The 117,693-nt window shown below is 36.9% G+C and overlaps 4 protein-coding genes and 1 long non-coding RNA gene across 20 annotated transcripts; 3 read left to right on the plus strand and 2 right to left on the minus strand.

The window, feature by feature from the left end:
* Positions 1-3,160: 3,160 nt before the first annotated feature.
* Positions 3,161-63,665, minus strand: CFI (complement factor I). 6 transcript variants are annotated; one of them, XM_072810601.1, is made up of 15 exons: positions 63,385-63,665; positions 55,273-55,398; positions 40,736-40,777; positions 33,651-33,930; positions 31,745-31,898; positions 29,749-29,921; positions 28,381-28,494; positions 28,170-28,280; positions 22,732-22,755; positions 19,381-19,416; positions 17,222-17,325; positions 16,953-17,056; positions 9,366-9,643; positions 5,522-5,626; positions 3,161-3,492 (listed from the first exon to the last, which is right to left on the minus strand). In XM_072810601.1, the coding sequence occupies exons 5-15, from the start codon at positions 31,813-31,815 to the stop codon at positions 3,275-3,277; spliced, it is 1,338 nt and encodes a 445-aa protein (XP_072666702.1). In that variant the 5' UTR covers positions 31,816-31,898; positions 33,651-33,930; positions 40,736-40,777; positions 55,273-55,398; positions 63,385-63,665; the 3' UTR covers positions 3,161-3,274. The 6 variants fall into 6 exon arrangements, with proteins under 6 accessions (XP_072666702.1, XP_072666703.1, XP_072666701.1 ...); XM_072810602.1 differs by having other exon boundaries at positions 55,273-55,387; positions 63,385-63,652; XM_072810600.1 differs by lacking the exon at positions 55,273-55,398 and having other exon boundaries at positions 63,385-63,652.
* GAR1 (GAR1 ribonucleoprotein) lies at positions 54,605-72,458 on the plus strand. Of its 8 annotated transcripts, none has more exons than XM_072810613.1 (7): positions 54,605-54,756; positions 64,346-64,552; positions 66,009-66,163; positions 66,664-66,723; positions 70,120-70,258; positions 71,687-71,755; positions 72,163-72,458. In XM_072810613.1, exons 2-7 carry the CDS (start codon positions 64,357-64,359, stop codon positions 72,174-72,176), a joined length of 633 nt encoding a protein of 210 aa, XP_072666714.1. In that variant the 5' UTR covers positions 54,605-54,756; positions 64,346-64,356; the 3' UTR covers positions 72,177-72,458. The 8 variants fall into 8 exon arrangements, with proteins under 8 accessions (XP_072666714.1, XP_072666709.1, XP_072666710.1 ...); XM_072810608.1 differs by lacking the exon at positions 54,605-54,756 and adding an exon at positions 63,551-63,770; XM_072810609.1 differs by lacking the exon at positions 54,605-54,756 and adding an exon at positions 63,713-63,841.
* Positions 72,459-72,603: 145 nt separating this feature from the next.
* On the plus strand, positions 72,604-95,944 carry RRH (retinal pigment epithelium-derived rhodopsin homolog). Of its 4 annotated transcripts, none has more exons than XR_012023407.1 (8): positions 72,604-76,367; positions 81,471-81,661; positions 84,143-84,242; positions 84,782-84,935; positions 85,820-85,988; positions 90,815-90,993; positions 91,587-91,685; positions 92,644-93,688. XR_012023407.1 is itself a non-coding variant. In XM_072810604.1 (8 exons), exons 1-7 carry the CDS (start codon positions 76,232-76,234, stop codon positions 92,756-92,758), a joined length of 1,044 nt encoding a protein of 347 aa, XP_072666705.1. In that variant the 5' UTR covers positions 72,604-76,231; the 3' UTR covers positions 92,759-92,770; positions 94,799-95,944. The 4 variants fall into 4 exon arrangements, 3 of the variants coding, with proteins under 3 accessions (XP_072666705.1, XP_072666706.1, XP_072666704.1); XM_072810604.1 differs by lacking the exon at positions 91,587-91,685 and adding an exon at positions 94,799-95,944 and having other exon boundaries at positions 92,644-92,770; XM_072810605.1 differs by lacking the exon at positions 91,587-91,685 and having other exon boundaries at positions 92,644-92,770; positions 92,987-93,688.
* On the minus strand, positions 75,949-86,301 carry LOC140623878 (uncharacterized). The gene is made up of 3 exons (XR_012023409.1): positions 86,263-86,301; positions 85,131-85,209; positions 75,949-77,013 (listed from the first exon to the last, which is right to left on the minus strand). It is a non-coding gene; the product is annotated as an uncharacterized lncRNA (long non-coding RNA).
* LRIT3 (leucine rich repeat, Ig-like and transmembrane domains 3) lies at positions 92,655-115,426 on the plus strand. Its single transcript, XM_072810596.1, has 5 exons — positions 92,655-92,770; positions 94,799-94,925; positions 97,874-98,346; positions 106,604-106,909; positions 108,755-115,426. Exons 2-5 carry the CDS (start codon positions 94,807-94,809, stop codon positions 109,900-109,902), a joined length of 2,046 nt encoding a protein of 681 aa, XP_072666697.1. The 5' UTR covers positions 92,655-92,770; positions 94,799-94,806; the 3' UTR covers positions 109,903-115,426.
* Positions 115,427-117,693: the final 2,267 nt, after the last annotated feature.

Here is a 117,693-nt window from a genome sequence, read left to right on the forward strand (position 1 = left end):
TGCCCAGCCTCTGCAGTTCAAGATTTTCATGGAGCCTGGGACCCGAGCTAATAGCAGTGGGAGTCTCTGATAAGCAGTCCTACAGTGGTCTTTGAGCATTATCTCCAGACATGTAGCCAACACTCTGGCTTTCCTGAAGATTCTGTGAACTACATAATATCTTTGAACACATCTTTTTTCTTTTTTTTTTCATTAAACCAGTTTGATTGATTTCTGTGATCTGCAACCAGGAGCCCTCACATAGACCTCTGAACTGAGAGAGTCCAGGAATCCAATCTCACTCCTGCTGTTCCCAGTCTCTATCACAGGGAGTCACTATAGAGAAGCTGGCTCTTCACTCTTCAGATTCTGGGCTAACATGCTGTGAAGCCTTGAGGTTCCAGGTCACCAAGTGGACTGGCTTGGTCCTTCAAGGGGCCACAATGCTGCTTTCTCCCACCTTGCAGCCCTTAGTATTCATACCCAGGCATCTTCAAGAAATGCTACAGGCTCCAGGTTTGCTGGGCCAGGATATGGTGGTGGTTTCAAAACATGCCACAAATTTTTCGACACCCCTCCCAGCAAGAGATGGATTATATCTCCTCCTCTCAACGTGGTCAGGTCTTCTGATGGAAGCAAGGCTAAATGACTTGCAAGCCCAGGTTTATAAAGGCTGTTCTGGTTCATGGGCTCTCCCAGGACACTTGTCAGCTGTTATGAAAGAAGTCTAGTGCCTCTGAGTCCTCATGTTGAGAGCCCAGGTGGAAAGACCACATAGAGAGAGATGCCTGGGAAGCGCCAGCTGTTTGAGTTCTCCCCAGCCTAAGCACCAGACACGTGAGTGAAGAAGCCTTCAAGATAATCCCTGCCCCAGCCCTCCCCGTCTGACAGCATCTGTGCTAGAGGATGAATGAGATGGCCAGCTGAGCCCCATCAGTTCCCAGACATGTAGGCAAAATAATAAACAATCATTATTTAAATAAATATTTGGGGGTTCTTTCTTACACAGCTATAGATAACCAAATATTTTCCTGCATTCAATGATAAAAGGAATTAAAAATCTGGGCAGCATGGGAAGGTTTTGCTAAAGGTTTTGCTAGCTGAATGACATTGCATTCACATAAGCCTGCATTCAAACCCCAATTCTACCATCTATGAATTACCTGGCCCTGGGCAATTTATTATCTTTATTGTGTCTCATTTTCAACCTCAAATGGAAACTAGAATTTTGAGAAAATGAAACCACATACTAAATAAAACGTTTGCATAGTACCTGTCACAGGAAAATAACTGACCTCACACCTCTTATCTCATTTTTCTGCTTCATTTTTTTTGAGATTTTTATTTACTTATTCATGAGAGAGAGAGAGAGAGATTGAGAGAGAGAGAGGCAGAGACATAAGCAGAGGGAGAAGCGGGCTCCCTGTGGGGAACCTGATGCGGACTGGACTCGATCCAGGATAACAACCAGAGCCGTAGGCAGATGGGGAGGAGGAGATAGTGTGTAACAGGCACAGAGTTTCAGTTTGGGAAGACAAAAACTTTCTGAAGACAGTATGGTGGCATAACAATGGAAACGTACTTAATGGCCCTAGACTGTACACTTCAAAATGGTAAAGTGGTAAGAGAAAAAATTGTATGCATAGGTTACCAAAATTTTTAAAAAGGAAAAAAAAATCTGAGCAGTAAGCAACTTTGGAATGTACATAGAAATGGGCATTTCCATTATTAAAACAATTGGGCTTCATCCAGGAGTGAACCCCAGGTATTGAAGGTAATATTTATGTGAAAAATATATGTCCAGTCTTCAGGATGATAATAGTTGCATTTTAAGTAATAATAATGAAAGCAGCTAATGAACCTCCTATGAACCAAGTGCTAGGAATGCAGACAGAAGACAGACTATCTTTCTTTTGTGTCTTACAGTGTAGTCAGGCGAGGGCAGTACTGGGTGGGTGAGCATTGTGGGGAAGAAGTAGACAAACCAGTGAAAACAGGACATGTTTGGGTAATGACAAGTGCTATGCTGATATTAAAGCAGGGTCACGTGATACAAAGAGACTAGCACCTACTGTAAAGTGGGTGCACAGGAGACCCCTGAGTAAATGCCATTTGCTAGGAAGGGAGGAACAGGTTTAAGAAGGGGCCATTTGGGGTTGGCACTGTTTCCTTTGAAATGCCATCAAATGTCCAGATGGGGATGGTAACTGCTCAGTGAAATTCTAGTCTGGAATTTAGGAAGATCAGGGCTGGAGATATGGATTTGTAGGTCATTGGGACAGTGGGTGGGATTTAGAGCTGACTCCAGGTAAGATCTCTAGGGAAAGCACAAAGTGAAAGAAGTGATCAGAAGGAAGATGCTAGGAAGGAGGCTGAGACCAGCCGCCAGGGAGGCAGTGGGCCAGGCAGAGAGGGTGATGTCCTGAGGGGCCAACTGTGACTACCACTGCTGGGACAAGGGGAGAAGAGAGTAGCTAAGTGACTGTGGGTTTGACACCAAGGAGGTCAATGGTTGTGTGGAGGTATCTGTGGAAAGGTTTAAAGAGAGAGTCAAGGAGGATTTGAGAAATGGAGAACTAAAGACAATATTTCAAGACAACTTTTAACACTTTAAGAAGCAGAGAAATGCAGGGTGCCTGGGTGGCTCAGTGGTTAAGCATCTGCCTACGGCTCTGGTTGTTATCCTGGATCGAGTCCGCATCAGGTTCCCCACAGGGAGCCTGCTTCTCCCTCTGCCTATGTCTCTGCCTCTCATGAATAAGTAAATAAAAATCTCAAAAAAAAAAAAAAAAAAAGCAGAGAAATGGGACAAGAGGTATGAGGTCAGTTATTTTCCTGTGACAGGTACTATGTAAACATTTTATTTAGTATGTGGTTTCATTTTCTCAAAATTCTAGTTTCCATTTAAGGTCGAAAATGAGGCACAATAAAGATAATAAATTGCCCAGGGCCAGGTAATTCATAGATGGTAGAATTGGGGTTTGAATGCAGGCTTATGTGAATGCAATGTCATTCAACTAGCAAAACCTTTAGTATAGTCGATATATCATTCCTATATAAGGAGATAATTTAATCCCAATTTCAATTCAATAAAATATGGATGCCCAACTAAAATATTTCTTTGTTGATTATGTGGCAAAGTTCCAATATGGAATAAGCTTTGTAGAGACCTTTAAAAATGTCCAATAAAATGTGCTTTATTATTTTTTTCCTAGAGAAGTACTAATTATGCAGTATCATTTCAACTAAAATCCAACTCCCTAGAGAAAAAGAGTAGAAGAGAGAGACCACAATTTTATACATTGTACTGAGAAATAAGAGACCTTCCCACGTGATGGCTAATCCAGTCAAAATAATTGGCTACTTTGGTGTAAACACCTGGGTACTCTGGGTTTCCGCAGTTTTCACCCCAACTCACAACACCCCAAACATAAGTCACATTGTTGATATCCTTACAGACTAAGGGACCTCCAGAGTCCCCTTTACAGGCGTCGATGGAACCGTCATCTGTACCTGAAAAAGACAAAGGAAAAAAGAAAATCACACACGCACTTCCATTTGTCGAGGCTGCCATGCCGACTTCTTGTCTCCTCCACCAATGGGTGTACCTTCTGGCTTTCTTCCACTTTCCTAACGGGAAACAATGAGTATTTTCCCTTACCAGGCCCCTGCTGGGCCCATAGAGATGGAGCAATGCAGGGAGGGGGACACTTAGTCTTCTACTCATTTTCCAAATTTAGTTGAGTGCTTCCCTTACTTCCTCTATTTTATGCAAGTTTATACTCTAAGGAGACTGCAATCTGAAAGTAGCATCCAGTGCTGATTGGGAAAATAATAGATATACTTAGTGCTTATTGAGTGCTTAATATATATTAGTCATTCATTGTGTTAATCCTAAACCACAGCCCAATGAGCTAAGCATCATTATTATCCCTATTTTAAGATCAGATAAATAAGGCACAGAGAGGAACCTAATTTGTCCAAGGCCACTCAGCTACTGAGTGGCAGAGGGTGGACTTGAACTCAGGCAGAGAGACCTTAGAACTTTTCCTGTTAATTGTGATAATTGCCTCCTGGTAGGTTTTGTGCTATTCTCCCCTTTTGTCCTCTGGCATCCTGAACTCCATTTAAGAAGGGAGGGCACTGGGAATGACTGTTTACTTTCTTTTCACTTTTAAGACTTTCTAAGGTTTTTAAATCACGGATCCCAAAAGCTATAGGATGTCAATAACATTGCCTTTTTCTGTAATACACTATTTTTACAAGTGGTTTTAATAAAGTATCATATATGTATTACCCTGGCTGGTTCCCTGCCTTAGGATCACCGCCAATAGTAGGAACTGTGGTAGCTTGTGTCAAAGATGTGGGAAACAAAGGCAAAAGAAATGTAGTTTCAATTAAAATCACCTTACAGCTTGCAAGACCCTCATAGGTCCCTGAAACATGCAGAGTGTGACCCTCCTCAAGGAACTCGTGGCTGCCTTAGTGCCTTCACGCTTAAAAGTAACCTTATCTTGGCATAGCTGGCCCCTTGAGGTCCTGAAATCCTTGCTTTCAGAGTTGTGCTATCCCTCACCCCCATGAATTAAAAGAGTATACAATCAATCACTCCTCACAATCCCAGTACTTTGTGCCCACAGGTCCGGTCCAGAGAGTATAGAAGGGGTTATAAGATGTAGGCAAGAGATACAGGGGGCCTTTAACTCCCCTGATGGGCTCTGCTGTTCCCTGCAGGTGGAGAGGCTGAGATCCAGTGGAGCAGAACAAGAGATAAGGGAACAGACCAAGTTGGTAGAAGAATATCAAGGCCATGGGCTTCCCATTGACAGTTCTCAATAAAAGACTGCCACTAAAAGCCCTAGGTGGCAACTCATTCAGGACCTCTCTGCTTCTAGAGAGCTTTTTTCTTTCCTTTCTGCTCTCACTTTCACTTAATAAACTTTTATTTCCCTTTACCCTTTTGTGTTGGGGAGATTCATCCTTCCACTCCATGAGACAAGCACCCTGCAACTCTGTATCACTAGCAGTCAGTGGCAGGTATCATAAAAAGTGCAATGGGATTTCTGAGGAGGGAGGATTTACTCCTGACTGGACACATCTGAAATGAGACTGTTCAGAATTTTATTTAGAACAAGTTTGAGTTTTGATCCTGGATATGCCACTTCTTGTCTGTAGGACTTTGGGCAAACTATGTAACTGCTGTGCATCTGTTTCCTCATTTATTAAGACCTTGGATTTTGCAGATGGGGAACCCTGCTCCAGGTCACATGAGTAGTAATTGGTAAAAACGGGGATGTAAACCCCGGGCAGTCTGTTCCAGAGTCCATGCTCTTGGTCACCTTGCTATATGCCATACGGTGTCATAAGATTTTTCCTTTTAGTGTTAGCTTAAGGGAATTTGAACTAGGGGCCAGGGAAGCACCAGCCAGAAGGTCCAATGAAAGGGCCCAGGGCCCAGAGCAAGTGGATGGATTTAGAGAGGAGGAGAGATGTTTGGTCGGGGGTAGGTGTAAATAGCTTAGAGAAGCTACTTGGGACTTACCTGCACACACCATTTCTTTTTCAAAGTAGCGACCTGGGTAAAACTTGGAGCAGTTGTCTATTAGCTTAACGTCACCCCACTTAAGTACATAAACTTTTTGGTTGTCTAAACAAAGTGAGAGAACAAATAGACATTTAGAAGTCACAAATGAGAAATCTAAATAAATACTTATTCTCATAATTTGGTAAACCATGAGGAATATAGAAGATTACATATATTCCTTAACACATATATAAACTTTTGAGGAGAATTCATTAACGTATTTAATCCTATGCTGCTCCTCTGCCCTGTTTCTATAATTGCCCTTCTAAAAATAGTTAAGGGGCATTATTGAACACATGCTGGAGTCATTCTTATTTCACAAAGCCCTGGGTGCTCTGAGATGAATAAGATAAACTCCTTCCCCTAAAATTGCTAAGTCCAGTCGGGGAGCTAGACTGATCCAGTGACTGTGGATCCAGTCAGTGATTAGCATTTTCTTACATGAATAGGTCCTATCATTTAACAGTCACAGATTTCCTTGACAGTGCTTGTTAGAGTGAAAACAATCTTTTGACATAAGAATGAATGTAAGTCAAATGACTTACCCCCTCACTTAATGAATAAACTATTGGGGGACAGAGGCTTCTGGTTATCTTTTTTTTTTTTTTTAAGATTTTATTCAGAGAGACAGAAAGAGAGGCAGAGGCAGAGGCAGAAGGAAAACCAGGCTTCTGCAGGAACCCTGATGCAGGACTCCATCCCAGGACCCCGGGGATCACCACTTGAGCCCCAAGACCCCGGGATCACGTCCTGAGCCAAAGGCAGATGCTCAACCACTGAGCCACCCAGGTACCCTGGCTTCTGGTTATCTTGAGAGGACACCTCCATGACCCTAACACTGTAGGGAGCATGTAGTATACTATAAAACTAATATTCTCTTCTGAAAAGCAGGGGGGAGACAAAAATCCACCAAAGTAAAGGACAAATTAGGATATTTTCTTTTTTTTTCCTTCAAGTCTTACTTCAAGTTAGTTTTAAAATGCTATCTTCTTCAGGTTAAGAGTTTTTTTTTTTTTTTAATTAGTGATTTATTATTTCTTCCAACTCAGGAAAAGCCTTTAAAAACTGGGAATTCCTATACTATGTGAACAATTTTTAATGGCTCAGGAGATTATTCCCTCCCCTGAACTCTTGTTTTGTATACTCCCTTTTTTCTTTTTTAGAGGGAGAGTGAGAGTGGGGAGGGGCGTAGGGAGAAAGAGAAAGAGAATCTCAAGCAAGCTCCATGCTCAGCAAGGAGTCTGATGCAGGGCTTGATCTCACAATCCTGAGATCATGACCTGAGCCAAAATCAAGAGTTGGATGCTTAACTGACTGAGCCACTCAGGCATTCTATTGCTTTATATACTCCTTGGGGCACCTGTCACATTCTGCTATCCGATGGTAGCATTCACATCTGATGGCTTCTCTGTACTATAAGTCCCTTGAGTGCTGGTCTTGTCTCTCAATCTGTAGCCTCTGTACTCTTTGTTGACTTGGTCCATATTTTTCATCAGTGAAATCCTAATACATTAGCATTACTATCTTGCAGGTATGATAAGGGCTCAAAAATGTGTTAAATTGTTTGATTGATAAGTAAAACAATGCATAAGAACATACCTACCAGTTTATAGGAAATACATGGAATAGAAGAATGTGCAAAATGCCACATCAAAGATACAATCAGCCAGATTCAAGGTGTGAAAATTCCAAAATAAGAACGACTCAGTTTCTTTAATAAATAACATTTTAAATAAAAGGAAGAGGGTAACTGTTCTAGAGTAAAAGAGATTTAAGAAAAATAGCCACCAAATGCAATGTGCAGACTTTGGATCCCAAGGAAATAATTCTGATTGTTAAAATAGTTCGTAAATAATTGAGAAATATTAAACATGGAATGGTTATTAGATGATATTATGGGATCATTTTCATTTTGTTAGATATGGATGATGTTGTGTTTTTGTTTTTATTTTTGTTTCTTTAAGTCCTTACCTGGTAAATGTATCTACTGGAATATTCATGGGTAAAATTACATTATATCTGGGTTTGATTTAATATGCTTCAGGAAAAAATAACTGTGTGTGGTGGGTGGGTGGGAGGAGTATGTTCAATAGTTCCCAAGTGTCCTTCAGATCCATTCTCTCCCCTTTGATGCCCTACCCTTTGCCTAAAGAGCCTGATCTAAGGGACCACCTCAACAGGAATCTCTTAGCCTCTGGTTTTCTTTTCTTTTCTTTTTTTTTTTTAAGATTTTATTTATTTATTCATGAGAGACACAGAGAGAGAGGCAGAGACACAGGCAGAGGGAGAAGCAGGCTCCATGCAGGGAGCACTATGTGGGACTCGATCCCAAGTCTCCAGGATCACGCCCTGGGCGGAAGGCAGATGCTCAACCGCTGAGCCACCCAGGTGTCCCTAGCCTCTGCTTTTCAACATAAAGGAAGGAAGGGAAGATAAGGAGAGAAGATAAAGAGATTGGGGTTGGCTATAACCTTCTATCCAAAATCACTGCTTCTCTTAATGCAGCCTGCTCAACCTGATACTCTTTCTCGTGGTAACTTCTTCCTCTCACATCTTTAGATCTAAGAGAAGCTGTTCTGGTACTGTTCATTCCAGGTTGCTGCCTAGCCCTTGTAGTTCCCCAAACCCCTATCCACATCCTTGTAATTAATCCCTTTATAAGTAGCCCTTCCTATTTATCTATTAAGCTTGTGAATAATTCTGAGAGATAAAACAAGACTGGTAGAGGGTTGATAACTGGAAACTGAGTGACAAGTAAATAGGCTTATTGTATATACTTAATCTCTACTCTTGTACTCGTAAATGTACATAATAAAAGTTTTTTAAGGAACAAATGTTAGGACATAATGCCTTCTGAATAAATTAATTACTAATAACATTTAGTCTTGGGTATTATATGTTAATTTATACACATATTTGGAACTTTTCAATGTAGCAATTATAAACAATGTAGTGGAGTATGAGTCTATAAGACATGTAGTGAAGTTATTTACAAAGAGATGTAGGAGGTCAAAAGGAAGCTAAATTTCAAAGCTAACTCTTCAAGATAAAGGTAAAAACACTGGCTAATTCTAATTTAACTTCTAATTTAGCCAGTTTTTCTAAGTGTCTACATCACTTATTCACACAAATGTTCACCTCAAGTCTTCTTAGAAGCTCAAGAAATAATTCTTTCTTTCTTTCTTTATTTATTTTTTACTTTTTATGGGACGCAATGGTGGGGCAAGGAGAATGAGGAAGTGAAGGAGAAAGCAGAGGGTTGTGGGATTACTGATTCACCTATACTGAGACTATTCCTTTGAAAACCATTTTATCTTCCATCCATGTCTCTCTAACAAATCCAGAAAGTCCATGCTGTATATGTCCCCCTGTCACTCTACTTTTTTTTTTTTTAAATGGTTACCCCTCAATGTATACTTCAAGATCACAGAGTGTAGATGTCCTTTGAAACTCTGGATCAGGATCAGCTACATAATTTTCAGGGCCCAGTAAAAAACAAACAAACAAACAAACAAAAAACAAACAAAAAACAAACAAAAAACACGTGAGGTGGGGGCCGCTGCAAAAATTATTAAGAATTCAATGATGATGACAGCATAGCAGTACACTAAGCATGGGGCCTTTGGAGCCTGGGATGCTGGACAACTGCACAAGTCTCACTCCCATGAAGCCAGTCTTGACTCCTCATTTTTCTGGAGTTATGCTATGTTTTTCCCAGAGTACTAGGAAATTAGCTCTATCCATTTCTATTCCCCTGGAATAGAACCCCTGGATTCTGATTAACAAATTTTAAAACATATACCTTTTTCTCGACCCCAGCCAGAAACAGTGCATCTGTCATTAGGTTGGAATAGATATGAAGACCAGGGGACACAGGCAGGGATGGAATGAGGCAGCGAACATTCTTTTTGGTTTGAGCGTTTTCTCAATTCAATCAAAGCTATGTCATTTTCATAGGTGGCTCCGCTGTAATTTTCATGAACAATAATTTGTTTTGCGAGCTGAACAATTGTATCATTGTCAGGTCTTAACGAACTTAGAAATGATGTCCATATTTGGTACTGGTAAATTCTACTGACACTATAATAGAAAGGAAAGGGAGATAAGTTATATTGAGGGAAAAAAACAACTAAAACATGAACATTTGATGCTTCGTCTTTATATTCTCTGTTTTAAAGGACTTTCTTCCTTTTTCCAGATTCTTTTTTAATCCTTGCTGTTATGAGGCAGTGTGATTAAATTTATGGGGTAGAATGTTAGTGGCCAAATAAAGAGAGGAATAACCCATCTAACTGCTCAATATAAGGGCCATAAAGAACGCACTAACAGTTGCCCAGAAGTGGAATGAGTTGGCTACCTCTGGAGAGCACCATCACTGAAGGTGTTCAAGCAGAGATCAGAAAGCATGTAGCCAGGAATGTGGTTGAGGAAATGGGGAATCAGGGCACACATTCTCATTACTTTGCCAACCCCAGAGGTTCTCAAGGTGAAGACTATAGCAGTCATTATCCTGCATTTAAGACTTAAGACTGTGTTTAAGACTGTTCATCTTAACATTGTATTGTATTCTATTTATTTGTCAGAAGCCTTTCTTCCTGTTGAATTGTGCTAGTTGAAGTCAAAGGATGAGGTCTGATTCATCTGTACTTAGATCCCTTCATCTGGTATTGTACCTGGAATATATTCGCTCTTCTTTTTTTTTCGCTTTTCTAAATTTAGTTGAAATTAGCTAAATGCTGCTTGTTCTATGCTTCACTCAATTTTCATACCAATTTTTACCTCATGTTTTCAGCAAATTGGCATTACCATCATTTTCTCAGGTAATCACCTAACAGCTAAACGGTGATGTTCTAGGAACTAAGGAGGTGTGCAGGCTGCTTTAATTTATGCTTAATATTCCAAGAATGCTATGCCTCATATTAATTTTGGTTGCTTTTTAGGATCATAGGTCCTGAATATTGTTTAAAGTTTAGTCCTGTTTATTCATTCAATTTACTCAACAAATACTTAGTATGCACCTACTATTACCAGTCACTGTGCTCGCCACTGGGATACAGAAATGAGCAAAATCAGAAACAGTTCCTGCCTTCATGGAGCTCAGGATCTAGGGAAAGATGTGGTATTAAATGGATAATGGGGATAATGAAGATATGTATTCTACTGTGTAAAGTGAGAGAAATGAACAACACATGGAATTCTGAGAATTTATCAAGAAGGCTTTGACTTAAGGGAATCATGGAAGATTCTCTGGGGAAGTGAAGATTGAGTTGAGATCTGAATAAAGAATAGCACTAACTAGAGAAACAGGGTAGGAAAAATCATTTCAGGCATTAGAAGTAACACCTGAAGATCTCTCTGCAACAGGGAGCAAGGTGCATATGAGTAGTTGAAAGAAGTTCAGAGCAGGTAGAGCAGACAGAGAGTTGAAGCTGTGGGGCAAGATGAAACTGGCAAGTAAGTAGAGGTCAGATCACATGGAGCCTACTGGGCCATGTTAAAAATGTTGTTTAGATACTCTAGCAGCAAATGAGCCTGGCAAAACCAATGTCTGACATTTTCAGCCTCTCTAGTGGAGAAGTGGGCCCTGCATCCCACCAAAATTCATGAGAATAAGAATTAAAAAAGTAGAAGCAACGTAGATTAAGACTACTGATAGTGGTGGTCCACGATGGGAGTGTTGGAACACCCTGAACTCGCCTTATTCCATGGACACACCAAATCTAAACTACATATAGAGCAATACCTCCTGAAGAACAGAAGGCTAATCAAACAGCTTGTGCACAATAAACAACAAAGGGACTGCATAGAGAAAGGTAGGAGAGACAGAGATATGGTAATGATGGCAACTCCACATCTGATTCAATGACCTGCAGTAGGAAGGAATATCCCTAAGGGGTTCATGTGTAGATTCGCCTGGCCTGGAGGAAAAATAAAATCACCAGTGTAAAGGGCAACTACACTATAAATGAAAGAAATTAAATTTTGAGCCCTAGAGAGTCTGCCAAATGGTGGAAGAACTGCTGGAACTTTCTTTTTTTTTTAAGATTTATTTATTCATTTATTTATGATAGACATAGAGAAAGAGAGAGAGAGAGAGAGAGGCAGAGACACAGGAGGAGAGAGAAGCAGGCTCCATGCCAGGAGCCCGACATGGGACTTGATTCCGGGACTCCAGGATCATGCCCTGGGCCAAAGACAGGCACTAAACCACTGAGCCACCCAGGGATCCCCTGCTGGAACTTTCTTGGGGAGTTGAAGGTGCTGGTGAGTGCCATTGTCTATGTTCTTCTTCCACCTTGATAACACAGATGGGAAAAGGGCCTAGACACTCTAGCTGGTCTACAGCCTCAGTGACCCCAGATTCCTAGACTAAATAGCTCCAGCCATCCCTTTTAGGTGGGCTCCTACCTTCATCCATCCCAGCACCAGCTGTCTTGGTGAGACTGCCCCAATGCAGCACACCCCCAGCCACCACCACTTGTGCTTGCTATATCTCCAGCCATCACACCAAAGTGGCCAGGTAGAAAGTAATCCAGGACTTTCTGGGCTGCATCTGCTTCAACTCCAGCCATCCTACCAGGAAAGCCCCTATGTGGAGTGCCCCAGCCTGTTTGCCCCAGCTCCAGTTATCCTGCCATGGTGGCCCTGGTGCAGAGCACCCTGGAACCTGCCAACCCATGCCTGCCCCAGCTCCCGCCATCCAGCCAGGTGGTTTGAGCATAGAGCCCCCTGGGACTCCCAGGTCCATGCTCACTCCAGCTCCAGCGTCCATGTAGAATGGCTCCAGTGTAGCATGCCCTAAGACCCCTTGGCCCATACCTGCTCTGGCTTTAGCCAGTCAACCAAACCCACCAGGTCATATAATCTACACATGGAAGCACCTACACAAGACCACTCCTTCAAGACTGGGAAAAGCAGCTGTTCTGCCTAGTACCCAGAAACAGATAAAGTCAAACAAAATCAGGAGACAGAGAAATATGGTTCAAATAAAAGAACAAACAAGATAAAACCAGGGATTAAAAAAAAACCCTAATGAAATGGAAGTAAGTAACTTACCTGATAAAGAGGTCAAAGTAATGGTCATAAAGATGCTCATTGAACTTGGGAGAAGAATGGAGGAAACACAGTAAAAACTTCAACAAAGAATTGAAAGAACCAAAGAGAAATCACAGAGCTGAAGAATACAATAACTGAACTAAAAGATACTCTAGAGGAAATCAATAGCAGATTAGATGATACATAAGAACAGATCAGTGATCTGGAAGACAGAAGAGTGGAAATCACCCAAGCAGAACAGTAAAAAGAAAAATAATTTCTTTTTTTTTATTTTTGAAAAATAATTTTAGTATGCTAACATCGAGTATGCTAACATTCACATTATAGGGGTCCACAAAGAGAAGAGAAATAGAGATGGGCAAAAAACTTATTTGAAGAAATAATGCTTAAAATTTTATTAACCTGGGGAAGGAAACAGACATCTAGGACCAGGAAACACAGAGAGTCCCAAAACAAGATGAACCCAAAGAGATCCATAACAAGGCACATTATAATTACCATGGAAAAAGTTAAAAAGAAAATCTTTTTTTAAATTTTTATTTATTTATTTATTTTTATTTATGATAGTCACACAGAGAGAGAGAGAGGCAGAGACACAGGCAGAGGGAGAAGCAGGCTCCATGCACCGGGAGCCCGACGTGGGATTCGATCCCGGGTCTCCAGGATCGCGCCCTGGGCTAAAGGCAGGCGCCAAACCGCTGCGCTACCCAGGGATTTTTTTTTTTTTTTATTTACTTAGAGAAAATCTTAAAAGCAGCAGAGAAAAACAAATAATTACAAACAAGGGAAACCTCATAAGGTGATGAGCTAATTTTTCAGCAGAAACTTTTCTGGTCAAAAGAGAGTGGCAGGGTATATTTAAAGTGCTGAAGAAGAAAAACTCATAACCAAGAATACACTATTTGGCAGGGTTGAAAAAGAGATAAAGAATTTCCCAGACAAGCAAAAGCTGAATTTCATCGCCACGAGACTGGCCTTACAAAAAAAAAAAAAAAAAAAAAAAGTCTGAAGGGAAAGCCATAATTAGAAATAAGAAAATATATGAAAGAAAAAAATCTTACTGATACAGGTAAACATATAATAAGGCAGTAAAGTAATTTGGCTACTTTCAAAGTTAATATGAAGATTAAAAGACAAATAGTAAAATCAACTATAACTAAAATAAGCAGTTGAAGGATACACATAATAAAAAGATGTAAAATAAGACATCAAAAACTTAAAATATGAGGAAAGGAATAAAAAATGTAGTGCTTTTAGAATGTGTTCAAATTTAAGTAACTGTCAGCCATATATATATATATATATATACACACACACACACACATATATATACACACGCACACAAATGGAGAGAGGGGGGAGAGAGGGAGAGAGAGAAAGAGAGAGATAGAAAGACTGCTATATAGATAGGTAGGTCAATATATATGAGCCTTATGGTGAGCACAAACAAAAAACCTGCAATAGATATACAAAAAATAAAGAAAAAGAACCCAAAATAAAACTAAAGGAAACCATCAGGCCACAATGGAAGAGATGAAGAGAGTAAGAACAGAACAGAAAAACCATAAGAATAACCAACAAACAATGAACAAAATGGCAATAAGTACATGTCTATCAATAATTACATGTAAGTGAATTAAATGCATCAGTTGAAAGATAGAGTGGCTAAATGGGTAGAAAATAAGACTCATCTATGTGCTGCCTATAAGAGATTCATTTCAGATCTAAAGACATGCACAGACAGAATGTAAGGGGATGGAAAAAGATGTTTCATGAAAATGGAAACAAAAGGATAGCTGGCATAGCAATACTTAAAACAGACAAAATAGACTTTAAACCAAAGACTAACAAAAGACAAAGAAGAGCATTACATAATGATAGAGTAAATCCAAGAAGAGGATATAACATTCCTAAAGATTTAGGCACCCAATTTAGGAGCACCTAGATATATAAAGCAAGTATTAACAGACATAAAGAAAGATATAGTAAGTAACACAATAACAGTAGGGGACTTTAATATATCATTTACATCAATGGATAGACATCCAGACAGAAAATTAATAAGGAAACATTGGCATTAAGTGGTGCATTAAACCAGATGGACTTAATAGATATATACAAATATTTCATCCCAAAACTATGGGATACACAATCTTTTCAAGCACACAGGAATGTTCTCCAGAGTACATCATGAGAGAGAGAGAGAGCACACAAGCAGGACAGAGGGATAGAGGGAGAAGGAGAAGCAGGCTCCCTGCTCAGCAGGGGGCCTGATGACCAACTCCATCCCAGGACCCTGGGATCATGACCTGAGCTGAGGGCAGATACTTAACTGCTCAAAGCTCCACACTAATTGTCTCATATGCTGCTCCAGCACTGGCTTGCTCATTTTCTGCATGTGTGCATCATTGACATCTCTTCTTATTCACATAAGGAGACCAATCATATAGGATTAGCTCCACATATGACCTTATTTAAACTTAATTCCCTCTTTAAAGACTATCTCGAGGACACCCGTGTGGCTCAGCTGGTTAAGTATCTGCCCTTGGCTCAGGTTATGATCCCAGGGTCCTGGGATGGAGTTGGGCATCGGGCTCCCTGCTGAGGGAGCCCTTCTCCTTCTCCCTCTATCCCTCTGCCCTGCTTGTACGTGATGTCTGTCTCTCTCTCTCAAATAAATAAATAAAATATTTATTTAAAAAGACTATCTCCAAATCTAGTCATGTTGGGGATTAGGTCTTCAACGTGTAATTTTAGGGGGACACAATTCAATCCATAACAGTGGCTGAAGGACAATATACAAAATGTGTTGAAAACAACCTAAGGTCAGCTAGAGGACAGAGTTTGGATTTCCAGCCTCAGTTCTGATTTTAGAATGAATGAAACATCATTTACTGAGTGCCTCTTACAGACCAGATAGTGTATGTGGCACTTTCATATATGTTATTTTGTTTTAATATTCTTGACAGCCCTAAGAGGTAAATATTATTCTTCCCATTTTGTGGATTACCCAACTGAGACTGAGAAGTTACATAACCGGGCTAAAGTTACACTCCTAGTCAGCTGCAGAAACATAATTATCAGTACCATCTGACAACATACAAAGTTTTTACGATATTATTGCCAATGATAAGCATGCCTATCTATGCTGTATGTTACATCTCCTTGGCTTATTTACTTTATAACCAGAAGTTTGTATTTCTTGATCTTCTTCATCTATTTTGCTTACTTCCCAACTCTTCCCCTTTCTGGTAACCAAGTTTGCTTCTTGTACCTATGAATGTGTTTCTGTTTTGTTCATTCATTTGTTTTGTGTTTTAGATTCCACATATAAGTGAAATCATATAGCATTTGTCTTTCCCTGTCTGACTTATTTTACCTAGCATAGTACTCTCTAGATCCATCCATGTTGTTGCTAATGACAAGATCTCATTCTTTTTTTATGGTTAAGTAATATCCTATTGTATACATACATCTTTATCCATTTATGTATACATAGACACCTTTAAATTCGTTTTCATTTTCTTTGGGTAAATACTGGAAGCAGAAGAGCTAGATTGCATAGTGGTTCTATTTTTTAATTTTTTGAGGAACCTCCATACTGTACATCATGTGTTAGTCCACAAAAGATATTTAACCAACTGAGCCACACAGGTGTCCTGGAGATAGTCTTTAAAGAGGTAATTAAGTTTAAGTAAGGTCATAAGTGGAGCTCTCATCCCATATGATTGGTCTCTTTATGAGAATAAGAAGAGATGTCAGTGATGCACACATGCAGAAAATGAGCAAGCCAGTCTGGAACAGCATGTGAGACAATTAGTGCAGAACTTTGAACAGTTCCTTTACTGTCTGGAACACATATCAAATACATTTAAGGGTACATGGAAGGGGCAAAAAAGATGTATACATTTGAAGCCTTTAAACGCATGCAGCTCTTTAAACAACATCCTTGTTGAAGTGAGGTGAGAAATGCCAAGTTAGTATTACCTCTTTATAAACCTTTCAGTCATAAACTCTTCTCGACAATTTGGTGTAACTCTACAAAACATAGGTAGTATCTACTTCCCATCATGCAAATGAGCCAAAAAACATGCCTTGGTACCTATGGGTTTGATCTGACCTTGCCATCTGGGATCATAATTTGGTCTGGGGGGAAGAACACAGTAGGTTCTGGGACAATGGCCTCTGGGGTTCCGATCAAGAATATTGGAGGGGATTTAGCTGTTAATAGAGTGGAATTTGTCACATGTTTTTATCTATCATCTGCCAAAATCTCTATTACCCACTTTGATTATTTCAGGGAATCCAAAATCTGTTTGGAGACATTTTTTACCTGACACAGTGTGCAGCAGTTAGAATCCAACACCCTCCGATATAAATTCCTCCACATTTGATTTTCTCATTTTCCTTAATTGCCACCTGCCACGGGAAGTCTCCCTGTAAGAGACATTAGTGTGGTTACTGCCATTCTACCAAACAGTGATAGACAGATGGCCCTAAGATAAGTCCTTTGCAAGAGTCCCAGTTTCTTAACATTACATATCTTCCCCACCTTTCTTTGTTTTTCAAACTTGGACTGCTCCTGGGAAGTAACAGTTTTACCATTACTGCTGCCTTTCCTCCCACGACTCGTTTCCTTCGACTGAGCACGTTGTTTGTAACTCCACAGAATAGTTTAGGGAGAAGTGACTTTATCCGTTTTCTTTCTTCAAGAAAGAGAGAGATTGTATCATTATGATTTTGAACGAATTACTTCCTTATTGTCTATGCCACAAAAACAGCAAAGTCATTGCTAAAACGAAACAGGCTGAATTGATTAATAAATTATTTTATATACTAACAAGTACTATTTACCTTGTTTAAAAATTCTGGCTTAATACGAAAATTGGCTTGATTCTCTGAAGTTCTGCCTAAAGGCACACTGGTGGCAGAAAGAGGTTAGCTGAAGGGTTAAACATTTATCAGTCTTTGGCAGATAGATAAGAGATATCACATGGCCAGGCATACTTAAGATGAGGGTCTCATTCAGAAATTTTCAGAATGAGCTGAAAACATGGGCACCTATATCTTCTCACTTCCATAGTTTTTACTTTGTAGAGGCTGTTCCTATGGAATTCTTTTCAATAATATTAACATTAATGATGTTAAGGTTTGAGCACTTTCTGCATCAGTCCCCATGCTAAATACTTTGCATGTAGTTTATCTCATCTAACCATCATATTAACCCTGAGAAGTAATGTGCCGGGGACCCATAGACAATCCAGGATCAATGGGCTAGAGGGTATTTTTTTTGTCACTTGACATGTGATAATATTTCCTTCCTTTGTGAGCATTTAGCTGTGGCACACTTGTCACAGAGACACATGGCAGAGCAAAGCTTAAGAAGTGAACTGGCAAAAGAATTCACACAAAAAAGAAGAAAGTAAAAATATATGATGTTTTCCTTATTCTTTCTATATATTTTACCATATCACAAATACTTTTATGAACTTGCTTATTAGCCCCAAATTAGAAAGGAAAATTAATATCAATGTCAATTACTTTGAAGGAGGTAGCTCCTTCAGGGAAAGAAGTTGTGAGTGAAGATGGATAGTTTTCTGTTTGTTTTTTTGTCCCACCCATTCTAAGAATGGGGGTGGGGAAAGAGTGTGATGGTAAGTTTTAAATTTGTGCTTAGACCTTTATTTTATTTTTAAAGATTTTATTTATTCATGAGACACAGAGAGGCAAAGACATAGGCAGAGGCAGAAGCAGGTTTCCTATGGGGAGCCCAATGTGGGACTCAATCCAGCGACTCCAGGATCACACCCTGAGCTGAAGACAGCTGCTCAACCATTGAGCCACCCAGGTGTGGCTTTTAGAACTTTAAAAGAAGAAAGACCTCGTCTACTGAGGGTTGTGGAAGCAGCTCGGGCACTATCTGAAAACCAGTGCTATGTTGAGTATAAAATAAAGCGCCTTTGTTGAAAAATCTCTTCAGACTGATATCTATATCTTCAAGATCTAAATCTTTCACTCATTGTCTGATGAAAAAACATTGTTAATTAATTTTGGGGCCTGGCATTTAGAAGAGAGTCTTCAGCTTAAATTCTTCTAAAACAGGGAGTTATTTTATTCCCAAATTGTATTTGAGGTTAAGTTATTCACCTAAGGTTATGCAGTTAATAAATAAATGAGTCAGGATGTAACACAAATTTGTCTGACTCAAAAGCTCTTATTAATTACTGTCTCCTTAGGGGCTTAATACTTTAATTTTAATACTTCTAATTAATACTTTAATTTAATTTGGCTTTCAGTGTACAACTGGCCAGGATATGGATCTTCAGAGACCTGTTTTATCATGTTTTATCACAGTTTAAAATATTGCAAAAGAACAACTAAGTTCAAGTAAAATCTATTATTTTTCTATTTCAAAATGTATGTCATGGGTCGTGCTCGAAAACTGGTTGTTTTTGACACAACTGATGTGACAAAGCTTACAGCAAATAAAACTTTATGTAGGTCAAAAATATTGTATTCACTTCAAAATTAGCTTTGTGAATTAATCCATTTTTAAAAGTGGTTCCCAAGAAACATTTATGTTTGTTTTTCTTGATAGTGATAAGCAGAAGAGTAATGGCATTTTTTCTATTTAGATTGATAGCAAAGGTAATTGTTGCTTGAATCAATTACAGGTACACACATTCATACATACATACACAACATTAAAATGCAGACTTAAACCAGGGAATCGGTAGTAAAAGAGAATAATGTTAACTTACCTGCATCCATATTAGCAGTCAAATATTCTGTTTCTTCTATAATAAAACAAAAAGTTCCAAAGTTTATGATTGTGTTTATAAAAAAATTAAATAATTAAAATTATTTAAATTTTGATCGTAATTTTCTGTCTTAAAACCTGTCCTCTATTTATTTGAGAGAGAGTGAGAAAGAATGCGGGCTTGGGTGTGCATGCGCATGTGTGGGCACACATGAGTAGGGGAAGGGCAGAGGGAGAGAGAATCTTAAGCAGGCTCCACAGACTTGGGGCTTGATTTCACCGCCCTGAGATCATGACTTGAGCTAAAATCAAGAGTTGGATACTTAACCCACTGAGCCACCCAGGCACCCAAAAACCTGTCCTCTGTTTAAAAAGGACAGTACAAATCCTAAAAGCACACTGTCTCATTTCCTTTCTATACCTAGGTAGGTAATTGTGAAGGCTCATGATGAACTAGGCAGAAATTTTGCAAGTACCAACTAAAGGTGTCTGTTGGTACAGAATGGTGAGACCTATAGTGCTGCGGTTTTCTGCATTTAGAGAAGGCACAATGCTTGGGTAAGAGAAGTAAAGTTTCTTTTTCAACTCTGATTCACCAAGTCCTTATATAAGGTAGTGAATAGTTACTAACACTGAGTGAAAGAGTACTGAGCTGACATCATAGAGGCTCCTCTCATTTTGTACATAATAAGACACCTCTTACAGGAGTCCTGCAAACAAAGATGTTGTATTAGGCATTGATAGTATTAGGCATTAAGGATATTAGAAGTCAAAAATGAAACAAACCAACAAAAGATTCTCTCCTCTTCCTTAGACATTTGCTTGAAGTTATATGGGATGATTCCATCATCACTTTGCCATCCTAGAACATTTCAGAGGATAGGATAATAATTTCTTTGACCTAGGGGTCCAAAGGTGAATTCCCACCACCATGTTTTTTGTCTTGGTTGAGGATGTGGCTGTGAATGGCACAGCTCAGAAGGGCAATGTTACTTGGCTACAGCAATCATGTGTCTTGTCTCTGGATTTTCCAAGTTCTTTTTGGGAGAGATATATACATATCCACATGCCTAGATTATTTTCTGGGGCAGAGAGAGGTTCTGCTCAGAAGCTTTCACAAAAGCACCCTCATGAATCAAAGAGACCACTTAAATGTTCATATTAAATGATCAACAAAAAAAAAAGATGCAGAATGTTCAGTGTAGCTGAGGTGTACTGGATATTTGAAGAACATCACAAAGCTCCAAAAGCACAAGCCACAAGAAAAACAGTCAATGACTTTGATTACATAAAGATTAAGATTTCTATTCAACAAAACTCACTATGGATAGAGTTAATCAATTGGTGATAGAATGGAAAAAGGTATTGGCAATGTCTAAAACTGAAAATGAATAAACATCTAGAATGCAAATCAACAAGACTTCAACTGCAACATGAAATTAAGAAAAGATATGAACTGGCAAAAGGATACAGGGGAGAAAAGAAGGTGAAAACTCAAAAGCTAGTATGAAGAGAAACTCAAAACCATTCATTATTATAAAAATGCAAATTAATAAACAATGCCATTTGACTGACAGTATGAGACTAGCAAAATTAGAAAGGTGGACGATACTCAATGTTAGTGGGGTTGAGGAGAACCCTCCTGCATTATTGGTGGTAGAGGTAAGAACTGGTATAGCTCTGCCAAAGAACATGTAGGCAATAGTTAGCCAAATTAGGTAGATGAATACCCTGAGAACCAACACTTTTTGCCCAGCTCGACGTCTTGAAGAAATTCTCCCATACATCCTGAAGAAGAGAACATTCACCATAGTGTGACTGAGGGCTGAGAGTCCATTACTGGGAAAGTAGGGAGTAAATTGTGAAAGAGGAACACCACGGAGTGTTTTATGCAGCAAGCTAGAGGCAACAGATTAGATGGACACATAGCAACATGGACAGATCTTTAAAACTTGAATGCTTTGTAAAAAGAAATAAAGGAAATATGAGATCTTATAATGCTATATATACTATGTGAAATAAAAATGTATGCTCACAAGATAATACACATTGGATAAGAATGTATACAAACAACATGACATACACATGTTATTTTATTTTACACATTTTAATACACATGAAAATGGTTGCCTAAGGGGAAGGGGAATCAGGAACTGAAATAAAGGAGAATAAATAAAACAAGTGAGGTGCCCTGCCTAGACCAACACTGATCATGTGCAACAAGTTGAGGGGTATCATTAACTCATCTCTTTGCACCGGAGGTCTGAAACTAGGAAGGAAGGAAGGGAAAGAAGGAGGGAGGGGAAAAAGGATAACGATGGAATAAAACCAGGAACAGTGATGAAATAATTGAGATTAGGCATTTAGAACAGGGGTGATCTTGAGGATATGGAAATCCTCCAGGAATCCTAAAAAATCCTGAGGAGGATCACAAACTTCTGATAGTCCTATTATATGAATAATAAAGACATATTAAATAAATATGTGAATTTCATATGGATACTAAAGAAATTTATATGAATATAAAGAAATAATAAAGACAATTTATTCTTATGAATAATAAAGGGTGACCTTAAGAGGTGGAGGATTTGGTGACAACTGGCTTATAAAAGTAAATTAGAAAATACCTATCATGAAAAGATGTTACTTTGACTGTGCTGGCAATTTCCTCAGAAATTGCTTTGGGTTGAGGAAAAAGTAAAGGAAGAGGATAAGGGTTTTCAGCAAAGGTGAAACACAGAGATATGTCCACTTTGGGTGGTTTGGGTTAGCAGGTTATGGATGATGAGCATGAGAAGGAAAGTTTATCACTCTGTGAGAAAGGCCTCTGTTGCCTATACTAGTGTGAAAGCTGAGCTATTGCTAACACGTGGTCATATAGTGTGCAATTAATAACTACATTAAAAGAGAAGAAGAGGGGCAGCTGGGTGGCTCAGTTGGTTAACTATCTGACTTGATTTCATCTCAGGATCATGAGATCCAGCCCTACATCAGGCTCCACACTCAGCAGGGAGTCTGCTTGAAGATTCTCTCTCCCTCTCCCTCTGCCCCTTCCCCAGTTCTCTCTCTTATTCTCTCTCTCTAAAATAAATAGATCTTAAAAATTATATAAAGAAGACAGCAATAGCTTTGTTTTATTTTGATTCTGCAATATTCCAAGAATTTAATAAATTTTTTACCTTGAGCCACATGCAAAAAAAACCACATGTAGAAAAACCAAAAATTTACCATAGTGAAGAATAATTTTTGAGAAACATGCATACCATATCATATGTACATATATTATGAAATTACAATACCTTATCCTTTTCTCAATTTTTTAATAAATTTTCTATTATAAAAATGGATTTACCTTTAATTTCAGAATGTTCAGTTCCTAAAAACAAACAAAACACTCACTGTAGCAAAGACATAATGTTCACCTGAATAAAATATATATGAATCATTAATATCTCAGAAATAATATAGCAAAATTTTTCCAAAGATAAAAGGGAATCACAGTATGTCATCTTTCTTTGATTTTTAATACCACATAACAAACGTTTCATATTGCATTTGAACACATACGAATTTCACTACAACAAGGAAATAATTTTTTCTTGGGTATTAAAAAGAAATGTATATTTTGAATATATTTGAACACATACGCACAGCAAATTTACTATACAGTTATACAAAATGTATAACTCTTTTAAACTTATATGTATAAAAGGTGGGATTTTTCAGGATACATGAAATCAATTTACACTCCAAACTTCCGTTGGTGTAGTGATTCTGATCTGTCCGCTGAAAGATCAATGAATATAATAATATTTTTATTTTACATCTCTGCTCTCATTTGCTCTTGCTTAGAGAGGGAAAAATTAGAAGCACTACTGAAATACAAATGGTGATGCTAACTCCACAGAAGGGTAAATGGAAGTAACAATGAGAGTTGACTAAATGTATTTTTGATATGGGTTCAAGATAATTGATTTTTTAAAAGTCAGCTTTATGTCATAGTTACTCGCTAGCAGTGGGATTTTTTTCCCCTGATAAGCTAACAATTTGTGTTCTTTGACCTTAAACTGAATCAGGAGAAGGAGGAGAGGGAGAGAAAAGGGACCGAAGAAGAGGAGAAGGTGAAGAAACCCCAAATATTCTTATGCTGAAAAGTGAAATCAAATTGTAAGCTTAAGAGGAAGACAAATACTGCATGATGTCACTTATATGTAAAATCTAACAAAGCAAACTCAGAGAAAAGAAGATCAAATTTGTGGTTACTAGGGGCAGAGGGTGGGGGGTGGGGAATTGTCCTACAAACTTCCTGATAAATAAGCACTGGAGGTACAACGTACAGCACAGTGACTATAGTTACCATTGCTATATGGTACGCTTAAAAATTGCTAAGGGAGTAAATCCTAAACGTTCTCATCACAAAGAAAAAAATTTTTTGGTAACTGTATGGCATAATAGATGTTAACTAAACTTACTGTGGTCATCATCTCTCGATGAATGTGTGCCAAGTCACTATATTATACACCTTAAACTTATATGCAGTATTGTATGTCAATTCTATCTCAATAAAACTGAGAGGGAAAAACTCTCAAGCATCCTGGCAAGAGTTGTGATTCACTGTCTTCCTCCCTTAAAAATGCTTTGAAATTTCTTTCTCTTCTCTCTTTATTAAGGTTTTAACTATTTTTAATGAACATAAAGTATTTTGCTGAACTGCTTATATAAATCAAAAGAAATAATATGACTTGAAATCCTAAAAAGTGTGTTTTTATATTTAAGAACTGATGTCAATGGGAAATTAAGTAAGACTTCTGTAAAGTCATATAATACCAAGCACTGCCAAAATATAATTATTATCAATTAATTTGTCCATATATATCTCCAACATGTATTTAATGCTTATTTATAAGGCATTACATTTGGAATATAAAAATAATTAGATTCTCTTTTCAAGAATAGGGTCTGGCACATATATAGTAAGAACTTAATAAATATTCATTGAATAAATGAATGAATATAATAATTTCCAGAGATTTTTCCTCCAGAAAGCATTGATGTAAGGAAGAAGTCAGTCTGTGTGACACAGAGTAGGCACCTAGTAAATATTTTTTAGCATCAGAGGTTTTCTTTTTTTTTTTTCAAATCTCTATAAATCCAGAATAAGGAACATCCTATAGGCAAATGACCAAGTTTCTCTAAAAATCAATGGCATGAAAAAAATTGGGAGTGGATGGGTAGGTAACATTTTTTAAATTGAAGTATAGTTGACAAAAACTGTTATATTAGTTTCAGGTGTATGACCCCAAGATTCAACAATTCTACATATTATGCAATGCTGACCACAGTGTGGTTACTGTGTGTCATCATGCAACATTATTACAGTATCATTGACCATACTCTGACATTTTATAACTGGAAGTTTGTTCTTCTTAATCTCCTTCAACTAATTCTCCCATTCTCCCCACCTATCTCTGGCCACCACTAGTTTGTTCTCTGTATTTATGTATCTATGTCTGCTTTTGTTTGTTTCTTGGTTCATTTGTTTTGTTTTTAAATGCTTCATATAAGTGAAATAATATGGTGTTTGTATTTCTCTGATTTACTTCACCTAGCATAATATTCTCTAGGTTTAACATGTTGTTGCAAATGGCAAGATGTTATTCTTTTTTATGACCTGAGTAATATGCCTCTGTGTGTGTGTGTGTGTGTGTGTGTGTGTGTGTGTGTGTGACATTTTCTTTCTTTGTTTGTCAGTGGACACTTGGGTTGCTTCCATATCTTGGCTATTGTAAATCATGCTGCAATAAACATAGAGATACATCCTTTTTGCATTTGTGTTCTTGTTCTCTTTGGGCAAATACTCAGGAGTGGAATTGCTGAATCATATGGTAGATATATACAAATATGTATAATTTTTTTTGAGAAATCTCCATACTGTCTTCCATAGTGGCTGCTCCAATTTTGTGCACCATCAACAGCGCACCAGGGTTCTCTTTTCTCCACATCTTCACCAATACTTGTTATTTCTTGTCCTTTTGACACTAGCCATGCTGACTGGTGTGAGGTGATATCTTACTATAGTTTTGATTCACATTGCCCTGATGATTAGGGATGTTGAGCATCTTTTCATGTGTCTGTTGGCCATCTTTATGTCTTCTTTGGACAAATGTCTATTCAGATCCTCTGCCCATTTATTAATCATTTTGTGTGTGTGTGTGCATTGTACTGAGTTGTATAAATTTTTATGTATTTTGGATATTAATCTCTTATCAGATATATCATTTACAAACATCTTTTCCCATTCAATAGGTCATCTTTTTATTTTGTTGATGGTTTTCTTTGCTGTGCAAAAGCTTTTTATTTTGTGGTAGTCCCAATAGTTTATTTTTACTTTTGTTTCCCTCACCTAAGGAGAAATACCTAGAAAAATGTTGCTAAAGCTGGTGTCCAAGAGATTACTGCTTATATTTTCTTTTAGGAGTGTTATGATTTCAGTTCTCACATTTAGGTCTTTATTTTTTTATTTAAGTTAAATTAAACAACATACATTTAGGTCTTTAATCCATTTTGAGTTTATTTTTGTGTATGGTGTAAGAAAGTGATCCAGTTTCATTTCTTTGAATGTACATTTCCAGCTTTCCCAACACCATTTATTGAAAAGAATGTCTTGTCTAGATTATATATTCTTGCCTCCTTTGTTGTGGATTAATTGACCATGTAAGCATCCATTTATTTGTGGACTTTCTATCCTGTTCTATTCATCTATGTGTCTGTTTTTGTGCAAGTACTACACCGTTTTGATTACTATAGTTTTGTAGTATATCCTGAAATCTAGGATTGTGATACCTTCAGTTTTGTTCTTTCTCAAGATTATTTTGGCTATCCAGGGTCTTTTGTGGTTCTACACAAATTTTAAGATTATTTGCTCTAGTTCTATGAAAAATACTATTGATATTTTGATAGGGATTGTGCCAAATCTATAGATTACTTTGGGTAGTATGGACATTAAAAAATATTTGTTCTTCCAAGCCATGAACATGGTATATATTTCCATTTATTTGTTTCACTTTCAATTTCTTTCATCAATGTCTTATAGTTTTCAGAGTACAAATCTTTCATCTCCTTAATTAAATTTATTCCTAGGTATTTTATTCCTTTTGGTGCAATTATAAATGGGATTGTTATCTTAATTTCTTTCTCCAATAATTTGTTACTAGCATATAGAAACACAACTGATATCTGAATGTTTTTTTTTTGTATCCTGCAGTTTTAATGAATTCATTTATTAGTTCTAATAGTTTATTTTGTGGAGTCTTTAGAGTTTTCTTCTTTTAAAAAAAAAGATTTATTATTTTGGGGGAGGGAGAAAGAGAGAGAGAAGGAGAGAGAGAGAGAGAGGAAATGAGAGGAGGGGCAGAGGGACAGAATCTCCACTGAGTGTGGAGCCTAATGTAGTGCTCTATCTCATGAACCATGAGATCATGACCTGAGCCAAAATCAAGAGTTGGATACCCAACTGACTGAGCCACCCAGGTACCCCTAGAGTTTTCGATGTAAAGTATCATGTCATTTGCAAATGGTGACAGTTTTATTTTTTCCTTACAAATTTAAATGCCCTTTTACGAACTTTGGGCTTTTTTGATTCTTCCTTTTCTAGCTCTTTTAGGTATAATGTTAGATTATTTATTTGGGTCTTTTCTTCTTTCTTGAGATAGGCCTGTATTGGTATAAAATTCTTTCTTAGAACTGATTTTGATGTATCCCAAAGATATTGGACCATTGTGTTTCTAGGTGGGTAACTCTTAAAGAATAAAACAGACTTTAAAAACTTAATAATCAAATACAATGTTAGATTATTTTGGACCTTAATTCAAACACATTGTTCTAAAAGGACAATTTTGAGAGGGCCACCTGGGTGGCTCAGTTGGTTAAGCATCTGAAGACTCTTGGTTTTGGCTCAGGTCATGATCTTACAGTCATGGAATGGAGCCCCCACTGGGCTCTGGGCTCAGCTTCGAGTCTGCTTCAGATTCTCTAGCTCTCTCCCTCCAACTCTCTCTCTCTCTCTCTCTCAAATAAATAAATAAAATCTTTTTTAAAAAGATATTTTTGAGATGGTTGGAAAAATTTGAACATGGGCTGTTATTAAACAGTGTTTGGGAATTATTATTAGGTATACCAATGAAAATATATTGTGTATATATGAAGTGTTTGTATCATTAGAAATTTATATAGGTGAAGTGACACGGTATCTCAAATGTGCTTTAAAATACTCAAACAAGTTGAACGAGACTGGCAAAATATTGTTAACTGTTTGAGCTGGGAGATAGGCACATATTGGTTCATTCTACTAATGTCTAGTTTTGTTATGTGGGAGCTTTTCTAATTTTTTTTTATGATAGTCACACACACAGAGAGAGAGAGAGAGAGAGAGAGAGAAAGGCAGAGACATAGGCGGAGGGAGAAGCAGGCTCCATGCACCGGGAGCCCGACGTGGAATTCGATCCCGGGTCTCCAGGATTGCGCCTTAGGCCAAAGGCAGGCGCCAAACCTCTGTGCCACCCAGGGATCCCTGTGGGAGCTTTTCTAATACAAAGTTCTGAAATAACAAATATGTTTAATAAATGAAAATATGAGAGAAGAACATTCCATAGTTCTTCAAATGCCCATTCAGTAGTACTCTTACTGCTAACACTATCCTATACTCATTTAAAATTACAATTTACCTAAAAGGAAGTTTCAGAATACCCAGATCAAGTAATGAAAAAACATAACCACACAACTTTAAATTACCTTGACAACCATTTTCATCTTCTCCTGTAATGCAGTCCACTTCACCATTGCACTTATACTTGTTTGGAATACAAACACCAGATTTACAAAAGAAACTTTTGCCATGGCATCCTGCACAAACATAAACAGTAGAGATTTTATTTTTATTTTTTTCATACTTAATATTTAATGGGATAGAATCTGAAATTCAATGGGGGAAGTCTTTTACTACCTGTACAGCATAGTTCATCACTCTGGTCTCCACAATCATTGATCCCATTACAGGTCCTCTTTTGAGGAATCTGTTTCCCATTCACACAATGGAAGGAATCACTTGCTGCAGAAACTGTAAATTATGAATTATCTTTGTGAAATTTATTTATGGAGTTGTAGGTGACATCTTTATCACATTTGGAATAACAGAAACATTAAGATAAAGTCAGGCATCAAGTAAAAAATGATATAAGCTGTATTGGTAGGATCAACATAATATATATGGTTAAAAAGGAAAACAAATGTCAAAAGTTGGTTTATGGAGGCCCTTTCGTTATCTCTGAAAACCAGTATTTATTGTGGAGGTCTGTACTCATTGAGGTTGGGGGATGGGGATCAGGGATCACAGGTCCTTGCTCACATTGGCAAATACAGGTGTTCACCCATTCCTTTCCCGCTGCTGTACGAATCCTCACTTCCATCTCATAACTTATTTGAACAGTGCCATTTATATTTTGATGGTATTTTTTTAGCACCAAAAAAAGTCTTCAGCCTCTATTTTTTTTTAATTTTTATTTATTTATGATAGTCACACAGAGAGAGAGAGAGAGAGGCAGAGACACAGGCAGAGGGAGAAGCAGGCTCCATGCACCGGGAGCCTGACGTGGGATTCGATCCCGGGTCTCCAGGATCGCGCCCTGGGCCAAAGGCAGGCGCTAAACCGCTCCGCCACCCAGAGATCCCTCTATTTTTATTTTTTAAGATTTTTATTTATTTATTCATGAGAGACACACAGAGAGAGGCAGAGACATAGGCAGAGGGAGAAGCAGGCTCCCTGCGGGGAGCCTGACACTGGACTCCATCCTAGGACCCTGGGATCACGACCTGAGCCGAAGGCATATACTCAACCACTGAGCCACCCAGTTGTCCCAGGCTTTAGCTTTTAAAACCGCATTTGTGACTAAAATATTCCAATCTAGTTAAGACTTAGGTAAAAAGTGGCAGTGACTGCTTTGAGACTGTGGCCACTTAAATATTTTAAAGGTATTTTGAAGTGTGTAGGCTGGACCTCTCAAAGAAAATATGGAGGTTTCTTCTGATGTTTGAGTTGCTTATGTTTGTTTTATTAACTTTAACCCAGCTGTTCCAGCAAGCAAAGAGAAGTCAAGCAGCTTTGCCCCCAGAGAGGAACCTGGATAGAAGTAATATTTGAACGCAAAAAGGTGCAATAGAGGAAAAGCACCAATTTAGGTTTTAAAGCCCCCCAGAATGATTTTGCCCCTATTATTGCAATTGAGTATCCATCCTTTGTTCATTTACTACAGACTGGTGTGCAATAAGCAATTTTGAAGGAAGTTTTGGAGTTTCAGGCAAGTACTCTACCAACCTGTGTTCTCTGTGTAACAAACCACACCAGCTACACTTTTAGCTCTTCTCTTAGTAAAAGTACATTCAGCCAAACTTGTCTCTAATCCTCGACAATGTACCTGCAGACATTCAGTGAGATTTTTATGTTGATCTTCAGGAACTTCAAACGTTTTTTGAATGTCAAAAGCACCTCTACAAATAGAATAAATGAAACATTAATGTAGAATAATTAGTAGGTTGCATTTATAATCTTAGTGTAGGAGATAAGGAACTAAAGTAATTTCCTCTAATTTTCTACATATGAATGATACATTGAACAAGATGCTTAAATTCTCTGAGCCTCAGTATCTTCACCTGCAAAAGGGAACATAATAATCTCAGCTAGTTTTGGAAAGATTAATTAAAGCAGTCAATTTAAATTGACTAGCCAAAGTTCAAGCGTGACAAATAATCAGCAAATAATAGTTTCCTCTTCTCTGTTTCTTGTTGAGGAGGAATTATTCTTCCACACTCCTGATGTTTCCTTTCAACCTGAGGGTGTCATTCTTGGCCTCTCTCCATCTCTTAATTCCTCTTTGTTCAAGGAAAGGGAACCGAATAATTGATCAGGGAATTTTGGAGTTATAAATCAAGGTTAGTTCACTTTTTCCATCTTTCCTTTTGGGGACTGCTTCACTTGCTTCTCTTGCTGTAAGGTTTACCTAGTTGGTTCCATTGTTGCTTAGATTTTGAGAGGTTAAGTTGATTTAATTCTAGGAGGTTTGTTTTATTTTTATGTTAAACTATGTCTTCAATTCAGCCTTGACAGTATTAAGGTGATATTTGGCATCTGTATGCCATTGCTTAGACTTCTCAATTTGTTCAGAATTTGTGCATGTAAGAGGCTACCTCTATGACTCAATATACTAGAGATGATGAGTTATAGTAAATTGTTCTTTCAGAACATTCAACTGTTTCTTGTTTCTTTTAGAAGGAAATGGGGGAAATGGTGTTAAAAATAAGAAGTTGAGAAAGATGCATCAGGTAAAAAATATAAACGATAACAAAGCAATAATCACAATATAAATATCGTATCAATTAGAATGAAAGGCAAAAAGAAAACAATTAAAGAGAATAAGGAAGGTATTTTTAATGATTTCGGATCCATAATGATGATGAAAGAGTCATAAAACTGTGCCAAACAGCATCAAAATATGGGAACAAATGAGAGCCATTGGGGCAATCTCAGAGGTAAATAATTTGAAAAAAATCAATCTAAAACTATCTAAAAATACTAGATAAAATGCATTCAATGAGCTCTTTTTTATAAATAAAAAATAAATAAAACTGTATTTATTTATTTATTTATTTATTTATTTATTTATTTGAAAAAGAAAGAGAGCACAAGTGGGGAGGGGGAGCAGAGGGAGAAAGAGAAGCAGACTCCCTGCTGAGCAGGGAGCCTGACCAGGGTTCAACGAGATCTTAAAGAAGGAAGGGAAAATAATTGGCTAAAATAAGAGAAGTCTGTCCATGAGCTCATACAAAATATGATAAGAGTAAAATACTGGGAGATGAAAGACTGAGAGACTTTCCTATTAGGTTGAATCATAGGTTGTAGGTCACAAACTGTCAAAGACCACAAGTACCTTGTGGCTCAGTTTAATAAGATCCTTTCACTAATGAACCACTAGCAGATGTGGTATAGGAAGAAGGAACCTGAATTCAGAATAAAGTTGAGAGATGCAAGAAGCAGCAACAAACCAACACATTGGTAATGAACATATTTACAACTCTCTGGAACTTCAACAAACCTACAGGTACTCTGTGCTCAGCCATGTTCTAAGTGTAAATGAATAGGAATAAATAGTGAAACATGAACATATTTAATCTTCATAACAATGCTAGGAGGCAGGTGGTTAATATTCTCAGGTCACATATGAGGAAATTAAAGCAGAAAGACTGGGTAATCAAAGAAGCTAATAGTTGGAACAACAAGACCAACCCCAAGATAATCCACTGACACAAGCACTCACTGTTGAAATCCAAGGTCAACACAGGCCACATTAGCCTCCAATATGCTCCAGGATTTTTTACATATGAACATTTTCTTATCTTGGTGTATAAGTTTTACTTCAACAATTCCCTCTGAAGTGGTATTTCCATAATTTAAGGAAATGCTAAATTGTCCTAAAATTAAAAACAAAACAAAACAAAACAAAAGAATGAGCAATATTAGGCAATTATATTTTTTCCTCTTGATTAAAAGCCTTTAAAATAACAAAATACATAATTTCAAATTAACTGTGAACTCCATGAAGATTTTGACAGAAAATAGCAGGCAATTATTTTATGAGGCAACCGTGTGAAGAAAACACTGATATTTATCCCCATTTTTACACATGAGGAACCTAAATTCCTCCATTTTTACACATGAGGTTAAGTTGCTCGCTCCAGTGGGGAAGCCAGGAATCAGAAGCTATCATATTGATCTCACTCCCAAGTCTGTGCTCTTTTTAAAAGTAAGCCAAACAAATAATTAGAATGTAAAAAAGTTTTATACATCCTCATATATTTAAGGCATTTAATGCCTCAAGAGAACAAAAGTCTGCCACTGACAGAATAATCTCTATTATTTCTTCCCTTCTTCCAACAGGCAAAAGAGATGGGTTGAAATAGGGGGCTCTCTACTTCCTGCTCCAGAGTGCTTCAACATCTTCACTCAGCATCACACAGATATTTAGGCTACTGCACTGACCTATGGCATGGTGCCTTTAAAAACAATGTTTTGGGGTGTCTGGGTGGCACAGTCGGTTGAGCACTTGACTCTTGGTTTTGGCTCAGGGTCATGATCTCAGGGTCCTGAGATGGAGCCCCAGGTGGGGCTTGGTGCTGAATGCAGACTCTGTTTGAGTTTCTCTTTCCCTCTCTCTCTTCCCCTCCTCACTGCGTGCTCTCTCTCTCAAATAAATAAATAAATAAATAAATAAATAAATAAATCTTTTTTTTTAAAGAAAGGATGTTATGAGTATTTTTCTATCAATTCACTCAGTGCCTGTGATAATTGATATCTGAATATAGCCTAAGGTTTGCTGTCATAGCTAAAATTTCTTGAGCTTTTTTTGTGTGCCAGTGTGTGAAGAGCTTTACATACATGATTTTATTTAGTTTTCATGAGGGTCTTACGAGTTAGGAACTAGTGTTATTCATATTTTACAGATGTGGAAAAATGGGATCTGACAGTCACATAGCTTGTCAATAACTGAGGTGGGGTAGAGGGGCTTGCAGCTAAATCTGGCAGTGAGATTCATAACCTTAACCACTCCACAGATCTACCTGTCAGTATCCCAGCCTCCTCACTGCATTAGGAACCTGGATGGAGTATAGACAAGCTCTTTCATTTGATGTACCAAGTTAGAGATTTTAGAGCATGGCCAGGTTAGAGCATGGCCTAGGTCAGCAGAGGCCTGAGTTCCCCTTAGATTAGGGCCAACAGGGTTGGGGTTCCCTTGGGGTAGGGGCTGGTAGGATGGATGCTGGAAGAAATTATTGGAGCTGGAGGTCCAGAGGTGCAGCTCCATCTCAGTATCAATGTCATGTAAAGATTTGTTCACTGGGTTCTGAACCAATTCAGTAGTTCTGGGAATAGTCCTGCTAGCCAAGTAGAAGTGAGGATAAGGATAATTTTGAAGGGCTGGGTAACAGAGAGTGGCACCAGGCACCGAGGGGAAAGACTGACCTTGGGAGCCTTGTGCTGTGGATTCAAAGGCTGGCTATATTCTGGTGATGTTATTTCTTTAGTTATCACAGCAATTACAATCAAGGGTTGAGAAAGGAATTTTGAATTGTCATCATAACATTTCATAGCAAAATTATTTTCTAGTAGAAGGGATGGCAAAAAACTTCCTTCTTACATCATAGACTCAACTAGACTTTTCCTACCTTCAGCTGTGCATGTTCCATTATTTAAAAACTTTGCCCCTGGACGAAGACATTCAAAACTCTTTTGCTGACAGTAAGTTGGGTAGCTTCTCCCATTAGTTGAACACACTGAGGTACCATCCTTTGGGCACTGATAAGGGAGTTTACAAGTACAGGTCCCATCGATGCATTTCTGCCATGGTTGGCAGAAGACTTTATTGCAGGAGAGATGTGTGTATCTTTCAGTTAAACATTTTTCATCTAACAGACTCACTTGTGGTGTGTTTGATAGCGAAGAAAGCTGTAAAACACAAAATAAACAGTAACAAACCAAAATCTTCTTTTTGAAGATGATTATACATGAAGGAAAGAAACAAAACAGACTCACCTATCACACAGTACAGATAGGGTGATATGTTTTCGTGGCTTGCAGAATCACAAACCTGACTTCTAGTCCAAGCTTGGGTATTTACAACTATATGCCCTTGGGTAAGTTACTTACCCTCATAAAATGTGTGTTTCCTCACCTGTAAAATGGGAGGTAACATCTTCTATTTTGCGAGGCTATTGCAAGGATTAGAAATTATAAACATATAATGGTTGACAGGTACTAGGCATGAAATCAATGGGAGCTATTATTATCCTAAAGCCAACATAAAACTCTGCCTTTGAAGAAATCATGTTAAGAAGTAACAAAACAAAACTGGTGTGAAATATAGTCTTGTGGAATGAATTGATGAATTAAATTGGTTAATTTAATTAGTAACAAAAAAGCCATTTGTTAAACTCCTACTATGTGTAAAGTTTCTCTAAGATACATGGGTTCTGTCTTCCAGGGGCTTGATATGTAAGCAATAAGACAGAAACACACATAGTAACTGGGGTACAAGGCAGACTGTGGTAATTGATATAACAGTGGTAGACACAACACAGTACTCTCGGAGAACCAGAGTGGAAGAGAGTTAGTATTTCTAAGGAATTTAAAAAGACCTCATGGAGGTGGTAGCATTTGAGCAAGTTAAGGAAGGACAGATGTTAGCAGAGGGCTGGTGCTACAGCCTGTGTTTACAAGAGGGGTGGTGCAGAATGTATTCAGGGAATCAAGAGCAGTCCCAACTGATGGGCGTATGGGGTTTCATATGCTTCAAATGGAATGGTCACTGGCCAGGAAACTGGTAAGAGGCAGCAGGAGTGGAGTATCAGAATGGTTTAAAAAGACACTCAGGCAACCAAAAGTAATAGGATTGGAAAATTTAATCCATTTAGGGTTTGAGGGTGGGTACTAGGTCTTGAGGTTGAGTGATAGTGAAGATCTGTAATGCTATTAAGAATTTGGTTTGCAACCGTTTGAGTATGAAGTGTCTGAAGGATGTGCATTTGGCAATACTTTTTGGCAAAGGGGTATCTGGTGTGTGTCTAAACCCTGGAAGACAGATTATTAGCTCATTTATTCATTAACTCAATAAATGAGTTAGTAAGTACTGCTCTGTAACACAGAAAGACTAGGACCAGAGGAATAGAACTCCCTGTCACACCCAAAGAGAGACAGGCAAGCCTGAATGACAATTTCTCTGGTAGAGATGGCTGGAAATGCCATTAGGACAGTGTTCTGGGCCCTGGCCTGATGAAGAAACTTGGGAACATTTCCAGAAAGAACTGATCTGGGCTGAGTTCTGAGGGTACTGAGCAGAAGTTGCTGGCAGAGGGGGTGGTGGGTAGGTACTTTAGGCAAGACTGTAAGAAAGAGAACAGGAGGCTTGATTGAGACTAAAGAATAGAAAGGGAGGGTGGTGGAGGATAAGAGAGCAGGTCCCAGGGGAGTCACTTTCAGCCATGAAGCAAATATGCATTTGAGGAAGATATTGGAGATCAGGTCAGACAGGCAGGAGGCCAATTAGACCTGCAGGAATCCAGAGGAAATATGTGGAGGGCTGGGAACAGACCAGTTGGGTAAAAAACGAGTTGTGGAAATCCAGTGCTGCTTCTGTCCCCTAGTTGGCCTGTCTGGAGGATGAGTGTCTTGTCCTTTGGTCTCCCTAGTCCTCAGTGACAAGTCCCCCTCTCTTTCTCAGTGTCCTCCAGCTGCAATAACAGCCAGTGGGGACAGAAACAAATTGAACAATCTTTAAATGCTGTCATGAAAACAAATAAAAACCAATCAGTTAAAACCATGCAAGAATTTGCATAAGCTCTAAAAGTTATTCTATCTAATATGCTTTTCACAAAACTTTATTAAATAGCCACATAAAGAAGAAAATTTCACAAATTGGTCATTCACTAAATTGGCTTTTGACACATTGATCTCTGAAGAAATCCACCAGTCACATACTTTTCATGGTTCCTCTTTTGTGGCACTTATTAGAGTTGAAATTTTTGTAATTACTTAGCTCTTATATCTTCCACTGAGAAGATTGTAAGTGCCCTGATAGCAGGAACTGTCACCTTTCTATGTATCACCCTTATATTGAAAGAGAGATATCCCAATTGGGTGCAAGTAGAAAACAACATAATTCTTTCCAGCCTTTATTCCTTTAAATCCTTTCTAGGGTCTCCTTTTTCCTTGCTCATTGACAGAAACATGCACAAGTGTCATAACTTTTCAATCATTCTTAGATTAGAGAAAACATAAAAAATTAAGGCTTTTAGTCCCAGAAAAGATCATATAACAACAACTACAATGTCCAGTTCTCTATAATCATTGGAACTCTGACCTTCATTTCAGGTGAAATCTTCTCAGACTTGCTTTAAGGGGTATGGTGGGCCTGGTATTCACTGAATGGCAAACAAAACAAAACAAAACAAACCCAACAAAAACACAACATTGAGGAGAATTTACATTAAAGGAGCTGAAGATGAGGAGCAAGTAAAAGAGAATTTGCTTCCCAGCCAGAGAGGGGTCCTTTGCTCCATGTGTCTACTGTGGCAGAGAGCTCCAGAGGATGAAGGCTGAAAAAAGGCCACTGAATTAGATGAACAAGGATTACTGGGACTCCTCAAAGAAGTAGTCTTAGCTGAGTGTTAGAGGTAGAAACCAGACTTTTGAGAGTTGAGGCCAGAAAATGGAAGCAGAAGTACAGGGTAGCCATTTGATTGACCTTGTGCTTAGATACGGGAAACTGAACACAGGCTTTAAAAAAAAAAAAAAATCTCTGCTTCCAGGGTGCCTGGGTGGCTCAGTTGGTTAAGTGTCAAACTCTTGGGTTTGGCTCACTTTATGATCTCAGAATCATGAGATCAAGCCGCACATTGTGGGGCTCTGTGGTCAGCACAGAGTCTGCTTGAGATTCTCTCTCCCTCTCCCTCTGCCCCTTCCCTCCTGCTCATGTTCTCTGTCTCTCTAAAATAAACAAATAAATCTGTAAAAACAAAAACAAAAAACTCTGTTTCCCCTCCAAGTGCCACTAAAGTAAGAATAAAACAATTTTAAAAAATAAGGTATAATCAATACACCCAAATGGAATGGGAGAGTGTTAGAGGCCTCTAGTTAGGTTCTAACAGGATGCCTGGCAGCCAGGAAAGGAGTCATAGCCAGCTATCAGGAAAGTCAGAGGCCTGTCCTGGCAGCATTCCAAAACAAAGCCACAAGAAGCCAGATTAAACCAGACAGGCCCAAGATGGCTGACCAGATGGATGGATTGGGTCAAAGTTTCAGGACCCAATGTCTCCGCAGTCCACCCTGCAACGAGATGACTACAGACTTGAGGTATTACCAAAATTTTAGAAGCTACAAAGCAGATGGGCCGGTGGTAATGGTTTTAGCAGACCAGAGAGAACTGAAAGGCCTCATGAGGAAAATCCATAAGAATAAAGCAAATATATCCCACAGAACCCCAGACAAGTTTAGGCATTAGTATTTTTTAAGAACATGGAGTGACTGAAAATCCAGGCAATTGTTGAAAAGAAATGCTTGTATGAACATGTTATAAAGGAATCGGATATAAATAGCAGAAGAAAAAAAAGAAACAAATAGAAGAGACAGCAATGATTTGAATGATTTGAAAGTGGTTGTTTCTGGATGGAGAGAACCAGGGTGAGATTGGGTATTTTCAAAAAAGGGTATGATAGGGTATTTTTAAAAAAGATTTTATTTATTTATTCATGACAGATACACACACAGAGAGAGAGAGAGAGAGAGAGAGAGAGAAAGAGGCAGAGACACAGGCAGAGGGAGAAGCAGGCTCCATGCAGGGAGCCCGACGTGGGACTTGATCCCCCGTCTCCAGGATCACACCTTGGGCTGATGGTGGCGCTAAACCACTGGGCCACCAGGGCTGCCCGATAAGGGTATTTCATAAGCAAAGATAATTGGTTCATGATCTTATCTGACTGGTCAGTATCTATGCTCAATCAGTTGTTAAACATTTTTAGCATTACCATGGTTTTAAGCCTTATTTGCCTTTGTAAACTATACACATGAATTAATGTGATAAACATAGTTAAATGAAGAAGAATATCAGTAGGCTTGCAGCAGAGAAGAATTAAGTATTAGATTTTGAAGGAAAATGGATGGGATAGTAACACAAAGGGACCCAGAATAAAGAGAGACTTTGCTGTTGTCAGGACATATGAGATTTCATGATAACTATAGGCTAAGATCAGGAATCTAACAGAATAGGAAAGACTGAAGCTGTAAGAGAAAGGGACAATATTGTTGAAACACAGTTGAGGAAGATATAGGAGAAGGTATAATCAGAGAATGACGGAGAAGATTGCCTTAGAAATTAAGCAGTTTCCTATTCCAACAACCTTTCATGGTAAGCTGGAATCAATTTTATAGTAATTATTATATTTTAAATTTCAAGTTAGTCATGGTAATGACTAACACTGTTCAACATACTGGCTGCCGAAAATGGCAATAATCTAAAGAGAGCTAGAAAGTTATTGTGGGGCAGTAGCCAGGGACAGAAGAGTAAGTTTGTTTATCTGCTGTGTAAAACATGATGACAGCAGGCTTTAACGCTGAGGGAATGGGGTAAGTTACATGTATCTATGGATCCTCAATACCTAGAGCAGTGGTCTGTTGATCTCTAAGGATGTAATTAAAGGGGTTTGTAAATGCACTTCCAAACCAGTCTTTGTCTGAAAGAGATTATAAATCATGCTTCATACATTTATGTAAACTCGTCTTTCCAATGAATGTATATAGATGTTGTCAATAAGCAAATTATTTAAATCATCATGGAAATTATATTGACTCTGTCACTTCCTTCCTTCCCACAATAAGATACTAAAAAAAAAAAAAAAAGACTATTACATATGTGGTTGATGGTAGAAGATGCGGTGATGGATCAAAAGCTTTCTTAATGTTTATCTTTGTGGTAAACACTGTTTACTAAAACCTTATTTTACTCTACTTCCAGGCAAACGGAAAGATTGCCCTTGACAAAAATGAATAGAGAATAAATGCACAGTATAACATAAGGTGACAAATGTTATACAAGGTAAGAGGGATAGAGATTGGGGAGAGTGAGGGAGAAAACTGCTATTTTTGTATGGAATTGTCAGGGAAGGTTTATCTTGGAGCAGAGATATGAAGGTGAGTGAGCAAGCCATGCACCTACCTAGATGTGAGGTGTCATGGTCAGAATTAGCCAAATCTGTAGGGGAGAAGCATAGGTGATGTGCTCTTGGTGTAGAGACCTGGTGTGGTTGCAGAGGAGTAAGTGGCTGGAGTGAGAGGAAGAGGAGGTGAGATCAGAGAACTGGAGGGTTGGGTGAACAATCATATAGGACTTAAAATTCACTGTAGAGACCAGCTTATTCTCAGAATGAAATATAAAGCCATTGGAGGATGTGAGCCTCCCAATATTTTGAAGTTGAGGAGATGATGGAGAGTTAGAAAAGGAAATGAGAAGATGTGGTCAGTGAAGTAAAAAACAAATAAATAGAAAATAGTGCACAGTAGCAAGGAGAAGGAAGGAGTGGCCGGCAGCTGTGTTTAATGCTTCTTTAGTTAAATGGTGATCTTGGGAAATGCAATTTTGTTGGAATGGTGGGAACTCAAGTCTGACTGGGTTCAAGAAATAATGGAAAAAGAGAAACTGAGCACAGCAAATTTTTGAGAGTTTAAATGTAAAGAGGCACAGAGAAATGGGGCAATAATTGGAAGGGGATATTAAGTCAAGAGAGGGTTTTTGTTTTAAGACAGAGGATCATATACATTTGTACAGTGAAATGAATGCTGGATTGAAAATAATACCCAACTGCAACACCCACAGATAAGCGAATGGCAGTTGACACTTCTAACCCCAGTAGGAGCAGTTCATCAGCCACATGGCAGGGTTAAAAACAATGAAAAGTTAATTAAGTACTATATGAAGTCAGCCTTGTCCCCTCAATCAGTAATATTAAAATGAGCATTTAAATATAGATTTATATCATTAATGATGAACCTCTCCCTATGTGTTTATTGTGCGTTTTGCTCCTTGTGAACTATCTTTTGCAGCTAATATGCCATGAAATCAAATGAAAAATTTAAAAAATAATGAAGTGTGTTTAATGATATTATTCTATTAAAGATTGTTGAAAATTATTAAAATATTATTTATGTGCTTAAAATTGTATTTTTTTTAAGATTTTATTTATTCATGAGAAACACAGAGTAAGAGGCAGAGACACAGGCAGATGGAGAAGTAGGCTCCCCACCAGGAGCCCAATGCAGGACCTAAATCCCTGACCCCGGATCATGCCCTGAACCGAAGGTAGACCTCCAACTGCTGAGCCACACAGGTGTCCCAAATTGTATTTGTTTTTTAGCTGCATTATGTATATAGCAGTATATTTATTATTGATAAGTAAATATATTTACATATACTAGAAGCACATGTCCAAAAATTTTTAGCAATTATGACTATAGTCTACTCATCTATAAAACATGACTCAACTCTTCTGTTACTATTGCTTTTTTGTGTATATGGATATGTTTTTGTTTTGTTTTGTTTTGGCCCTTGGTATTTGCAATGATGTAACGATTATTTTGACTTGAATTTTGTCTTTTTATTCTAGGCAGGACGACAATGAAACAATTTTAGATCGGTAGTTGGTAATTAGAAAACAGGAAGCAAACAATCCCTTATTTACCCTAGTACATAGCTGTATAACTTTACCTGGGTTTTCCTTATCCATTGTTTTTGGTTTTCATCTGTATCCTATAAACAAAGGAAAAAGAATGATCAACTATGACCAAAGTACAGAAAAGGTCGCCAATTCCTGCTTGTACTGCTAAGTAGCTGTGTGAACTTGGGTAAATGACTACTTTCTGATTCTGTTCTTCTGTAAAATGTAGAAAATAAAAATAATATTCTCACAGAGCTATTCCAAGGATCAAATGAAAAATACATGGGAAAACATGAATGAACATTTAAGACCCTATGGAAATGCAAATATGATGGTAACTGTGATAGATTATAAGTGGTCCCAATTCTAGCCTCCTTGCATTCCAGTCATTTGCTGGGGGGAAGGTGTATTTTCTTAACTGTAGACTCTGGGTCTAGCCATGTGACTCGCTTTAATTAACAAGCAGTCAGTAGGTGTTACACAAGAGATTGGAAAGTATTTGTCCAATTAGTTTTGTCCTTTTGCTTCTCTGCCATAGCTATGAGAAGAATATAGCTAGGCAAGCAAAGAAGAATCACTCTACTTGAGCCCAATTTAGATCAGCTGATCACCAGCCAACCTGCAGCCTAGTATATTAAATAAATTTTCTGACACTGAGATTTTGTGGTGATTTTATTATTATGACATTAACTACCTGGTATAATCATCATTTCCCTGGAAAATATTGAGAGGAAAAAATGGAAAAGATTCAAAAAGGGCAAACAATATAGCATTTTGTCTTTCTTCCAGAAGTGAATAAACTCATATCCTGAAAGTTAACCGTATGGGAAGTCTTTCCATTTGGAGAGTTTTAGGCCTCCTGTGGCCTCAGTGTCTTCTCATCCTGGTCTTCACTAGCAACTTTTTTCTATAATCTTTTCCTCTCCTTGGATCTGTCCATCTTTTATCATACCTGTTTCTGATATAAAGTCATGCTCTGATACCCCGACAACCAGATATTTAACCAGCAGCCACCCTATTCAGATAAAAAAGTAATGTTTCTCTACTAATACTAAATGATGAATACTTAACAAAGAATTTGAATTTTGTTATTTTTGTTGTTGTTTGTTTTATTTTTAAAATAACTACACCATTTGACCCAGGACCAGTATGTTGTTGCTGGAAATGGTAGAAAAATGGTTGTACGATGTGTGCAGGTAAGGTGGGCATTCTACTCTTTTCTTTAAAAATTGGGAGTATTGCTTTGGAGTCAATTCCATTATTTTTGCCTCAGAGATTTAAAAAAAATCATTGGCCTAGTTTTTTGGCCTTATTTTTATTATGACAGTTTTGTTTTTTAATATGAAAACAGTTTTGTTTTTTAAGATGGCTGAAATTTTGTTGTTGTTTTCATTTTTAATTAATTAAAAAAATAGGAAACACAAAGGAATATTACAAACAGGTTCAAAAGGGTGCCTATAAAAAGTATATTTCCTTTTTTCCCTTATCCATTTAACTTCCCAAGGCCCACCTCAGAGTCAACCACTTAATAGTCTTTGTGAATCTTTCCAGAGATCATTATTGTACATGAGCCTATGTTTTATTTTCTAACTCTGCCCCCCAACGCCAGTGCAATTTGCAACCAGTGGCCCTTTCTAATGTTTTGTCATTATAATCAAAGTTATAGTGAATCTTTTTACATAATACACATCATTTCCCACTATACTAAATATATCTGTCAGTACTTAACCTGGGAGTGAAATTTTAAAAAATCAGCACTTTTAACTTTGAAAGATATTGCCTAATTTCTCTTTATAGAGGTTGTTTTCATTTGCATTCCCAAACTTGATATCAGACAGTGCCTATTTTCCATAATCTTGACCACAGAACATATACCTCACTAACTTTTTTATCTTTGCCAATTTGGTATATAAAAATGTTATCAGAGTACATACAGTTTTATTTGCAATTTACCCAATGAGTGAGGCTGAACATCTTTCAATATGCTCAAACTTTGAGATTTTTATTTCTTTCTCCTTGCACTAATCATATCTTTTGCTATGTATATTGGATTGTTTTTTGTTTGTTTGTTTGTTTGGCCTTTTTTTTGTTTGTTTGTTTTATAGGAAGTCTATATATTAAAGAAACTAGCACCTTGGAATAAGAGTTGCAAAAAATTGTTTGTCTACTGACAAATGGCAAGCCTAGTGTTTTTGACACACTAAACAGATACTTTTTTAAAAAGGATTTTTTTTTTTAGAGAGAGAGAGCAAAATAGAGAGTGAGTGGGGGGAAGAGAGAGAGAAGAGAGAGAATTGCAGAGGGGCATGAGCTCGAGCATGGAGCCCAATGCCAGGCTCAATCTCATTACCCTGAGATCATGACCTGAGTGGAAACCAAGAATTCAACACTCAACCAGCTGAGCCACCAGGCGCCCTGAGAACAGAAACTTCCAAAACACTATTCCCTATACAACAAAATTATTTCCAATAAAAACCATGAAAGAAATGAACAATAAATTATGCAGAAAAATGTGAACAGCAAATATTTTCTGTCATTGAAATTCATATATATATATATATATGCACCCTGTTTGTAAAAAATAAAAGTAAAAAACACAATACAAATAAGGAAAAAATAGGGATCCCTGGGTGGCTCAGTGGTTTGGCACCTTCGGCCCAGGGCGTGATCCTGGAGTCCCAGGATTGAGTCCTGCATCGGGCTTCCTGCATGGAGCCTGCTTCTCCTCTATCTGTGTCTCTGCCTCTCACTCTCTATCTGTGTCTCTCATGAATAAATAAAATCTTAAAAAAAAACAAATAAGGAAAAAATAGAGAAATATTTTTAACTACATATTTGTCTTTGATGAAGAAGAAAAAAAATACACCTATGTATAGGTCTGTTATTGTAACGAATAATAATTTTTCAGTTTAACAACAATTAAATACATTGATAAAAAAGGAATAAATTTCATTTTAAAGATATTATTCAAATTTGGTAAAATATGTCCTGCATGTACTGTTGTTTGCTCTTGGCACACCTTTTGGTCTGCACTTTTTTACTATTTTATATTTTAAAAACAAAAATTCCAAATGGCCTAGAATGAAAAAACTGAAAACTCTCCTTCTGTTTCTTCATCCTTGTAATTCACTGTGACAATACTGTTTATTCACATTCAGAAAAATGTGATAACACAGAGTTTGGAGACAGGAACTGTACTGAAATGACCTGAACAATTCCAATGCATAATGTTTATGAGACTGCCTCTATCAGGGCTGAACTGAGAATTGACTGAATTAACTTGCATTTATAGCACAATGTCTATTAAAGGATATGTTTTAAAAAATACACCCATTTGAGGTTTACATTTGTATTTTAAAATCTCAATCTCAGTAACCCCAGCAATTGTTAACTGTACTAATACAAGAGCCACTGGCCAGATATGGCTACCTACATTAAAATTAATTAAAATTAAATTAAATAGGAATTCTTCTGCTTCCAGTCAAGATTAAATAATAGGAACCAGGTTTATGCTTCAGCCTAAAACAACTAAGAAATGGGCAAAATATAGCAATAATTTTCAAGATACTGAACATCAGGTGAAGAAAGGCAGTGATCCCTGAGAGTCTAGAAGTAAATGAAGAAGACCTATAATTGCTCCATTTGATTGCCTTGAGAGTTCCATGACTGTGGTGCAGAGGGAGGGAACTTGAGCTGAGCCCAAGGGACTCCCTGAGCTGAGGAAAAAGATTTGAGAGTCTGAGGAGACCAAAGCAGTTAGAATTCAAAGAATTGAATGCTGGAAAGAAGTGAATGGAATAGGAAAAAGAACTTTGGAGCTCCTTAGCAGATCCCCTCTGAGTGTTCAGCAAGTATTCATCAGCACCTGAGTGTGAAGAAACTAATTCAGACTGGGGAAAGGACCACTGAAAAGAATTCTAGGTGATAGGGACCACATTCAAACAGGGCCATGAATAGTGCTAATTCTTACCACTTGTAATTCATGGGGCATTTGGAGGTGTACACAGAGGATCTTGCCTCAGTAGTGTGGAATAATTAGTTCTAAACTGAGTGCTAGGGACACCTGGGTGGCTCAGCAGTTGAGCATCTGCCTTCAGCTCAGGGCATGGTCCTGGAGTCTCAGGTAGAGTCCCACATCGGGCTCCCCTCGAGGAGCCTGCTTCTCCCTCTGCTTATGTCTCTGCTTCTCTCTCTGTGTTTCTCATGAATAAATAAATAAAATATAAAAAAATAAACCGAGTGTTATTCTGGTCCTACGTAAAAATGTTTAAAGCAAGACTTGAAAGGGTCAAACTGTTTTCAAGTAACTTAAACATCTCAGAACAAAGTTCAAGAATGTTTATAGGCATACAAAAATACTCAGCAGTAGAGTACTCAGCATACAAAAATACTCTCATCCAGTAGAGTAAAATTCATAATATCTGGCACCCCCGAAAATTACTAGGCATGCAAAGATGCAGCAAAATATGACTCATAATGAGAAAAACCAATCAACTGAAATACACTCAGAATGCTAGTATAGATGTTAGAATTAGCAGGTAAAGATATTTAAATATTTATTATAACTGTAGTTCATATGTTTAAAGCGTTAAGTAGAAACATGAAAGATATATGAGATCCAAATTGAACTTCTAGAGTTGAAAACTACAATATTTGAGATTAAAAAAATATACTGGATGGAACTAATGACAAGTAGGTCTTGGCAGAAGAAAATATTAGAAAACCTAAAGATTTATCAAACAAGGTATGAGTGAGCTGTGCAACAAATTCAAGTGGCATGTTTTATGTGTAATTGGAGTTCCAAAGGAGAAGGGAGTGAGATAGGAACAAAAAATATATTTGAAGTAATAAGGGCTGACATTTTTCTAAATTTGATGAAAAATAAAAATCCACAGTTCCAACAAGTTGAATGAATCTCAAGCAGAAGAAACATGAAGGAAACTCCATTAAGGCATCATATTCAAATTTTCAAATACCAGAGATAAAGAGAAAATCTTCAAAAGGGCCAAAGAAAAGAGTCACATCATGGGCAAAGGAACAAAGGTAAGTGTGACAGCTGAGGTCTCATCACTAATACAAATGAGAAGACAGTGGAGTAACAGTTAAAAAATACTGTGTGTGTGTAGGGAGCCCTATCAACATATAAATCTATTCCTAACAAAAATGTCATTAAAAGTTTAAGGCAAATAACAACCTTTTTAGATACAAAACTGAAAAATTAATCACCAGTATATTTGCCTTAACAGAAAAGTTTTTTAAAAATCCCTTTAAGCAGAAGGAAAATTATGCTGGATGGCAATCTGGATCCATACAAAGGAATGATGAATGCTGGAAATATCTGGGAATATTTGATATGAGGAGGAGGTCAATGACGACAGTAGCTTTTATCTGTGCTTTGTATCTTGTTGTATCTTTGACATTATTATCAGAGTGATTTTGGACTCATGAATTAGGAAGTATTTACTTCTTTTCTTTTTTGGGGGGAAGAGTTTGAGAAGAATTAGTGTTAATTCTTCTTTCAGTGTTTAGTAGTGAAGCCATCTGATACTGGATATTTCTTTGATGAAGTTTTTAGAAATTCCTGATTCATCTCTTGTTGCTTGTCTGTTCAGATTTACTATTTCTTCTTGATTCAGTTTTGGTAATGTGTGTGTTTGTAGGAATTTGGCTACTCATCTAAGTTATCTAATATATTGGCATATAATTGTTCATAGTACCCTTTTATCATTCTTTTGATTTCGGTAAGGTCAACAGTGATGTGTCCACTTTCTGATTTTATTTGTGTCTTTTTATGTCAGTCTAGTTAAGGTGTGTCCATTTGATCTTTTCAAAGAACCAAATTTTTGTTTAGTTGAATCTATTATGTTACTACTTATTTTTCCCACCTACAATTTCTCCTCCTCTTCCTTCCCCTCTTCCTCCTTTTTTGGAGGCTAAACAACATGCTACTAAACAACCAATGGATCAGTGAAGAAATCAAAGAGGAAATAAAGAAATACATGGAGACAGATGAAAATGAAGACATAATGGTCCCATATCTTTGGGATACAGCAGAAGCAGTTCCAAGAGGGACATTTTTAGTGATACAGATCTACTTCAAGAAAAAAGAAAAATCTCAAATGAACAATCTAACACCTAAAGGAACTAGAAAAGAACAAACATAGCCCAAAGTTGTTGGAAGGAAGGAAATAATAAAGATCAGAGAGGGAATAAATGAAATAGAGACTAAAAAGATAGAAAAAAATCAATAAAACCAAGAGTTGGTTCTTTGAAAAGATAAACAAAATTGATAAACTTTAGCCAGACTCATCAAGAAAAATGGAGGACTCAAAGAAATAAAATCAGAGATGAAAGAGAAATTAACAACCAAATTAACAGAAATATAAAGCATTTGACAAGATTCTTTATTCATTCATGATAAAAACTCCCCATTCTAATCTTTATTATTTCCTTCCTTTTCCTAGCTTTGGATTTATTTTGCTCTTCTTTTTCTGGTTCTTTAAGGTGTAAGGTTAGATTTTTGATTAAGGATATTTGTTATTTTTTAATGTAGGCATTTACTGCTATAAATTTCCCTGTGAGAACTGCTTTTGCCACATCTCAAAAGTTTTGGTATGTTGTGTTTTTGCTTTCATTCATTTCTAAGTATTTTCTAATTTACTTTGTGATTTCTTTGACCACTGGTTAAGAGTACATTGCTTAATTTCCACATATTCGTGAATTTTCTTCTGTTTTCTTTCTGTTACTGATTTCTAGCTTTATTCCATTATCTTTCAAGGAACTATTTCTAAGGATTTCAATATTTTTAGACTTGAGACATGTCCTGTGGCTTAACATATGGGCTATGCTGGAGAATGTTCTATGTGCACTTGAGAAAAATGTGTATTCTTCTTTTGTTGAGTGTAGTGCTCTGTATGTCTAGTTGTTAGGTTAGGTTGATTTATAGTGTTATTAAAATCCTCTATTTTCTTATTTGTCTTCTGTTTAGATTTTCTATCCATTATGGAAGGTGGGATATAGAAGTCTCCAACTATTATTAGAATTCTTTTCTTCCCTTCAATTATGTCATTGTCTCATATATTTTGGGCTTTACTATTTGGTATGTGTATGTTTATAATTATACATTTTAAATGAATTCTTTTGTCAATATCTAGTGTTCTTTGTCTCTCATAACAAGACAAAATTAAGGTTAATTTTGTCTGACATTAGTGTGTCCACTTCTGGTTCTCTTTTGGTTGTTATCTGCATGGAATATTGTTTTCCACCCTTTCATTTCAATCTATTTATGTCTTTGGACCTAAGTGAGTCTCTTGTAGATAGCATATAGTTGGATCACATTTAGTTTTTTTAAAAATAAATTCTGCCAGTCTCTACCTTTCATTGGAGAATTTAACCTACTTATATTTGTTTATAAGGAAGGCCTTATTTTAACCATTTTGCAATTTGTTCTTTGTATTACAACTTTGTATTCTTTATGTCTTCTGTTACGGCCTTTTCTGTTTAGTTGATTTGTTTATAGTGAACTATTTTATTTTCTTCTTACATCTTTTCTGTATATTTTAAAGATTTTCTTTGTGGTTGCTGTGGAGATTATACTTAACATCTTAAATGTATAACAATTTAGTTTGAATTGATACCAACCTCGCTTCAAGAGTAGATAAAAACCCTGGTCTTATATAGGTCCATCTCCTCTTCTATGTTGTTATGGCCATATATTCATCTTTATGCATTGTATGCCTATTAATATAGATTTATCATTATTTTTATACATTCTTCTTTTAAATCATGTGAAATACAAAGAGGTGCTCCAAACCAAAAATGAAATTACGCCAGCCTTTGTATTTACCTATATAGTTATCTTTATTGAAGTTATTTATTTCTTCTGTGGCTTCCAGTTATTGTCTAGTGTATTTTTGGTCAGCCTGCAGGACTATCTTTTTTTTTTTTAATTTTTATTTATTTATGATAGTCACAGAGAGAGAGAGAGAGAGAGAGAGAGGCAGAGACACAGGCAGAGGGAGAAGCAGGCTCCATGCACCGGGAGCCCGACGTGGGATTCAATCCCGGGTCTCCAGGATCGTGCCCTGGGCCAAAGGCAGGCGCTAAACCGCTGCGCCACCCAGGGATCCCGTATCTTTCTTATAATGAATTTCTTATTTACCAATGACTAACTCCATCAATTAATCTGAAAATGTCTTAATTTCTCCTTCATTTTTAAAGGATAGTTTTTTTTCAATATAGAATTTGTGATTGACAGTCTTTTCTTTCAGCACTTTAAAAATATTCCACTCTCTTCTCCATGCCTCAATGGTTTCTAATGAGAAATATACTTCTAATCTTATTGAAAATCTTTTGCCCATGATGAGTTACTTTTCTCTTGCTGCTTTCAAGATATTCTGTTTAGTTCCTTGGCTTTTAACAATTTCATTATAACGTGTCTTGGTGTGGACTTCTTTGCATTATCTTTTTAGAGGCTGGTAAGCTTTCTAAATCTGTAGACTCATATCTTTTAGCAAATTTGGGAAGTTTTTGGCTATTATTTCTTCAAATATTCTTTTTAACCTGTTCTCTTCTCTGGGTTTCTAGTGTGTATATTTTGGTGTTCTTAATGGTGACCCACAGGTCTTAAGCTATGTTAGCTTCTCTGTTTTTTTCTTTCTGATCTTCAAACTGGATAATTTGACTGATCAAGTTCACTTACTCTTCTGCCTGCTTCACTCTACTATTAAAACTCTAGTGAGTTTTTTTATTTCTGCTATACTTTTAGGCTCCAGAATTCCTGATTGTTTTTTATGATTTCTATCTCTTCATTGATATTATATGTTTGCTCATGCCTCATCTTCCTGGTTTCCTTTAGCTCTTTGAATATATTTAAGTTAGTTGATTTAAAGTCTTTCCCTAGTAAGTCCCAAGTCAGTTCTTCCTCATTTCTGTTAATTTCTCCTATAAATGGGACACATTTTGTTTCCTTGCATGCTTCATATGTTTTTGGTAAAACTAGACATTTTGAATATTACAATGTAATAACTCTTGAAATCATATTTTTCCTTCTACTCAAGGTTTGCTTTTCTTCCTTGCTGTACACTGTAGCTGTTTGTTTAGTGAGTTTTCTAAACTGTTTTTGTAGGAAGTTTGTTTTTTGTGATGTGTAGTGTCTGAAGTTTCTGTTCCTTTACCTTGCAGTAAGCTAGTGTTTGGACAAATATTTCTTTGAGTGAGTGAGAGAGAGAGAGAGAGACAGAGAGAGAGAGAGAGAGAAGGAAAAGGAAAAGGGAAATGAGAGGAGAAATAAAATAAAAAGAATAAGAAACTCCTTAAATCATTAACAACAAAAAAACCTTTTTTTTTTTTTTTTTGTAGAATAATGGCCCCTTCTACACTTAGCCAGGCCATTTACAATTTCTCTCCTAGCCTTCACTTCATGCTTGCACTGAGCCTAGAGATCATTTAGAAGTATAGGCTTAGGGTCTTCCTAGATCTTTTCTGAGCATGCATTCTACCCTGGGCATGTGTGTTGCTTTTTAAATTCCCAAGTATTCACAGGGACTTTTAAATGGTCCAATTTCCCATAGAAACCCTCTCCCTAATTTTTTCTCCAAGCTTTGGCACTCTCCTGTTTGTCTCAACCGTAATCTTTTGTCTAGGTAGCTGCACGTTGTTTAGTGCTTCACAATGTTTTTAAGGAATGATCACTGCCTTTCCACTCTGAGTTGAGTTCTAAATTAGGCAAAACAAAGACAAATATATTTGGTCAGTCTTTCCAGTATCCCCTCAGGCAGGTTAGAACAAACCCTATTCTTTTTAAATAAATTCTGCTCTGCTCCTTCTAGAGCTAGGGATGAGAGTTCCACACGTGGACTGCCATCTTCAAGACTGCCACTGAACTGGGGACAGGTTAGGGCAAAGTCAAGTAGAAATGCCACAGAGCTTTCTTACCATTTTTAAGCTGCCTTTTCCTTCATTCAGTGTTTACTTGGATGCTGTAGCCTTTGATTAATAACTAGAGTTCTGACAAAGTTGCCCCTGAGAGAATGCATGATTGTGTGTGTGTGTGTGTGTGAAGTGTTTGGATTTGCCTACTCTGCCATTTTTGCTGACCTCACTCACTCTCTGCATTGTGTGTTGCTTCCTGTGCATATTGTCTTTCCATCATCTCATCACTCTGCTGAACACACCCTAATTCTTTCTTTCCAAAATATTACTGATATAAACTTAGGCTTGTAATAAACTTTTAGGGTAAATAAAAATTTGGGGTTTTGGTTGGGGTTTATGTTACAGTACAATAGTCCCACAGTAGTGAACAACCATATTGAATGAAACATTTGGCTTCCCTATTCTTTAATATATGTTGGTCATTAATGCAGCAGCCAATCCCTCTGTTCTGGTTTTATCTCCCAGAGAAACCTGAGTCCCCTTATCTCTACATCTGGGCAGCAAAACCAGAATTCTCTCACTATTCAGAATATCCTGTTTATCTCACACCAGTTCACTCTTGTTATTGACATAATTCACCTTCAAATAAGTCCATCAAACAAACAAACAAACAAACAAAAAACAAAACCAAAACCAAATAAGTCCATCAGAAAGTTTTGATATAAAAAAGGGTGTGGGACTTTTTATTCCTTAGAGGGAAATCTGGTCTCCACTTTCAAAATCACAAAAATTTCTTCCAGATGTACATATTTTCATTTAGAAAATGTAGACACATTTTAAAACTTCTTTGAACACATCTGAAGACATGTTGTCTGTATGGTAACTTCCATTTAAAAATAGTTTTCTCCTAGTATTACATTTTCTTTTATAAACTAATATTTTAAGAAGTTCAGAAATTTTCACAAATATGGTAATTCCTACAAAATTCTGTTTTTTAAAGAAAAGAAGACAACTTTATTATTGGATGATTATTCAGTAAAAGAGGCTCCCTTTCTGTAAGTGAAAAATACTATTTTGTTTTTTATTGGTTTTGTTCTGGGAATAGAAAATGTGGCTGAAATGTCTTTTTCTCAAAAACAAGTTTTTCCTTATTCTAAAATAACATGCATTTATTTGGATTTTAAAAAGATGAATAATGGGGACACTTGGGTGGCTCAGTGGTTGAGCATCTGCCTTTGGCTCAGGTCGTGATCTTGGATCCTAGGATCAAATTCTACATCAGGCTCCCCACTGGAATCCTGCTTCTCCCTCTGCCTATGTCTCTGCCTCTCTCTCTGTGTCTCTCCTGAATAAATAAATAAAATCTTAAAAAAATAAGATGAATAATGCATAAAACAGAATTTCTGAATTCTGAAAATTCATAAGTGTATAAAACAAAAAGTAAAAATCACCAGTAATCTCATTACTTAAGATACCAACTGGTATCTATTTGATATATACCCCCCAGGAACTTTTAAATTGCTGTTTATATGAGCAGCTATATTTATGTATTCGTGTGTGTGTGTGTGTGTGTACACACAGATACATAAATGTGTGTATATTTTCTTCTTTAACAAAAATAAGATTTTAGTAAGGGCTTTTGTCTCAATAAATATATAATGTGTCATTTTAATAGCTACATGATAGTTCATTTATAGATGTACAATAATTGAATCAATTTCTTATGAATGAGCACTTAGTTTATTTTCATTTGTTCTGTTACAAACATTGCATATATATTTTAGAAGTTACAAGAAACTTATTTAAAGTAAGTAATTCTGATTTCTTAGGTGGTTTTCTTTAAATATTTGCTTCTCTAAACTGGCATTAAGACAAAACAGCTTTTGTAACACTGTTTCAAAGTGCTTTGACCACAAAAGTAGGCAATAATCAATAATTGTCTAAAATATCTTAAACCTATATAACTTAATATGTGATCTTTCAGCCTGGCTATAATCTGTCATATCAGTTTTGACTGCTCAAGTTCCCCACTGTCTCCATTCTGATCAAATGTATTTATTCACCTGGAGGAAACTAATGTTTTACTATCCTTCTACCATATAACTGGTATGAAAAGGGTGAAAGTTACTCTGTTTCTCTACACTAATCCACAATTACGAATCCAGCTCAAATCCCACTTGGTCCATAGACTCTTCCTGGTCTCTTAACAGGAAGGGAATTTTTCCCCTCATTAAAGTCCTTTGGCACATGATATTTACAACATTTTTGGCAATTGAATATCTTGCAACAGTTCCTTCTCAAATGTTATTTAAATCTTATTACTTCCTCATTGTCATGTCATCTTTCTACCACTGTACCGAAGGGCTGTTGAAGGAAGAGATCAGACATGCTATTTTCCCAGTACTATACCTTGCATGTAGAAGGATTTGGTAAATACTTTTTGATTTAATACAATGACTGTAAATTATAGATCTCTATTAGTAAAATTCTCATTCAATTAATTTTTATGCACAGATAAGAGAACATGAAAAAAAGCAATTTCTTAAAGCACTTTCATCAAGATATTAACACAAAATCTTTGTTACTGACTATATATTGCCACTGTTGGTATCTGAACTATGTAATCTCTAAAGTCAAAATAATATATTTAAGATTTTTCTCTTTTTTACTTATTTTAAATTTTTTAAATTTAAATTCAATTAATTAACATATAGTGTATTATTAGTTTCAGAGGTAGAGGTCAGTGATTCATCAGTTGCATATAACACCCAGTGCTTTTTATGTCACATGCCCTCCTTAATGCCCATTACCCAGTTACCCCATCCTCCCATCCATCTCCCCTCCTGCAACCTTCAGTTTGTTTCCTATGATTAAGGGTCTCTTATGGCTTGTCTCCCTGTCTGATTTCATATTATTTTATTTTACCCTCCCTTCACCCATGTCTTAAGATTTTTCTTACATTCTTATAATATTAAAAACATCTACTTAAAATAGGCTAAATATTGAGTTACTTACCTTGCAAAAACTTAGGCAGAAGCACAAATGTAACAAAATAACATGAACAAGCTTCATATTGGAAACTTTCAGGGTCTGTCTCTCTTCTCCACCCTGGATATTCTTTTGAAATTTAATTTTTAACCTTTGAAAAAATATTTAGAAAGAGCAAGTCTCCTAAAGAGCTTTGCACTTTTGAACTCAGAGAATTTGGCTAAAATCCAGAGTTTTACCGTAACTGAAACCAAAAAAGGCCTTCCCAGTAAATAGCTGAGTGAGGTGACCAATAGGGAGCATGTTTCCTCCAGAGGAAAACAATTTCCACAGTTTGTTAATAGCCCTTCAATTTTGCTTTTTTAGAGAAGACAGAAACTACATGGAACGAAAATTGCTTGTGTTTTTGGCAAAATAAAATTAGAGTGTTTTCCCTTAAGTTTGAGGATGAGGAGGTAAGTAAAAGTATATCATGTTGAAGGCTATGAAGAATACAGTAAATATCCTGAACAAAACATTTCCTTTACCATGCTCCATTATGCTGTGATCAAATTATATTGTCTGAGCATAGAAAACTTTTTTAAAAAACGATTTATTTATTTGAGAGAGAGGGAGACAAAGTATGAGCAGCGGGGAGGAGATGAGAGAGAAGGAGAAGCAGATGAGCAGGGCGCCCAATGTGGGGCTTGATTCCAGTACCCTGAGACCATAGGTTCCCCAAGGTGAGGGCAGATGCTTAACTGACTGGGCTACCCAGGTACCCCAGCATAGAAAACTTTAAAAAATAAGTTTTATTGCCCCAGCACCGAGTGTAGTGCAGGATTCATTTTTATTTGTGAAATAAATGTTAGGGTTTTCCTGAAGCAGACATGAGACAGAGTTGGGGCTACAAGTTAGAAATTAACTCCAGTGAAAGGAAGTGAGGTTAAGCAGGAGTGAGCAGAGAGAAAAGTGAGACTGCAATGCAGGTTCAACAAAGCCCTGGTTAACTCATGGGGAGCTCTGGAGTGAGTGTGGCCTGTCACAGTGTCTCTGGGTCAGGCAGGAGTGGTTAGACTGTTAAATCCTGCCTTGCTCAGTCACCTGGTGTGTATTGTCCAGGAAAGGCATCCCCTTAGGTGAGGCCATTCTCTGCAGCTGAGGCAGACTCGGAAGGATCTGACATTTAGTTGTCATCAGAAGAAATGTCTCCTCATCACACTTTTCACAGGTAGGTAGCAAACCCTTCCATGAAGTGGAATTTGGGAAACTCATCTTCCCATTTTTAGAGTGCACCATTTGCACCTCTTAGGTCTACCTTTCATATATGCTCCAAGAGTGGCTCCTTCAAAACTACGGTAGGCTTTTCTTCCTGAGGGAAAATTTAGAAGAGGGAGGTGGTAAGAAAAAATGATGGCCCTGGCCCTTGTAGTTGCTCTTGAGGCTGCAGGTGATGCTCATCCATCCTCTGCCTTTTTTCTATCCATTCTAGATTCCTTTTACCCTGAGCTTCCACATCTGCCAGCCTCAGTTGCTTACCTAATGTCATGACTCACAAACTTCCTGGAGCCTTCCTTCTTTGTGAAGGCAGTTCAAGATAAATAATTTGTCTTCTAGTTTAGAGAAGATATCCTGGCAGTTTTCTAAGCACTGGCTTCCTAAAAATTTTATTGATGTGCCAAGCCTTGTCTCCTGGAGTATATGTATCTTTTTAAGGCATTTAGCAGGCTAGCCACCTCTTGCTTACCTGCTCTCATCAAGGTAAAACCATCAATGTAATGGAACAGTGTGATGCTTTACAGGAAATCCAGATGATCCAAATCTCTTCAGACTTTATTATGACAGAAGATGGGAGATAAGATCTATGGAAAAACTGTAATGTATATTGTTGCTTATCCCATGTGAACAAGAACTGTTTCTGATCTTCTTTCCTGTTTAAAATACTTACAATTGTTTAGGTTTCACTGACAAAATTCTTATTGATACACTTTATAATATTGCTAAAACTAGCATCAAGGTTCTTATCTCTAAAAGAAATTCAACTGAAACAATTTTAAAGCAAAGGGGTGATTAGAATGAATAGAAAACAACAGCAAAAATATCCAAACTATAAATTTTTTACAACAATAAAAGCATACAACTCAGGATAGCATTAAAAGAATAAAATGAATCAAGTGATAAAAAGGAAATAATAAAGACATAAGCAATAGTAAAGAAACCAGAAAGTAAAAAAGTAGCAAATTTGATATATAAACCAATGAATGATTTTGAGAAATTAAAAAAGAGAGAGGGTTAAATATTTTAGAGGAAAGCTGTTGAAGTGGCAATTTTTAGGGGGGCTGCCAACATCCATTTTCCTTCATAATAGGTTCCCAATTCTCTTTGTGGAATTATTGCTCTTCTATTATGGGTTGTTTGGGTGGGAGAATAATTCCCAGCACCTGCTTTTCAAAACAAGTTAAGAAATCCATATCCAGCCTCTTTCCATTCCCTTTTAGAGCAGAGACTAATCAGAGTCTTTTTTCTTCATGTCTGAATCTTGAATTAAGTGATAAGAGAACAGAAGTACCAATTGGGAATTATATATTGAAACAGCAGCAGCAGCAGTGCACCAGTCAGACAATTTAGCTGTTAGTTATAAGACAAGTTTCCTGTGATTCCTTTTCACCTTCCTGACCATCCTCAGTTCTTAAGCCTAACTTCTTAGCCTTCTGTCAATAGTCTGAACATCCTATTATCTGCCAAATGAATTTTCTTTTGCTAAAGTTATTCAGAGTTGGTTTGGTAGCTTGTCACTTAGAACCCTAAGTAATAAAAGTATGTGCAATTTATCAAATAATCTGAAGATCCAGATGAAAATTTCAAGGAAAATAAAATGATCAGAATAATTTATGCAAGGAGAGGTAGAAAATTCAAATAAATTAATAGCTAAGAAAAAATAGAAAGTTAAAGATTTTAACCCCTAACGACACTTTTACTAACTCTTTCTTTTTAAAAAGATTTTAAGTAATATCTACACCCAACGTGGGGTTTGAATTTACAACCCCAAGATCAAGAGTCACATACTCTACTGACTAAGCCAGACAAGAGCCCCTATTTTTTTTTAAAGATTTTATTTTACTAATCCTTTTAAGAAAGATCATTCTTCTGTTATTTAAACTTTTCTAGAACACAGAAAAAGATGAAAAGCACTCCAATTTATTTTTTTTAAGATTTGTTTATTTATTTATTCATGAGAGACACAGAGCGAGGGGTGGGGGGCGTGCAGAGACACAGGCATAGGGAGAAGCAGGCTCCCTACAGGGAGCCCAACATGGGACTCGATCCCGGGCCCCCAGGGTCACACCCTGGGCTGAAGGTCGCGCTAAACCGCTGAGCCACCTGGGCTGCCCCAAGCACTCCAATTTATTAGCAATACTCAAAAAATGGTAAGATGGGCCTTTGAAATAAATCTTTAATAATTATAATTAATCATTCATTTCTATGTAATGACCCTAAATAAAATATTAGCAAAGTATACATTACAAATCACAGCATATTAAAAACAATATAATGACCAAGTGGGGAGCATTTTAGAAATTTACAAGGATGTTCAACATTAGGATATCTATTTATATAATTCAGTATATTAAATTTTTTAATTAATTAAAATAGATTAAATAAGATAATATGTATAATTACATCATAAAATATGGAAAAGGTGTTTAATATGAGTTTAACATAAATTCTTAATTTTTAAAAAGTGAGCAATCTGGAAAAAGAACAAATATCATTAATATCATAAAGGATAGAAACCAACAGTAAATACCATGTACAATGGTGAAACACTAGAGGCAAACCCATAAAAAATCAAAGATGATATATTTAAATATTGTTGTTGCTATTGCAGGCAATAAATATGAAAAAATTATTGCAGTAGAAGAGACAAAATTGCCATTATTTGCAGATAAAATGACAGTCTACTTAGATAAAAGTGCTTGAAAAAGTATTAGACCTAATGTCAGTTATTAAAATGACTAGATACAAAATCAATAGAAGAAAATGACTTTCTTATAAACAATTAAAAAATGTAATAGATGGTTCATAATGACTGACATTCTCTATAGTTAGTATCTCTTCCCTCCCAACATGTCATTGAAAATAAATATAAAAATAAAAATAATTCCATTGCACCATCAAAAACTGAAGAGGGATTCCATCAATAGGATATAAACAGTGAAGAGTTACTGAAGATGTATAACAGAGGAAAAGATTAATTGCAAAACTCAAAGTTTAAGAAATGTTATATAGGTGACAGCGAGGTATCCAGAATAAGGGAAACCACAAAATAAATGGAGACAGTAGAATCTGAGAGAAGTGATGGACAGGTGGTCAATTAAAGAAAGATCAGAACAATTGAGCCAGCAGCCCATTCTTTTATTATTTTTAAAGTAATCTCTACCCCAACCTATGAGGGGCTTGAACTCAAAACCTCAAGACCAAAAGAGTTACCTGCTCTGTCAACTGAGACAGTCAGGTGCCCTGAGCCCGTATCCCATTCTTGGGGCAACTTACTTCAGCATTTGTTCCAAGATAAAGTCTACAGAAGGCTCTCTGCCCAACAGGTTCTAACTTAGCAGTTCCTGAGTGGATAGTGAGGCAGGAGAAGCAAAGAAGCATTCCAGGTATATACAACTTCATGGGGTTCAGGAAGTCTCTGCATTTGAAAAATAAGCCATAGGAAAGCTTCTGAGGCCTCACATCCCACTGTATCCCTCTCCTGCACAATCATCCACGCAGGGATCCTAACAAGGATCTATACAACCAGAATTTACAAGAAAAAGAAAAAGAAAGATTAACTTCATTTATGACTATAGGTGCAAAAAGTCCAAGTAAAATGTCAGCAAATTGATACAAACAAAATCTTAAAAAGGATTCAGCAGTCTGTAATTAATAACATCAACACTTGACATCTATTTTATGCACACACACAAACGCACATATGTCTGTAGGTTCAAGTAAATACGTGGGCTGTCATAATTATTATTTTTTAAAATTTATTTATAAAAAAGAGAGAGAGAGAGACAGGCAGAGTCCCCCCCATGCAGGGATCCTGACGTGGGACTTGATTCCAGGTCTCCAGGATCATGAAGGTGGTGCTAAACCACTGAGCCACTTGGGCTGCCCTCAAAGCAACCTTAAAAGTCATTTTGAAATAGTCTGGGAAAATTCTACATGGACTGTTACTAGCTGATACTAAGGAATTATTACTTTAGTTAACTGTGATAATGGTATTGTGATTATGTTTAGAAAGTCCTCTGGGAAAAAAAAAGTCCTCTGGTGGAGATTTATGGATGAAATGCTATGTGAAGCTTACCACAAAATACTCTAGCCCCCCCCCCATATATACATACATATATATATATATATATATAGAAAAATATATAATAGTAATTTATAAATAATTATAAGATAATAAAATATTTTGGAATTACAAATTTAAGAATATTTATTTTTAAAATAAAATATTTTAAGGATGCCTGGGTAGCTCAGTGGTTATGTATCTGCCTTTGGCTCGGGGCATGATCCTGGGTCCGAGGATTGAATCCCATGTCAGGTTCCCTGTGGGGTGCCTGTTTTTCCCTCTGTCAATGTCTCTGCCTCTGTTTCACTTATGAATGAATAAAATCTAAAAAAAAAATAAGTTTATATGCATAATTTATAATTATATATATTATAATAATGAAGGGATAGATGAAACAAGATTTGCAAAATGCTGGTAATTGTTGAAACTGAATTATGAGGTTTGTTATACCGCTCTCTGTGAACTTTTATGTTTGAAATTTTAATAATAAGTTTTAAAAAAGAAAGTCATGAGTTCATATTGTTTCCAATTTACAGTCAACTTTGGCTAAGTCCTTAGAACATCTTGTTCTAGTATAAGGTTTTTCAGCCCTTTCTCTTCTCTGTTGTTTAGAATATCTCCTTACCAAGTATTTTAATTAGATTTCCTAACTTTTCAGTAGCACAAATGGATGTATCCTACTTATATGCTTTCTCTTTTTCCCTCCATTTTTTTTTTAAAGATTTTATTTATTTATTCGAGAGAGAGAGAGAGAGAGAGAGAGAGAGGCAGACACACAGGCAGAGGGAGAAGCAGGCTTCCTGTAAGGAGCCTGATGTGGGACTCAATCCTGGATCCCGGGATCATGCCCTGAGCTGAAGGCAGATGCTCAACCGCTGAGCCACCCAGGCATCCCCCTCCATTTCTTTTATAATCTCTTTGTCCATTATTCTGTAGTCACTTTGTTGACAAACACAATAAATGGTCAGAAATTCAAATTATAAAGTTCAGTTTAGTTCAGGTAACAAATACTTATTGGGCATTATTTTTTTTTTTTTATAGGCACTGTGCTAAATGCTTAGGATTCCAAAACAAACTGTAGTGTCCATTCTTCGGGAACTTAGAATCTAGTGTAGATTTCTCAGTTGGGTTCTGTAGATGCCGTTAGGAATTCTGTGAGAAGTCACTAGGAATTCAAAAAAAAAAAGAAAGGGGAAAATTTTTAATTTTTTTGACTTTCCTTCTCCATGCAATGCCAGTACTTGCAGTAATGAAAAGTGATCAAGCAGCTCTGTTAGTAATTTTGCTAGAGACTTTTCAGCTATATGGCAGTGTCTGCATGACTATGTCCATTTGGTAGAGTCCACTCTGTTTTTGATGTGAGATAGGGGATGCTATTGATAATTAGTGAGTGCTGAATTGTACTGAGAGGGTAGTGATAGGTTGATGGCATCAGCTTCTCCCTCTTGAACTGTATCATCTCCTTATCCTTCCCCAGCCTCTCCATACCCACAGCTACCAGAGAGCAAACAAACTTTCCCTGATATGATTAAAAAAAAAAAATCAAGGAGTAAATTCTAAGTAAAGCTATGACTCAGATGCCTCCCTGTTGTTTTGTAATTTTGTGATTGCAAAACATGGAGCTTGTCATTAAGAGTGAATTATAAAGATTTCATTTTTCCTTTCTGATTTCCTTGTGTAGTTTTCTTGTTTTACACTTTGTTAGAAACTGTTTTACAAACACGACTTAAAGTCCAATGTGATGATCTCAAGGTCGTGAGATTGAGCCGCACGTACTCAACCAATTCAACAAGGTCATGTAAGGAAAAAATGTCTCCTAAGTAGGCTAGTTTCTGCAGCCATTCTTGATCTTCAAAGAATTTGGCAAAATCTCGCCTATTTTCTTGGAAGTATTACCACAGTCCACTTCTCAGCGCAAACATTCTGTTTGCGCTGAGAACCAAAATCTGTATTAGTTTTTCTTATTGTGTAACAAATTAGAACCAAAATCTGTATTAGTTTCTCTTATTGTGTAACAAATTAGATTGATAACAATGATAGAGCAGAGTACTCAGAGGTCTGAGTCCAAAGATTCAGAAACCAAGGGTATGGTGCTATCATGAAGACTAACAGGGAACGGGAATGACGCACAATTTGGGAAGAATAAGAGATGAGGGTTGGGACCGAAAAGGACTGAAAACTCTGAGACTCTAGGGTTCTACTTTGTTCCTCTAAGTGGCTGAAGTTACTTCACGTCTCTGAATGTTACTTTCTTGCTGTCAAGAAGTAAAATAAAGGGGTACCAGGTAATCCTGAAGGTCTTATAAAACTTCAATAATTTTTATCACAGTGAGTTAGAAATAAAAGCGGACCCCAAATAGAGCTAAACGCTGAACATAAAAGTTAAATGAAGCAAAGCAAAATAGAGCAGGGCCGTTATGAATAATATTCTTCATGATATACAGTATTTAAAATACATTTACCAAATATGAATAAAAATACATTTATCAAGTTCCTTTTATATCTAGGCTTCTTAGGGGCTTAGAATAGTGCAGAAAACATATTGTGATTCCTAGTGATGAGGGAACAGAAGGCTAGCTGAGGACAAAGCACAAGCTCACACCCTGCAACACCCCCCTTCCACTCCTAGGTGGGAATATATGTGACTTTCCCCCAGGAAGTTCCCAAGTATCTTAATGTTAATGCCCCGCTAGAGGAAAAACAACTTAACTTTGATGTAGGAAGGAGCGGCAAATGGGGCTAGGCAGGGAAAGTTAAGGGAAAGGCTGAGAATCAAGCTCCCAGAAATCTGTGGGTTCCCATAAACGAAAGGTCCAGAGTCAGGCTCCCACCCATCCCAAGAAAACAAAGACAGTAAAAACAGAGAAAAATAATAAACCTGGCTTCCTAGCTCCAAAATGTTGGGGAGTATCTCCCTTTGATGGTTACTAAGTAATCACGGAAACTCACAAGACCACAAAGAAGTCAGTCATTATGGTGTTATCAATACTCTCTGATCAATCCAAGACTGCACAAGAATCTCAAGGCCATTGGGCTCCCTGGCCCGGTTCTCAATCAAAGACTGCCACTAAAAGCCCTGTGGCAATCCTGTGGGGACCCCTCTGGCTTCTGAGAACTTTCTCTGTACCTCTGCTTACTAAACTTTTATCGCTTTGCTCACTCTCTATTGTCCATGAGATTCATTCTTCAACTCCATGAGGCAAGAACCAAGCTCTCTCATATCAACTTGACAACTGCAAGGCCTCCAGTATCTTACAGGTCCTCCCCAACATACGGAAATCTTTTTGAAACTTCCCTTTTCCTTACCTTCAACTCCCAGGTATATAATCAGCCAGCCCTCACTAGCCGGGGGCAGCAGCACTCTTCCTGCCCGTGGGTCCTGCCCCCATGCTTTAAAAACAAAACAAAACAAAACAAAACAGAACAGAACAGAACCACCATTTTGCACCAAAGACGTCTCAAGAATTCTTTCTTGGTGGTTGGCTCTGGACTTCACCCCAGCAAACCTCACCTATATTTCCAAAACTACATCACTAGTATTCCCATAGCGAAGTTCACAAAGTTCTTTCCCAATTACATCAGCCCTCTGAAGCAGGTACCAATCCCCACCCTTTCAAAGAAGAGGAGGTGGACTGTGTCAAATACCAAAGGAAGGAAGGTCTCGAAAGATTCCAGTATAAAAGAGACCAACCAAATTTAACAAATAGGAGATCACTAGCTTTCCTTGGTAGAGAAATCTCACCGGAAGCTTAAATTAGGTATGAAGGTCTTAAAGGAAAAAAAGGATAGAGGGGCTTGTAGCATAGATGGTCCACGGCCTGTGTCAGTGCTCAAAACCTACTCTCCAGGGACCCCTGGCTGGCTCAGTCAGAAGAGCCTGACACTCTTCCGCTCCCAGCTGTGAGTTCCAGCCCTATGTTGGGTGTAGAGATCGCCTAACTAAAAGGTTAAAAAAAAAAAAAAAAAAAAAAAAAAAAAAGGCCCCGGTGGCTCAGCAGTTTAGCGCCGCCTGCAGCCCAGGGCGTGATCCTGGAGATCTGGGATCGAGTCCCATGTCGGGCTCCCTGCATGGAGCCTGCTTCTCCCTCTCATGAATGAATAAATGAAATCTTTAAAATAATTTTTTTAAAAATACGGCTTCGCTTTTTGTTACATAAAATATACTTTTAAAGAAAAAACATTTTTATTTATTTTATTTTTAGGAAAAAAAACATTTTTTTAAATTTTTTTTTTATTTATTTATGATAGTCACAGAGAGAGAGAGGCAGAGACACAGGCAGAGGGAGAAGCAGGCTCCACGCCCCGGGAGCCCGACGTGGGATTCGATCCCGGGTCTCCAGGATCGCGCCCTGGGCCAAAGGCAGGCGCCAAACCGCTGCGCCACCCAGGGATCCCCCCCCAAAAAAAACATTTTTAAAGAAAAGAACACACGTGCACGCACGTCCCCCCTTCCTTTAACGAAGCGTAACGACGGGACAAAAGGACCGCCCCGGTTCACCTCACAGTCGAGCTTACCTCAAAAGGTCCGGAAGAAACACACGCGCTCAGAAGAACGCAGGAAGCCCTGCGCGGGTCGCGACCCCACCAGATCCACCCCTGCGTACAGCGCAGCTGCAAACTCAGAGACGGGGCAGTACAGTTGCTGGGGCTGGCGACGAACTAACGAACGAGGAGACCATTCTGCAGCCTGAGAAGCCAGGGCTCCCCACCAGCTCCCAGCCACCTGGAACCGCCAGGTCCCCGGGAGAGGGGGGCGGAACTCTCACGCCAACCATCTCCCGGGGCAACAGCGCGGCCGCACTTCCGGCAACTTCTCGAGTCAACGGACGCCACTATTATACGTCATTTCCTCCGCTCCTCGTAGGCAAACGGACGCGACTGCCGTAAACTACTGTTTGACGGTGGGTAGTAGCGCCGCTCTTCCAGCGCTGAAGGCCGTTTTGGAAATGGGACAGTGCCCCCGGTTCTGCCGGTGACTGGCTTTTTTTGTAAATCAGTCGTTCGAATTTCTTGTCGCTCCCCGCCACCTTTGTGCGGGTACGGTGGCCGAGGAGGCTCGTTCACGGCGGAAGTACCGGGCTGGCGGGTGGGTGGGGGCAGCGGGGCCGGAGGTGCACGTGGCTCCGGTGCGTTGCGGTGGCGAGCAGAGGGGTCTGAGGATGTCTGGACGCGGGACCCAGCTACGGAGGGAGGGGGGAAGGAAGGGAATGTGGCGTGAAGACCTTTCTGCCTGCTGGGGGAGGAGATACTGACCGGGGGCGGAGAGGCTGGTGAGCGGTCGGTCCGCGCGCACAGGGCAACGGGAAGGTGACACGCCTCACCCTCGGGTTCATCTCTGGCGGCGTGGCCTTGGGTGAGGTGGCAAGGTTGCTGTACTTCTTACTGTCCCGCTGTATGATGTTCTGACCGTGGCACAGAGGGTGGTGCACCCAGAGGCCACAATGACCAAAAAGATACGTACTGTTTTTCTTACCAGGTAGAGTAAGCATGTCTTTTCGAGGCGGTGGTCGTGGAGGCTTTAATCGAGGTGGTGGCTTCAGTCGCGGCGGAAGCAACAACCACTTCCGAGGTGGAGGCGGTAATTTCCGAGGCGGCGGTGGTGGTAGAGGAGGATTTGGACGAGGAGGTGGCCGCGGAGGCTTTAACAAAGGCCAAGACCAAGGACCTCCGGAGCACGTAGTTTGTATGTCGGTTTCAAAGCTTAACCTACTTGGGGGCGGAGGTTGTGGGTTTAAGTTTGGGAAATGAGCGTGCTGAAAGGCAGCTCTAGCAGCTCTCCTATGGAAGTTGCTGCTGGGTTGGGGAATCGGGTCTGGAGATGCTGTAAGCTGACTTACAATCGTGTTGTAGCGCTCAAATGTAAAGGGGCGATCAAGAAGGCAGAACAACACTTAGAATGCGTCGTGGAGGTGGAACTTGAGCTTGGGCTGAAAGGAAGTTATTAAGTAGGTAATACTGTGTGTTTATTCCTGTTGTCCCCGTTTTACAGGTAAGAAAACCGTGAGAGTTGAGTTTCTTTGCTAGGGTCGTAGTAATAAGTTTCTTTGCTGGCATCATATTAATAAGTGATCCGTTTGAGCTACAAAGCCACGTTTTCTGACTCCAAAGCCCATGCTCTCCATTGCTTTTCATAAGTAAGAGAAGTGAGGAAAATTGCTCGTTAGGGAATCTACAGAGGGGAGGGAAGCCAAGGAAAAAAAACCTAATGAGAGTAGATTTGAAGTAATTATCAATGAGGTGGGATGGAAGTCCTGGGACGTGAGACAGATTTGATAGTAGAAGCCTACATCAAAAAGGAGAAGTGATGAAGAGAGTGCAACCTCACACTGGTTGGATCAGTGTGCAAAATGGTTTGAAGAGTGCAATGGCTAGAGTCATAGGTCCCAGCCCACAAGCATGCAACAGTCCGTGCATGATGCACTGTGAGGGTAGTGAAAGTGAGGAGAAAAAAAAGGACGGGTTTGATGGGAGAGCAATTTCAATGGAAATAAATTCAGTAGAACTTGGCTAATTCTTGGGAATAAAAGGTTCCAGGTTTGGATTTTGGGTGATAGGGATGAAGAATTGGTTTTGGAGGGATGTGATGAGTTTTTTAGTTTGGGGTGACGGTCAGAAATAGAGGTAGTTATTTTGGATTCCACGCGTCCCTGAAAAAGAGTGAAGAGTCATTGGTAAAGACGTGGTAGTAGGAGGTTATTAAAGGGAGGAAAAAAGGAGAACAAAGACTGATTTACAGCTAGGGACCGGGGAAATGAAGAGACAGAATGTAAGCATGGTGCTTAATAATAATACTTATTGTTATAATAAAACACCTGTTATAGGTTGGATGGCCTCAATGTGCCAGGTACTTTTCTAAGCACCTGACATTTATTATTGTATTTATTCCTCATAGTAATATATATAGGGTGTTGGTATTGCTATTTGCCCTTATTAAGAATAGGACAGTGAATCAGAGAAAAGAATCTTACCCCAGGTCACAGAGCTAATGTGGAGTTTTTGGCTTTTTTTTTTTTTTTTTTTTGCCTCAGAGGAGAACACATAAGTGAAATCCCAGGTACCCAAGAAGAAACTTCCAGATGATGTTGGTCAATATCATTTGAAACTGTTTTACATTTTAACATTTTCTTGTCCTATTTCAGTATTAGGAGAGTTCCTGCATCCCTGTGAAGATGACATAGTTTGTAAATGTACTACAGACGAAAATAAGGTGCCTTATTTTAATGCTCCAGTTTATTTAGAGAACAAAGAACAAATTGGTAAAGTGGATGAAATATTTGGACAACTTAGAGATTTTGTATCCTTTTTCATTAGAAGACCCAGTGATCTCATTAAAAGGTTACCATTTGCTTTTTTCTGGAGCTAAGTATTGTTTTAATTAAACTTCTTGTTTTATTCAATTGGGAGAGAGTATTGGTAAGATTGTAACATAAAGGAGAATCAAGAGAAGAGAATGTATCTCCCCGTATTGAAAAGGAAGACTATAATAGAGTAACTTCCTTTTTGGAAGGTTTTAGAAGTGATTACCATTTGGGTAAGTGCTACAGGATTAAGGTACTTTGCTTTGATTATGATGATGCTACTGGAATAGCGTGGAATTAGAAGTTTTATTTATGATGATGCTACTGGAATAGCGTGGAATTAGAAGTTTTAAAAATAAAAACTTCATTTCCTCTTGGAAACTTATTTCTTACTTTTTCTAGATATTTCCATATAGCTTTGTTTTTAAAATTACATAGGAATTCAGAAGGTTACCTCTTGTGATCTTAATTGCTTATTCCTTAATGTAACTAATAGTATTTTTCTGTTAAATTGTCAGAAAATATGAAGGCATCTTCCTTTAAAAAACTGCAGAAGGTGAGTGAAGCTTCTGATAAGTAGGATCTTTGGTTTTGTAAGTAAATGACCTTCCTTAGGACAGTGCTACTTAGAGCACTTGAACCCTCCAGTATATCACTAGTGAAGCTCTTAAATTGATATGTTCTGTACTTTAAATGTTGAACTTACTGATCCTTAAAAGTAATTTAATACAAGCTTTCAGAAATTACTCTTAGGCAAATTCTGTAACTGCTACAGTATGTTTTTTCGTTTATGCAAGATTCTTACTGAAAGCTTACATGACCAAACTTTTTAAATAAAGCGTTAAATTAGGAAACATTATTTGAGAGAAGTCAGATATTAAATGATTTCACAGATCTTTCAAAACATGATAAATGCTGTGAAGGAGAACTGCAGATTGCCATGAGGATGTTAGTAGTGGGACCATATTTAGTATATTGGCTTTCTGAATAAACTAGAAGCTGAGACCTGGAAGTTGATTAGAGGTGATTTCCAAACCTTGTTGCTCATCACAATATCTAGGGGAGCTTTTAAGGTCATGTATTTCTTGGTCCCACTCTTAGAAATTGGAGCTGGTAAGTCCTCAGATAGGGACCAGGCTTCATTTGTAAAAAGGCAGGCTCCTGGATAATTTTGATGTAATTAGATTAGCACTTGGGAACCACTGCTATTCAAACAGGTGGGAAGCACATTATAAGTAGAGAAAACTGTACAGGTCTCTGAGACAGCCAGTTTAAGGATCTGAAAAAGGCTGAAGTGTAGCTTGGACATAGATCATTTAGGAGGGACTAGAGAGGTAGGCAGGGGCAGGGTTACTAAGGCCTTAGGTCATGGGAAAGCATTTAGTTTTAGTTTTGTTTTTAAATATTAGGATAAATACAGTTAAATTATACTTAAAAAGAGCACTAGAAAAATTAAAGAGCACCCTGGAAAGGGGTTAGTACTGTATGTGAAGGGGCCAGGTCAGAGACTGTTGCATCAGTCCCAGAAGAAATGGTGTTTCGGACCAGGGTAATAATGACAGTGGAAATGGAGAAAAGTGGATGGATTTATGAACAATACAGGAAGTAGCATTGATAGATCTTGGTAGTTGATTAACAATTGAAGTTAAAAATATCACCATCTTTCAGATGTCTGATTTCAGATCTTTGTGGATGGTGTCACCATGTACCAAAATGGGAGACACCGGAGAAGAAGGAAATTGGGGGAAGACGATGAATTCACTTTTAGACATGAGGAGTTTGAAGCACTTGTGAGATATTCACATAGGAGCTCAAAGGAAGAGCCTGGATTAGTGATGGGATTGCAGGTTGTCATTGTGCAGATAGTATATGATACAGTCTAGGAAGAAAGAGTAAGAAAAAGAGCTTTGGGGTATCTCCTAAATTTTATATCTATCTGGAGACTAAGAATAACACCAGTAAAGGAGGAGGCAAACCAGGAGAGTTTCATAAAAGTAGTTATCTTCTGAGTCAGGAGAATAGAAGTGGTCAGCTATGGCAAAGTACTGCCGCAGAGTTCTTTGGACTTAGCAACAGGCAGGGCAAAAGGTCATGGAGCCAATGGAGTGGTGGGCACAGAACCCAGATTGGTGTAAGAGATTCTAGATGGGGACAGTGCCTTCTTGCTGGCATATGGCTGCTGTAGAAACTGGCAAGTAGCCACTGGGAAATTCAGCTGCTTCAGGCAGGCCTGAGAGCCAGGCTTCTTATTTGGTGACCTGAAAAAAAGAATTGGCCTGTGATAGCCACTTAAATTTGATCTGGATGCCTGTCTTTTGTCACAGTATTGCTTACTTGAGGATTTATTATTTTTTAAAAAGATTTTATTTATTTGAGAGAGAGATGGAGCATAAGCAGGGGGAGGTGCAGAGGGAGAGGGTGGAGCAGACTCCCCACTGAGCAGGGAGCCCAATGTGGGGCTCAATCCCAGGACCCTGGGATCATGACTTGAGCGGAAGGCAGATACTTAACTGACTGAGTCACCCAGGGGCCCCTGAGACTTTATTATTAAGTGTTTTTGTTGTTGTTTGTTTTTTTCACGGATGCTAAATTGGGACATTCTACCTCTCTTCATTTCTAGATCCACTGCTCAGGTTCAGGTCCTCATTATCCAGCCTAGGCTATCCAATTGAATTTTCTGCTTAGTAAATACCTGCTTAGTAAAATAACCAGTAACCTTTTGTAGCTATTGAGTGCCTGAAATGTGGCTAATGTAACTGAGGAACTGAATTTTTATTTTATTTATTTATTATTTACTTTAAAGATTTTATTTATTCATGAGAGACACAAAGAGGCAGGTTCCCGGCGGAGAGCTTGATTCAGGACTCGATTCCAGGACTCTGGGATCACAACCTGAGCCAAAGGCAGATGCTCAACCACTGAGCTGCCCAGGTGTCCCAGGAACTGAATTTTTAATTGTGTGTATGTTTTTTTAAAGATTTTATTTATTTATTCATAGACACAGAGAGAGAGAGGCAGAGACACAGGCAGAGGGAGAAGCAGGCTCCATGCAGGGAGCCTGACGTGGGACTCGATCCCAGGTCTCCAGGATCACACCCCAGGCTGCAGGCGGCACCAAACCGCTGCGCCACCAGGGCTGCCCGAATTTTTAATTGTTAATTAATTAATTTAAATAGCCGCATGTGGCTAGTGGCTACTGTATTGGGCATTGCAGAGCTAGACACTACTTTTGAGAGAATGGACTCTGGGAAGAGTGATAAAAGGTGGTATCTAAAGAGGGATTCCGACATCTTATAAGTAATACTTTATCATTTGAAACTCCTTATGCATGTTTTATGTAAAATTGTGAAATATGCCTCATTATGTTTCATTATAATGAAAAATAATCTCTTTAATCCTGAATAATAGAATGGGTTTAATTTATGCATATCTTTTATTACTTTGTATGTTCAGCAAATACTTACTGATTTGATCAGTAGTTTGAAATAGTTTTCAATATTTCAAAGTTTCAAATATTTCAAAGTTTTGAAATAAATAGTGTGTGCTTCATTTTGAATTTTAATGTTAAATTCTTAACAGTTTTAAGGGCAATTCTATTGTGAAAAGGTAGTTAATTTTTAGAAGACATCAATTTATAAAGAGAAATGAGATTGAATTGACCTTCATTTTTATTTATATGCTTGTAATGCTTATCGTGTGGAAAGTTTAAGGGCTTTGTATACATTACTTTTTTGATCTTCATGAAGACTATGGGGTAGCTGCTTCATTCTCTTCATCTGATAGATTAGGACATGAAGGCACAGAGAAATTAAGTCTTTGCCCACGGTTACACAGTAGTTAATAGGGTTGAGATTTGAACCTAGGCAGTCTTGAGTCTAGTGTGTAGATCCTTAATGATCATACTGTATCACTTCCCAAGCCATCACACTAATTGTTTCTGTCATACTTCCAGTTTTATATAGACCCATATAAACTGCTACCACTACAGAGGTTTTTACCTCGACCTCCAGGTGAGAAGGGACCTCCAAGAGGTGGTGGCAGAGGAGGTCGAGGAGGAGGAAGAGGAGGAGGTGGCAGAGGTGGTAGAGGTGGTAAGTTGTTTTTTGGGGAAATTTTCTAGTGAGATTTCAAACTTGCAGCCAATTCACACAGTACAACTTAATTTTGTATATAGGCAAACCTCCTTTATGTTTTTTTTAGAAAAGCTATTTTCAAATCTTGACAGATTACCATAGTAATAATGCTTTGTTTCAATGACTTATTTTTTTAAAAAATCTAATAAAGTATAATTTTGAGGGATTTTATCTTTGGGGTTATCCATGTTTTGTTGTACATTTTATAAAGTGTAAGATTATCTTGACTGAGTTTTAGTTTTTTAATTAATATTATTGGGTGTTGATTATATGCTGAGAGCTAGTTGTATTCTTTTAATATCTATGTGTATTCTTTTAATATTCAGCAAAACCTTGTGAGATAGGCGATAGCCTTATTTTAGATGTGGAAATGGGTGGCTTACAAAAATTAATTTGCCCAGTTAATTGGCAATCCAGATTCTATCTTCTGATGTCATGTCAAAGGCTTACCAATAAAGTTATTGCTTTGATTTCAGCATTTTGATATATGTATTTCCTAAAGTTTTGGTACATTCACCATTGTGGACTGTTAGATGATGAGCAGGGTTGGGGATAAGGTGTGGTGCAGTATTGAGTATGCCTAGATCTGAGTAGTGGTGTGGTGGGGAACAGGATGATGGCAGAGCCTAAGTAGTTGGGAACAGGAGCCAAAAATTGGTTGGATATCTTCTGTTACTGAAACAGAATGGAGAAAGAAGTCTGTTTCCAACTTTGCCTTTCTCAATTTAATTATTTCATTCTAAATATGCTTTTTTTTTTTATCCAGGTAGCTAGGAGATAATCTCTTTAAGAAATCTGGATATATCTTTTTAAAATATTTTTGAGACACTAATGAGATCCCCCTCATTCCCATTCTATATTCAGTCTCTCATGTGACACTGAAAAAAATTCATTTGTTTTCTTAAAACTTTTATATTTATATACCACTGTTTTGGGAATATGTTTTTTCCTCTTAATGTAATTCATCATTCCTTACAAAGTTAATCAAAAGAAGTAAAAATGGAGACTGAAATAGGAGGTCAAATATGTATTGGATAAATGAAAATTTTTAATTTTCTTATTAAATATGTGAGCATCAGTGATGGTCCATATGTGGCTCAACTAACTTTAAATATTCTATTTATTATGATACCCCCAGAGTGAAACCACCCCTATCTGTTACCTTTTGTTCTTAGAATAAAAAGCCTTAGTTTAATCAAAAAAGCAATTCAGCAGAAGTTGAATTACTCATACATTTAATAGTAGGGCTAAATGGAACTTTAAAGTTACGAGTTTGGTAATTCATTAAAATAGGATTCTTGTTTAAAAAATTGTAACGTAGGTTATTAGGCTTATCAGATTAGGATTGGCTACCATAATTTTTATAAATATTTCCTTTATTTTTAGGTGGTTTTAGAGGTGGAAGAGGAGGTGGAGGTGGAGGCTTCAGAGGAAGGGGTGGTGGTGGTTTCAGAGGTGAGTGTGAAAAATAGTCTTTGAATCACTGAATTTCTAGGATTGGTATTACCTACCATTTAAAATTTTTATTCAGAAAAAAAAAAAAAATAAAATAAAATAAAATTTTTATTCAGTCTTATTTCTGTTTCCCCAGTATATGGAACACCATGGTGTTCTTTGCTTTAGCCTAATTTAGATCTTTATTTTATGTCACTTTCTTGCTTTTCCCTTTGAATTTTTTCACCTACTTTTAATTGTTTTGCGGAATTAATTTGAAAAAGCAGTATGAATGACAGTTAAATTTGGTAAATTGGTTGGCTACATAGTATAAGAATTAATGTTGATTTTAAGCTTGAGATTTTATTTATAGTGCTATTAAAAATTCATTTACTATAGCCTTAATACTTTCATTTTCTCTTAATTAGGGAGAGGACATTAAGTGTAAGAGTTGGCAGAGAAACTTCCTGCATGATCTACGTCAATGGCTCAGAAACTTGTTTCTTGAGCAAGTCTGGAAGAACTGGTCATTTTATGACGGTGGAACTAAAATGTCATCACCATGCAAAAATGAGTACAACAGAATAAGCGATTTTGCTCTAAAAGTATGAACAAATGTTTAAATGTTTTGTATAACGCTTGGAACTCTGGGGGCTTAATAAATGGGCAGTTTTCATTTGAAGCATACTTGGAATTTTTAAAATAAAATGTTTTATTTCTTTAACTTATAATAGAACTGTGTTTATTAAAACAGCAATTTTTGAAGTTAAAAGGAACAATTAAGCTTAAACCCAGTGGATTTCAGATTGAAAAAATGATTTGTTTATGTATATAACTGATTTTTAAAAAGAAGGCTAGTGAAACAGTACTTTAACGTTATTAATAAATTAACACCCCCTTTCAAAATCTTTGCCTTTTGTATATGAAAATATCAGCACTTTTTATTGCATTTCATTTGTGAACCTTCATAAAGGTTACAAAAGCAGTTTCTTTAATTGTAATTAATAATTGGTTAGCAAATTTTAGTGTTGGGTATGAATCTATTAGACTTGGAACAGCTCTTTTCATGTAAGAACTAAAGTTCAAGAGATTTCTGGAGAAACATTTAATTCTCATTCAACATAGAATTCTGAAAGTTTTACTGACTCTTATTTTACTTTTTTAAGGGGACTCTAAAGGTTTAAGATGTTATTCATCATAAGAAAAAAATATTATTCATCATAAATAATTTGTTCAGATTCCTGGCAATATGTTCAGATTCCTAGGTAGAGACGTTTCAGATTTTTTTTTTGAGACATTACAAATTAAATTGACTTTTGATGCCCACTGCTAGTGTAGTATCAAGATATAACTATGAGAGTAAGTTAGAATACTGTGATAATGGGACCATTTCCCTGCCATTGATTTTTTTTTTCTCTTCTCACACGTATTCATTCTCAGAATGATGTTTCTCTAGCTGTTCCTTTCTACCATACTATACCTAATAATCAATACTTGATTAACTCTTGGAATGCTTGAGCATATAGTATTGTCTGCATTAGCAATTTAGGTTTTACTTATCTTTTTTTGATTAATGGAATTACAGCAGAATTAATAAGCATGTAGGCCATAAATATATATGATGAAAATAAGTTGAAAATTTTTCACAGGAAGAAATAGTGCTTTTCAACTTGGGAAAGGAGGCTATTTGATTTTTTAGAATTGTTGGGTTGAAATTGGGTTGAGAATTAAAGCCAGAGTTTCTACTCTTGGTTTGTAAAAGACATAGTGAGCATTAGAGGGGTGATGATGGCATTGTCCAAAGAACAAATAATAGTGCAACTGTCCTATGCTTTTTTTGACATTTAAAAGTCTCAGATGGTTATGATGGAAGCAATGTGTAGATCAGTAGACAAACTACTTGGAGGTTTCCCCTTTTACATCTTTTGGTCATTGGTTATCTTTATACTTTTATTTTCACATCTTAATTCCCCCTTTTTTTCCTTAACAGTTTTCTGGATTTCCTTTTTTTTTTTTTTTTTTTTCTTTTCTTAAAAGATGTTATTTATTTATTCCTGAGAGACAGAGATTGAGAGAGGCAGAGATATAGGCAGAAGGAGAAGCAGGCTCCCTTTGGGGAGCCCAATGTGGGACTTGATCACAGAACTCTGGGATCACACCTTGAGCCCAAGGCAGATGCCCAACCACTGGGCCACCCAGCATCCCTCTGGGTTTCCTTTGGGGCATTTAGTTTTGAATCAAGTTCACATGTTTAGGGAGCCTAACAGTGAATTCTGTACTGTGGTGTGGTAAATATCACTGAGTTCCATTGTAAAAGATATTTTGATGATTATTCATGTCTTTTGAGTTGTTAACTGAATAACATCTTGATTGCTTGCATCATGTTAAAATGTACTTGTTGTCATAGCAATGAAACAATTTAGTGGAATACAAGCAATATTTCCTGACACTGTTAGAAATTCGGGAAGAGTTATGAAAGGATTGACTTCAGGCCAGTTGAAGTTTATCAGATTAAAGAATTGTGAGCTATATGTAAACAGGATATGCTTATAGTTCTATTTCTTAGTATTCTAAGCCTCATCCCAATATATCTTTTCCTGTATCATGAAGGAAGCATGAACAAGTGGTTTGAATACTTACCACATTCATACCTGTAAAGATTTTATCTACAACAGATGCATTTGGAATTATTTTTCTTTCATTCTTATAAATAGAAATCATTATTTCTGGAAGATTTAAATGGTTGCTGATTTAAATGGATGCTACAATTAAGTACAATCCATTACAGAAAAGGAAGGGAATATGAACCTATGAACCAAAGAAAACTCAAATAGTTTTTGTTTTATTCTACATACTGAATGCAAACAACAAAACTTAAAACCCAACAACCCAGAGATTTTTTTTTTAAAGGGAAATTCCTCTTAGGTGTTATGGTAATTGCTTTAGGGAATATTTGAGAATATTTTGATATTGGAATCTGATGAGATTCACTTTCCTCACATAGATACTCTTTGGATTGTTACTTGACATTTATAAGAATTTGAATGTTGGTAGTTATACGATCTGGGGCAGATCAACCTGGTTCAACTTCATTTTATTTTTTAAAAATTTAAAGATTTTATTTATTTGACAGATTAGAAGAGAGCACGAGAAGTGGGGAGGGGCAGAGGGAGAGAGAAGTAGACTCTGCTGAGCAGGGAGTAGGGCTTCATCTCAGGATGATGAGACCACGACCTGAACAGAAGGCAGATGCTTAACCAGCTGAGCCACACAGGTGTCCCTTAGCTTTATTTTGTACATGGTGTGGAGGAATTGAGGCAAAGGATTATCTTGGGTCCTCTCCTGCTATGCCATTCCAGGAGTTCTAAATTAAATTAAGTGGCTATATATAGCCCTCTAGTGGTTTTGCTATATGCTTACACTGTTAACTTTGGTACATGTAGCATTTCTCTGAAGTTACTGAGTTTGAAAAAATAGCTATTGAGAAGAATCAGATTTTAGTAATATTACATGACCTAAATAATGGAGGGGAAAAGATGGTAGAGATATTTTATTATAACAATTTTCATGCTATATTATAACCCATTTCTGTAACCTACTTTTTGGGTTATTATAATATGGTCCAGAATATTAGAATTGCCCTGCACCTTACAAGATGAATGATTGCATCCAGATTCTTTGCTGATAAATGCTGTGATTGTTATCTGATAATTGTGCATATCAAAGCATAGGGTAAATTAAGTAAGGTACTTAGACTATGAAGTAGATCATACATATCCATGCTATGAAATACAAACTACTAATAAGTTAGACTTAAATTTATTGACCTGGAATTTATGATAGGACTTTGAGGAAGAAAAGTTACAGAATGATTTTATATGCATATCTCCCCATTTTTGCTTAAAAGAAAAAAAAAAAAAACGAGAGAAACTTCAAATCCTAGTATGAATATGTGTTTGTATAAGCAAAGAAAAACAGAAGATCTAAGCCAAAAAATATAACTACCTTTAGGGCAGTGAGATTTGGAAAAATAGAAAGATTACTTTTTTATTTATGTCTGATTATTCAAATTGTTAAGGAAAAAGAAACAAATGAAAAAAATTGAAAGGCTCAACAGAAAGGAAACTTAATCTGAAAAGTTTTAGGTGACCAAGTTTGGTTTTTAATTTCAGAACTGATTTCCAGCAACAATGAGTTAAGTCAACTACTGCTGATTTTGAGTTTGTTTATTGTTTTAATGTTTAATAATCTCCTTAGATACAAGACTGATGCCCAAAGTGTTTAAAATGTGTGGTGCTTGGTATTTCTCTTTATTTTGCTAATAAGCTTTTTCCTTGTTCTGGGATTTAAAATCCTTTCTTCTCCAGCCCAATTAAATTTGTTAAGAGGGCGTCTATGAAAAGGCCCTTCTTTGAGGTCTTTGAGTGGAACTGATTGGTTCTGAAAATTCTTCCTTCATTGGTTCTTAAAACATTTCATAATTATTGAAGGCTCATTATGAAGGCTGTCTCAATTTCTTCCTCCAAAATGCTAAGGAATAATTTAGACAACAGTACAGACTCTAAAAATGAAGATGGCTCCGTCTTTTCACAGACTGAACACAATATTGTTGCAGCTTACTTGATCACAGCAGGTATGGATGTTTACTCCATTAACCATTATTTTGCTTTTGAATGGGTGAAGAAAAGGGGTTTTCAGCTTAAGGCATGAGGAAAAGCATGGATTCAGAGATGTTTCAGGTTCCATATTGTTGACCAACAAGTCAGTTATTTTGTCTCAGTTGGGGTGCTCATGTAAATAGGGATAATAATACTTGCCCTATTTCGTCGATGTGTAGCAAAGAGAAAGTAGGTGAAAGGATAAATGAAGGCATTGTTAATGATGGTTAATGCCACAAGTTATTTTGTATCTCGTGTAACAGTAGTGAAGTGGGACTGAGAAAAGTTTTCTAGAAAATAATTCTTTTATGATCATATATTTTGTTATTACGTTTTTATTGGTGAAGAATGTGTACCATGGCAAAAATATATATGCCATTTACTATTCTCATACATACTGTTCATAGTCTTGTCTTGGTGGTGGAATCTAGTTAGGATGGAAAGGTCTTAGAAAGAAAAAGTTGCAAAAAGAGGTAGCAGATTATTGTCACTGAGGACAGTTTGAAAATTCAGCTCATTCCCAGAATGCTGTATTGGGAAACTCTTGAGCTTTGAATTTCATCTTTTAGTATCTTTGCAACAATGAGCAACTTCCTTCAGCTTTTTCTTCCATTTTCTTATCTGAAAACAGGATAAGAATAAGGTAACTGTCATGATTGTTGTCAAGAGTAAAATTAAATGACCTAAATGACACATACAGTAGGTGTTGGATGCATACTTGTTTCTTTCTGCCCACCTGTACGCACTCATTGATGTATACTAACGTTTAAGATAAAGGCGTGTTTACTATATAAAAGGGGTGAAGGAAATGAAATAGAAGTTGTCCATCTTTTTAGCATATAGGTTGAATTGTATACATTTTATATTGAGCAGTCCCTTCATTTCCAACTTTATGCTCAGTAATAAGTTTTAGAAGTAACTCTTATATTGGGTTATTGCCATTTTGTGGATTGGCTTATGAAAATTCTCAAATATATTCAAAAGTGGAGTGAAAAGTAGGAGTTTATTCTTTATAGTTGCTTAGTTTCCCTATAGTTCACAATTACTTCTGTGCTAGAAATTGTGGATCTTCAGTTAATTTTTGTAAATTTCAGTGATATGCTAACTTGTTCATTTGAATACCTCTGTATGATAAATACCGGACAAGTTCTGTTTTCCTTTCGATGTTTGTTGTTGCAACAATATGAGAAAACAATATGCTAATTAAAGAGAAAATCTTTACAACTACATAGAAATACTTTGTATACAAACTTTTGATTTAGCTAGTTTTTTGTAGATGAACAAGAAAAACTGTCTTTTTAAAATCTGTTTACAAAAGTAACATGTAAAGAAAATTTCTTGTTAAGAAATTGTTCCAGGTTCTTATGCCATAGCAGTAACAATAGTAGGAATTTTACTACCACTACTATGATGGTCAGTACCACTACCACTACCACCACCACTACTAGTGCTACTGTTATTTGAATACTTGCACTGTTCTAAATACTTACACATACAGGATAATTCATCCTTATCCTTATAAGTTAGTTTTATCTTCCCCATTTATATAGATGAAGAGTTTAAGTAACTTACCCAACACACATCTACTAATATCTACATCAGGATTTGAACCCAGGCATTTTGATTCTAGAACACTCATGTAACCTCAAGGGCCAGTTTTACTGAGGAATATACCTTTTTTTATTAATTAATTAATTATTTATTTATTTATTTATTTATTTATTAATTTATTATTTGAGGAATATACCTTGAGGGCGTGTTGTGTTTTTGGTTTTTGGAAGATAAACTGAAAGGAGCATATCTAACCTCTTCATGCTTCTGTTGAAAGATTTATTGTTCTTCAGGTCTCCTAGTTTTCCCCTTTTAACAAAACCCACTTATATTTCCAAATCAAAACCAAAGCTTTGCGGAGAAGAATTTAGTTAAAGCATTTTTTTCATTTGTTATCTTTACCAAGAGTTTATTAGTTTAGTTTAGTTTTGTTTTGTTTAAAGTTTAATTTTCAATTTAGTATGTTTCTTAGATTTTAGCTTACAAACTTTTACCACCTTGAGCACTCTCCCTTTCTCCAGGTAAGGCTGGGAGGCAGGAGGACATGGTATATTGAGGATCTAAAATAAATTCATTATGGATGAATTGTAAAGTGAAGTGTAAGAGATATTAGGCTGCAGAGGAGGCTGTGGACCAGGTAATGAAGAATCACCTAAATGATGAGAGGAATCACTGAATGATTCCATTTGCATCTTAGAAATACACTATAGTAATAGCTAAGAGACCACATGCAAGCTGTTGTATGATTAAGAAGGATCCTGAAGAGGAAGAAGTGGCAATTGGGATAGAAGTAGACACATTCAAGAGTCAGAAGTTAGAATTGTTAGTTGTGTGTGGCAATTGAGGGAGAAGGAAAGGAAGTGTCAAAGATGACAAGTTTTCTGTTTGGGGGTTTCTACTTAGATGGGGAAGCTATTCATCAAGATAGGAGTACACTTGGGAAAGAACAAATTTGAGGAAAAAAAGTCTCTGGGTTCAGTGTGAGAAATGCCCAGTAAAAAGCTGCATATGTGGATTTGAATTTTATGAGATCAGTCTGGAAAGGAGCAGCATATAGGCTTGGAAATGTATGAAATCACAGACTATGTGTTCAATGTTAAAAGGGGGTCTAAGAAATTTGGACAATGCACATATCTAATAAGGTAGAGATGGAGAAAGGCCAGGGTATAGATTAAGTAGGATCTACCAAGAGATTATAAGAAAGCTACAGAAGCCAAGAGAAAATTACCTTAATTTAGACATAACTATTAAATGATCTATTGTCTACTCAGAAAATACCTGCAGTCAGGGAAATAGAGCAGAGAGCTTGAGATAGTGGCTGAATGGATAGAGAAAAGGGCCAAATTGTTTACCTCATACCCCCCATTATATCTAAGACCTCCTCCAAAATACAATTACTTTATTCTGGTTGTGTACTGGTAGGCAACAACTTCTGCATTATGTTTTATATGACTTTTAAAATCATCAAATTTGTACTTAGCTTAGAAAGATTCAATTCATTAAGCTTTTTGGATGCATGCTACAATACTTGACACTATAAACAGAGCCAAAAGGGCACCTGACTGGCTCAATCAGTAGAGCATGTTTCCATCCATCCATGTTGGATGTAGAGATTACTTAAAAATAAAACCTTAAGAAAAAATTAAAAAAAAAAAGAGACAGAGAATCACTGAATTTGCTATCATTGTGCCTTACTTATGCTTTGAAAGAATAATAGAACTTAAACAATATGAGTTTTAATTGTGCTCTGTTTATTAAGTAAATTTGTTAACTGCCACATACTCATAGAACACAGAAGTCATTAGGAACCTGAAATCTAGATAAGAAAACTAGGAATACCTAAGAGTTAAATATAGCATCACATGAGATGAATTATGTATAATATAAGCAAGCACTTTGGAAATTTAGAGAAGAGAGAATACTGTGGGTAGGGGAAGGCTCTAGGGCAGAGCTGGGCTTAAATAGAACTTTGAAGGATAGGTAGCATTTGAATAGATACAGGAAGAGAGTGTTTCAAGTGGGAAAAATAAGAGTCAAAATTTACAGCAAGCTTGTGTATGTGATAAATAACTAGAGTAGAGGGCTTGTTTGGCAAATGTGGTAATTTGCTTAGAGAAGGTGAAAACAGATTGAGGCAAAACCTGTAATATCAAGTTGGGACATGGGGGCTTTTATTCCACAGCCAATGGAGAGTATTGGAGTTCTGAGAAGAAAGATGGCTAATTCTATGTTAAAGCCAGCTTACTCTGCCAGCAGTATGAAGGGAAAAGAATAGGAACCTGGAAAACTAGTGTCACAGGATCCTAAAAGAAAGTTTTGACTGAGGCCCCAAGATGTAATAGAAGTTCTTCGTCAGTTGCTACTTTTGGGTGTTGGTGTTTGGAAATCCTCCCTCTCTACAATTGCTGGGGGCTGCTCACCAATAGTACACTTCAAATACAACTCTTCTCTTGTGGCTTACCCCTCCTTTAGCCCCCAGGAATCTGGTAATGGCTCTAGCCTGTAAGCCATTCTGTAATCTATTCATTCCTTATCCCCACTGTTAGGACCTACTGTGACCCACAACTAGCTTATGGGAAATTTATGCATCCTTCACAGCATGTAGAGGTTGTTAATTGGGCTAACATGAGTGTCTGGTCCATTCAACAGTACTACTCATTGTATATAAATATACTACCATTCTAATTATGAAATTCAGTCATCTGTCTACTTGAGTCCATCCCATCCCGGGGCATTGACAACAATGAGTTTCTGGCCCTGCAATGCTACGAGTCAGATCCCAGACTGTGGAAACTTGGAGGTACCATGTGTGAGGCTTCTCAGTGTACCTAAAGCCAGTCTGACTCCCTTTCTGAGTAGTCAAACCTTGCAGTGTGCATTCTATAAGTGGTCTGTGTGTGCGTGTGTGTGTGTGTGTGTGTGTTGCATGATGAACTCAGGTTTGAAGCTGTTGAATTTCCAAAAATACTGGAACAGTCATATGATCTTACACGTGGTAGATCCCTAGTAATGTTCAATGGCAATGAGTTTAATGAGAAGGGATATGGAACTGGAGCATGAGTCAGGGCTGGAAAGTGACAGAAGAGCTGTTAGGATAGAGTGATAGCTTAAGGCTTGAGAAAGCAAACAATAGAGAAAGAAAAGCCTCAGGCCTCAGGAAGGAGGAAGAGGAAGTTAGACTGCCAAAAGAGATGGTATGGTCATACATATATCTTAAAAATCAGCAGAGGTGGTATCATGAAAGATAGGGGAGGGATTTCAAGGGCAGAGTGATTGACAGGGTATTAAAACCAGCCTTCAGTGCTCTATATGCAATCGGTAGATTTTTTGTTTTAATTTTATTATTTCTGTTTCACAAGAAGGGCTGGGAAGATATTACAACCAGTTTTAAGAACAGTTGGAGCTCATCAAATAAATGAACTAAAATGGACTTGCTATCTTTTTGAAGGGACTTAAATATTTAATTTTGAATACTACTTTTAAACATTCAAATTAAAGTGATTTTAATTTTTTGTATATGTTCTCAGGTATAATAAGTATTTTCAGCAACCTAATAGTTCTGGGCATCTTCATTAAGTATAAGGAACTTCGGACACCCACAAACGCAATTATCATTAACCTGGCTGTTACTGATATAGGAGTCAGTAGCATTGGATATCCCATGTCGGCAGCTTCAGATCTGTATGGAAGTTGGAAATTTGGATATGCAGGATGCCAGGTATCGGAGACATTTGGAATGAAAGCAAAATAAAAGATTAAAGAGATACAAATTTAAACGTCTAAAAAAAAGTATCCTGGGACGCCTGGGTGGCTCAGTGGTGAGCCTTTGGCTCAGGGTGTGATTCCGGTCTGGGGATCGGAGCCTGCTTCTCCCTCTATGTCTGCTTCTCTCTGTGTCTCTCAGGAATAAATAAATAAAATCTTTTTTAAAAATACAAAAATACAAAAACATCCCAAGGGTTTCAATCAAACAAGACAATGTAGGATAATAGATAGACTGCTCTTACTGAAAATAGCTTCAGAAGTGACTGGGAAATATATTCTTTAATAAGAGAAATGACAGTGGTAGCATTCATTATATTTTCGAAATTTCCCTGACAAAACAAAAAATTTCCCCCAAAACAAAAAAATTAGCATTTAACCAGAGAAGAAATGTAAAAATTTGCATATTCAAAAAACTTGCATATTGCAAATTCAAAAAGAAATATCCTGTTTTCATTTGAAACAATGAACTATTTAATGACAGTATCATAATATCCAAGTAATGTAGTGAGTTTACCAGTTTTTCCCCCAATGGAAAGTCCTCCAATGGAATTGCTATTAATTATATCCATTAAATAAAGAAGATGTGGTTTATGTATACAGTGGAATATTACTCAGCTATTAGAAATGACAAATACCCACCATTTGCTTCAACGTGGATGGAACTGGAGGGTATTATGCTGAGTGAAGTAAGTCAATTGGAGAAGGACAAACATTATATGTTCTCATTCATTTGGGGAATATAAATAATAGTGAAAGGGAATATAAGGGAAAGGAGAAGAAATGTGTGGGAAATATCAGAAAGGGAGACAGAACGTAAAGACTGCTAACTCTGGGAAACGAACTAGGGGTGGTAGAAGGGGAGGAGGGCGGAGGGTGGGAGTGAATGGGTGACGGGCACTGGGGGTTATTCTGTATGTTGGTAAATTGAACACCAATAAAAAATAAATTAAAAAAAATAATTATATCCATTATTTTTACTGACAAGGAAATATATTAATTTGTATTAGGATAGTAGGCCATGGCTCTTGCTTGATTTTTAAAAACAGTTTACTATTTTAAGGTATAAAATTATAGAGAATAAAGTAAGAGTAATAGAGTAATGGATACTCACATATATACCACCTGGTTTTGTCAAATCTTAATGTTTTGCAATATGTGCTTCAGGTTGTTTTGCTTTTTAAAGATAAAATACTTGAGGGGCACCTGCATGGCTCAGTCAGATAAGGGACTTATTCTTGGTTTTGGCTCAGATCATGGTCTTAGGGTCGTGAGATGGAGCCCTATGTTGGCTCTGTATGCTCAGTGCAGAGTCTGCTTGAGATTCTTACCCACCCTGCTAGTGTGCACACACTCTCTTTCTCAGTTAAATAAGTAAAATCTTTAAAAAAAATAAAGATCTAAAACCTGAAAAATACTATTAAAGGCCATGCATTGCATACCATCCCCAATCTTACTTCCTTTTCTTCCATGAGTGTTTTTCTATCTTGGTACATATTTACCTGCAAATAAACTAAACATCCAGAAAACTGTTTGGATGTTTTAAGTTCTGTATAAATAATACATTGTTTATGTGATGCAATCTTATATGATAGTATGTTTTTGATGTTTATCCTTGTTGATGGATGTAGCTGTAAGTCACTTTTTTAAATTACTACACGATATTCCATTTTATGAACATACCCCAGTGTATTTATTTTCCTGTTATTAAGCATTTATTCTCAATTATTTTCTGTCACAAACAAGGCTTCAAGTAAGCATTCTTTTGTCTCTACAATACATAAGAGGTTCTTTAAACATCTTGTTTATGAGAAAGATGGTTGGGTTGTAGAGCATATTCATCTTCAACTTCATCAGATATGGCCAAATTTGCTCTCCAAAATGGGTATGCCAATTATGGGAACTTTGATTATTCCACATTCTCTCCACTGCTTGGAGTTGCCAGACTTTTAATTTTTTTATCACTTTGGTGGGTGTGAAATGGTACTTATAATTTGCACTTCTTTGAATATGTATTGTGGTTTACATCTTATATCATAAACATTCAGGTTTCCTCTTGTATGAATAGCTCATTTTTGTTTGTCTTTTCTTTTTGTTGAATTGTTTATCTTGTGAACACTAATATTTTGTTGGTTATATGCACTGCACTTAATTTATGGTTTGTTTTTGCATTATGTTTATAGAGTATGTTGTATAGAAGTTTTACTTTAAGTCTTAAAATTTTAAAAGTTTATTTTAATTAATGAAGACCTAAAACACTTTCCACAAATGTCTTTAGTAAGCCAGTTACAATATGACAATAGAAAATTTATTCTAAAATTATTAAAATAAAAAACATTCAATGTATTTAAAATGTATTCTGGCCATAGAATAAAAATGTAAATGTCTCTTGGGAGGGTGTATAGAATGGTGTATTCTTTCCAATTTTGAATTTTAGATTTATGCCGGATTGAATATCTTTTTTGGAATGGCAAGTATTGGATTACTCACTGTTGTGGCCATGGATCGATACCTGACCATCTGTAGTCCTGACACAGGTATAGCAATTCTCTCAACTTTCCCAACGAATTCTTTTCTTGCTTAAGTACCACTCACAGACATTCACTTTAAAATATAAATGTAATGAGTTGTAATCATGGTCAGTTATTTCTCTGACAGTCCTTGTTCAAAAATTTCAATGATTTCCTATGATACTTAGAATAAAATCCAAATTTCACAGCACAACCTCTGAGGCTTTGTGTGGTCTGGCCCTTGGCTATCTTTCCAGCTTTGGCAAGGACACCCTATGGGGTACTGGCCTAGGCTTTTCCCATTTCAGGGATAAATGCTATTTCCCTGTGCCTGGAGCGTGTTTCTCCCTGCTTATCCTCTGACTGATCCTTTTTATCATTGAGGTGCCAGCTTAAATGCCTTTTTCCCCCCTAAATATGAATTCAGGTAGATAGGCTCTGAGTGAACTGAAGTGCTTTGCAAAGAATCTACTTCATAGCAATGTTAAGTAATCAGTTAAAACAAGGTGAAGATATGAATTTCATCAGTGGCAAATGATGCTAATATTTCATCTGTTTGTTAATAGGAAGAAGAATGACCACCAACACTTACATCAGCATGATTCTGGGGGCCTGGCTCAATGGTCTCTTTTGGGCTTTGATGCCTATTATAGGGTGGGCTAGTTATGCCCCGGATCCTACTGGGGCTACTTGTACCATAAACTGGCGGAAAAATGATGCGTAAGAGACACATTTTCACTTCATAATCAACTGTTTCTAATGTAGACATTTTTTCGTCATTTCAAATTTAAGCTCAGAGCAAATGCTTCCTTACAGAATGTGGCAAAGTGCTTCCCTGGTAGTGATGATGCAATTCTAGCATTGAATTATGCTTGTTTGCAAGTAAAGGCCATCCAGCTCCATTACTGTTCTTACCCTCTTCTGTCCTCTGTCTCCTGGGGCAGCAGAGTGGGTAGAGAGCACCCATTGGGTATTGGCATCTCAGGAGTAGAATCTGAAAGGGAAAACGGAATGTTAATATCGCTCTAGACCGCATATGGCTTTGCCGAAAGCCCAGCTGACTCCCGACTATCTTTTCAAGATGATCTGGTGATAAAGCTGGAATGACCCAGTAAAAGCAAATCACCATAAGGATTTGCTTGCTCCTTAGTGATGCTCTTCTGTATTTACCAGGGAAAAGAGGGTAACTTTGTTAAAGAAAATGAAAGATCACTCAGAAAAACAGAAAATTTCTCTCAAACTAAATCTAAATCTTAAACTTTCTGTAGAGGGTCAATAAGTAAATATTTTAGGCTTTACAGACAAGACTGTCTCTGTTACAATGATTCATCCCTGCCTGTGAAAGCAGCCATAGACAGTATGTAAAAGAATGTAGTTCCAATAAAATTTAATTTACAAAGACAGATGATAGACTGGGTGTGGCCCATGGGCCATAGTTTGCCAACCCCTAGCCTAAATGAACTAAATATTCTTTCCAACCTACTTAATAATATAGTGACTGTTGAGCAGTGCCAGTATTATTTTTAGTAATTGTCCTGTTTCCTTTTCCTTATTCAGCACATGAAACAAATAGAGATTTAATGATTCCCTTTTCTTATTTTCAGATTTTTTGTTTCTTTCACGATGACAGTTATTGCAGTAAATTTTATTGTGCCCTTGACAGTGATGTTTTACTGCTATTACCATGTCACTCGATCCATTAAATGCCATACTACTAGTAACTGCACTGAGTATCTCAACAGAGATTGGTCAGACCAGGTAGATGTAACAAAGGTAAGACATTAAAATTCTTAAAATGTTTTTGTAATGGAGCTTTTACGCCTATGTGGTCCATATTACAATCACCTCTCCCCAGCACCTGATGCTTACTCTCTGGCTCTTTTTCTTGTGTTTGTCTCCATATTTTTAAAATTTATTTTATTTTTTAATTTTTAATTTTTTTTGTCTCATATTTCTAAATGATGTGTTTGTCTGCTGTTTTGGGTATTTTTTGTTTTCTATCACTCTTGATTTCCTACTATAGACAATGAGAGTATATTTCTCTTACACCATCTTTCCTACTCCTCCACCCTGTCCTTTCTTTTCCTCTTCTTGTCTGCATTACGTTACTATTTGGTTACATTGTTGACATTATCATAACTACCTAAATTCTGTTTACTACAGATCTCTGTAGGGTTCTGTGATTTGTATTTTTTAATCAGTTTTTTTTCTTTTGGGGCTAATAATTCATTCACGTCTTTCATTTTCTTCCTCCTTCTCTCAGTCCTCTCTTCTGCTACCCTCTGTCCTCCGCACTCCCCATAGTTTTGTTTGCTTACTATTCTGTGTACTTGTCATGAATTCATCTCTAAACTCCCCACCAGAGGCACCAATCTTCTCTCAGTGTTTCAAATGCATCAGAAACTAACTGACTTCATCCTTTATTTGGAACTATCCCTCTTGGAGCTCTCAAGCATCTTGCTCTGCCCTGGCCCTTCTCTAAGACCACTGCCAGCATCCTCAGATCTTATCAACAGCTGGGAATGCCTTTGGCCTCTCTTCTGAGGTGGATTGCCCATTTTCTGGCTTGTGTATCTTCCTTTTTCTTGGTTACTTGTTCTCATTTGGTGGAACACATTCTCAAGTAGATTTCTGAGAAGGTTATAGGGAGGTAAATTATTAAAGATTTTATTGCCATATCTTACTTCTATGACCATATTTGACTGTTAGCCTCACATGGAATTTTAAATAGAAAAATGATTTTCAAGGACACCTGGGTAGCTCAGAGGTTAAGCATCTTCCTTCGGCTCAGGGAGTGATCCTGGAAACCCGGGATCGGCTCAGGGAGTAATCCTGGAAACCCGGGATCAAGTCCCACGTCAGGCTACCTGCATGGAGCCGTCTTCTCCCTCTGCCTGTGTCTCTGCCTCTCTCTCTCTCTCTCTCTCTCTCTCTCTCTCTGTGTGTGTCTTTCATGAATAAGTAAATAAAATCTTAAAAAAAAGAAAAATGACTTTAAAAAAAAATTCATTTATCTATTCATGAGAGACACAGAGAGAGAGAGGCAGAGACACAGGCAGAGGGAGAAGCAGACTCCATGCAGGGAGCCTGAATCCCAGGTCTCTGGATCAGGCGCTGGACTGAAGGTGGCGCTAAACCGCTGAGCCACCCGGGCTGCCCAGAAAAATGATTTTCAGAGTTTTGAAGGCGTTGCTCTATAGTCTCCTAGCTTCCAGTGTTGCTATTGTGAAGGCTGACAGCATTCCAGTAACTGACCCTTTGTAGTGTTCTATGTTCTCTCTGGAAGCTTGAAGGATCATTTCTGTGTTTCATGCTGATGTGCCTTGAGGGAGTTCTTCATTCACCCATGTACTGGGTATGTGGTGAATGCTTTCAATATGAGGACTCAAGTCTTCCCCTTCTGGGAGATTTCTTGTATTATTTCTCTGGTGATTTCCTTTCTATGTTTTGTTTTTTCTATTCTCTTTCTGGAAGTCTTTTTTTTCTTTTTTTTTTTTTTGGTATTGAATCTTCTGGATATATCTTCTAATTTTCTTAATTTTCTCTCCTATGTTGACCCTGTCTTGGACTTTGTTTGTTTGTTTATTGTTTCTACTTTCTGCAAGATTTTCTCAACCATATCTGGTCTGAAATTGGGTTAGAAAAGTGAGGCTCAAGCCTTGGGTGTGAAATTTAAGCAGGCACCAAAAAACTCAGCAATCCAAAAAAAAAAAGTAGCTAATGTAGTATTTTTAAAAAATAAGAATTAATGTCACATCAGAAAGGGAGACAAACCATAAGAGACTCTTAACTATAGAAAATGAACTGAGGGTTGATGAAAGGGAGGTCAGTGCGGGGATGGGGCAACTGGGTGATGGGCATTAAGGACGGCATGTTATATAACACTGTGTGTTATATGCACTGATGAATCATTGAACTCTATCTCCGAAACTAATAATACCCTATATGCTAATTAATTGAATTTAAATTTAAAAATTAATTTAAAAACCCATATTGAACAAAATATAAAATTTTAAATAAACACAGCATCTGACCCTGCACTTGCATGACACATTTCATACCTAATCTTGGCTAACCACATCATCCAACCTTTCTAGTGCATTTTAAAAATTCTGCCCTTTCTTTTTCAGCTAGGGTAAAGGATAAAAATGGTTTTAATAGATAAAAAGAGTTATTTTACACCCTCTACTCCTTTCCAGTAGCCTCCTTTTCTTTTATGGATATATATCTTCTCTCATTTCTGTGATGGTATTATGTACATACTTACATTTTCCTCTGTTCATCACATATTTTTTGTTTCCCCTGAATTTCTCTACCAATTTTTTGGGTATCTTTTTTTAAAAAAATATTTTTGAAGTATAGTTGACATACAATGTTATATTATTTTCAAGTATACAAAATAGTGATTTGATGATTCTCTACATACAATGTTCACCACAATAATTATAGCTCCTGCCTGTCACCATACAATGTTACTACATTATTGACTATATTCACTATGCTGTACTTCTCATCCCTATGACTAACTTATTTTATAACTGGAAGTTTGTACCTAATCTCCTTTACCTATTTTGCCCATCCCCCTATATTTCTCTCCTCTGGCAATCACCAGTTCTCTGTATTTATGAGTCTATTTCTGTTTTTTGTTTGTTCATTTGTTTTGTTTCTTAGATTCCACATATAAATGAAATCATATAGTATTTATCTTTCTCTGTCTGACTTATTTCACTTAACATAATATACTCTAGGTCCATCCACATTGTTACAAATGGCAAGATTTCATTTTAATGGCTAAGTAATACTCCATTGTGTGTGTGTGTGTGTGTGTGTGAGTGCGTGTGCTCCTGAACCATTTTTGTCTCTGCCTGTCAGTTTGTTTCCTCAATGTGTGGTGGTCAATGACTGTCTCTTGCATGCATATTTAAGAGTGATGCACTAAAATGCTGATTGTAAGCTCTGAGCATTCACATTCACTGGGATGTTCCTTTGGGGGAATTTCTGATGCTCTGTGTCTGAATGTATTTTCTTCTGGGCTGGTCAATTTCCAAGAAGATTCTTTTTTGTTCCTAAGAGGGAAGCATAAGTCTGTCTCCTGTACTCTCATGGCTCAGAGCAGGGAGGGGGCAGCATGCAGCACCTCTCTTTCAGTACACTGCTCCAGCTCTCAGCTGAGCCTGGTGCCTCCTAGTTTCTTGCCTCTTACTCTGAATCTCTGGATTCTTCTGGGGAGAGGAAGGGGAATTGCCTGTTTGAGTGGTGAGTGGTGAGGGGATTCAGAAATCTAATTCCTTCTTTTTGTGGATTTCAATGAGTTCTGCTATATCTCTACATTCAGAGCCAGCTTGTTACCTTCAATTCCAGAGACTTTATGTACTGTTGTGGAATGGATTAGTCTGTATTTAGTTTTCCCCTGCCACTGGCTCTTTTTAAAATTTCTATTTATTTTAAAATTATTCTTGTGTCTGATAAGTAATTTGCTGCTTATCCAATGATTATTAAGTTTTAGTTTCTATAAAGCTATTTTCTAATCTGTGATTCTCAATCCTTGGGTTTTTATCTTTTTTTTTTTTAAGATTTTATTTATTTACTTTAGAGAGAGAATGAGTGAAGCATTCTTCACTCATGAGTGGAGTGGAATAGAGGGAGAGGAAAAAGCAGACTCCCAGCTGAGCAGGGAGCCCAATGTGGGGCTCCATCCCAAGATCCCCAGATCATGACCTGCACAGAAGGCAGATGCTTCACTGACTGAGCCACCCAGGCGCCCCTGGGTATTTATCTCTTTAAACCTCTTTTCCATCATTTTAGTGGATAATCAATAAAGAACAATATAAAAATTATAATTTTTTATTTAAACAAGCTGCAAGGGGGAACCTCTTTACAAAACTATCTGTACTGTGCATATATATTGAGCTCAAATCATCTGTTCAGAATTCAATGAACTCAATATAGAATTTTGTTTTTTTCCAGGTTGAATTTAGAAGGTTAGACAGTTATATTTTAGAATAGCAGATAATGACAGTGAGGGCAAAAAGCACAGTGCCAGCAGTCCATAGCACAATTATTAGAAATGGGTTAGGAGTGGGTTTTCATCTGCCTCTCATCAAAGCCAGCTTTAGTATTCCTCTCTAGCACACCAAAAGAAAGAGGACATTCTTTACATTTGTATAACATTCTATCCATTTAACAAGCCCTTGTTATCATAGAGACTTTGACTCACACAGGCAAAGTACAACAAGGTTTGGAAAAATTCAGTTTTTCCTCTATGTCATCATCAACATAAATTTATTCAAAGTCCACTCTAGATAATTTTTCATACTATTTTAAATATATTAGCTATTTTGGGCACCTGGGTGGTTCAGTGGTTGAGCATCTGCCTTTGGCTCAGGTCGTGATCCTGGGGTCCTGGGATTGAGTCCCACCCACACTGGGCTCCCCGCAGGGAGCCTACTTCTCCCTCTGCCTATATCTCTGCCTCTCTCTCCCTGTGTCTCTCAGAAATAAATAAATAAAATCTTATATATATATATATGTTATATATATATATTAGCTATTTCAATATTTTAGATATTGGGTTTGCCAAACATTGATTTATCTTACAGATGTCCGTGATAATGATATTTATGTTTCTGGTGGCCTGGTCCCCTTATTCCATTGTGTGCTTATGGGCTTCTTTCGGTGACCCAAAGAAGATTCCTCCCTCAATGGCCATCATAGCTCCACTATTTGCAAAATCTTCTACATTCTACAATCCCTGTATTTACGTGGTTGCTAATAAAAAGTAAGTAGTGTTTAAAATGCTTTTAAATTTTAGAAAATGGATATAGAAAGAATTTTAAAAAGATTTTTGAGGAGGCAAGTGACAGAAACTCACTTCAAACTAGTGTTAGAATTATTTGGCTCATGCAATATGTGTCCAGGCCCTTAAATACCTAGAGCTCCAGTGACAGTCTCTTCCCACATGGAGGCAAGATGATTACGGCAACCCAAGACCCATGTTCTACCATAAGCTAAGCATCCCCAAATTTGAGTTTCAATTCAGATGACTCTCCAGCAGAAAAGCTGCTGGACGGTGGTTGGTGGGCTCAGTTTAATTCTCATGATTACCCCCCACTCCCAATACATGGAATTGATTTTCCAAAGAAAAGAGTGGTTCTATTATCAGAAAAAGGACAAGGTGAGGAAGGCAATGTTATGCTCCTTAAGTGGGTGGCATAGTTGCATATTTATTAAAAAGAAGTTATTCAAATGCAAGGGCAAAACTCAGTTCCAAAATAAATGGGCTTCAGGAGTGGATAGTCATTGAGGATAATAAAGAATCCTTCCTTCTCCCTTTGTTGGAACTCAACAAAGATTTCTTTTCTGTCTCCTCAGTGAAGCCTAGATTACTTTATTTCCTGTTACTGCTGAAAGATGGAATAACCAATTTATTGGCCTTAAATATTTGATCAGAAAAATCTCAGTAGAGGCCAGGTAATTTGATACTGAAATGCAAACTTTCGTGTTTATGCACATGTTTGGGAGAGCCGCGTTAGCTACAGGTATACAAAGAAACATAAACACTGTCAAGACCAAACAGACCACATAAGAAGACTAAAGAACATATTTTAAATTCAGAGTCTATTTGTAGTTCTTTTGGAAAGATTATCTTCAAACTTCCCTTAATTTCAACTGGCATTTGCTCAGAAGAACAAATGTGTAAAATACACATTCTCAGTTCAAGTAAATTGTGACTGACATTCAAAGTATCATCCTCTGGATGCCTGGGTGTGGTTGAGCATCTGCTTTCGGCTCAGGGAGTAATCCTGGGACCCAGGATCGAGTCTCGCATTGGGCTCCCTGCAAGGAGCCTGCTTCTCCTTCTGCCTGTGTCTCTGCTTGTCTCTCTCTGTGTCTCTCATGAATAAATCAATAAATAAATCTTTAAAAAAACAACAAAAACAAAAACAAAGTGTCATCCTCAATACACATAATTATTGATTTTTATTAAATATCTTCAATGTTTATAATCAATGGTGCAAATTTGGTCTTTAACTATACCGTATACTTTATACATTTATGAATATACTTTTTAAAAAGATTTTATTTATTTGAGACAGAGAAAGTGAGCAAGTGGGTACACTTCTGTCTGGGGAAGGGACAGAGGGAGGGACAGAGGGAGAAGCAGGCTCTACACTGAGCAAGGAGCCTGATACAGGGCTCCATCCCAGGACCCTGGGATCAGGGCCTGAGCCAAAGTTAGATGCTCAACCAACTGAGCCATCCAGGCACCCCATTTATGAATATCATTAACAGAAGATGTTAAAGTCGGAAGCAAAAATTTATTTGGAGATGTCAATTAGCAATAGAGGCATCTTAGCCATGTTTGAAAATGCTTTAAAAGTTCCAAGTCATTATAGGATAATGCCAGATTTCCCCTTTCTTACTGTAGATTTCGGAAGGCAATATTTGCCATGTTCAAATGTCAGACTCATCAAGCAATGCCCGGGACGAGTATTTTACCAATGGATGTATCTCAAAACCCACTGGCTTCTGGAAGAAACTGAAATAAGAGAAAAGTACATAGTATTAAAATATTTTGTTGCTTCTCCCCCATGGTTTAGTTTTATTTTAAATATGATCTGTTTAGATCAGAGGTAGACATAGATTATTGTCTTATTACACCCTCAATTCCTCAAGTGTAGCTTCTAGTTCTTCTATTTGTGGGATGGCTACTGTAGTGAGTGTTTATTTCCTTTATATGAGCTTAACTATTCATTTCCTTTGATGCACAGGCACTTGAGACCCATTCTCTTTCTCCCAAACATGGCATTCAATGACCTGGTAACTGGTGTGAGCCCTCCACTAGACTAGAAGTAGCCACTATTTTAATGTTAAAATAAATTAATAATAATAATAGTCTTCAATAAGTAAATTACTGAAATGAGTTGTTGGATATTCCTAGCTAGATGGAAAACATTTTTAGCATTTCACACTTTTAAAATTGCAATTATTAACCTCTACTATTTAACAAAAATAATTGAACGACTATTAAACACATTGCTTCTAAATCACATTAGTTGATGCACATGTGTACATTACATAGCAATATAATCTCTGCATATTATGTATTCTGCATTTTTAATTAACATTTTTCTGTATATGTATTTCCATATGTTTGCCACTAGAATTAATCAGGGAGGTTTGTGTATTTGTTCTCTTTTTCCTATTTTGTTTGTCTGAAATTTATTTTTATTGTGGCAAGAACACAACATGTGATCTACTCTCTTAACCAGTTTTTGTGTACAATACAGTTTTGGTAACTATAAGTACAGTAGTATATAGCAGATCTGTAGAACTTATCTTGTTTAACTGAAACTTTATGTATATTGATAGCTGGATGCTTGTTCTTTGATGTATCTTTAGCAGGTAGATGCATTTTGCCTGGCACGTAATAGTCACTCAATAAAAAAAAAAATTGTTGAATGTTGAATGCATTTTATAAACTCATGCATTTGTTGTCTTAAATAACCATTGTTTAAATAGTTGACATTTAAAATCTGCAGTTTTTTATTTTAATTGAGCAAATTTTTCTAGCTTTATTGTTTCTATTTGCATCCTATCATTTTTAAATAACATTTCCTACAGTATTCTTATTTTTATAGAATTGGCTCTCTTTTGAAAAGGTTTTTGGTTAAAAGATGATTGATAGAATCACTCAGTACAATAACACGATTAAATTATATGTGTGTGTGTTATCAGGCAGGGGCAATCAGGAGGTACTTGACATGCCCAGATATATATAAATGTGTGTGTGTGTGTGTGAATAAAACCTAAATCCCTGATTGTCAAATGTCCATGAAGATTTACCATTTTATGTATGTGGAGGTAGTTTTTAATTATCGAGTTTAATTTTTATTTTCTGATAGAGCCCAAATTTGCTAAAAGACATGACAATTGATTTTCAGATAGGATTTGTTGCCTGTATTGAGAAACTAATTCAGAATAAAATATATTCTTGATCAGAGATAATGGCCTTCCTTATAAACAAACATGCTAGGATAAGCCTTATACTCCTCTGAAGTGACCTGGGAGAACCAGAGTTTTAGTCTTGCCATTCAGTGGTGGGTTGAAGCAGTTTGCCTAAAAAATCTAGGTACTGAATTTTGTTTACTTTTTTTTTTTTTGGAGATCACAAATGCAAAAAATAAAACTTATATGTTATAAATAATCCGTAATATTTCTAGCATCTGCTGAAACACTGAATTATTTTTAACATTAAGTGTATCTTCAAGGCATAGTACCAGTTACAACCATAGTAAAAGGACTTAGTAGGCATTTCCTTGCAAATTTGGATATGGGCACCTATTGAAATTTTCTTGACATATGCTTGATTTTCATTTTCCTTAGAATGTGTTACTTTGCTGAAACCATATTCAAAGGCTAGGTCGATTGAGCCCCTGTAAAATACACTTGAAGGTTAAGTAACTACAGATCTCAGCTAATCCCATGTAATCTGCTGTTACTAAATGGCTGTTTGCATTCCTGGTGCACCAGTTTCTGAAGCTTAGGATTTGGTTTCTACTTTTTGTTCAAATAACCTTCAGAAGGAGCGATGCATCTCTCAGCATGTCTGTGCATTGTGCTTGTTAGCTTTTTGGAAAGAGGGAGCTGTTCATGTCCTTCACAGTGTACCTGCGATTATCATGGCAGAAATGACGGAACGGGATCAAGGTATGCTCCTCTCCTTGCTAGTGAGTGTGCTAATGATTCTAAGGAAAAGGACTTTAACTAGACAGCCTTATTTTGAAAGCAAATTCTGGACCAGGTATCAGAGGAGAGAAGGTTTAATTTACATAAGCTTTAACTTCCTTGTGTTAAAATCAGTTGCCCACTCCACTGTTTTCATTTTGAGCAGTTTAACTCTTAAAAGCCCCTCAAATTATTTGAGACCCTCAAACACATCGTATGTTACAAAAATATCCATTGCACTTGTGTTCATCACATGTCCCTTTCAGGAGGTCAAACCACTGAAATAAGTGTTTAGCTTGTTTATAGAAAATCTAAGAGGGAGGGCCAATCAGGAGGTACTGGACATGCCCAGATGATTTGCTTCCCTTCTTTCCCATTTCATTTTGAAGGTTATTCATGCCAACTGGATAGATTTTTTTAAAGTAGGAAGGAAGATCACAAGAGTGAAATTAGAGAGGCTCATAATTAGGATTTTTCATTTTAAAGTATTGGAGTTTACAAAGAGAAGTTTGAAAGACATGGATCAACCCTGTCTGTTGCAGATACTGGAGAGCCTCACAGAAGTTAGTCAGCCTCTGGGTTGTTTTAACATCTACCTGTAAAGTGAGAATAATTGCATACTTATAATTTATGTGAGTCCTTTGAGGTAGAAGTTAGATGCAAAACAACTTTTGTTAGCTAAACATGATAGAACTTGTTTTTTAAAAAGAGGATATTTAATAATAAAATCAGATTATTTTGTGACTTGGTTGAAGTGAACAGTGAGCCTCTTATAGAAAATAATTTGTTAAAAGAATCACCCAATTTGGGGGATCCCTGGGTGGCTCAGCGGTTTAGCGCCTGCCTTTGGCCCCAGGGCGCGATCCTGGAGTCCCGGGATCGAGTCCCGCGTCGGGCTCCCGGCATGGAGCCTGCTTCTCCCTCCTCCTGTGTCTCTGCCTCTCTCTCTCTCTCTCTCTCTCTCTATGTCTATCATAAATAAATAAATCTTTAAAAAAAAAGGAATCACCCAATTTATGTCTTACAACTTTAAACAAATAAATAATAACAATTAAAATATATCTTTGAGTAGTTTGTCTTGTTATTGTATGAACTTTACTTAACCAGCTCTTGGTATCTTTTTTGACTATCCACTAGGTTATTTAAGACAAAGAGAACAATGTAATAATAAAGACCTACTTGGCAAAAGTATGAAGCAGTTAATGACTCAGGGCAGGGTACTTTTAAGAAAATAGTCACAGAAAATTTTTTTTTTCATAGGGATGGCCCCATTATTGATGGATTTTATAAAAACCATAGCATATTATGCCTGGCAAGGACTCTAGAAAAAAAAATCTAATTTGACTGCTGTCATTTTATAGACAAAGAAACATAACCACAAAGAGACTAAATGACTTGTCCAAGCTCACAACACTGAGCTGATGTAGAGACTGGCTGATAAAGATGCTAGGTCTTTCAGCTTTCTATGTAGGCTTTCTTCTATTACACTGGAATGTTGAGTAGAAACCAGATCATTCTAGCATAAAGTAGCACTGGAATTTGTAATACAGAATCGAGATGAAGAATCAGAGGTGTTCCTAGAGAATTCTAATGATTCCATAAGGCCTTCTCCTAAAGTTACAAAAAGGAGATGACCCTGTCAGTATACTCCAGCTTTATGCTATCTACTTCTCTTCACATTATACGCTGGCTTTTAAAATGCACTGATTCAATGTCATGTGTTTTTACTGCATGGCTGTTTCATTGTTATTATGTATGACAAGTATAATGTATTATAGTTTAGACCATGCTTTGCAAAATTTTTATAGTCCATTTTCAGCAATCCAGTAGGGGTGAGTATATAAAGAGAGACAAATAAGTCTTTTTTCAGGTTAAAATGAATCTAAATTCTCTGGTTCTTCATACTTTACACCCACACATGGGACAGGCTTGTTTTTCAATGCCTGTTTTACACGTGCCACTAAAGCAAGATCACAATGTGACTTATTCAAGGTCACTTCAGTTAGTGAGCGTTAGGAGGTATAAATTCACAGTTTCTGGTTTGTTCCTTAGGCTGAAAGCAATGCACAGGTCACATTATTAAAAGAGAGTTCAACTTTAAGCATCTAGTGTGAACACTTGCTCTTTCTCCTCCCTCCCTCCTTCCCTTCCTTTCCTATTTCAAATTAAATTATCTTCTTAAAAAGGATCAATTCATAACTTCAACAAGAGATTTTTAAGAAATAGGCCATTTCCTAAAGAGGTTAAGAGTATGTACTTTGGAGTTGGACAGATGTGGGTTTGAAAGACGGCTGGGTAACCTACTAACTATGTGACCTTGGGCAGTTACCTCATGTTGGCGGGCCTCAATTATTTTCCCTGTAAAATGAGATTGATGATTAAATAGCTAACAGCCATTATTAAGTGCCTATAATGTGCCAGGATTGTATAAAATTTTACATCCATTTCAGTTAATCATCCTAACAGTGCCATATGGGAAAATGAAGTTGAAAGATTGGGGAAGTGGCTTTTCATGGCCACAGGGGAAGTGGCAGAGCTTAGATCTGAACCAAGATCAACCTGACTCCAGGGCTAGTGCTTTTACCTATTCCTCAATATCTACCTTATAGGCCTGTTGATGATTAAGTAAGGTAGGTGTGATGTGGTTGCACAGGCCTGGCACATAAAGAACTTCATCAGTATTAGGTTGAACCACGTGAAATTGCTGATATTTGCTCATTTTTAACCTACAAAAATGGCCATTTCATAGGATTCAACCTAGAAGAAGAAGATGATGATGATGAATTCCAATAGGTCAGTCAGGCTCAATGAATATTTTGTGAAAACCAGTAAGAAATGAAAAATGTTTCATTTTCCTGCATGTTTCAAGTATTATTTTTTCACCTGGGTCTTGGAAAGCGGGTTTCCTTCTATTGCTCTTGTGACACTAGGTCGGTGCTATGTAATGACCTGGATATGAATGAGGTCCCTATGAACTTCCCCGTGGACACTGTGAAGCTACGTATAGAGAAGACAGTCATCCGCAGAATCCCCGCAGAGGCCTTCTACTACCTGGTGGAGCTCCAATACCTCTGGGTGACTTACAATTCCGTGGCCAGCCTTGATGCCAGCAGCTTTTACAACCTAAAGCAGCTGCATGAGTTGCGCTTGGATGGAAATTCTCTGGTTGCTTTCCCTTGGGCATCTCTGTTGGACATGCCCCATCTGAGGACCCTGGATTTGCACAACAACAGAATAACCAGTGTGCCAAATGAGGTGGTCAGGTACCTGAAGAACCTTGCCTACTTGGATTTATCAAGCAACAGGCTAACCACACTACCACCAGATTTCCTGGAGAGCTGGTCCCACTTACTTACAACATCATTACGAAGCCTGGACCTTACACCACGAAGAATTATTCTTGGTAAGCTCAGAAGCCTTTGGGCTTCTCAGGTCCAGATATTTTGCTTTGTATGACTTCAGTTGTCCAGTCTTTTCATATTTATTTAATTTGGCTTCTTATTCTATACTTGCACTTTTGATGGGATAGAACTTTATCGGCTGACCTAAGTCGGTTGATCTGTTTACCCCATGTAAGATGAAATGGCTCTGTGTGTGCACTGGAGTAAGGGCAGCAGTGTGTGTGTGTGTGTGTGTGTGTGTGTGTGTGTGTGTGTTGGAGGAGGGAGGGAGATAGACTCATAAACTGAGAGACTAATGCTGATGTTAGAGAGCCTGGGGCTGAGTGATAAAATCTACCAACCTGCCCTGATTCTGTGAGCACATCAGTCAGTGCTTCATGCTCTGCCATAGCCAACCTGCTCTGTTCTCTTTTCAGCCATTCATTAGGCTTTTCAGGGGTGGAAGAGGGGCACTGGCATATTTATGGCCGTTTCATAGGGTTATGAAGTGGCAGTGGTTTTATTAGGGAGAATAGCTTCCAGATTTTTCTTAATCTAAAAAGAAATGATAAAGACAATCTTCTAATGCATTAGTTTAGATGTGATTTGTTTTGTAGACTTTGATCTTGACTTTCTGTGGGTATTTGTCTTGGCTTCTTAAAATGTAGACTCCTTCCAGTAAGTCTCTCTCTTCCTTTTTTTGTCTCTTCCCACAGTGTTTGCATGGTGCTCTGAACATGGCAAATGCCCAGTAAACGTGGTTGCCAGATTGAAATCAGTAGACCTTTCTCAGGGGTACCTGTGGGCAATGAGGCCTTTCATACTTTTGTGGCTCTGATCAATCAATCAATTTGATCTACTAAATTCTTGTTCACCCAATAAGGCTGTGTTGTGAGTTCACATGTTACAACCATTGTGGCCACCGAAGAGATTATATTTCTTAGGATGAAAGAACTGAGTGTTTGGCCAGTGAAATGATTTCTAAGCCTTTTGGTGTGAGAAGCAACTTGATGATAAATTTGTGCTACGAGTCCTTACTGACTAATGTCACATGCTCAAACATTTGCTGAAGTAAAGTATAAATGAAATAGAGCTTTGAAAAAAATTTTTTTGCTAAAAAAGAAAATGCCATGGCAGCAGTTAAATGATTTTAGCATTGCTTTTGTTGAAATATAAATGTATTTTGGTGCTTATGAGACTAAAAGTACAAGTGATAAGAACCACATAGAAAGAGGAAAAATAATGTTATTTTTTTATCATATACCTATTTTATGTTTGCCTACTGCTTATCTAGTGCTTCAGACATTTTTATTAGGGAATAAAAGAAGTATTGTAGGGTGAGTTAGGGGAAAAAACATTAATTTTTTTTAAAGATTTTATTTATTCATGGGACAGACAGACAGACAGACACACACACACACACACACACACACACACAGAGGCAGAGACACAGGCAGAGGGAGAAGCAGCTCCATGTAGGGAGCCTGACTGGGACTCGACCCCGGGTCTCCAGGCCCAGGCCCTGGACTGAAGGCGGCGATAAACTGCTGAGCCACCTGGGGTGCCCTCTATTAGTTTAATTTAATGATAGTTGTGGAGTCCTTCTTAATATGTACACCATGATAGACACCATGTAAACCTATAGTGTAGTACTTATTTACTTTATTTTAGCCACTAATTTAGTCCTTATGATAGTAGATAGAAAAGGTCTTAATTTATATATTGAGATTCTATTTCTCTACACATTTTTCTAAGTTGCTTTAGATCTATCAAAAGGGATATATAGTAGGAAATAAAATCAAATTACTGAATTGTTATTAATAGCTTTCTAATGATTAGTCGCTATTATTGCTAATATCACTATAAAGAATTGATTTACACAACATTAATATTTTTCCATTGTGAGTTAAATTTGGATGAAACTTCAGGGATCAGTTGGAGAGGGTTATTGAAATTTCACTGTCCACAGAGATAAACAGCTTTATCTATGTTTTAGGGTTCAGTTTCTTCAAAAGCAGATCTTTAAAGGCGTAATATGAAAATGCTTTTGGTATAACATTAAATTTAAAGAGCAGGGTGTTCAATGGTATATAATCATAATTATTTTAAAGTGTGCAAAGAAAAAGGCTGAAAAAATATACTAGCTGGTTAACTGTCCTCTTTGGGTGATGGGATGTCTTTTCAGTATTCTATATTTTGAAAATGTTCTGCATTGATCATGCATTGCTATTATAATAATAATGATAAAATCATGATAATAAATAACAGAGGATATTTTGAAACATGCCGAGATATATGCAGCAGCTGATCTTACCAAAGCCATGCCTGCTATGTAATGAAAGGGAAAAGAAATGCTCTCCTCTAAAGAAGACTGGCTCACATGTGTGAATCACACATAGAAAACTCAGTTTTTTCATCTGCAAAATGGAGGTGGGAGATCTCACTCTCTCTCATTCATAGGATTGTAATGAGAATATTATGAGATATTTTATGTGGCAGTTCTTTAGAATATGAGGTGAACAGTCTCTGAGGTTATGATTTTAGATCAACAATAATCCATAGCAGCTGTGACTGAGATGGGAGTGTCTTATAAAGAAAAACTCCTCTATTTTGGCTTTTTCTGTTACTTTAATTGAGTCTTCCAATTTTGTCATTAAAATATGGTAATGAAAACCAGTTCTAGGCTTTTCTAGAACTCAGTGTTTAACTGTAGCAATTGTATCTTTCTAGGTGCCCTGTAAAATTTACTTTTCTATTATTATAGTGGAATATATTGTGCTTTTAATTGTTAGTGTCCTGTGTTTATTATTGTTAGCAGATGAAACTTCTGTTTGTAACAATAATAGTAATAGCTAATATTAATAGAGTGCTTACTCAGGGCCAAAACTATTTCTTATACTTTATATATATAACTTCTTTCAGTCTTATGTTAACCCTGTACTGTTTCACCCCATTTTTTAAAAAGATTTTATTTATTTATTCATGAGAGACACACAGAGAGAGGCAGAGACATAGGCAGAGGGAGAAGCAGGTTCCCTGTGGGGAGCCTGATACAGGACTTGATCCCAGGACCCTGAGCCAAAGGCAGATGCTCAACCACTGAGCCACCAGGTAACCCCCACCCTCATTTTATAGAAGAAGAATTGAATCACATATTCAGCCACATGCCCAAATTTACTCATCAGACAGTGATGGAGCTAGGCATGAATACAGTTGTTTGGCTCCAGAGCCCAGGGTATTCCCCACTCCTTTGTAATGTAAGGTATTGTATGTAATAATACCAGAGTTCTTTTTCTTATATATGTATTATTGATCTTTTTAAATCATGTATTTATTTTTAAAAAAATTAGGAAGAGACCTTTCCATTACTCCTCTTTTCTACATGAGTAAAAATATCAACTTCATAAAATTGTCCTCTAATGTATCATAAAAACATTGTATACTCCCACTAGTGTCCTGCAAATAAACATTTAAATGAACTGTGAAACTACATTGGATTTTCTATTTGTAATACAGGTAAATTTCCATGCCCTCTTTCTCGGGAATAAAGATACATTTACACAGGCAGACTCTGTAAGGACCAACACTCTTTGTCTTGGAAAAAGCTTGCAGTAGGAGAGGGCATAGAATGCTTTTTTGGGTGCTTTTTATTGGTACTCAAATCTTCTCAATTGCAAACATGTCTTTTTTTTCCCATTCAAAATAAAGTTTACCTGGAAGGCAGTGGCCAAACGAGTATTCCCACAAAATTTTCTAAAATGGCATTAATTTAATTCAACAAACACTCCTCAATCCCTGTTGATATGCTTGTTCTTTTCTAGCCACAGAGGAGATAAAACCACAAACTAAGGTTAACTCCTTACCAGGTGCTCTTCTGAGGACTCCCTAGCAGTATCTCAGCCAGGACAATGCCAGTAAGTGGGTTGTAATTATTACCTGCTTTTTACAGCTGGTGCAGAGGCAGAGTCAAGCTTCAAGTTCAGTCCATCTCCAGAGATATCATTCTTTTGTTTTTTAAGCCTTTTCTTAATTGAGAAGTTGAGGTATAATTTGCACATCATGTATCTTAAGTGTACAGCTTAGTAAGTGATGGCAAATGAATACCCCCATGAAATCCACATCGTCATTCAGATATAGAATAATTTCTTGTAAAAATTTTTTATTTAAATTCAATTAATTAACATAAAATGTATTATTGATTTCAGAGGTAGAAGTCAGTGACTCATCATCAGTCTTATATAACACCCAGTGCTCATTATATCGCATGCCCACCTTAAAGTCCATCACTCAAATACCTCATCCCCCCCTCTTAACTCCCCTCAAGCAACCCTCAGTTTGTTTCCTATAGTTAGGAGTCTCTTGTGGTTTGTCTCCTTCTCTGATTTTTGTCTTGTTTTATTTTTTCCTCTCTTCCCCTATGATCCTCTGTTTTGTTTCTTAAATACCACTTATGGGTGAGATCATACGATAATTGTCTTTCTCTGATTGACTTCGCTGAGTTTAATACTCTCTAGTTCCATCCATATCATCGCACATGGCAAGATTTCATTTTTTTATGGCTGAGTAATATTCTATTGTGTATATATATATATATACACCACATTTTCTTTATCCATTCTTCTGTTGATGGACATCTGGGCTCTTTGGCTGTTTGGCTGTTTTGGACATTGCTACTATAAACATTGGGGTCCAAGGATATGGAATAATTTCATCACACTGGAAAGTTAACCTATACCTCTTCTCCTCCACTTCAAGCAACCACTATTTTTATTTAATCACAATAGGTTAATTTTGTCTGCCCTGGAATTTTATTTAAATAAAATCATGTAAGATGTACCTTTGTGTCTAGCTTCTTTCATTTAGCATTATTATTTTTTTTAAGATTTTATTTATTTATTCATGAGAGACACACAGAAAGGCAGAAGAATAGGCAGAGGGAGAAGCAGGCTCCGTATGGTGAGCCCAATGTGGGACTTGATCCCAGGACCTTGGGATCGTGCCCTAAACCAAAGGCAGACGCTCAACCACTGAGCCACGCAAGCGTCCCTGGCATTATTGTTTTTGAGATAACTGCATGTCATTGCATGTATGGGTAGTTCCTTCTGCTGAGTCATATTCAGTTTTATGAATATATAGGTTGTTCATCCTTCCTCCTATTTTTTGGAAACATAGGGTGTAACCAGTCTTCAGCTATTATGAAGTAAGCTGCTATTAACATTCTTGTGCAGAATGTTAAGCCTTTTGTCAATTATATGTGCTATTAATATTTTCTCTAAATCTGTGATTTATTTATTCATTTTCTTCATGTTGTCTTTGGTAAGAAAGTTTTAAATTTTAAAGACATTTAATTTATCAGTTTTTTTTCATTTATAGTTAGTGCTTTGTGTGTCTCATCTAAGAAATATTTGCCTACCTACAGGTCACAGAGATATTCTATTTTCCTTATAGTTTTAACTTTTATATTTTATTTCTGGCTTTATAATTCTTAGCTTTTATGCTTATGACTGTGGCCTATCTCAAAATAGTTTTTGAGTATAGTGTGAAGTAGCGGTTGAGCTTTTTTCCAAACAGATGTCCAGTTGTTCCAGGACCATTTGTTGAAAAGAGTTTACTTTCCTCCTTGGATTGTTAAATGCCACTGCCACCACAAAACTGATTAAGGTATGGTTTTTGCTTTCAAGAACTTATGGTCTGCAGAATTACTTTTGTACAGGAATTTATTGCTGACTCTGCATGAAAAAATAGCACATTTAATTCAACTGCTGTGATGCATGGAAAACATTGTCCTTTTAGAGAAGGAATAAGGCAAAGTTGATTTGTTCCTATCCAAGAATAGTTATATAAACTAAATTAATTAGTGCAAATTACTGTGATTGTGATTGGTGTGCTACCCTGAAGGAATGCAGTACAAAAATAAGTTTAACTTTAGGGAGTTCTTGTACCTTTGTCCTCAAATTGGGAGAAAAAAACACTTGATGAATGGGTCAGCACTCAGGTCACTATTATTATTCAGGTTTTAAAAGTTGTGCTTTTGACCTTGATGTTTCAAGGCTAGAATAAACATTATATTTTTGAAGGGTTTAAAAATATTCTCCTGTTCTATATAACTTTTAGACATAACCAGTTGGATTAATTTTTAAAAGAATTTTGTTTCAGGGGTGCTGGGTGGCTCAATCAATTAAGTGTCCAACTCTTGATTTCGGCTCAGGTCATGATCTCAGGGTTGTGAGATGGAGCCCCTGCATTGGCTTCCACACTCAGTGGGAAATCTACTTGAGATTCTCTCTTTCCCTCTGTCCCTTTCCCCACTCACACTCACATGTGCATATACTCTCTCTCCTTCAAATAAATAAATCTTCAAAAAAATTTATTGTTTCACCACTAACAAATTTTTATGCCAGTTTCAAAGCATGAATAAAGCTGTTAATGTTATAGAAATGTCCTAGGTAGACATTTGTGCTCCAGACATCATTGCTCTAACATGTGTTCATAGATGACAGCACTTATAGCTGCCACCTATGGCTCTAGATGTTTTTAGGTGATGAAATGAGTTATGGTGGAAGGAATATTAGATTAAGAGTCTGAGATATCTGGGACTTACTCAGGACTCTAAGCTACTTACAGAATCAAGGCAGTAATCTCTTTGTGCTTTAGTGTCCTCTAATGTGATACTCAAAAAATCATACTAGCTTCCTGAGGTCAGTATAAGACATAGAGAGCTTGAGAATGAAAGCTTTAAAATCAGGATATTTAAAATCAGGTTCAAATCCTGACTATATACAGTTGTGTGACCACAGGCAAATCCCTCAACATCTGTGAGTGTTGGCATTCTCTTTACGATGAGAATGATACTAATATTATCCACCTCATGCTATTGTCAGAATTGAGGTAGACAAATCCTTTAGCATGCTTAGCACTGTTGGAAGATAATTTTTCATAGTCTCTCCCATTTCTGCATGTCTTGTGAGCAGAGGCAGCCACTGATTGCCTTTTGTTCTGAACTGTCTTTTTAAGGATGTTTGTGTAGAGAACTGCTTTGGAAGGTAAAGATATGTCTCCCTCCAGAGAAAGTGTAGGCAGGTTTACTGACCAGTATAACAAAGATTATGTCTTCCTCCAGAGCCATAAGCTATCCTCCACTTCTAACCAGGAGTCTGTGTCTTCTGCCAACTGGGAAGTATTGGTCACCCTAAAGTAGGCTAAAACTCAGACCATTTACAATTCTTGACAAGTACAGTATTTGCCACCTAAGAAGCAATCGATAACTGCCAACTTGTTCTATTATTATTTTATAAAGCAAAAATCTAGTATAACAAGTGTTTTGAGAGCATAAAGTTTTATCCACATTATTAATTATTACATGACAGAATGAATTTGATGTTTGCTGGCAAGTTGGATATTAGAGACTGGCCATAGATTCATAGGACTAAATGTAGGAGGAAGAAATTCAAGGTAATTCACCCATGGAAGAAATGAAATTTCTAAGATGGAAAGTACTGGCAGAAAAATATGAACCAATCATGAAATACTATTAAAATAAAAATAGACATAAATAGAAATTTATATTAAAAATAGATGTAAATAGACATAAATAGAATTTACGAATGAACAGTTAAATCTTCCAACATGGTTGGAATTTTTTAAAATTGCAGTTCTGTCTTTTCTCTTTCTGAATCAATGTATAATCTACTCCATTAGTAAAAAGCCATAGCCACGAAACTTTTTGAGATAAATCCCTTGCAACCCTAGGCTTTATGTGAGGTTGCTGTGGGACATGACCCCTAACATCCTTAGAGAGACTTTTGTCTGCCAGAGGCTTTGAAGCACTATCTTAGATCTTTCTGGGATCTTGGCAAATGATGTTATAGTTTCACCCTCCCTGGATTTGATCTTTGTGCTGAAGCCCTTCCTAGTTTGAGAACTTTGGAGAGGCTGGGGGTGAGAAGCAGTTTTATTACTGAACCCAGCAAGCCTTGGTCCTTTTCTATTTAACAGTTCTTCACTTAGCTGCTGTAAGTCCTTTCCATTTTATCATGTGCAGCAAGAAAACGCCAGGTAGCACTTTAAGCTCTTGATCTGGAAATATCCTTAGCGAGAACATTCGTTTCATTGAGGGCACTTTATACTTTTCATGTGACAGTGTTTCTAAACTCTCTGCCACTCCCTAAAGGGGTCTGTTTTTAGGGAGAGGGTACAGATACTTGCCTGTCCAAGAGGCTGTGATGTCAACTGAAGTCCACAGAATAACCTTTATCAACCTTTTCCTTCCTTCTGGTTTAGGTCTGCAGGACAACCCTTGGTTCTGTGACTGTCACATTTCCAAAATGATCGAGTTGTCAAAAGTTGCTGACCCTTCTATAGTGCTTCTTGATCCACTGATGATTTGTAGCGAACCTGAGCGCCTGACAGGGATTTTGTTTCAGCGGGCTGAGTTGGAGCAGTGTCTGAAGCCATCAGTCATGACCTCGGCCACCCAGATCACATCTGCTCTGGGTAGTAACGTTCTGCTGCGGTGTGATGCTACTGGCTACCCTACCCCACAGCTCACGTGGACCAGATCTGACAGCTCACCAGTTAATTATACAGGTATTTTCTTAATTCAGGCCTAAAAAAACAAGTAGTTCCCAAAGATCTGAATTTAATTTCATGTTTTTGTGTGATTTGAAATTGGCTAGTTAATTCTTTTTATTTTTTAGATTTATTTTTTTACTTTAGAAAGAGAAAGAGCAGAAAGAGGAACAGAGGGAAAGGAAGAGAGAGTATCCCAACCAGACTTCCTACTGAGTGCAGAGCCTGATCCTGAGATCACAACCTGAGCCAGAACCAAGAGTAGGGAGCTCAACTAACTGAACCACCCAGGTGCTCCTGAAATTGGCTAGTTAATTCTAATAAAATATGCCAAGATTGTTTGGTGAAAGGAATTTGAAAGATTCATTTGCTTGGTTAATATTTTCCTTAGCTTATCTAACTACATAGACAATCTGATTTCTTTTATTGATAGAAAACAACATGATCCAGTGGATGGATGATTGTAAATAAGGCTCTTGGTCTTGCTGCATAATCTTGGATATGGCTCACTTTAAAATGGATAACTATTACAGTATTCTTAGAAAAGATTTTCATACAAGTTTCTCATTTTTGAATAATTATTTAAATAATAAATTACATGCAAACCTTATTATGAAGCAAAAGGATAATTTTTAGAAATACAGGTTTCATCGACTTTTTAGATCCTACTATGACCAACTCAATGCTTTGGCCTTAGTTTCAATAGTGATATTCCTTTTTTTTTTTTTTTTAAGATTTTATTTGTTTATTCATGAGACACACAGAGACAGAGAGAGGCAGAGACAAAGTCAGAGGGAGAAGCAGGTTCCATGCAGGGATCCCGAAGGGGGACTTGATCCCAGGACCCCGGGATCACTCCCTGAGCCAAAGACAGATGCTCAATTGCTGAGATACCCAGGCATCACTCAATAGTGATTTTCTGATGAATTAAAGTGATATATTTAAAAAAAAAACCTCATTAAAATTAAATGTAAATCAAAGTAAAAGTAATGAAACCTGATGGAATAAGAAATACTCAAGGCCTAATATTCTTACAAATAGTAGATGGCCCACAGTTTGAGGCAGTAAGTTAAATTCTGGGATACTAGGATACTGCTTAGGACATTATTATTCTTCAGAAAGCTTAAAAAATCAAGACAGAATGGTAAAATGTTAGATTTAGTGTTTAGGAAAGTAAAATTCCAATTCTGCAAAAACTATATATTATTCTACAAATAAAGGAACCCATGGTTTACTAATTTATTTAGATTAAATATAAAATGAAAGACTAAGAATACTAATTATGACTTTTCTATGCCAGAAAATGATCTGCTATGCCATCTGGCTATGTAAATAGATAGCATTTTATTACAATGATAAAATTTTTTGGGAAATCTTTAAGATTTTATAATAACCATTTCATAGGACCATAGTGAATTAAAATTAGAGAGCATTGGTCAGGCAACTTTGTCTTATCCCCTTATTTAAAAAATATGGAAACAGAGGCCTAAAGATGCTAATTGTCTTGTCTGAAATCACATACTAATAAGTGGACAAACGTTTACTAAAACCAAGTCTACCAATTCATAGCAGTGTGTCTCTTTAAAATACCATTCCCCATACAGACCTCACGGTACTTGGCATGTCCTAGACCTTCATGTAGACAGTGTACAGAACTATGACCTGCCATCAGAGACTTGCAGTGGGCCATTTCCCTCCCTTGATTTATGCAAAAGGGATGCATGTAGATCCAGGTCAGTTAGCATGTTGCTTGAGTTTCTCCTTTTTTTCCCCTCACAGAGTATTTTTCTTAAATAAATATTTTTTAAAAATTTATTTATTTATTTATTTATTTATTTATTTATTTATTTATTTTTCTTACAGTAATTCAGGAATCTCCAGGGGAAGGAGTCAGATGGTCCATAATAAGCTTGACTGGTATTTCTTACAAGGATGCTGGGGATTACAAATGTAAGGCCAAAAATTTGGCTGGAATGTCAGAAGCTATGGTTACTGTGACAGTGGTTGGTGTTGTCACAACCACCATATCATCAGAGACCTCTGAAAGAACTGGAGATCACCCTGAGGAAGAAGTCCAGCCAAGATCCAGATCTACATCCCCGCCTGGTTCATTGTCATCTTCTTGGCCTTCCTCCTCCCCTGCTTCTTCCATTTTTCTTTCTAATTCTACTTCATCTCCTCCCCCCTCTGCTTTCTTCTCCTTATCTCCTTTCCTCTCCTCTATTGTTTCTTCAACCACAGCTAGAAACACTGGAATTTCAACAAGCCCCACCATGGCCAGCCAGCAGTCACTCCAGCTCCACCCAGATGGGAAAAGAAATTTAAAGGTGGAGTTGGGTGGAAGTCAGCTTCCTTCAGGTAGTGCAAGTAGAAAAGAAGAGTTGGCATTGTTGGATGAAGCAACGCCAGTGGAAACAAATACCACAATAGAGAATCTCAGGGTAGTTGGTGAGACTGAAGAGAGTGTCACATTGATGTGGAACACTGTCAACACCACACAAAAGTCTGAGATGACAGTGTTGTACTCCAAGTATGGTGAAAAGGACCTGCTGCTGCTGAATGCTGACTCCAGCAAGAACCAAGTAACCATAGATGGCTTGGAGCCTGGTAGGCAATATATAGCATGTGTCTGTCCAAAAGGAATACCTCCCCAGAAAGACCAATGTATTACCTTTTCTACTGACAGAGTTGAAAAGGAAGGTGATTCTCAAGTGTCTTTCCTTGTTGTGGTGAGCGGTACCGCCTGTGTTGTTGTCTTGCCATTGATATTTTTCCTGTTGTACAAAGTTTGCAAACTGCAATGTAGGTCAGAATCTTTCTGGGAAGATGACTTGGCAAAAGAAACTTATATCCAATTTGAAACCCTGTCCCCCAGGTCTCAAAGTGTAGGGGAGCTTTGGACGCGAAGGCACAGCGATGATTCAGAAAAATTGCTGCTTTGTTCTAGGTCAAGTGTAGAGTCTCAGATGACTTTTAAAAATGAAGGTTTGAGATCAGAGTATTATTGCTAAGATTTTACACATGAACCCCACAAAATTTCTTCCATGCAACTAAGGATTGAGGATATAGTCGGCCTTCTGTTTGGATGACCTTTTGTTCAGGTGTGGTTTTCTTTTTTTCTTTTCTTTTTTTTTTTAGATACCATGTGAGGGGCACCTGGTTTCCTCAGCCTACAACTTTTGATCTTGGAGTTGTAAGTTTAAGTTCAAGCCCCAATTGGATGTAGAGATTACATAAAAACTACCATGTCATTTCTGAATCAAACAAACAAATAGTCTTGATTTTTGTTGTGTGGAAGATATCCATAGAAATAGTTTTTAGGATAGTGCTTGATAAATTAATAGTATGTTTTAGGGTAGTGTTTTAGTTTTTCAAAATAAATTCATGTGAGAATAGTTATAAAAAAGTGAAGTCTGAATTTTGAAAAGAGTTTTCTAAGAAGTGAAGAAAGATTAGTATAACCAGCTAAGCCTTGATGTTCATTCATGTTTGAAGTGCTTTATGACATTTGCTATGGGTATTTACTGTCATTGCCTAGTGGGCAAGAGTGAGAAAGTACAGAATTTTTCATTCACTAAGGTTAAATCCAACCCAGTGGAGAGGGAGGGCTCCAACTCTTGGTACCATTATGCATTACAAGACTGTATGGTTGATTAATATTGCAAGAAAAAAAATTTTTTATCCTTAGAAATATAGATACTAGCAAAAAAGTTTAAAAAGAGGATCCTGAAAATAGTAAGGCCATTTCTAAAAATAGTAACCATTGCATCCTAATACATTTGCCAACAGACTATATGGATCTTTTTTTAAAAAAATGTTAAAAATTTTTTTAATTTAAAAAATTTAAATTTTGAAAAAAATTTTGAAACAATCTCTTTAATATTGTGATATTTACTTTTCTCTTCTGCTCTGTTTCTCCTTCTCTCTCTCCCCTTTCCTTCCTTCATTTCTTTTTTTTCTCTTCTGCTTTGTCAGGAGATATTCAGGTAGCCATAGGACCACAGCTAAACTGTTTGTCTTTTGCCACGTTATATTTTGATTTCCTGGCTAAAGGGAAGAACTTTGAGTCTTTTTTAGATCTGAAAAAGATGTTTTAGGATTTTTTTGGTCAAATTTTCTATAAAAAACAGAGAAATTGAACTGGAGTGGACATAGATAGGAAAGGGGATTCATACATAAAATTTAGGTTTTTAAAAGAAAAGTTTATCACCACCTTTACTAAAGATTATATTCTCTTTACATTGGAGATTCTGGACTACAGAACAGATTTATAAAGGTGTGTCAGGAGTCCTGAAATACTCTGAATAGCAAGTTCTAAGAAATCCTAAATTTTACATAAGCAATAGATTGACTTCAATGTTACACATTGTGGAAATTATAATACAAGCAACTGGACAATGAAAAATCATTCATTCCAAATGGCTGTTAATTAAATTCTAGTTTAGACATATTCTGAGTATTAGAAGGAGACCAGCATGGATGGATGGCCTGTCTAGAACTCCCAAATGTCCCTTTCTTGTATAATTTCCTCTCCTCTTTCCTTTCCACCCTGTTTGTCCTTGGTGCTTTCATCACTGAGTGCATTTCTAATCATCTAATAGTTTTAAGTTCAGTATTCATTGTTAAGATGTGTTAGAAAAATATTTTTTACAAACAATTTTGTGCCTAGCTTCAAATTCTGTTGGGTCAACTTAAAAGATCGCAAAAACTCACATTTCTTTACTCTAAAGACATCGTGGAATTCACTGCTACATTTAAAAGGTTCATATAGGGGTACCTGGGTGACTCAGTGGTTGAGTGTGCCCTCAGCTTAGGTCAAGTCTTGCATCAGGCTCTCTGCAGGGAACCTACTTCTCCCTCTGCTTATGTCTCTGCCTCCCTCTCTATGTCTCTCATGAATACATAAATAAAATCTTTTTTAAAAAATTAAAGGTTCATATAAACAGGCTGCCAAAATACTACCACATTAGAAATAATGACTATAGGAAAAGGTCACAGACCTTACCTGAGGTAAGTGGCACCCAAGTTGTAAAGAAAGGAGACTTGGCCCACCCTGATGAGGTAAATTACAGACTGCCCTCATAAGGAAATCAAGTGAGGCCTGCACTTAATTTTGACCAATGAGGAAAATCTAGCTGTGGGTATGGGTGGGAGAAAGCACTTCTGTCGTCTTGAACTTGGTCTTGGCCCATGAAGTGAGTCCTAAGTAATGTGTTGCTAATTGTGAAAGAACTGAAATAGTAAATTAGCTACTCTCTAAAAATACACATATATGTATGTTGACAAGGTTATTCTGATGATATCATTGCTCTTACATTCTTACAAGTATACTTTCCTGAGTGGAAGAAAAAGGTTGAGCATTGTGGAATTCTAGATCATCAATAGCCTATTTATCAATGTCACCATAAGCATTGTAGAGAGCAATAATAATTGATATATAGCCAATATATGTGACAATTAAATATGATTACAGTGTTTTACTCTCAGACAAGATATATTTGAATTTGTAAAACTTGGGTAAATGATGAGGGTGTGTCACATATGAGACTATCATAAATGATGTGTTCTGACATAAAAAATGTTGAGAACTGCACTTATGATTGCTACAAAAGAGAACCCTGGACTTTAGAGTCAGACAAGTGCTCTGGACTTTGGGGAAACTTTTACAAAATGTTCAAAGACAAAAAATTTTGACCCACAGACTTGAGTCTCAAAAACAGATTATGGTTAACAAAGGGAGATTTTAAAAACCCAAAAACTTTTAAGTGAATAATTGTGGATTTATTTATTTATTTATTTATTTATTTATTTATTTATTTATGATTTTATTTATTTATTCATGAGTGACACACAGAGAGAGGCAGAGACACAGGCAGAGGGAGCAGGCTTCCCGTGGGGAGCCCAGTGCAGGACTTGATCCCAGGACCCCAGGGATCACGACCTGAGCCAAAGGCAGATGCTCAACCACTGAGCCACCCAGGTGCCAATTGTGAAATAATTTAAATAAAAAAGGAGACAACTCAGGAAAGTTGAATGGCTGTCTACTAATCTGAATATTTAAATAATACATGTAGAAGATATAAAGAAGGAAGAATAACCAAAGATGAAGGTAGAGGTGTAGCAAATCTATTATGAAAGTGTTATAAACTAAAGCCCCCAATAAACTGAGCATTGAAATTATGGTAAAGTTGACCAGAAGGAACTGTAAGGGTTTTGTTGTTGTTAAAAAGAAAAAGGAAATAATAAGTCTACTGTTTAGAGACGATAAGAAAAAGTTTATCAAAGAAGTAGCAGAATCATTCAACTCCTATTTTTTCTCCTCTTTTCTAAACGGGTTTTTAAACTGAATATGGAGAAGCAGCTATGAAAAGTGAAAAATTTCAAGATAGATAAGGGATTAGTAAATTAACTCCAAGATATTTTAAAGAGACCAGATAAATTACCAGGGTGGTAATAGAATTTTCAGCCATAATCTCAGAGCTACTGTTTAGTAGTCTTTGAAAAGTCATGACAAATAGGAGAGATACCATAGACCACAAATGACTAACTTTCATTTTTATTTTTGAAAGGGAGAATAGGGTAGGTTCTGGAAATTATAGGCAGCTTGATATATGCATGAGGAATTGACAACAGATTGATAAAAGGCTTGTTTTTGAGCATGCAGAAATGAATGTTATGGTCATTAGCAGCCAACAAATGCCAACTAAGGAGAAGCTTTAATAAACCAGTATGGCTTATTTTTTATGAGCTTACTGGGCAGATAGATCAAAGGACTGCTTGAAAATCAAACAGTAGCTAGCTATTGTTATTTGTCTTGCCTTAATGGAGTAATAAGTGTTGTTTCCTCTCAAGAATGTCTAGTAATGGCTTTAAATAACACAAGAAAGTGTTTGTTAGGGTACCTTTTCTCTATTTAGCATTTTTGTAAATGACTAGATGAACATAGACTTCTCAACTCTGCAGAGGACATGAAAATAGACAGCGTATCTTATGTTGGTGCTTCTCAAATTTTCCACAGACTATTCCTAATGGAAGGGGAAAGTAAACATGTACATCTGAGAAACCAGGGCAATTATCCCAGCGGGCTGCCAAAAGAGAGACATTTCTCTGAATTATTTTGTCTTAATTAAAAACCATGTGACTTTCCACTCTATTTCAAGATTTTTAAAAATATAAATCTGTCTAATCAATTTCTTTTCTCTTTCTCCTCCTCTTCTTCCTCCTCCTCCTCCTCCTCCTCCTCCTCCTCCTCCTCCTCCTCCTCCTCTTCTTCTTCTTCTTCTTCTTCTTTTTTTTTTTCTTCTTCTTCTTTGTAAAAATTGACATCCCTGTGCCTTTGAATACTTTGGCACATATTCCCCAGAGGTGCTCTGCTTATCTTCATCCAAGTCAATCATAAAAACCTCAAATAGAATAGGGTAAAAAACCAGAGAACTATCACTCTATTAGAGGCTATTTCATTCTGAATAAAGCCATCAATGAATGCATTTATATGATAAATAAGACACTAAATCTTGAAAAGGATCTTAATAAGATGGCATATTAACAGAATTAAATCTAACAGAAATAAATATAAAATTTTGCATTTAAATTAGTACAGATATCGGTCAGTTTTCAAGTAATAAAAAAATCCATGACTTATAATTTTTAATTTAGATTTAGAATGATTCCAATCATCCTAAGAACCAACAGAGTTATGTAATTGCTAAGTATAGTAGCATTAAATTACTTTAATATAAGTAGTAGTTAGATCAAGAAAAGTAACAGTCTCTCCATGCTCTGCATTAATAAACCATTTTTTACAGGAGCAAATTTAATTTTGGGTGCCAAACTTAACAGGGACCTCGATAAACTATGGAGTATCCATAGGAAGAAAACAGACTACCAAGCATCTAGAAATTTTATCATGCAAGAAAGGGTTAAAACCTAGAGCACAGACTGTGAAGAGACCAGACTAGCTTAGTGCAGCACATGGCACTAAATGTTGTCCTGCAACATGGTGCTGAGTAGCATCTGCTTAGGTGTTAAAATGGAGGCTACTGGGTTCTGCAGGTAGAAATTTGGATTTAGCAGCCTGGGGCTTTGGAAGCTGCATTTTGACACTCAACCCAGGGGAATGATGCAGGTGAGGCAAAGCCTCTGAGAAACACTGTTCTATGCAATGGATATGGAAGCAGTATTGGAATTACAAAAAAGCAGGGTGGCTCCACATTAAAACAAAACAAAACAAAACAAAAAAACCCAATAATCTTTCTTGGTAACAACCGGAGTTAGAAAACAGCATAGAAAAGCATACTGCAATAATATTACCCAGGACATTCATGGATATTCCAGGAGTCAGAGATGATACAGAAGGGACACTGAAGGACACTGTAGATTAAAAGTTCTCTAGTCAATCATTTGGACTATAGCAGAGGGAAAGAAAAATTAATAAAAGTATATTCATTGGATTTAGTGGAAAGAAAATGCTAATATTTGTATTTATGAGTAGCCACCTTTTTGTTCAATTTGTAATAAAATTGATTTTTATACAAACATCTGCCTCTTGATTGTTTAAACAGTGCATATGTTGATGCTGTTTTCCTTTTATGCAATTAATTTCAACTAAGTGGTTGGATGAAAGAGTTATTATAATTTTTTTTCTCTTTGGCATAGAATGTAACACTGATGATTTATTTCTTAATTATTCATGGGAAACCCACACACACAATGTTTAATGTATTATTTTGGTACAATTTATAAGCACAATTCAGTCCTTAAGCAGCAATTTTTGAGAATACCATGAGCTACAAATTGCCTGCAAAAGAAATAAACATCAAATTCCAATGAATGTCCTGCCATTGCTGCAAACTGGTGAGTCCAGAGAGCAGCAGAAGGAAATGTTAAAGGCCTGCAAGAAAGAAGACAGTCAAGAGTATATGTGAAGCAAAGACAAAATCACCAGATAACAAAAAGCAAGTATATGGGCCTCGTGTCTGAGACTTGATCGTTCTAGCATGAGCTACAGGAAAGAAGCGTGAAAGTGAGTGGGACCAGAGTTGGAAGGCTTGGAAAAGCATTGCTTGTAGGTGAGAAGGAGCTGGAGCACAGTGGTACTCATCAAAGACATGGGATTAAAAGAAAAGAAAGAAGCAAGAGAGGGAAAATTAAAGCAAATGCACTGACATTGATCATTTAATACATTTAATTGTAGAGCAAAGACTAAGTGGGTACATGAGTAGAAGAATTGTCTGTAAGCAGTGTACAAACTGACAGGGTAGGAAGAATGCAAATAAGAAATGGGAAAAGGAAGAGAGAAATTGGAGAATAGAAGATTAATTGCCTGCTATGTAAGTAATATGTGGAAGTCAAAGGATACCATTTAAAAATTATAGACCAGATAGTAAACTGTTAAGTAGGAAAGAAGAAAAGAGCACTATAAAATACCCTTTAAAACAAGAAGAAAATGCATGCCTTTCTAAAAGCCAAGTGAAATTAAAGGGGGAAAAAAAAAAAAAGGCAAGACACGAAATAGAAAAAGATTAAAACTATTTGTTTTTAAAGACAAAAATATCCTCAGGGTTTCCAAGCAAAAAGGTCAAATTACTTATTTGGTTAAGAAAATTAGGTAGCCATTAGACTTCTAAAAAACAACATACTAAACAATGTACAGTAGAGCTGTCTTTTGAGGAAACTCAGGGGAAAGAAAATGCAAGCCAGGAATTTTTCTATACGGTTAAGCTACCCTTTAAGGCTATAGGAGATAAGAAGCGACTTTCCCCTTTTCCTAAGAGTTTTAGTGATTTAAAGCATACTTACACATGATTTTGTCAGGGAGGAATTTGTAAAAAGCTTAGCCGGGTTGTTCATTTCTGAAGCTATCATGTTAGTTGGGATGGCTTAGACTGAAGAATACACTTCCCAGATAGCTTCTCTACTCACATGTCTGTGAACTGATGGGGACAGTGGAAGGTTGGATATAGTTGGGTCCCTGGCCTTGTCTGCGTAGTTTCAGGGCCTCTGCACGTGGTCTCTTAGCTGGGTTTTTAGATTCCTATGTGGTGGTTCAGGAATTCAAGAAACCAAAGCAGAAACTGACACTCCTCTTAAAAGATACCAAGAACAAAACAAAACAAACAAACAAACAAAAACAAAAAAAGATACCAAGAGCAACATACTCTGTTGATCTAAGCAGTCCCTATCCATAATCAAGGGGGAAGGTAAATAGACTCCGCTTGTCAATAGAAGTGTGTAAAAAATGTATGGTCGTCATCTTAAATACAAGTAGAACCTCCCACCTAGACATTAAAAAACAAAACAATAAACAACTCTTGATAAAAGCTAAAATATGAGAAGTTCAGGATTTCTGGAAAATAGGGATAATTTAAAATTCTACACATAAAAATCAAGATAGTTTAAAAAAGCAATCAGCAGAATATTCATACTGGCAAATATATATGTCAATAAAAATGGATAAAAATAAGTAAATTTCAAAAAAATAGAAAAGGAAAAAAGTAAGCTAAAAGAAGCATAAGGAAGCAAATAATGAAGGCAGAAACAGACATTACTAGGGCAGAAAATAGAAAAATAGGAAATCATATTCTGTTCTTTTGAAAAAAAGTCACCAAAAGAGATGGGCCACTAAGAAATATAATTTTAAAAAGGGATAAAGAACATAAAATGACAAGAGAGAAATAACTGTTGATACACAGAAAAATTTAAAAATCAGATTACTTTGCATACCAATATGCAAATAAATTAGAAAACCTAGAGGTAATGCATCATTTTGTAGGAAAATACAATTTACCAAAATGGAGCCAAGT

Source organism: Canis lupus, chromosome 33 (assembly GCF_048164855.1).
Source record: "Canis lupus baileyi chromosome 33, mCanLup2.hap1, whole genome shotgun sequence".
NCBI classification, from domain to species: Eukaryota; Metazoa; Chordata; class Mammalia; order Carnivora; family Canidae; genus Canis; species Canis lupus.

What these genes read in the sequence shown, in the direction of transcription:
- CFI (XM_072810597.1), bottom strand. Translation starts at nt 53,630, where the DNA reads ATGAAGCTTGTTCATGTTATTTTGTTACATTTGTGCTTCTGCCTAAGT. An exon ending in TGATGAACTATGCTGTACAG is followed by an intron (nt 28,281 to 28,380) that starts GTAGTAAAAGAC and finishes ATGTTTGTGCAG; the next exon opens with GATGCCATGGCAAAAGTTTC. An exon ending in GAGGAAAGGCAGCAGTAATG is followed by an intron (nt 17,057 to 17,221) that starts GTAAAACTGTTA and finishes TGTCTCTTACAG; the next exon opens with GGAGACTTCCCGTGGCAGGT.
- GAR1 (XM_072810613.1), top strand. Translation starts at nt 64,357, where the DNA reads ATGTCTTTTCGAGGCGGTGGTCGTGGAGGCTTTAATCGAGGTGGTGGC. An exon ending in TTGGACAACTTAGAGATTTT is followed by an intron (nt 66,164 to 66,663) that starts GTATCCTTTTTC and finishes TGTAACTAATAG; the next exon opens with TATTTTTCTGTTAAATTGTC. An exon ending in TGGCAGAGGTGGTAGAGGTG is followed by an intron (nt 70,259 to 71,686) that starts GTAAGTTGTTTT and finishes CTTTATTTTTAG; the next exon opens with GTGGTTTTAGAGGTGGAAGA.
- RRH (XM_072810604.1), top strand. Translation starts at nt 76,232, where the DNA reads ATGAAGGCTGTCTCAATTTCTTCCTCCAAAATGCTAAGGAATAATTTA. An exon ending in AGCTTACTTGATCACAGCAG is followed by an intron (nt 76,368 to 81,470) that starts GTATGGATGTTT and finishes ATATGTTCTCAG; the next exon opens with GTATAATAAGTATTTTCAGC. An exon ending in TTGGATATGCAGGATGCCAG is followed by an intron (nt 81,662 to 84,142) that starts GTATCGGAGACA and finishes TTTGAATTTTAG; the next exon opens with ATTTATGCCGGATTGAATAT.
- LRIT3 (XM_072810596.1), top strand. Translation starts at nt 94,807, where the DNA reads ATGCATCTCTCAGCATGTCTGTGCATTGTGCTTGTTAGCTTTTTGGAA. An exon ending in AATGACGGAACGGGATCAAG is followed by an intron (nt 94,926 to 97,873) that starts GTATGCTCCTCT and finishes TTGTGACACTAG; the next exon opens with GTCGGTGCTATGTAATGACC. An exon ending in ACCACGAAGAATTATTCTTG is followed by an intron (nt 98,347 to 106,603) that starts GTAAGCTCAGAA and finishes CTTCTGGTTTAG; the next exon opens with GTCTGCAGGACAACCCTTGG.